Below are 144,179 nucleotides of genomic sequence, written 5' to 3'. Positions count from 1 at the left end.
TGTATGTAGATGAACTATGTTAACATAAAAGCCTTTCAGTCATAGAATGCTTATTCTATACAGTCAAGATCTTCCCAGTATTTCTTTTTCTATGCTGTACGTAACCATCTGGAACCGTTTGAGTGTGTGGGAAAACAATTGTTTATTCTCATCTGGTCATAGTGAAGTATTTTGTATTAGCGTCCAGACTGCATATACATGTAAGCTCAAAACCAAAGGTTCATACTCATTTTGGGGAAAACTAAGAAATGCTTCTCTTTTTTTTTTTTTGGTCCACAGATTTTCTAATTTTTACTCACAATATGCATGTTAAAGTTCTAACTGGAAAGATCCAGCTCGAGGCAAACCTCGAACACATCCCTTTATTGTTGAAATAAATAAGTTGCAAAATGTATGACGACGACCCAGTGGTAGCTTTTCTGTTCCTTTGCTTCAACACCGTGCTTAATTTCACACAAAGTTGTAACTTGTATAAACTATGTTTAAAAAAAACTCTTCCTTGAAACTACATTCAGACAAGTGCTCTTACTTTTGCCCCATTTTAAATAAGGGATTTTATATATATTGTGTGTGTGTGTATATACAACTACTGCAACTGCCAACAGCTGGATTAAAATTCTGAACATGATTTGTCTCATTTCTATGAAAACGTGTATCAAACAACAATCAACTAAACAAAAAAAAAACACTTTATTGATTTTAGAATCACATATTGTGTACACTTTAAAATAGAGACTGGGAACAATGCTGCTGAGGTCACTTCTCCACATCATCATCCTCACTCTTCAGTTTGTTACGGAGGCTGTAATGAGATAAATAACATACGTCAGGTGAACAGATGTAGTCTATTCCCCCCAAACCACTCTGTAGGACCTGCAGTAGCCCACCTGGTAAGGTAAGAGTGGACATCAGAGAAGCCGTGGTATTGAGCCAGAGGAAACAGGATGCCGGTCGGGCAGCGGCCTTCACGCTGACGGCAGAAGCTGCAGTTGCAAATGCCTCGACAGGGAGGGCACTGCCACTCCTGGAAAGGGAAAATTACAGCATGGTTGAACAATGCTTTCCTTAATTCAGCTCAAGAGAAAAGGTAATTCAAATACCCCTGTTTTTTAATGACGATGCATTGCTTCTGCATAGCTTCGTTAACAAACCATGTAAACCTCAACACTTATTGACTATAAATATTGTGAATGTGTGTGTCAATTTATCAGCAGCCTGACCGGATCCAGCAGCGCCTTCCTGACGTCCTCTCCGTATCTGTTCCTTAGGCACGGCCCACAGAACTGACCCTGAATGCCGCGGCATCCTTCGCTCCGACAGCACGTCTTCGTGTCGACAGTTTTCTGACGGCACTGATGACACGTGGAGCCCTGAAAATACAAAGAGAGTGGAGGTGGAAGGATATGTGCATGTGAGTTTTATTTCATTTTACATCTGTCAAATCATATCATTTGTAAATATTCTGATATTTAGGCTTCAGCACAAAAGAGAAAGCCACCTGATGGCAGCACAACACCAGTGTTTTTTTCTAATTAGGGGTATTGCTGTGGACTCACTGTGGCACTGTTGTAGACTTTTTCAGTCATGGCGTCTGCTATCAGCTGGAGCTCGTCCTCTGTGATGTCCTCCACAGGACGGACAACATGAGGTTTGCTCTGGTTAGGTCGTGGGGTGCCACGGCGCCGTGGGGCTCGGCGTACCTGGGTCACGGACGCAAAAAAAGAAAGAAATATTTGTCAAAAAATAGCTACTGCCAAGTATCATTTTTAGGCATCCTTGGTGACATTATGGAGCTGTAACCACAATATCTTGAAGGTTATCATACGTCCCATGAATAACCCCGCCCTTGACAAATAGAACATACCTCCAACAACTCCTCTTCCAAGCTGAGCTCAATTTCTTCTTCCTTGACGGCTGAAGGACCCTCGGTTCCTCCCATCGAGCGGGTCTGTCTGCGGGACACCCGTTCTGGGTTCCTCCTGGATTCGCCTCCAGCTGCGGCAGAGTTTGGTGGACGCTGCAGTCCGAGTTGGATAAAAATCGCCGGAGTACATCAGTCAGCAAATTCTATCAAGATTGCTGGCCACTTGGTCGATATTAAACGCTCCCGATTGTCAACTCACATGTTTTCTCTCTTTTTTCTTCTGTTTGTCTGCTTGTTTTTTCAGGATCCCTGCACCCCCTGGCATTTTCTGCAGGTCTGCCATCAGTTGAGCCAGCTGTTAGAAAACAGGGAAGTTAAAATGTCAAAATAAAATGCAAGTAAAGTCATGAGCTACTGGTGTTAATGTCAAACTTTACAACTCATTTGTCAAACCAGTGATTCTGGATTACCATTGCTTTGTTGGCCTTGATGTTCTGCTCCCTCTTTGCCAGGAAAGAAGTCGACTCGTCCCCCGAATCAAATCGAGGATTTTCACCAGGAGACGGAATAGTCAACGGCATCTCATCTTCAAATTTAACACGTGTCCCCCTTTTCGCCTTACTAGTCTTTCCTGCCTTCTTTGCTCCCCGGGTTTCTTCCTCTTGCACCTCATCATCCTCATCCTCCTTCGCCTCCTCACTGGAGTGATGGGTGGTGCGCAGTGCCACTCTCAGCCTGAAGGGCTGGGTTCTGGAGGGTGCTTTAGATTCCTGCTTCTTGGGTGAAAGATCAAACTCGGCCTCATCTTCCAAACTTAAATTCTGGTGGATATAAAAGCAGGTGAGTTATAATTAGGTCAGTGACAACTCTTGACATTACACCACAGTTTCTTACAGAAAAAGCATGTTCACTCTGCACTGAAGTTTGTTTGAAAAAGATGTTAATTCTAACACCATAAAAATTTAAATAATTGAAAGAAAAATAATGTTAAACGACCGCTTTAACACAAGTATCTACTTTAAGGTAAGACTTTAGCCAAACAAAAGTAGCACAAGGAAAACATATACGTTTATTGAATTTATTGTATTGTTAATGTTGATATATATTATAGCCCTAACGACAACGTTAACCTATGACATATTAATACTTTATTTAAAATAATACAAGCAGACTTTCACTGTTTCCCTTTGAGTCCTGAGAAGGACGTGAAGGCCTCGACTGAAGCTAGCAAAACGCACCTTGAGCTCACTGTCAGAAAAGCCGTAAAATGTTCGGTCGTTTTCGGAGTCTTCCGCGAAAACATCCGCCAAAACCGCTGCCTGAAGACAAACATGTCGAGAAAAATGGTTATAAACAGAATAAGGGATCGAATATCAACCACTAATACTGACACCAAGTTCTTTTTGGGGGGGAGTTGTTTGAATGTTTTACCATTTTATTCGTAGCTAACGTGTGCACCGAAGACAAGTCTACCTTTAGCAATTGGACCCGCCCACGCGACGGTACCGGTCACCTGTTTAATTAATGTGATTGACGGTGAGATGCGCTTGTTTTATAAGTCAGGGCAGCGGACTACAGAGACACCAGCCGGGGTCAAAGCACGCACTATTCTATATTTATCTGTGTATCTGTATTTATTTATTAATATTTTGCTGAAACTTAGATGAGGTTAATTTAGAAACATGTGGACTCAAAACTATTTTATTAATATTGTTTTAAATTTGATCTATCTATCTATCTATCTATCTATCTATCTATCTATCTATCTATCTATCTATCTATCTATCTATCTATCTATCTATCTATCTATCTGTCTGTCTGTCTGTCTGTCTGTATATATTATATATGTATATGTATTTGTATATGTATATGTATGTTACCCCGCAACATATTTATGGTTTTATATGTATATATATATATGTGTGTATATTGTGTGTATGTGTATATATATATATATATATATATATGTGTGTGTGTGTGTGTGTGTGTGTGTGTGTGTGTGTGTGTGTGTGTGTGTATATATATATATATGTGTATATATATAAGTATTATATATATCTTTTTGGCTTTATCTATATATATGTTTGTATTTTTTTTTTATTTTTTTTTTTTTTTAAAGACACTTTATTTCAGACTCACCAAAGCTAAATCTGGACAAGAAGAAATAAGAAACATATACACAAGTTAAATAAATGTGAGAAAAACTGACCTGATGTTGGGGCCAAAATTCATTTAAACTAAGTCCTTGAATGTCTGTTAAACAACGACGACAACAACAAAAACTGCTTCTTGTGTTAAAGATATTGTCAAAATGTTGAATTAGGAGAAATACTTTACTTAGTATCTCATTGTCTGGCCCAAAGAGTCCTAAATGTGACTAAACATAATATATAAATAAATATATATAGTTTTTAAATGTATGTATCATATTCAATCACATGTGAAGCATGAGCATTTTAATCTCTCTCTGTTCCTAGGTAGAAAAACGATGCAACCCCCCTTTTTTTAAATAAAATAAATAAAGGACTTGAGTACAACAAAAATGGAAACCACTTGAAGCAAGGACATTGACCTTAAAAGCACAAAGGCAGCTGCATACAACACTCCCACATGGACAGCAGGTGATATTTCTTAAACACTGCGAGCAGATTATTTTTGATAAAAAAGTACTGTCTTCTCACAGTCCAGCACATGCAGGTGTGTGGCAGTGGGAGTGATGCCGGGAAACGTGGGAAACTCCTATCACATTCCCAGGACACTCCCTGCTGCTCGGCCACTCTGGTCTCAGAGGGACCATGATCCTGCAACTGTGGTTGGTGATTTTGGCTGCGGGTGAGTGCGCTCTTTTATATACTTTGCTTTATTTTTTATTTTCTTATATTTTATGGCCTCGTGACTTCTTATTTGTGGTTTGATTGCTGCCATGTTGCTGAAGCATTGTGTGATAGATAATGTAACATTTACACGGCAACTCAGTAACTGGGTCTGTTACTAAACTTTTTCATAATAAAACTTGGATAACATAAAGGTTGATAAATATTGTACGTTTATTTGAAGTGAAATTGGGGAAACTTTGTGTTATTTGCCTATAAAGACCTATTAGTCTATAGTCTTCAGTGGATCTGACTTCTTTCTTTTTTTGACTTGCTTATGCTTAACTGTACATTGTATTTTCACTGTTTTATAGTCTTATTGTTAATATCTTTTTATATTGTACTTTCTTGGAAATGCATGTTTATTGTTTATTATTTATTATCTTTATCATTACTGTCTTTGCTGCAGGACTAATAAAGTACCATCTAATCTTAGATTTATTAATAATAATAATAGTAATAATGATAATAATAATAACAATAAGAGGCATTTGAAAAACCCAGATTGTCCCAGTTAAGGCCCAGATTACAACAACAACCACAACAGAGAGAGTGTAACGTTTAACCCCTTTTAAAAACAAAACAAAAAAAAAAACTACATCTTAATGTCTTCATTTCCTCTTCTTCTTCTCTCCAGGATTCAGGTGTACATGCGTGTGCAGCCAGTTTTCACATCACAAGAGACGGTGTGTATTCCACTTGAACAGCACAGCGGCAAACACTGAGCACAACAACAAATACGTTACTTCGGGCGATGTGAACGGGTCGGTGCAGGTCTGCGAGAGCACTCGCTGCTGTGTGGGATATTTCCGGGTCCTCAGTGGTCAGCCTGTGGTCGACCTCCTTGGTAAGAAACCATTTGGACTCATTATCTATCCAATCTAGGTGTCATTAGAGAAAGGTGGCATTAAAAGCCCAAAAGCCATATAATATTGTATGATATTGTTTATGTCATATTTAATTAGTACAGTTAAGTATAAAGGTTTTTATGCAGCTGTCTCCTCTGTTACTTCTTTTGTTGTTGTTGTTGTTGTTGTTGCAGCTTGTGATGTCGCTGAAAAGTCCTGCCCAGACGCCGTCTGCAAGACGCAAACACGCTTCAAGTGGAACTACGTGAAATGTGTTTGCAACACGGACTTGTGCAACAGCAACATCACGTGGACAACAGACTCAGAACAGCCTCAACACACACACTCTAATTTGGAAGGTAAGGTAATAATGTGAATTGTGAATATCAGTTGTGAAGCTCAGTTTCCTGTCATGGTTTTTAATATACTGACACATTCCTGCTGTTCGTCGCTGATCAATATATCATTTGTGTTTCTTTTCAAAATAAAGTTGCTGTGACTCTAATGGGAGCATTTCTCGTCGTGGGCTTTGTGATCGCTGCTGCCACATGGATTCACTTCTTCAAGGGAAAAAGTAAGATGTTTCTATTTCCCAGTAAATGCCTACTTTAGCCATATATGGGATTTGATATATTATATTGAAATATCGTTTTTTTCCCTTGCTGATAATGGGTTTGTCTTGAGGTTAAACTATAGAATAATCCATTTCTTTTCAGTTGTATGTGTTTTGTATATGTTTCCTACATGGACAATAAAGTTAGTTGATATTTGCGACTGTTACATTAACATACACCAAAGAGATGCTCTATTGTCTTGATTAAAACTCAGTTTGCTGTTACAGTTTAAATAAGAGTTGCTGGATAACCTCCTGGTTCAGACCTGATTCGAAACAGAGAGGCCGTTTGTTGTTTCTCTTTGAAAACGTTAAATTGTGTTGCTTTTGTATCAAATAGATTAGAGGGGAGGAAAAAAAAAGGCTTTCTTTCCACATTATTAACATTCTCATTCACATTTTTACTGTTCTCATCCCATCTGTTTGACCTTGGGACTGCTTCATTCATTCCACTTGACTGACCTTGGTTGTTTATCTGTGCCATGATACTCCCTTTTACCTGTGTGTCCTTTCTTCGTCACTCTCTGTCTTGTATGATAGCATCACATTGCCCCTCAGTAAGTGTGTTAACAGTGGGATTTGTTTATTTGTGTTGTTTTAAAAGAGAATCTACAAGGTTGCCGTCGTGGTCGCAGTGTCTCCTCGCGGCTGTCTTGCCAAACCACAAAAAACAATGAGGTTGACGTGGCTGATATTGAACTACAGCAGGTAAGTCTGCTTATCGAATGTATTCATATTGTTTTACAGTGTGGAAAATGTAGTGATATTTACATATATATGTGTATATTACAATTCCCTTTGTTCAATCCCTTTTCAGATTTTGGCCCGTGGATATTTTGCCATCGTCTGGCAGGGGAAATACCGTGGATCTGCAGTGGCTGTGAAGGTTTTACCCTCTGACTGGAAACATAGATTTACTGCAGAGAAGGAGGTTTATGAGCTGCCACTGATGAAACATGCTGGGATTCTCCACTTCCTGGGCACTGGGAGGAAACATGACGACGGCAGCTGGATCATCGTTCTGCAGCTAGCCGAATACGTAAAAATGACAACCTTTCTTTCGTGGAAAATTACAGCTGCTGTCTGTGATAACTTCTGACTAATTATTTTGGCTTATTTATTGCGTCTGCATGGTCAACATTCCCCCACCCTCCTGTCTATAAGTCACTTCATTAACATGTTTGGTGAGGGGGGCGTTTATTCACAGAGAGTTCTGGCTCATGATTGGAAAGAGTGTGAAAAGTTTGAGCTAAAATATTTAACTGAAAGCAGCTTTAATGTATTAAGTTGGAAATTAAAATAGGGAAAAGAGTAATAGTGTTATAAATATGAGATTTCAGGCCTCCACTTTGACCAAGCTTACAAAAAGCAAGCCTCTTCTCCATCTTATTAGCTCTCTTTCATGGATGCTCATTACTATGGTACCAGCGTCTGTGGAAAATCAACTTTTGAGCATGGTTAACTCTACTGACTATTCATTTTCTTGACCAAAAAGCATTTTTGTTTTAAATTATTTACCACCGATTTCCCCAACGAACACAAAAAGGAAGTGCAATTAATTATTTTAGTCGATTAACAACAGTATGTATACTTAATAATACTAATAATAATAATAATTGTAATTTTAATTGCCGTGTTTACATCCAAACGCATTTTAAAGTTCAGTTGATCTGGCCAGGATACATCAGCGTTTGTTCTGTTTAGAGCTGGATACTGTACTCCGATCCAAAACTTCCCATTCATGTTGTGTCTTTGAGTGTTTGAGGTCATTGTGCCCAAACTGTCTTAATATTAAAAACGTCTCTTTGATTTCAGGGTTCTCTTTGTTCTTTTCTGTGCACACACACCATCGACTGGACGCAGTCACTGAAGCTGTGCCAATCTTTATCGCAGGGACTTTCCTATCTCCACTCTGACCTTCGCAGCTATGGTACGAGCCAGAATGTTACTGGGAATACGTGTCATGTATGTGCCAGAGACTACCAATGTGGACGTGATGCTTGTGCTACACTCTTAGAAATAAGGGTTCCAAAAGGGTCCTTCTACAAGGGCTGAGGTTCTACCTGGAACCATTTACCTCTGAAAAACCCTTTCCCTAAGAAAAGGTTTTTTAAGGGTAATTGTTCCAGTAGGAACTATTTTGATCTAGAGAACCCTTTAAACCCCCTTTATAATAAGGGGTTTTGAAGGGGTTCTTGGTGGAACCTTTATTAAAAAAAAGGTTCTACTTGGAAAAAAAAAGGGTTCTCCTATGTGGACAAGCCGAAGAACCTTTTATGGATCTACTTAGCACTTTTATTTCTAAGAGTGTATGTAGCTAAACTGATTATTGACGTGCTTGTGTCTTTTCTTGCAGATATGCATAAACCTCCGGTGGCCCACAGAGACCTCAGCAGCTCCAATGTACTTGTGAAAGCAGATGGTACTTGTGCCCTGTGTGATTTTGGATGCTCCACCATCCTGCGTTCTTGTTCGGGAAATCTAAGCCACATCATGGCCATGATGGTGAGAAGCTGGCAGCACAGAGTAATGGCACAAAGGGAACTTGCCAAAGAAAGATGGAGACACTGTCATATTTTGTTTGTCTGTCTGCACAGAGCTGTTGTCAGAGGGGAACTCTGCGCTACATGGCTCCTGAGATCCTGGACGGTGCTGTAGATCTACGCAGCAGTAGCTGCTTCAAGCAGGGGGACATTTATGCTCTGGGACTGCTGCTGTGGGAGATCTGGATGCGCTGCTCTGATTTATTTGAAGGTAAACTCACTTGTAGTAATGTCAGGTGTCGGATAGTGCTTCTCTTGGATTCTCTTGGAACCCTCAGAACCCACAGTATTTCGGCTTCTTTTTCCCATTACAATGTTACATAAAGTATATACAGAGGCTATAAGAATGTACGATATAGAGTGTCTTTTTTTCAGCACAACCTAGGCAATCTGATGAAAAAAATATATATTTTCACCAACTATATAAACACACCTGAAAAGTACTGAAAATGTTTAATATCGGATTTAATTTGTGAAATTTGGAAATAAGTCACAGTTCAAAGTTCACTTGGCTCATTTTTTATTTGAAACAAAAATACAAGAAAAACAGCACAACAGTCTATTTGGTGACTTCTGCACAGTTATATCACAACTAAAAATGTGATATAAAATGAATCATAACTTTGACTCAACAACACATAAGAAGACACATTTTTAAAGCCTGAATATGTGACCTATAAACACACACACACACCCCAGGATGTTCATATCAGGAGTTGTGTATTATTCCCACGGCAATTTACCATGGGTGCACCTCAGATCCGTGCACCCAGGGTTAATCGGGTTTATTACATAATGAACTAGAAAAGCACTCGGAGAGCGCAGACCTCCGCCAAGGCAGCTCAGTACCTACAAAATACACCCTGCCGGCACGCCTGGGTCAGACGGCGAGTGTTGTAACCAGTGATGGCGTCTACGGATCACACCCAAATTTAACCACTTGTTCCTGGTCCCATTGTAGACATTTCCTGAAAGTTTCATCCAAATCCGTCTGTGACTTTTCGAGTTATGTTGCTAACAGACAGACAAACAAACAAACTCCGGCGAAAACATATACCCCCTTCATGGAGGTCAATAAAAGCAAATGTTCCACTAACTTTTACATTCAAAACACACTGCAGAAGGAAAGTGCACATATCTATTTTATTTTTTTATATCATGACAACTTTATTAGTTATGAAAGAGTGCACAAATAGGTACTTCAGACAAAATGGTTACATCATCAACACTTGAATTTTCACAACCGTTGTGTCAGCCTTCTGCTCTGATAAATACAGTATATATATCTTCAGAGCAGACGGAAATTCAAATAAATGTCTCCATCTGCAGGCGGCGACGTTCCACAACATCTGCTGCCCTACGAGTCTGAGCTGGAGGGCGACGTCACGCTGGAGAGCCTCATCGCGTACGTGATAACCAGGGAAAAGAGACCGTCCGTACCTAAACACTGGGAGCTGCTCGCACAGGTATTCATGAGTGTGTTTTCACTGTAGCTACAGTGGGAGCTGTGTTGTGTATATGTATGAAGTGGATGCTTCAATCTTTCAGGGCTCAGCAGTGCAGGAGCTCCTGTCAGACTGTTGGGAGTTTGATCCAGACGCTCGAGTGACGGCTCACTGTGTCGCAGACAGATTAGACTCTCTGCAGTCTGCAATGACTCTTTTCCCACTTGATTTACAGTAGTCTATAAGCAGCTGTTAATACTGTTGTGTTTTTTTTTTTTTTATTCAATGAGGACTCTACATTTACACTACAGGTGTTGTAAAACATTGATATAGTGTTGAAAAAGTACATTTATTACCCTCTAAGTGTCAAATAATGAACTGTGTGAAGTGAATGTTAAGCACTGACTAATTATGTGCAGGTTCTTTAGGTTTATACTGCAGTTGTTGCACATGTGTTTCAAGAGTATATTTTTAATTTCAGCTCTGTACTTGGAGTTTGTATTTTATACTTTTGACAGTATTAAGTCAACAACTCTTGGACCTATATGTTCACCGAAACTGGTGCTAAATACACACTTTTAGAGTACAATGTACACTAAATGTCATTTTTGCTGTATATCGAGCAGTTTCATGGTTTCCTTTGTGTCACTATACTTTAGTTTTAGATTGAACTCTATATATTAACTCGGTTTCTTGAGCATGTTTCTATTACTCTCTTTTAATTTGAATTAATACTTGAATAAATTCCATACATGTAGTCCTATATTGCAGGGATAAATGAAACCGTTTCCATATTGTCATAAAGCAAATTGTAGTATTTGAGTAATAACGAATAAGATGTTATTCCTCAAATCGCAGTACGTTGGATGTGTTTTTATTGTGTACCCGTTCTTGTGAAACAATATACTATATGTTTGGCTATTTGAGTCATTTTTTTTTACCATGCACACCTCTGTTTCTGTACATTTAAGGCTATTTTTCAGACCAGGACGTCCACTCTCTGTAACAACCAACCTGAGGAGTTTTCCTCTCCTTTTTTAATTCCTTTAAAATAATAATAGTAATAATAATTATGAGTGTGGTTTTGCTGGGTATTATTTTGGTTTGTGTATTAGTTTCATATCATTGTCATCCTAACCCTTTAAGGTATGCACCAAGAAAAAAGAAAAAGCATTTTTTATTATTTTATTTTATTTACTTATGATAACAATAGCGTGAAATTAGACCCTACTGTATTTCAGATACAGGCCTCTACCAAACGGTTGAGATGTCTGTTCATAATAATTCATAAAGTACAACATTCAGAACAAGTCACATTAAGTGTTAGTGAGTTCAGCTTGATGCATTTTTCAATGAGATATCGTGACTTAAAGTGTGCTCGACCAAATGGTTGAGTAGTATCTTAAAGGGTTAATGTTGTGTCTTAACAGTTTTAAGCCCTTTTAATCGAATAGAAATAACAGCCTCATTACTTTTATGTGCATTTGCTGTGATCTGCTGTGACATGTTAAACTGTAAAGACGTTATTGAATGATAAAAAAACGTTGGCCGTTGGTAACTAAGGTTTGAGTTATGCTAACTGTGAGTTATTTGTTAAAATGAAACAAAGCAATTGTATTTTTATGTAAACTTATCGTGTAATGGGAGGAAGTGTTTGTGGATATGATTAATTGGTTAAAGAAAAAACCTATTTCAGCCTCATACAATGATTTTTTTTATACAGAGAGTGGGCTATAATCTGTCAAATATTACTCTTGTGGGTGAAAACGAATTATTATTATTATTACAGTAAATGCCCCACGGGTCATTTTTGAGGCAGACATCCCCTTACAGGTAAAAAGAAGAGTGAGGGTATAATCTATCTAGGGCAGGATATTAATAATACAGTCATGGTGATAACTGCAAAGTGGGTGCAAAGTGTTCAAATCAAAACACTCGTGAAATGACAGTGCAAAAGTGGGTCAAAAAAAGGCTACAGCACTCACAGATTGGTTTTTGCACACGATCACTCCGGGCCGTAGATGTGCACGGACAAGACTCCAGGTGGTGCTCAAGCACATGTGACTCTTTCCAATTTTTATGTATCAGGTAAAAGTGTGCAATAATATCCAAATATTGCATTTGAGACAGCAGTTGTGTTTTTATACCATATTTTTGTAGAAACTTGTTGAGTGTAGGACTATTTACTGTAAAACAGGGGTGTCAAACTCAAATGACCTGTGGGCCAATGAGCGTCGAGTCTGGGGCTGGTCTACACTCTTAGAAATAAAAGTGCTAAGTAGAACCATATAAGGTTCTTCGGCTTGTCATCATAGGAGAACCCTTTTTGGCTCCAGGTAGAACCTTTTCATAACCTTTTGGAGGGTTCCACCAAGAACCCTTTTAAAACCCTTTATTCGGGAAAGGGGTTTTAAAGGGTTCTCTGTAATGGTTCTTAATGGAACCATTAGTGTTACCAAGAACCCTTGGAAAACCCTTTCTACGGGAAAGAAGGTTTTTTCATAAGAGCGAATGGTTCCAGGTAGAACCTCAGCCCTTGTACAAGGACCCTTTTGGAACCCTTATTTCTAAGAGTGCACAGAACAAAAAGTGGGGAAAAAAACACCAACTTTTCAGTAGCAAGAACTTGAAATCAAACCACAATATACCATCATGACATCACATAATTAGATATACATGGCGATTTTTTTGCAGAATTTCAAAGTAAAAGCGCTTATTTTGATATGGTATGATATATACTTCATAATAAAAACGCTTGATATGATGTAAATTAGTCTAAATAAATGTAAAATCACACAATAATAATGTATTGTTTAATGTAATCAATGTTTAAACACCAACAAGCATATAGGATGTGATTGTTATACATGTGATAATTACAATGTACAAGTATTACTGTTTTATATACATTGCTAGTAAACATTAAAAGAAGGTGAGGTCATGGGCCATGTTTTTGTGCCGAATGTGGACCGCGGGCCACCAGTTTGACACGTCTGATTCAACATCTATGTTTCTATTCATGTTAATGATGGGATGTCCTTTTTTTTGTCCACTTGCGTGTGTGCACGCGCTGCTTTGGCCACGTCACCTGCAGAGGCGACGATTACGCACGGAGTCATTCACCTGTGCCGCACCTGTCGCATCGTTTTTAAAGGTGTACAGTGGAAACTCGTGTTGGATCACCCTCTCATTTTAAAAGAGCCTGCAGGAATGTTGACGTGACGGAAACAAAACACGCAACAAAAACAAATGGGCGTGCATCTTCCTGCTGCTGCTAAATGCGGAAGATAAGCACAGGGCGGAGGTGAATCCTGCGAAAAAACTTCCTCACATCCAAGTTTCTAAGGTAAGCGTGGACCTACGCACACAGCAGTGATTATTGTTTAATATAAATATCTTTATTATATGTATGGAAACAAAAAAAGCTAAAACTACAACGACATGGTTTGTTTTTGCGTCTCATTTTGATCATAATGACACAGATAAACGGAGGAATGCAGTTGCTTACATAAATTATGAGAATTATTGTCAACCACAATGTTGTAACCAATGATATATATATATATATATATATATATATGAACTTATGTGTATGAATTGTGTTTAACCTGTATGTATTGCATTTTAAATACATATAGAACAATAACAATAACAAAATATGATGGTTAAACTGCAGCATTTGCGATGTCATACGTGTGTGCCTTGTCTCAAATTGTAATTTCCTTGTTTTTGTCATGTCATATACTGGTGATGTGTGTGGAGACAAAGCTGTCAATCGAGTTCAATGTGGTGTAATGTTACTAAACAATCATTGAATTAATTTCCCAACATTTCCTCAGGTCTCCTGAAGTGCTGTCAGGTCAAAGAAATCTCAACATGTGGCCAAATCAAGGTAGTATATCTCAAATGATTAATATATATATTCATGAATGTGATAGTGATACTTTTTTTGCTTTCTTGAATTTCAAAAATTCATTAAAATTATTCCTTAAGAGGTTTGCAAATGTTTTTAAGGGATCCTTGTTCAGGGCGATGCCGACTATTATGATCGTAAATTTTAAGTCATTCAGAGATACTTTTTGTTTTTGAGAAGAAAGTCAGCTCACTGTCAAAGTGCATCAGGGCAAATGGATCATTTCCTGAATTTCAAAAATTCATTAAAATTATTCTTTAAGAGGTTTGCCAATATTTTCAACGGATCCTTGTTCAGGGCGATGCTGACTATTATGATGGTAAATTTCAAGTTATTCCGAGATAATTTTTGTTTTTGAGAAGAGAGTCAGCTCACTGTCAAAGTGCATCAGGGAGAATGGATAATTTCCTGAATTTAAAAAATTCATTAAAATGATTCGTTAAGAGGTTTGCCAATATTTTCAAGGGATTAATATATATATTCATAAATGTGATAGTTATCCTTTTTTTTTTGCCTGTGTTGAGTAAAGTGTCTTTGTGCTTTTATGCAATTCAGGACCGCCCCTTCCCATGGGCCCATCAAACCCTGCCTACCCTCCTGGCTACAACCCTGCATGTCCACCTGGACCTTATACGGGTCTTTTCCCCCCACCGGGCCAATACCCAGGTGTGGTACCTCAAGCACCTCCAGGTGCAATGCCTTATGGAGCTCCACGGCCTCAACAGTATCCTGTGGCTTCAGGTGGATATCCAATCCCGCCTGGAGGTGTTTACCCAGGTCCATATCCACACTCTCCAAAGGCGGGTCTCCAAAAAGATCACCAAAAAGGTCTGAACAAAGATCACAACAAAGACCACAAGAAAGACCACAAGAAGGATCACAAGAAAGGTCACAAGAAAGATCACGGCAAAGGCCACCACAAAGATCACAAAGGACATCATCATGGAGGCATGAATCCCATGGCTGGTGTATATGGTGGAGGGATGCCAGGAATGCCAGGGATGGGGATGGGAGGAATGGGAATGAGAATGGGAGGAATGGGAATGGGGATGGGGATGGGTGGACACAACATCCACAAAAAGATGAAGAAAGGACATAAGGGAGAGAAGCATGGACATGGGCACCACAAACACGGCAAGGTGAGCTTGGATTTAAGTTTCAAACGGATTAGAACTTGAACCATGTGTGTAAATGTGAAAATGTGACTCCTAAATGTGAGGATGTGACTTGTTAAGACCCTATGCAAGCGCATATGCGCCAGTTATTCTTACTATATATACTATACTATATATACTTTATACTATATACAGTATATACTATAAAGTTCTACTATATCACACTGTGGGCTGCCTGAAAACAGCCACACACTTTTTAACTGTGGACAATGCTACACGTATAAGATTCACTGTATTTTCTAGTCTTCTTTTTAAACTATATGAATTTATTCCCAAACTTAAACACACTTCCTTTCTATACACAGTCATCCAGCAGCAGCAGCAGCAGCAGCAGTAGCAGCAGCAGCAGTTCAGACTGAGGTCAACAGCTCAAGACAAAGCTTTCATGGAAATTTGCTCTTTTACAAAAAGGACAATTTACTTAAATCAGTCAAGACTTGAAAGTCATTTGTATCATTTTAAATAGGTTTGCATATTTTTGGGTGTGTTCATGTCATATTTTCTGTAGACGTACAGTTGAGTTCATTTTAATTTTAATATCAATGCCTATGCCCTCTTTATTGCACACTGCAATGGCCATAGCCATATATGTACAATTAAAGAAGCTATATGTAAGAAATGCATTGTATCAAGGAAACATTTAACATGTTTCCTTTATATATTCCATTAAAATACTATTGGTACATACAATATTGTAAATTTGAATGCCTACACTTTTGTTCACGTTTGTGTTGTGGAAAAGAGATGGAAGTGTAGCTCCTCAAACTACCTGGCAACCTCAAGAAAATGAGATGGTGTCCCTGATCCTCCGAGTCACTATCCAACTACTTCGCCAACACTTCTAAACTGCCCAAGTGTTCTGTGTCCAACCTACGAAACAATAATACCACACTACATATCACTGACATAACAAAACATCTTTATAAAACCAGAATTCACGTTGAAAGAGTTTAACTTCCTGAGACAATACAAAACATTCCACGTGAGCCAGTACGTAATGGCCGCACCTAAATATTTGTGATGCCTCACACTTTCCACCTCTTGGCCTGTAATTATCACAGCATCAGTCATTGTTACTTCTGAAATCCATAACTAGTTCTTTAGATTTCTTGATTTTTAATTAATCCAATCAGTGTTGTATCATCAACTCATCACTGGGAGGGAATTTGAGATGACTTTATTAAAAAAAAAAGTTGAAATGACTGTCATGAAATTTGACAGTGAGCTCTTTCTTCTCAAAAACAAAAAGTATCTTGGACTGACTTGAAATTTACCACCATAATAGTCGGCATCGCCCTGAACAAGGATCCGTTGAAAATATTTGCAAACCTCTTAAGGAATAATTTTAATGAATTTTTGAATTTCAGGGAATGATCCATTTGCCCTGATGCACTTTGACAGTGAGCTGACTTCCTTCTCAAACAAAAAGTATCTCAGAATGACTTGAAATTTACCTTCATAATAGTCGGCATCGCCCTGAACAAGGATCCCTTGAAAATATTTGCAAACCTATTAAGGAATAATTTTAATGAATTTTTGAATTTCTGGAAATGATCCATTTGCCCTGATACACTTTAACAGTGAGCTGACTTTCTTCTCAAAAACAAAAAGTATCTCAGAATGACTTGAAATTTACCATCATAATAGTCGGCATGGCCCTGACCAAGGATCCGTCAAAAATATTTGCAAACATATTAAGGAATAATTTTAAGGAATTTTTGAAATTCTGGAAACGATCCATTTGCCCTGATGCACTTGACAGTGAGCTTTCTTCTCAAAAACAAAAAGTATCTCGGAATGACTTGAAATTTACCATCATAATAGTTGGCATCGCACTGAACAAGGATCCCTTGAAAATATTTGCAAACCTCTTAAGGAATAATTTTAATGAATTTTTGAAATTCTGGAAATGATCCATTTGCCCTGATGCTCTTTCACATTGGGAGAGAAATAATCCACTAATTGTTGTGGGAATTCGTCTGATGTGTACACTGACGTTCTCTCCTCTGACCCGAGTTCCATAGACTGGGACCTGTTTGTATTCCAACCCTAACCCTAACCCTACCCAACAACAGAATCAACAATGACTGTATTTGGAACATATTTTAAGAGCTAGTAAATTATGATGTGAGTATGCTGTTCTAACGGAACCAACTAGATTGTATAGTTAAACTAATAAATCCAGTTTAAAATGAGAAGTGTGAGGATGGTCACAGTTGCAGTGCACTTTACGCCCACTGGGGGCCTTAAAATAAGTATCATAATCTAGTAATGTATGCCTCCGAGAAAATAATATATCTGCAATAGTGAGTGCCTGATAATTAATGTTTTAATTCATGTTAAACCAGTATACCACTATCGATTTCCGACAGCATATCTTTGCAGTTTTAAACCAGTGCAACTGTTTCTATATTGTTGGCAATAACTCTTGATTTTTTAATGAATATACTTGCATTTAAAGCGCCACGATTGTACACAATGTCAAACAAAACATGCGGGTTCCAGTTTACAAAAACAAGGACGTGGTTTTGGGACGTCCTCGGGCCAGCTCAGGAGGGGGGCTCGGCCGAGGTGAAAGGGGAAAGTTCAGAGGTGACGATTGTGTTGTCTTTGTGTAACGAGTGGAGCTCGATCTCACATCACTCTTCCCTCTTCCCCGAGTCCTCTCTAAACTCTCCCCCGGGTTTCTACCCTCCCGAACCTCTCCCCTTCTACCCTTACAACCCCAACCCTCCCCCCGGTCACACACACCAGCGCAGGAGGCAGGTGAGTCCATTTTAAATGTTTATTGGTTCTGTTTTTGCGTTTGTTGTTATGACCAGAAGTAGCGGAAATAAAACGCGCCCAGCTTCCAGTGGCGGCTCGCTCGGGATGCTAATGCTAACAGGCCGCACGGCGATGAGCACGCAGTCTTAGCGAGGGAAAGTTGAATTTTTAGTGCCGCCTATGAAAACTGCTGCATGTTGTCAAGCATCTGTTGTAAATATACACAAGACACAACGAATGTGCCACAAATGACCCCAGTGTTTGCCCGGTAGGGCTAACGTAGAGTAATTAAGCCAAGTAGCTAGCTTTGCTATGTAGCGCACACATGCCCCATTCATTTTCCAGCACGGTGAGCGACCACAGTGTTAAATGGCTAACGGACTTGCAAAAGGGGTTAAATAGTTAAATGGACTCTCTTTAAACTGCTGAACACGAGTAGTCTGTGATTACCACATTTCCTCGTCGTAGCAAACTTTCTTTAGAATGTATTTCGTTTAAATAAGGCTGTAACCGGTAATTGTGGAGTGATTCTGCGCATGGTTGTTGGTAAACTTGATTTATAGCTTAATCGCAGAAGGCTACGTGCTACGTTAGCACACAAGCCATACGTGTTCTTCCACTTAGCAATGATATGGTTTCAGTGCTTTTCCACTTGTGTGGATTCGCATAAGTTGGTCGGTGTAGAATTCGGGTATTTGGAAATAACAGGCATTAAACCAGCAGCAAGTTCGCCAAGCACCAAGCCATTTTATTCAGTTTCATTCAAGTACGCACCAGTTTTCGTAAGCATACACGTTAGCACAGGCTGCCTGTTCCACGTACTTAGTGTGTACTAGTTCATCAGACTCTTAGATTAGTCTCATAGAAAACCTACAGCTTCGTCATATATTTTGACAATGTGCCGTCCGAGTGCACATTTCATCCAATGGATGTGAAATAATCTGATGTGTCCAGACTTGTTGTTTTGACGTCTGTTATTTAAATAGTTAGACAAGAGCTTTCATTCACTTTTTTAAACGAGATCTATACCTGTGCCCAGTAAATAATCGAATATCTGATTTGTTTTTTAACAAACGCAGAAGAAAACCCGGTTCGTTAGATAATCAGCCATGCAATCAATTCATTTACTAGCCAATGTGAGGATGTGCTATGAGACCTCCCGTGGTTGTTGTAAATGTTGCTGTAACTGAACGCCACATAGGCCGACTGGTTAACTACTTTGTCATGTGCAAGTCTGTGGTAATGGATAACTCTCTTATACAGGACAGAGGCGAACCCCTCGTCTTGTATTACCCCCGGTCTGCATCGTGTTATGTTTTTTTCTTTGTTTTGCATGATCATCTTTGCTATATAATATTATTTGCTGTGTGTTTGTCTTTTCAGAACCATCTCAGTGACCAACGGCTCTAGTTCTATACGGACGGACAGATTTCAGTTGCAGTTATGGACTCCGGTGTGATTGAAGGAGGCCTCAATGTCACCCTTACCATTAGGCTGCTCATGCATGGCAAGGTATGGACTTGTTTTAGCTGCTCCTGCCTGTAGTCTTTTATCCTAGGGTATTATTTAGATGGAAATTAAATCCATTGTTGATGTTGAAGGGACTTAATGTGATGAGTTAGGGTATTGACATGGTAATGGCATTCTGTATCTCAGAGCAAATAAAAATGGTGTTTTGGCTCAGTATACATACAACTCAGAAACTGCGATTCACTCAAACCAAATGACCTAAAAGTTCTGCTAGCTTATAGTATCCTTAACAAGTCCCAGCTCTTGTCAGTACATTGGCAACCTATAGATGCTGACTCTTTACTTTCGATTGCATTGTGGCTTAAACTGGGATGGAGATACTGGGAACTTGTGATAAATTGGTATCCCGGAGCATTTCCTTCTTTATAAAGGGCTACCAATTGGACAGACTATCAATGCTCTCCTGATCTGATCATCCAGCGGAAGTGTCCTGAATTATTACAATGAGAGAATAACGAGTACTCACACTCATAATTTTCTAATGGAGGAGCATGTGCATTGATACCTTTGGGAAACTATATAGTTTTATTAATTGAAAGGTTTTTTCATTGCCAGATAATCTGGGCCACTCTTCACTAGAGAGCTTAAATGTGTCATGCTGTGGTAAAATAAGGCAACAGGAGTCAAACGTGTATTCATCAACCTAATAAAACTCTATCATTTCTGTTTTAGGAAGTTGGAAGTATTATTGGAAAGGTAAGCTAATGCTGGATACAATGGAATTGTTTTTGCTTTCCATCAAATGTAAATATGTGTATGTGTAAGAATGACTCTGACTTTGTGATTCTCTGCCAATAGAAAGGTGAATCTGTGAAGAAGATGAGAGAAGAGGTGAGGTATTTTCTTCCATTCTTGTAGTTATGGTACAGTGCAGTGGGCTATAATCCTTTAATTTCAATGAATATCTTTATTCTATTTTTGTGTGTAGAGTGGGGCTCGCATCAACATCTCTGAGGGAAATTGTCCTGAGAGGATCATTACATTGGCAGGTCCAACCACAGCCATCTTTAAAGCATTCTCCATGATTATCGAAAAGCTGGAAGAGGTAGGTCCCAGCTTAAACTGTTAAATGAGTCAACGGGTCAACAATAATACAAACCTGACTAATTCACATGTTCACATTTTTGCCAGGATATAAGCAGTTCAATGACAAACAGCACAGCTACCAGCAAGCCCCCAGTGACCCTTCGCATTGTGGTGCCTGCTAGCCAGTGTGGCTCCCTCATTGGGAAAGGTGGTTGCAAAATCAAGGAAATTCGTGAGGTATGCGGAGAGAAGAGCACGTTGTACAAAACCTTTAACACTCTGTGTCCTCAGTGTTTGCTGACTGTGAACATTCTACCTGTATAATTTAGCACTGCTAACTGTGAACACACACCGCATCTTTTAAATTCTTACCTGATTTCCCTTCATTTGCATGCTTCAGTCAACTGGTGCTCAGGTACAAGTGGCAGGAGACATGCTTCCCAACTCAACAGAGCGTGCCATCACTATTGCCGGCACTCCCCAGTCCATAATTGAGTGTGTGAAGCAGATCTGTGTGGTCATGCTTGAGGTAAGTGAAAGCAGTGAAGCAAATTTCATGGCAGCTGTTGACCGGTAAAGTGTTAATGTGAAATAGTGAGATCTCTGGGATTTTGGCTTTGTATTAGAGATAACTTCAGATGCTCTACAGGTTCAGGACTGATGCCTTAACTTGTTGTTGCTTGTTGATGCCTTAACAAGTTGTCATAAAAAAATGATACACCATAGTGCACAATTTACAATGTTATGTGATGCTTTACAAAACAATACAGGCAACTGTTGAGGATACATATTTAACTCATTGGCTGCCAGCCATTTACAGCCTGCATGTAAACACCAAAACTACCAAAAGAAAGAGTAGACTCTCATCAGGCGTCATTGGCAGTGACTGATTGTATTTGAATTGTAAAGACATAAAAAAAACATATATGTTAAGTGTTATACCTGAAGAATGTTTGGGTAACGCATTCAGACAGATGGACAGAACTCGGGGGATGAGGTTTACTGTTGAAACTATAAGTGTTTTTGCAATATAGAAACATGATGCATGTGTTGCACAACCCACATCCTTTTTTTCCCAGCAACTGTTTTGATTTCATGGGTTGTCATCTAATGACACTTTTTCTCTTGTACAGTCTCCTCCAAAGGGGGTCACTATCCCCTATCGACCCAAGCCCTCAGGATCTCCTGTCATCTTTGCAGGTGGACAGGTACATACAAGACTTGAGAGAGATACAGGGATCCAACCTGTATATTTTATGATGCTTTGGAAGGATCTTTTTTTGTTGCCATTGTTTATTTGACTGTGGAACATGTATAAATGTGCAGAACATACATCTTGATGAGAGATGAAGTGATCTGAATTCACTCACAGATAAAATCTCAAATGAAAAATCAGTGCCAAATAGCAGTTGAAAAGAGAAGTTCAGAGAACAGATGCATGTGCTACTCGTTTATGAATTTCAGTCATTTAATCACAAAAGATTGTTACAGGGCCTTCTGTTTGTTTTAGTCTCTAGAAATGCATTAATTCTTTTGAACACTGTTTCAAAAGAGGGAGCCTTTTTCCTGCTTTTGTTTGTCTCGAACAATGCACTTTCTTGTCCTTTTTGGTCTTTTATGTTATGAATACCCTTTTATTCCTTGGAACAAAAATCTGCCTTCTTGTTTTCCTGAATTCTACTGCAGTGTTTCTAAAGATTCCTATTTTCCCAGAAATGTGGAGTTTTTGGACAAGTCCTTTTTTTATTTTCACCATCTTTGGAGAGTTTGAGTCTAAACTATATCTTTATGTATATGGGGTTTAGCTGGAGCAGTAAACTGTGCAAAAACTCAGCTGTGGGGCATATGAAAGCTTTGTTTTCATTTGTTTCAGGCATATGCCGTACAAGGACAGCACGCGATTCCACAACCAGATGTAAGTGCAGGAAACATTTTACATGACCCCAATCCCCTCCCATCACCACTCCCATCCATAATTATAACTGTCCTGTTCAGAAAAGTGCAACCACCCCCTCCTCATTTAACAGTGTGTTATTGTAGATGCACTTGCCCCCAATTTTTTGTGGAAAGTGGCACGGGTCGTACTTAATGTTTGTGTCGTTCTCAGTTCACTGGCTGTCAGTTATAAATGAAACTGACATTTGTTTTGTTTTTTTGTCCAAATTCTCCACTGTTCCATGGATAATAATCTGTCCCTGCTGCTCATTCTGGTCTGCTTTTCCTGTTTGTCGTGTCTTGTTTTTTGTTTTTTACCGTAAACCCCAAATTAACATGCTGCCCCCCTCTTTTTTTTAACACTTCATCATTAAGCTGTGGTTTTTCCGTTATCTTTCTCATTTTATGAATGAGCTCTCGGTGCCTCTTCTGATTATATATTAGCAACATGGCCAGTGAGACACAAGATATTATATGGACAAATTTTATTAAAAAAAACAGTGTGATTAATGAATGTAATTTGCTATCCATCGCTGAGTGCAATTTTATGCAATGAAACACGACTGTTTCTTAATTAGACCTAGTTTTCGTCTTTGACCTAGATTTTCCCCTACAGCTAAGATAGTGTTGACGGCTGCAATGAGAAGCTGAATTTAAATCTTTTCAGTTCATGTTTGCGTCTTTTTAGTGGTGTTGGTTCGGGAACCTGCTTCTTATTAAGAGTTCCCTTTCTTGTGTATTGTGACTTTCCCCTGACATTGAAGACGGCAGGAGAACATTATCAAGAGATGCAGTCTGCACTTTGGAGCAATACCTATGGGGTACCCCACATAGACAACTCATATACACCATTGATTTGATATAGAACTTTTTCCATCATCTTCCACCACCCTGCACTAAATGAACTAATGTATGTGAAATGTTGTTTTTTCTTTTGAGGTCTGTTGTGTAGCTGTTTGTACTGACTGTCATTTTTGTTTTTTGTTCTGTTTTTCCCCCTCTTCCTGTGTTTTCCGTTTTTCTCCATTTCTCTCCCTGCCTCCTCTTTTACTCTCACAGTCTTCCTCTGCTGCTATCTCTCCACAGCTCACCAAGCTTCACCAGCTGGCCATGCAGCAGAGCCCCTTCCCCATCGCACCAAGTAACCAGGGATTCACTGGTATGCAGCATGACATGTCTTGACAGACTGAAAATAATCTGTGAAAATTATAGGCTTGATTCCTTATCATCTTTTTTGAAAGTCTACTGAATAACCAGCAACCTTATTTCTTTAAAAAGCCATCACAGAAACTGAACCTTGGCAACATCTCAGGAATATGGTAGTGGATTTGAGAGACTGTACTTAAATTGTATGAAATTGCATGATTTTAAAAGATATTCCAACATATTGCCAATTTGTTTGACACATTCACTTCAAATAAACCCAGAGAGAAAACAAACACTACATTATCTGTGAGGAAAGAAGGGGATCTCAAACTCGGAAGAGTCTAGGCCTTGATAAAGTACATTGAATCTCTGAATCAATGTACCAGTGTATCAAAGTATAAGTGTTGGTGCATGGCAAATGTGTATATATAGCCTTCAAAATGTAATATTTCACATGCCTAAATAGATTGAAAGTTGTGGGTTCTCATTTGTTTTTTTAAAGGGATAGATGCTTCTGCTCAACCCAGTTCCCATGAGATGACCATTCCAAATGATGTAAGTGCTGGAATGCCTTTTCTTTATCATCATTATAGTTAAATGGAGAAACTCTACAGTTTACTTGAGCTATCTGTTAATTATGTTGTCTGCCGTCTGTCAATCTTTCCTGGCCCACAATGTCCTTGCCCTTCTCTACTGAAGCTTATTGGGTGCATCATCGGCCGCCAGGGAGCCAAGATCAATGAGATCAGGCAAATGTCAGGCGCTCAGATCAAGATTGCAAATCCAGTGGACGGATCGACTGACCGACAGGTTACCATCACAGGCTCACCTGCCAGCATCAGTCTGGCTGAGTACCTCATCAACGCAAGGTGAGATATGCAGTTGGAAAACAGTGTCAGCTCCTGTTAGGCGATGCATTAGTTGGCTGCAGTAAATCAAAGTGTTTCACATAGCTCAATAATAACGATAATACATTTAAATTATAGTTTCTGTCTCCCTGACCCTCTCACCCCTTCAAGTTGATTCTGCTCTTCAGTTCCTCCCTGCTGTACTGGCCTGTTACACTGAGTTTCTCCCAATGCTTTGATGCTACAGTGTTTAATTTAACACTGACTGTGACTAATATGTGCTGACCCTGCTTATTTGTGCAATGCATGACCTTCTCTAGTTTGGATATGTGTGCAAAATTTTCCTCACTTTACAGTTATTTATTTCACTTTTCTACGTTTTATCTTTTACATCACAACAGATGTGATTTTTCCTCATAACTGACACCTTATTTCTAATGAAGCTTTTTATCCTACGTTTTGGTCTCATCGCTGAGTGGTCCACGCACACCCCCACCAGTCCTCCCACATGTAACTTCCCTCTACCCATTGCTCTCTAGCCTGCCCTGTGACCCATCCCGACTGTGTTGTCCCTCTCTCCTTGTCTCTCTTTCTACAGTGTAGAGTCCTCTAAACCTCCTCCCTCCTCTTCCTCCTTGAACCCTGAACAGACCAGCCTGTGCCCTCCCTCCACCTCCACTACTACTACTACCAATACTACTACTACTACCACCACCACCTCCTCTGCTGCTACCTCCTCCTTCTCTTCCTCCTCCTCCTCTTCCTCCTGTGTGGTGCCCCCCTCAGCCTCCATCCCACTGTCCTTGTTGGCTCCAGGGCCGCCTCCTCCCTCCTCTTCCTCCTCCTCCTCCTCCTCCACTGATTCCCTGCTCCCCAGCTCTCCTGCCTGTGTGTCGAGTCTCCTCAGTCTCAAGCCCCTTCCTCTACTGGCCCTCCATGTTGTCAGCGGGTCCAGTAACGCCGCACACCCAATCCCCACTGAGCCAAAAATTGCCCCAGAGCTCAGCTCCAAGTCTAAAAGGCGAAGGCTGTCCCCTTACTAGGGAAGGAAACATAAGTCATCTTCTACTTAAGTACTGACAATGCTCTATGTTGTCTGTATCTGCACTTGCTTTTGTACCTGGCTGTGCCATGCCACGCTTAAACACAAAACAAATGCACACAAACGAGTGATACAGCCAGAGCGATGGTTGCTGCCATATTTATATATATATATATATATAAAAAAAAGGGATAATCTGTAGCTTGATTTGGCCTGTTCTTAAAATAAATGACTTGTGTGGATTATATTTTTCAATGACTTAAAACGTACTTAGCATGGACAGTGAGTTATTACTGAAGCTTTTCTCTCTTTGTGTAAGCTCTGCTCAGGTAGCGGCTCTCTCTTTAAGATGTCAAGTTGTATTTACGAGTCTAATTTATCTTCTAGTGAATTTTAAGTGACTAATGTTAGCTGTCATAGTCGAACAAATACATAATGCGTGTCACTTTTTTTCTGCTTTATGTAAGAAGCTGTTGTAGTTTCAGTTCCGACTAAATATGCTCTCAGGTATCAAAGGTACCATGTCATCCTTGTAGATAGTATTACACCTGTTTAGTGTCATTTTAAAGGAATATTTCTTGAAATAAATAGTTCTCTCTTCAGATTTAATGAAAATGAGTGTAATCTCTATACAGTAAATTTGTAGCTGGAGCTGGAAGCTGGTTAACTTAATATAGCATAAAGAAATGGGGGGTGACTACTTACTATAATCTGGCACCTCTAAACATAACACTAATTAGTGTGGTATAATGCAGTAGTTTAATCAGTGTCGAATGCTGTTTATCAGGCTATTTTGTGGTACAGATTTAAGAGTGAGCATCAGCAAAACAGTTGGATTTAGTCACAGAACTCGTGGTTTCCAGTTTCTATGCCGTGTACATACTCATTTCACATCCTACGCTCTAGAAACTAAAAGGGTGCATATTCCAAATTGCCGAGTTCATCTCAAACCCTTACGTATCAGTTTGACGTCTGGTTACCACTGATTAATATGAGCAGCCAAACATCTTTTTTCCTGTATCAACATAAATGTCCCGCTCAGAAAACCCTGGTATAGGATCTTTATTATTATTATATTAATGTTATGTATTATTATTATTATTATTATCATCATGGTTGACTATATCATGTCTATCTGATTGCATGCCTTACTCTCTCTCCCTCCCTGGTCTCCGGGTGTTTGTCTGTCTTGTCTTTTTTTCCTCCAGGCTTTCCTCTGAGGCCACAGGACTGGCAGCCAACTGATAAGGCAACTGCATCTGCACTAAATCTCACTTTTATATCATCGGCTACCATTAAGCGGTCAATGCAACTACCCACCATAAAAGTTTATATCATACTGCCTCTTCCTCATTTGAAATCATGTCATCTGCAACTGATTTGATCCAGTGAGTTCATTATTTATTTTGTTTTGGTTTTAGTCAAAAGAAGCAAACGATTAGGTTTTTAATTCCCTTTTTTTGAGTCAGAGAGTTGGAGGTTTTAGTGATATGTTATTAGTCTTTTTCCTTTTTTTTTTCTTTTTTCTTGATGGACCCCTCACCCTCTTCATTTGTTTATTTGCCACCACAGAGAAGAGTTGGAAAACTCTGATGAGGCATTTAGATTTAATTTTTGTACAGTCAGTTTTTTTTCTTTACAAAGGAAAAATAAACAATTATCAAAAATATAAATAGAGTGACTTATTCTATTTACATATAGCCCCCTTTTCTCACCCACTCCCACCAGTCAGACTCACTTGCTTTAAATATACACTTCATTCTACCCCTTTGTTTTCAATTGAAGTGCGTGTAACATGGATTCTGCTCGTGTCACTGAGAATACGTAGCTGTACATGCACTGTCACTGATTATATTTGGTTATGAAAACAAATGTTCTAACACTCACCGCTGAATTTATCCACATAATGTAAGACTTATTTTACTGCGCATGTCAATTTTACCCCCCCCCCCCCCTTATACATGTCATTCCTGCCTCCCCCCACTCCCGTTCCTGAGATCATGTGTGGATATTTTGTTGGGATGGGAGGTTTTTGGGGTTTGGGCTTGGCTCAAGGGATCGGAAGCAGAGGGTTCTCCTCGCTTTTTTTGTAAAGACTGATATATACTGAAAAAAAAATGTTGGAATATTTGTTTTAAATGGAGAAAATATTTTTTTTTAACTACCAAAGGGGGGACGGGGGTTAACTCTTGGTCACTGACTGACCTGTCTGTTAAAATGTGACGAGGTGGAGAAATGAATCATGGATGCTCTGGAACTAGACAAAGAAAGGGTTGCGAGTTAACACTAGTTTCCTGCTCTTTGCTTTGCTCAAGTCAGGATTTATTTTATTTTTTATTTGCAGGAAAGAAAAAAAACTTTTGTGCACGTTTTTGAGACTGTAGATCTGGGTGCCACAACATTGTTTAAAAAAAAATAATAGAGAAATAAAGATGTGAAATGCTCAAACCACAAAGACTCTCTCCGGTATTCTGTTAAAGTATTCTGAACACACACGGTGACATTTTACAAGCATGATTTTTTTTTATTTTAAATTGTTAAATATATTTATTGTACAGTTACACTTATGCAGTATAAAAGGCAAACATTGCATGTCATACTGGGTTGTGTTGATCAGCATCAAAGGAAACGAGTACCTCTACATTCGAGACACTAGAGGGCAGTAGTTTTGCTTTTGGCAACATGTTTTTCCTGTATTAGGATTTTCAGTTCTAAATCGTGGGGCTCAATCGGTTTAAAAAACAAATTAAATGAAAAAAGCTGCCATTTTTAGCTTATTGATTTTGACCCGATCAGTTGTACATTAATGATCTTGTGCTACTGGACACTCGGATTTAACATCACAGTCTTTAACGTCATACCAAATATAGAGGAGGCCTCGAACCTATATTAATAAACAGCCTGCTGGACATTTTTTCAGCTTATTAGGACGGCATCTTAAGTTTCATGTAACGGATGAACCACACTGTGGATTTGGGACATTTTCAGCTTATTTTAAAGCAGGGGGTAATTGTAATATCACAGACCAGATATTGGTGTGCACCGATTTTATAAGTGGGCAGAAAAATTGCAAAGTTGGCTTCTAAAACGCTGGGTATTATAGAACAAAAGGGTTACTTGCTTGTAACTCTACCTTAAAGAATAATTTCCTCTCCTGTGTTAGCACATGCTGTGCTGACTGACTGATTGAATAACGGCAGAAATACAGAAATGCAAGCATAATTGTTCACGTTTTGAGATTTGTATTTGTGGCCCGAATGCTTTCCATGTTAAGTCGTACTTTTGAGTGCATTTTTGCATTTACGCAGGGGTGTCGTTCATACTGTGCAGTTTTTGATGATATATACACACCTTGATGTTCAGAACTGGTATTGTGTTTTAATACAATAAACACTGCAATACTAGTTTTTTTTCAGAATTGAAAGGACCCCAGATGTGGTTCCTGTTTGACCTGTGTGATATGACAGGACATACTCTACTACAGCAGACATATTGCTTTGTTTGTTGTTGTTGTTGTTGTTCCTCTTCCGTCTCTGTTTTCGATGCTCAGACATGAACAGCAGCTACAGTACATTCTACTACCATAAGCTTCTTCTTTTTTATGTTGAGGTTCAAATAGATTAGCTCCACCTAATTAGAAACATCAGCACCTTTAAATTATACAATCTCACATTTTTTTTTTTAGAAATTTGTTCATTGTACAGCGTCACATATTTACACCTATATTAAAACACAGAAGTAAAAAATGGTAACGTAATCCGAGTTAAAAATGTAAACACATGGAAAAATGTAAACTTCCCTTTTTAAAAAAAAAAAGAAAAAATGACAATAAATTCACTGTAAATAAATAATAAATTAGTGCATAATGATTTCAGAGAATATGACACAATCATCACAAGGACATTGGACAATTTCATAAATTAAGTGCAAGTAGCATCGTCGGGTGTCAAGTAACGGAGAAGTTTTCAAATAAAAAATGAGCCCTGGTTTGGAGTTCATGAATAAACGATATGACACATGAAATAAAGACGTAAAATTGAACGTGGGACATGACAACGGACACGTGTTTGTGTAGACGGCCTCTTCTGTCTGAGGCCTCCGTCACTGAGGTGTTGTTTTTTCGGTTGTTGTTTCTGCAAAGCTGATCTTGGATCAGTTGCGGTGGAGAGAGAGCAGCTGCTCCGTCAGTTTGGCTGGTGCCACGATTCGTTTTTTTTTTAAATCCCCCTGATGAGTTTATCTCAAATAGAGTGACTCAGTTTCCAGGATGTATCAGGATGTTTGATCCCACAGAACCGTTTTTCCAAGAATTTGTTTTGAGACAGTCCTTCCCTCCCTGACCAATCTAATGTCCCTGATCACTGACTCTTATGTGTTCTAACATCTTGTGAGAGTGAACAGAGGCATTCAGAGGCCAGTGAGTGTCTGAGTGGGCTGAGGTGTTTGGTTTTTCACCAGTTGGTTGGAGGCTGGTTGGGCTCCGTGCAGCCTGAATGATCCAGCTCTGCACTGTCACAGTCTGAATCATCATATAGGCCCTGGTTTGGAGCAAAAACATGAATTACTTAAACTCAATTTTGATCTACAGCATCCGGTTCTGTCTGCACTCTCTTCTTTGTTTACATACCTCATAATTGTGGTCATTTGAAGCCAGCTGGGTCTTGACCTGTCGTAGGATAGCTTCCTTCTCAGACAGCCCGTCAGAGCCCAGCTGGGTCGGGTCGGACGGGTCGGCGGGAATCTCTGAACCCTGAGAGAGGAGGTCGTCGCTCTTGTCGTCCAGACGCTCGTCCGTGTTGGTGCTGACCACGTCCGGCGTGCCGCTATGGGAGTGGTCACTGGTGTTTCCCTCCTCGCCGTCCGACACGGACAGGTTCTCTGAGCTAAACGTGGACAGGGACTGGCATTTGGTCATGCTCACGGGACGCCTGGGGGACAATTGGAGAGAGGACATATATATTCATGAAAATTCCTGCCTGATTTTACATTAGTAGTGCTTTTAATTAGTGCTTTACTAATGTATAATATTATAATGACATATATGTCTGCATTTGTGTTAGTATTTGGGGCGGATACAAAGATTTAAATGTCCAAATGTGTAACAACAAAACTCACCGTCTCCTTGGCAACTCCACTTCACTGTCCACCTCGCCTTCTTCCTCCTCTGAGGACACGCCACGTCTCTGTGGACAAAATTCACTGTGAGTATCAAACTCCAACTGTTTACTCCAAGTGTTTGCTGTTGGAAATCTCATCTCGCCTGGTTTTGAATTAACTGCACTGAGGTTTCCTGACTCACCAATGGCATGATTTCTCTTACTTATTAGTGGAGAAGCAGTTATCAACATAATACTGTATACTAGTACTACATAGATGTGTAGATGCTAACACAGTCAGAGCAGAGTGAGTAAAACAAGTGAAAATCCTTTATCATTAGTGCACAGTAGAGTTTTTCTGCAAAGGTCTGATCTGCAGCATCCTTTTTATTGATACATCTGTTTAAAATGCAGAAGAGTGCATGGTGCTTAACTGGCAATAATCAAGTTAAATGGTGTTATTGCCCAGAGAAGCATCCGTGTGTCTATAACATGCTCCCTTTAAGAGGAAGTCATCCACTCCAGTCTCACCTGACTGCGTGTAACCGCTGCCCTGTAGAGAAGAGCTGCAGGTGTGAGGCGTTGACTTCTGGGCGAGCGCGTGATCACCGTCCCTTCCTCCTTGTCCTCGCCGTCGTGGGGGGCGCGGGCGCTGCCGAGCACGGACGTCCTCCCCGCGGCGGCTCCCCTGCCGCACGGCGAGTCCGGGCTGCTGGAGAACGGGATGGAAGCGGCGTCTTCGCTGGGCGTGTCACTGCGTGGAGGCGTTTCTGCCAAGTCCAAGTCGTTCACTGCATCCACGCCCGTCCGCTCCTCCGACGACCCTCCGGTGCTTCTGCTTTCCCCCAGACCGGCCGAGGCGCTCTGACTGCCCGCTCTGTCCAGCCCTGGCCTCATCTGTCCCTTCCTCCGCCCCTCAGCCTCCAGCGTGGTGGAAATGAGATCGGGGCTGGAGGAGGACATCTTTTTGAGGAGCAGGTCGTGCTGCAGGCCTCTGATGGCCGCACTGGGGTCTAGATGATGCTTGCTGCTGGGAACGGATGAGGTGACGTTGACCATCGCTAAAGACGAAGACAGGGTTGCTTTTAGCTGAGCCAGATCCCCACTGCTGCCTTTGCCAGCTTTTCTGTAGCGGGGCTTTCCTCGGCGTGAGCGTCCAGGGGAGGTAGAGCCTTTGTTGGGTATTGTGACCTGGGTCATGGACGAGTCCAGTTTGGGAAGGATGACTTCTGACTTTAGTAAGTCTGGCCTGAAAAGACAAGAGAGACAGAGATAACAATAAAACATATCATGAATAATTTAATTGGACTTTCCTTTATTTAAAGAAGACATATTATACCCAAGTTATCTTAGTTCCCTGGTGTCCTAATGAACATGTCTGTGACATGCTTTGGTCAAAATACCTTAAGGATGAAGCACCACAGCAGTTCAATCACCCTGCCAAAACAGCCCTGTTCAGAACGCTCGCTTTTGAGTGCCTGTCTCTAACAGCGAGTTGGCATTTGGAAAATCCGTCATTTGCCGACCCTAGCCGGCACATTGCCGTCATATATAAAGTGTATCCACTGGACACGTGAATCCTCTGAAGCTGGAAGTTTGTGTAGAACTCTGTGCTGCACTGTGGAGCCAAGAATAGAACACTGAGCGGACTTCCGCTCTTCTGGATACCATTGCCCTCGCCTGCACTCTCGCGTTTTCTAGGGACAAAGCGGAGCTCCACGAGACAACAATTCCAGGAACGTCTCATTGTGACGTAGCAATGAGTGCGGAAGTCAACAGCGCCTGTTTTATCTCTTGAACTTAGACTGAGGAGGACCACAAAAACATGACTGAGTCATCTTTTTTCACACTTTGCCTACTCATAGGGCCTCCAGAGTCCCAAATATAAGTATTAAAAATGATTAAAAAGTCGATTTTGCATAATATGGCTCCTTGTGAATAAATCCCCCGTCTCTCTCACCTCTTGCTGTGCGAGGGCAGTTTCTGAGGTACGTTGCGCTTCTTCATGAGCTTCTCCATCGAGTTGGAGGAGGCCGACTGTCTGGAACTGTGGTGCTTGAAGCAGCCCGGGTACTTCTTGTCCAGCGAATGCTCCCTCCTGACATTTAAACACAGAGAGACGATTAGCTATTGAACAGACGTCAGTGAGTGGACACTCAGCACAGCATTTTGAGAGCACTTTGTTACATGTCATGGATCCTGTGTGACCGGAAGTACTGGGCAAACACTGCTTAACCAAAGTTTGTAGTATTTGAATAACTAAAGCCCTTGTTTTCCACGATGTTACTCTCTATCATTACTGTATATCTCTTTCAAAACTGACGTGTCAAATGTGTTTCATACTTGAGTAACTCTTTCTCTTTGATTTCCAGCTGCAGCATGATTGCATTGAGCTCCATGTAGAGATTGTTGGCTCTCTCCAGTTTCCTCTCATAGTGCTCCCGGATGTCCAGTGCATGTCTGTTGTCAGAGAAGAGAAAGAGCGGAGGAGGACGTAAATACACATGACTTTATCTGCTTTCGACCGTAATTGGATCTGTGCAGTTTCTCATTGTTTTCTATCTCAAGACGTCTATATTCTCTCTATGGCTGACCTCAGTTCTTCTCTGCGTCTTTTGATCAGCTCCTCGTCCAGCCTGTGAATACACGTGCCCTCGGACTTAATCTTCTCAAAGTGGTGCCGCACCTCGTCCCTCCACTCCGCCTGGTGAGACAGAGAAAACACATCACGTCAGACTATTTCACATTTGATAATAATGTTCAGATAGGAAGAGAGATCCTCATAGTGCTGGGTATCATCAGATTGGAAAACACACAGCAATCCCTGTGTTTTCCATCTGAATGCAGTGCAGCCACAACTTAAACTTCATCTGACTGCTGATACTAAACACATGCGATTCGTATTGACGTGAGATTTCATTGCACCGCGATTGTCCTGAAGGAGCTCTTCATGATTTCCAGACTCTTGTGTGCGTCTCGTTGAAATCGAATCAATACGCTGTCAGATCATCATCGATACACAGAAGGAACAGAAGCGGACGTGGACGTGACGTGACAAGAACACAAAGAAAAATGCTGTGTGGGCTTTTTTTTTTCTCTCTCCCCCTTCTTTTTTGTGTGTGTTCACATTGAAGCCCTGACCGTTGTTATCTGATATCTGTCATATCGGGACAACGGAAGTCAGATATATGACTCTGTGGACATACATGCGCGTGTGTGTGTGTGTGTGTGTGGATTTCTGTCCGCATGAGCCATGCACTTCTTAATAAGCTAATGGACTCTCTCTTGCACACTCTTCGATGTCTCCAGTCCCCTATTTCTCTCTCTCTCTCTCTCTCTCTCTCTCTCTCTCTCTCTCTCTCTCTCTTCGCTCTCTGCTCCCTACCATTAAAGCAATCAATACACTCCAGAGCAGAAAATACTTCTTTCCAACGTCACGAAAAAAAAAAATCCATTATGGGGCAGAGTAGAGAGGATAGAAACTGGGGAGGGTTAACAAGAGGGGGGGAAGGGGAAGCGGTATGGGCGGAAAATAAAGGATCAAGGATAACAGGAGGGAGTGGAAGAGGTATGTGTTTTGCATCGTGTAAGAGGAACAGAGGAGGAGGCTGTTTGTCGCGGTTAAGACAAAAAAAATTAATGATTTATTTACCGTGTAAGGCTGTGCGGCAGTCAAAGGGCAATCAAAAACCAACGCGCACGCTGCATATATGTGACTTTAAGACAATGACATCCTCATGCAGTGACACTTATTGCGTTTGTTTGTGTCGCGCAGATGTCTTACATATTGGAAAATGTGGGCCCCCATCCCCCACCCAGTGACAGGCAGACACACCCTCCCCTCCCCTCCCCTCCCTTCCCCTCCATCCTTCCCCCGTCACACACACGCACACACACCGGCTCCTTCTCATTTTTGATTTGATGGAGGTTGGAAAAAAGGTTTCTCGCTTTGACCACCAGGAACAAAGACCAAGGAAACCCAACAATAATATGTTGTGATTGAAATGGCAGGTATTATTAGTGGGCTCTGCAGAGGCCTGGGGCTCCGGGGGGGGGGGGGGGGGGGGGGCAGCTGCACACCCCTGCACCGACTCAAATCACTGCAGCAGACTGGAGACGAATGGCGGTAGCTTGATACACAATTGTTATTGTATTCTTTGGTAGAGGAACACAAAAAAAGTCAATTCTACCCTTGTCTATCATCCATTTATTCCTCTTTGACAAGGACCAAAGGAAGAGATTGATCTCAATTAACTGATATTACACTGACATGAAAACACCATTAACCCCTTTCCTTTCCACAGAACTCCAGCCTACGTATTCCCATGCTGATAACAGAGGACAAGAAAAATGTCTTCCTTGGTTTCAAGGGATTTTAGTGCAACATTTTCACCTTTGTGTTGTCGGCCTCCACTGCAGATTGTGTTTCACACCAGAAGCACTCGGATGCTGAGGAACACAAGGAGCTTACCTGAGACTGGAAGTAGGTTTCTTGTGGAGTGGACAGCATGTCGGCCGAGGCGATGTCCAGGTGCAGGAGAATCTGTCGAAATGACGGCCTGTTTCTGGGCTTGCAGTTCCTGTAAAATGTATGAAACCGTGTTAATTCTAGAGACACTGAAAAATGATTTTTTTCCCCCTCTTGATAAAATGTAAAGCTTTCACTCCCTCACCCTTCATACGTTCAGTTTTATTATCTTCTCTCACCACTAAGGCCTCAACTGTCTTTTTTCCATACCACTCTTCCTTCTTCCATCTCTTCTGCTATCTGCTAACCCCCGTCCCCTTCCCCCCCTCCCCTCCCAGCATGCTCACCAGCACTGCCGCAGGAGCAGCTTGAAGCTGTCCGGACAGCTATCAGGTACGGGCAGCTGCAGACTGTTGTTGCCCACTCCCCAGATGATTGCGGAGGAGTCCACGTCCTTGTAGGGCACCTCTCCTGTCAGCATCTCCCACAGCACAACGCCAAACGACCTGCAAGAGAGACGCGCGCCACATTGACTTTCAGACACGGCACGATAAGTCACCTTTTTCACTCAAGATATTTGTCTTTGATGCATTAGTAGTTAATGCTGATGCCTTGAACAGTTAAAGCACATTTTCAGTGGTCTTTCAAGGGCTATGGGTTTGATTCCTGGCTCCACTAGTCTCCATGTTGATGTGTAGGTGTGAACGGCAAAACTTTAGTTTAAAGCAGGGTTGAGTCGTTATCCAAACAAAAAAAAACGCGCTCTATAAAAACAGACCATTTGCCATCACAACTACGAAAATTTCTGATTTCCCAAACTTGGGTCTAAATAATGTGATTTTGTTTTTGTAAATTTCCGAGACATGGGGCTGTTTTGCAGGAGAGCAGCAGGACAGCAGGCCCATCGGGATGCGAACCAAGGAAAGTCTGTTGTTGCTGACTCGCGGTGTTGCCATGGCGATCATGTACAGTATCCAAGGTGCCAATAGCATCATATAAGGCACTTAGGGGGTGTGTGATGTTGTGTTTGCATGTATATTTTTAGAGTCTCTCCAACCTCTGCTTGCTTTTGATTTGGTTCATGAAAACACACATAAGTATAAAGTATTTGTTTACTTGACTGTTGTAATTCTATGTATTATGACACATTTAAATGTATTAATAATAATTATTCAAGTGATTTTAAAGTGATCAGTGCAATAATGTTAAAATACCCCACGAGAAACATCAGTTGTATCTTCCACCATTATATAAATATTAAATATAACTCTTAATGTACTACATTTATTATATTATACTTGTTTTTACTTATACTCCAAATTCTTACTGTGTTTCAGGGTTCATTTCAAAACACAAAGAAGCAAATATCCTGAGGCTGATCCTGTTTTGCAATAATAATAATAATAATATAGGTATTTATTTATTTTAGGTTTATACACTTCAAATGTGTTCATGATGAAAAGTTTTCATTTATATGTATGTTTCACAGCAAGCTAATTCATCCTATTTCCCTCGAAGAAATAACTGAAGTGATATAAACTGAGTTCCAGTTTGCATGTTGTCCCGGGTTATTGTGGGTACTCCAGTTTCCCCCCGCAGTCCAAAAATTGCCTGAAGGTGTGAATGTGAGAATGAATGCTCTCCTGCAAACCTCATGTGGAGGATAAAGCGTTAGACAATGACTGAATGTCATCCAAATACTGTATGTGGCTGCATGTCAGTATTTTACTTTATGTCACTGCCAAAATCAAAACTGAACATCTCTGCTCTACAACAGCTTCTCCTCCTCTTTTGCCGCATGTCCTTCCATTTGATCCACGTGAATTTAAACAAAACTCTCCAGTCTGCGCCCCGTACTTTGCTTTCCTTCTACTTCAAAAGCTTTTTAATCCTATTTTCACTTCTCTGCTAATGCACTACTGGCCCCGGGCCAAACCATCTGTAGGCTTGGACGGTTATTTCAGCCTCTCCTGAGCGCTGCAGCATCTGGCAAATCAATTATTAAATTAGCCAGCGTTCCTTTCAGGACGCAGAGGAAGAGTGATGGAGGGATATAGGATGGAGGGGAGAGAGAGAGAGAGAGGGAGAATGCACTGGGGGAGATCAGGGTCTCATCTAGGGCAGCCCATCAGATATGGCAGAGACCCTACAGAATTTCATGTAATGAGATATTGTATGTAATACTGAATAGATTTTCTGGAAATAGGATCCTGTGCTCCATACTGTAGCAGGCTGTAACTAATGAGATTCTGCATAGATTCAGTGACATATAAGGGAAAAACACAGCAGAGTTCACCCGTGCAAAAGAAAGAGTAGAATAGAAACGATGACACTCACCAAATATCCACCTTCTCTGACACAGGCTCGTTTCGAATGACCTCAGGAGCCATCCAGGCCACCGTACCGGCGAAGGACATCTTGGTGCTCTTGTCGCTGAGCTCCTTGGACGTGCCGAAGTCGGAGATCTTCACGGCGTCATCGTAGGTGATCAATATGCTGCGATCAAACATGAGATGACACTGCTCAACGTTGTGTTTCCAGAAATTTTCATTTCCAAATATGAAAATATCCACTAGGTCTAGGACATGATAGGGCCCTCGCCTCCAGATGCAAGCATCCCTACACAAGGTGGGGAGTGCAGTAGTTTCCGGACTTTTGAATCCGAGAAACCTTTCGACAACTTTTCACCTTTGATTTAGGTAGGGTTTTGTGGCAAATGTTGGAAATTCGCCAAAATGGCGAGGGTTGCCATGGCCACAACATTATGAGTCGGTACGACAAACGCGCTCTGACGAGTTTGCTCATTTATGTAGGGTGCAAATGGCCAAAATGGATGCCTTGGCTGACTTCCTGTTGAGTTGAGGCCATGGTTACGGTTGACTTTTTTGTTCGCGTTGGTCTATAACATCTTCCTACCAATTTCTGGGTGATTTGGCGAAACTCAATTTTCGCCAGACCTGACCTCCATGCCAAGTTTCAGGAGTTTTTATGCAACTTAACCCCCTCAAAAATGACCGGAAAACCACGGATATTCTAATAATAATCTGAAGGAATAACAATAGGTTCCTCGCATGAATTGGTGCCAGGATCTGTTCCGGACCCTGACATTTGTGGCTCGGGCCCTAATAACTTCTTTTAAACTTCTTTTAAAATAACTTCTTCTTTTAAAAGTCTCTAAATAAAGAGGCTGCGATTTGGAAATACAATACATGCATTTGTGATGTTTGGACAGTTTATTTTGAAGGGCCAGATTTGGGAATCATTGAACTCCACTGTATAACATTTTCAATCATTCAACTCTGGAGAAGAATGATGTTTGGACAAGAAGAGGTGGTTGCCAGATTTGTTACCCCCACCTAATGACCTTTTAGTTTAATCACAAAAGTGTAAATCAAAGTATGTTCTCACTGTCTACACAACTCACTTTGGTGACTTGAGGTCTCTGTGGATGATCTTGTGTAGGTGCAGATAGTTCATGCCACCAGCGACGCCCATGGCCCAGTCCATGAGGAGGGACGGCGTGATCTTCCTGCCCGCTCTCAGCACCTCGTACAGCTGCCCCTGGGCACAGTACTCCATGAGGATGCAGTAACACGGAGCCTGTGTGCAAATACCTCTGAGGTAGGACCAAAAACATGTACATTAGTACTTTAGGAGTTACTACTACAGTGGCAGCGTTGTAACAAACATAATACGACGTTAAAGGCGACAGATCATCTCCACTGACTTGAAAGTGATGATGTTGGGGTGCTTGAGCTTGCGCAGGTGCTTGATGTCGGTCTCCTTGATATTTCGCACTTTCTTGACCGCCACTTCCTGTGCGTGGAGCTTGCCCAGGAAGACGGCGCCTTGAGCTCCGCTGCCCACCCACTGTAGGTCCGATATCTCCTCGAAAGGGACCTCCCAAGCCTCTGTGATCGGGAGAATGAGTTATTAGCAAAGTGGATCCTTAATGTGTTCAACTTTGAACTTAACAGTTTACTAAACTTTAGTGTTTTTGTGATTTTAGTCGCAAGTGTATTGCTATGAATGTTTGTACAGACATGTATCATCCCCTAATGATCCCCTGACCTTCTGACCTTTGAAGTGCGTTAAGATGACATTTGAAATATCGCCACATCTGTTATATTTGAGGTCCGCAGCAGACGCATTTTAATAAAATAATGACTTTTTTGCTTCGGCCCTATAATCGGGTCAACATTTCTATTTGCCAAATAATTCAGTTTATGACCAAATACTAGTAAAACTAGTCATTTGACTTTCATTGTGATGACGATGCTTGCTCAACAATAGCATGGTAGCACCACTGTACACTCTTAGAAATAAGGGTTCCAAAAGGGTCCTTCTACGAGGGCTGAGGTTCTAACTGGAACCATTTGCTTCTGCTTTCCAGAAGAAAGGGTTTTTCAAGGGTTCTTGGTAACACTAATGGTTCCAGTTAGAACAATCTTGATCCCGAGAACCCTTTAAAACCCCTTTCCTCACAAAGAACCTTATATGGTTCTACTTAGCACTTTTATTTCTAAGAGTGTACTTAAGCAGAACCTTGGAGCTGCATGTGCAATTGCAGATTTTTTTTTATTTCTAAATACATTTTTATACAGCTTCCTACTCGTGTGGTAATACATATTTGAGTTATTTTGATGCTTACCTCAACATTATTTTCAACAACTTGCTAACTCGAGAGGCAAAATGATTACATAAAGAAAAGAAAAGAAAAGATATCTGTGCCATATCTTCTCATCCCATTACAGTAAAAAAAAAACAGTTGTAAGTCTTGTTCTGTAATTGAACCTCAACTTAACCTAAGACTCAGAGAGTGCAGGCAGACAGATACGGAGCTTTAATCTCCTGTGGGTAAGTCTCTCTCTCTCTCTTCCTCACAGCGTCCTAAATCCTGCTTAGTGCCATTGTGGGGGCGATGCAAAACAGGGGTCCAACCCGCAGGAGAGGGTTAGGAAAGGGACAGGATTTAAGGGTCTAATGTGGATGTATGGTGAAATCAGGAGGTGGAAGGGAAGTGATGACAGTGGCAGTGTGTTAGTGTGTGTGTGTGTGTGTGAGATGGGGAGATTCCCTACGGGTTTGTGAGGGTCCATGTGTCCAAGACAGACTGTTAATATGACAAAAATTTACCGCCTGCTCTGCGGCTGTTCATAACAAAGGGGGGGGGGGGGGGGTTAGGAAACACATTTATCATATTAATAAGAACGATATGAATGATTAATGTTCTCCAGTAATCGAGGGGCTCATCCTCTAATGAGCCCCCCCCCCCCCTCAAATTGTCTACGGAAAAAATAAATAAAAATCACCACATCTGATAATGCCAGAATTTCCTCTTGTGTGCTTTGTTTGGAAATAGGGACATTTAACACGGCATGTGAAACCTCAAAATCCATTAGAATTAACAGAGGTCATCAGACAGTTGACAGTTTTATCATTCTTTGCAATCAAAGTTAAATCATAGGGCATTTTTGCCTGAAACACCCCTATTTATTTCACTTTATAATATCCGTTTTGCCACCCCTCCCTTTAGTGTATGACTCCCTGTGATGGGGAGCAGCGAGGTGCAGACGGGCTGGGAGTTATAACAGCACGGGATGAAAAGGACAGGAAAGGAGACAATGAGAGATGTGTGTGCGTGTGACCGTGTGTGTGTGACTGTGTGTGTGTGTGTGTGTGAATGGGTGGGGGTGGGGGTGTGTGAAGGTGGAGATGTGGATGTCAAATGGGTGACAAAATATCAGGAGGCTATAAAGACAAGGAGAGATATAAAACTGCCTGATGCGTGTTAGACATTAATGTTTTTTTTTGTTTTTTTTATCTTTGAAGTTTGTTCTTTTGGCAACTTTGCTAATCTTAGTGTCAGTCAGATAATGTCATAGAAAGATAATACAGATAATTAAAGGTGCCATATGTAAGAATGTGGCCAAAAACGGTTACTACATTCAAATTCTATTGGGTTTGGTTTTCTGACGTAACTGGCAACCCGTGGTTGCTCGGCAGCTGAGACTCTACTGACTGCAATGATTGGTAGACGGCGGTAGGTGGCGCCACATGCCGAAAGATGATTTCAAAACATGATTTGCAGTCTGCAAAATATATTTTTTTAAATGCAAATATTTTGTCTGTACTGTTGTTGTTGGTGAGTTCAGTTTGTTATATGAACATTATTCCTGAGTCTCTGTGACATATTAGGAGGATTTTATGGCCAGTTGCTTTAGATTTATTACATAATGCACCTTTAAGACCAGTAGTTTTCATGGAGACCAAAACCTGGCAGAACCTCACTTCTGAGGAACTTTAGGGCTAAGATTTACATTGTGGTTAGGTTTAGTGTTAGTGTAACTGGTTCTGGTTTAGGATTAGGTACAATGCTTTGTTTAGGCCGTCCAAAATAATGGTACTAAAAAGATAAAAAGCCATGCAAACCCGTGTGTGCATTCATCCTTGGGTAGATGCTCACATACGTGTGTGTGTGTGTCAGGTTTGCGTTAATAGAGATGAGAGGCGCGGGGTCAGAGCGTGGCCATGCATAATTCATGAAGCAGATTTGGCAGAGGAGTCCCGGGGGAGCTCTGCACTATTGTAGTGGCTGCAGACATAAACAACACAGCGTCACAGGGAGCTAGTTTCATTAGGGGTTGGTCGTGGGAGGGAGGTGGCATGGGCTCAAGCAGGAGAAAAAAAAAGATGGAGGGGAAGGGAGGGGGGAATATCAGGGGAAAATAAGCCTCCTTTTGCAGCTTTGATAGTGTGTTTCCCCGGCTGCAGCTCTTCATGTCAAAGACGGTGTTTGTTTACAATGTGGCTTGTGTGGAAGTCATTTTTGCTCCCAACTGGTTAATGTAATTAAACTGGGGGTATAAGATCATTAAATTAGCATATCAAAGCTCCTCAGTGAAATTAAATAGCAGCTCGTATCTGCTTTTATTGGGGAAATCACTGGTTTCACCGTGCCTGGATCATGTGATTGTGTGTGCTGAAATTAATTTGACTGCTTTACTTACCGTCCAGGACGTGTTTGTGCTCCGTGGAGTAAGCCTTGCCAATCATTGTCCAGACGGGACGCAGGCAGCCAAACAACCCCTCCAGAAACCCTCCACCTCCTCCGGTAGACTGGCACTGTAACCTGGCAGCGTCCGCCTGGCTCCGGACTGTGCTGCCGTCCGGCTCCTGCCCCTCTCCCTCCGGCCTTCCAGTGCTCCCATCATGCTCGTGGAGCTTCAGGACACTGTTGGCAAAGTGCTCCTGTTGTTCTTCTCCTGGCATGTGGTTGTGTCCTGCAGTCTGACCCTCTCCTCCTCCTCCGTCCCTGGGCTCGACGTCCCCTCCCGTGTCCATGGAGAGGACGTTGCGAAGGACGCACTGAGTCGGGGTCAGGTCCATTTCTGGCGTGCATGGCGTCTCTGCGTCGAGCCGCCGGAAAGACGGCGGATCGGAGAGCGGCGAGTTGAAGCCGGAGAGAGAAGGAGACGGGGCACGAGGTTCATGAATGAGGGCCATGATGAGGAACTGCTGTCATCCAAACAAGTAGAGAAGAGGGGAGCTTTGACAAGAACAAACACAAACACAAAAGGAAGGGGGAAGAAAAAGAGGATTATAAATCAGGAAGGTTGATTTAGCTGAATATTCATTGTGGATGTCACCTCTGTAGACACTTCTATCAGTGGAGTCAATGATCTTTATCTGAGAATGCCTAAGTTTGAAACTAAGCACCGAAACTAAGCAGGCAATAACACAGAAATGCACACTCTGTGCCAATCTGATCAAATTTCAGATGAGATTTCATATTTTTTGATTTGTTCTATCAGCTGTATAACATTTTTTCTAGGCCACTCACGCTGTAACTGTGCATAAATTGTAAATGAATCCTGACTCTTAAATGAAATCTTGACCAGGTACCATTTGAATGATTAGGTTACAAACAAACAAAAACCCCTCAACACAGACGTCAAATGTCACAGAACATGATGGGGGGTTTTTTTCCCAGCATTTTGTCACAAATCAAAATATGTTAAATTTTGCACCCTTGTAATCTGAGTAAGCTGAGAGTGTTGTGGGTTGTCACTGTACATGTACCATGTGACGAGGGGGCACCGATCATATGATATGTCTTGATATTAAATCAATACAAGGACATGAAACATGATGCGGGACGTGGATAAAGGACAAAAGGACTAGACTGCGTCTGGGTCATAAATCTGAGGACGCCTCGGACAGCTCAGTACAACCTTTGATTAGGTGGAGGAGGGGGGGGGGGAGAAAAATACGAGGCTTTGACGAATAGAAGTAGTAAATGAATAGAATATGTATTACATAGAACACTGTTACAGTAACAGTGTAGCAGTGCCGTGGTGCAGAATAAATGCCACAGCCAGTGATTTATGTTACGTAGCATCAGTGCATTAAATGGATGAGATCAGATGATGGCTGAATTATATCTGAGGACTGTTTTAGGCCGGTCATCTCTCCAAAGACAAGAGTGTACACACACACACACACACACACTCAGTGGAGGAAGAAGGTCGTTTTTTCTGATTCACTCGTCAAAACGTGTGTATAGTACACACATAAATGTTTTTTCTTCTTAAAAAAAACCCCTAAACATGAAGCTCAATTGCTTCAGGTGATTTATACGTCAGTTTCCAAGTCAATATTAATCTAATTACTGAATTTAAATGCATCTATGTGCTGTTACAGACCATCATATTGAGTTCCCTTCGGTGACAATTCCTCTGATTAGAGTAAATGCAGCAGGGCATGAGATGGATGGGCTATAAGCCGATGGCGTGACACCACTACAACCCACTGTAGATGAAACACTGATGGTTATCCGCCACTGCACTGCACTGCACTGCACTGCACTGCACTGCACTGTACTGTACTGTGTACAACCAAGCTGCAATTCATAAAGAGATAGGGAAAACATGAAAGATGGTTCTTTAGCACACACAAAAAAAACGAATTAATCAACCACTGGGACACATCTGGTGTATAAAATGTGGAATAATCACACATCATCATCATCATCCTCCTCCACACAGACGACACACGATTGATCGTCCTGCTCTCACTTCATTAATGTGGAGGATGGGATCAGCTGCAGGAGCCAGGCTGCGCTCTGTCACAGGCCAGTGAATTGTGGATGTATCAGGGATGCATCACCGCCTCTCTCTCTCTCTCTGGTCTCGTGCGGTGCAGATGCAGATGCAGCAGCATCAGCATCAGCATCACTGACAGTCACTCTCCATTACAACAACCGCCGGAGCTCATTTTCCTCTGCTTATCATAAAAGGCAGCGATATTATATTCTGCTGCTAATGTAACGTTTGTCCTACCTCGGTGTTTCTCAGCTTCACTCCATCCCCTGGCGAAGGCAGCAGCGTATTCCACTTTGGTTCGCGATTCGGTCTAAAATAACATCCACCGTGTGATAATCAGCATCCACACCTCCCTTCGTCCTCCTCCTCCTCCTCCTCCTTCTTCTTCTCCTCCCTGCGTCCAAGTGCGCCTGAGAGGACTGCGTGGATGAAGAAGTGTGCGCGTTTCCCCGTGAACAGTAAACACGGCTTGTTGTTCTCGTGCCTTACACCTGCTCCTCCTCCTCCTCCTCCTTTTCCTCCTTCTGATGATGATGATGCTGCTGCTGCTGCTGCTTTGCCATTCTCCTCCTCTGAGGACGAGAGATGCGCGCACACTCAGGGATTTATACGCTCACCTATAGTAACCACGACTGGAGAAGGAGAGAGAGAGGAGATGGTGAAGGAAGGATGAAGACCGAGGAAGGGAGGAGGAGAACGGGGGGGGGGGGGGGGGAGGAATGTGAGGGAGGAGGCTCGATGCAGATGTCCGCCAATCAGAGGAGAACGGCGCTGTGACGCGCGCAGTCCGGTGAGACACGGGACAACTGCAGGTAAACCTGTTTATGTGTTTACTGAGTGAGTGAGGGAGGCTGGTGGTGGTGGTGGTGGTGGTGGGGGGGTCAGCTGGTATGTGAGGTGATCAAAATGATGTCATTCCCAGGGAATGCAGCATTTGACTGGACAGCATCATGAAAATCCCCTCCAACCCTATTAACAGCCGGAGTGTGGTGTGTGATTGGTGCATAACCTGTAAGCACTAGGAAGGGAAGAAGGGAGGAAAGAAGGAAGGGCAGTGTATTATTATTACCATCCCAATCTGTGCTGACCCATTTTTTCTCAGACTTTTCTGAGAGAGATTGGTTGCAACACTTTCAGGACCACGAAGTGAGACTCTCCCTGGTCGTGATTTGTTTCTCTCAGTGACTTAAATCCAACTAAATGAAATAAAATAACACACTAATTTAAACAACTGTCAACTTTGAACATGTCTGAAGATCCCAATACATGCGATAACTGGATCTCCAACACAATAAGTTTAATCTTCAGTGACTATAGTTACAAAGACCTGGCAGTGTTGCCACTTTTAAGCCAAAATCTAAATACTGGCAGTGGTGTACTCTATACGTGATACGCAGGTGTACAGTATACCCACTACAAAAAGGCCTTTCGGTATAATCACAGGCAACTCTATTTTTCGACAGAAATTATACTCATGTAATTTGATTTTGCAGATAAAGAGTATAGATGACTGTAATAAAATTCATCATGTACATACTCTTTTTGTAGGTTATTGTGCTGCTGGTCTGGCAACCCATACTGACAGTTTACCTACTACAGTATACCAGGTCCTCCAAACAAGGAAGAACATAAAAAACAATAAAAAGAAAAGCTATAGTAGTGGCCTAATTCATGTTAAAAAGTTTTGACCACTGGACACCGTGATGGCCTCCTCTATATAACAATAAAAGCCTATTGGAAATGGTCACACAACCAAACTGGTAACTAACAATTATTTTTTCGTATTTTATTAATCTGTCGATTATTGTCACGATTAATAGTTTGGTCCATGAAATGTTAGAAAATGTTAAAAAAACGTTGATCAGTGTTTGTCAAACCTGGAAATGATGATGTTCTCGATTGTCTTGTTTTGTCCATAAACCAAAATGATTGTTTTAATGATTTCTTTGTTATGTGGAGCAAAGAAACGAATAAAATATTCACAGTTAAGAAGCTAAAACAATCAGAAATCTTGTTTTAATCATGAAAAAAGCTTCCAACGGATTCATTAATTATGAAAATAGTTGATGATAGATATATTATATATACATTTACTATACTATACATATATTTACAGCAAAATTCAGAATCCACTAAACAATCACGTCCTGCTTAATCCTGAGGGACATTAAAAAGAATAAATATTCCATCTTTACCCGTCAGAATTGAACAGGTATTCACATTTATGGCTCGTTACTTTCAGAGGGGGGAAACAAACGCTTAGAGGTTAAACCAAAAATAAATGCTCCACCTCCTCCTAAATCACCCAGCTCACAAATACAAATCAGGGAAATCCTCCATTGTGACAGATGCCAATGTAAGTCTACAGGGAGAGCATGAAATCACTGTAAACACGAGAGAATCCTCCAACATTCAAATCATTTGGCCGGCACAAGCACGACTTTGTCAACCAGATGGGGTTCCCGTGCCTGAGCCGTGTATTTATACTGAGAGCCTCCATTGGTTGTATATAGCGACGTGACCCTTTTTTTGAGTGCTAAATCCAAATCCACCCCTTATCTCCCAGATTAAGCTCATGTTAGGCCTAAACCCATAAAGATGACCTCATCGCGCTGCTTGCGGAGAGCAGGGGGAAACCCTAACGAGGACACAGGCCCAGAGTTAAGACTGAGGAACCTGCAAAGGCATTTCAAAGCCTCCTCCTCCTCCTCCTTCTGTTTTTACTGTGCTCTCTTAGTTGTGTGGGGATTTTTGGACAGAGTTTTTGAGAAATAATGCTGTGTTTTCTATCCACCAAAGGACACCAGACAGTAATGGCACTTATTTTTATACACTGAATGAAATATTCAATCATATACAACAGTCAGATGCACCTATACATATTTAATTTTGTTATTATGTCATGTTTTGATTTAACAATGTAATTCCGCTATTTCGTCTCAGCTGGAAACACGTCATCCGTTCTATTTCCATCTTTTTTTGTCCCCTTTAAAATCTTTTCCCATGATTTTTTTTTATTGGTGTTTGTAGCTGTGCTTCACATTGTGTATGCATGTGGGTCTCTGAGGAAGCTGCTACCAAATCTACAAAGTGAAAATATACTCAGCAGGAGCTTCCGTCGTAACATCATTGCACAGTGGCTTCAGATTGAGCTGTTTCACATACGTACATGCAACTCTTCCTTATGTTTAAAGGCGCCATATGTAAGAATGTGGTCAAAAACGGTTACTACATTCAAATTCGACATACCGAGGTCTTTTATGGTTTCGTTTTCTGACGTAACTGGCAACCCGTGGTTGCTCGGCAGCTGAGACTCTACTGACTGCAATGATTGGTAGACGGCAGTAGGTGGCGCCACATGCCAAAACATGATTTCAAAACATAAAGGGTGAATTCCAATTCCTTGCTTAACCCTCAATCTTAACCCTCAATCTCAAAAATGCGCGCTCCCTCTAGTGCAAGTTCTGTCCCGATTCTCAGAAAAATTAAGTTGAGGGGCGAGTTTAAGGGCTGTATCGCCCTCAATATTGAGATTTTCCGAGACCACCCTTGGGAGCAAGGGCTACCCAGAATGCAATGCGTGTTTTCACATAACAAAGATGGCGTCGAAAGCAGCGAATCGAGTGCGATACAAATTAAGTATTTTCTTTGTTAATAGAGATATAAAAATGATGAAAAGCATTGTATTATCTTAGTTTAGGCCCATATTATGGATTACTGACGTCATTGTTGCGTAACATTTATTTTTATTTTACGATCGTGCGGTAACTGTCAGCTGAATATGTCTGTGGTTGGGGTATTTATATGAGCATCATCTTATAACTAACTGACAACCTAATAACTTGACTGACAAACGGATAGTAATAAATAATCGTGACGTAAATGTGTTCTTCTTCTTCTTCTTTTTTTGGAGTTGACAGACTGGACACGGCTTTGGCGTTATTCTGCCCCCCACAGTCTGAAGACGTATCTGCATTTAAGGGGTGTCCCATTTCTAAGTGACAAAATAACCCTCAACACTTGGTTTTGAAGGCCAGTTGAGCTTGAGGGTTAAGATTGAGGGTTAAGATTGAGGGTTAAGATTGAGGGTTAAGATAGGAATTGGAATTGGCCAAAACATGATTTGCAGTCTGCAAAATATTTTTTAATGCAAATATTTTGTCTGTACTGTTGTTGTTGGTGAGTTCATTTTGTTATATGAACATTATTCCTGAGTCTCTGTGACATATTAGGAGGATTTTATGGCCAGTTGCTTTAGATTTATTACATAATGCACCTTTAAAAGTCCAGAGTGTAAAAGTTGGGGTGTTTCTGACAGAAAGTGGACATAGAATCAATCCAGTATGTTTAAATGAGTCTCTAGTCACACAGATTGTTTGGTTTTTCGTAGGGTTTTTCTATGCACTATAGGCAAGAGTCTAACTTTTCAGAGGCTGCAGGCCTCTACCACCATGTTTTTACATGGACATTTACTCCACAAGCTTATTACACAGAGTCTTACTTTTCAGAGGCTGCAGGTCTCTACCACCATGTTTTTACATGGACATTTACTCCACAAATGAGAAAGAACAACATCCTTTCTGGTATGCAAAGATTTAATTGGACCTTAAAGAAAAGATGCAGGAAAAATAGAGCTGTCTAAATGTCTCATTTTAAAATGCGGCATTGTTTGACAACATGCCTCACAATCTGTGGGAAGGAATTTACAGACGCACGCCTCTGAGAGCGAGGAGACAGCATGTTGTGTGAGGCCCAGTGCCAAGTGGTCACATATTAATCCAATGCATGAAGGGGGGTAGAATAGGGTAGGGCACAGGTGTATGTATGTGTGTGTGGTTGGCTGTAGACTGGAGAATGAGGGGGGAGGAGGTGGACAGCTTTTGGATCTCACTGGAGAGCCTATTTATGGATCCTCATTGAGGAACCCTTGTGTTTCTCATTGTCACTCTCTCACTCACACGCTGGTGAACCGGCGGCCAATTATCAAACCCACTCGACTCTGTTCCTTTAAAGTGAGCGAGGACAAAGACGACAAGATAATTGGCACTCTGCTTCGACGCCATATCGACGGACAAACCCACAGCAGATCACCAGAGATATTCTAGTTGATTTAAAGACGAAAAGGTAACCTGTGTCTTTGCGTCTGTGTCAGCGTGCGCTATATTGACCGATCGCTTCCTGTCTGTGAGGGGGAAGCTGATATTGGACAGTATTGTCATCAATCAAGCGTGCCACTGCTGTTGCCTTTCACCCATACTTTCCACTGATGGGATTCATTTAGATCGGCGCCACAGTGTTATTGGTAGGAGGCACGGGGAGGAGCTGTGGGAAGGGGATTTCTCCATTTCAACAAGATGATCTCACCTCCTGTCTGCAGCTCAGGAAGGAGACTTTTCATTCATAAAGTTCATCCATTCACACCAACACACACACACACACACACACACACACACACACACACACACACACACACACACACACACACACACACACACACACACACACACACACACACACACACATACTCCCATTGGGACGCTGAGGAAACAGTTGAGCCAATGAGACAATATTCAGGTGAGATCACTGCCGGACGCCAAGGTTCCTCCTCCTCCTCCTCCTCCTCCTCCTCCTCCTCCTCCTCCTCTTTGAGAACTCGACAAAGGGTGAGTGTTTATCACTTCTCATCACTTGACCTTGTCTGCATTACAAAGAAGACGTCATAGATGAATTGACTGATATAGGTCACTTATTTTCTGATTTTAAAAAAATGGTAAGCTTTTGTGTGCCTATAATATAATGCTGCAGATTATCCAGTAACACAGTCATTTTCAAAGCACAGTGTTACGTTTTTGTCATAGTTTTTATTTAGTCTTAATTGTTCAGGTATTTAGAGAGCGCCTCGACTTGCAGACGCTGAAAAGGATGTGTGACACCAAATATTGATTAGCAAATCCTTTAATTTCATTCTTTAATCTTTAACACCTCCAGGAAAATCAAAAGTAAAACTTCAAATGGTCTGTATTCCAGAATAAAGTTGTGGAAAAACCAAGACGATAAGCTGAACTTATCTACAATTCAGTTTAGTTTTAGTTTGTTTTGCTTTGTTCATTGTAGTTTTTATTTCGTTTTTCAAAAAAATGCACATTTTTATTTTTATTTCAGTTAACTAAATTATTTTTCCACTGCTAGATGTCTTACGTGTCTTATTTTGACTTTCCTCCCCGATGAGCTGGTCCTGGAACATCTACTAAACCAATTCAAGGACCTGGCATAAGACATCTATAAGGATCCAGCAGTAGGATTTTCTACATTTCCCATGACTCGTGGTTCTGCACAGAAGTTGGTGTTTTTACACGTCAACCACTCAAGTCTTGAGTGACGTCGTGTGTGTGGGCGTCATGTGGGAGAGAATCTAAGTGAACCCAGCAATGGTGGGGAAAGAATACATTTGACCTGGTATCTCTATGCACACTGTTCTCCACACTGTCAACACAATATATACAGCAGGTGAGTCAGTTTAAGACTCAGCTGGATGAGAAGGATGCGCAGTATGAGATGTGCCAGCACGGGGGCTCGTGCCTGCCCAAAAAAATCACTCCGTTTAATTGAAGACTCAAAAATGCCCAAAGGTGTGAACGTGAATAAGAATAGTTCAGTGTTTCTAAATGTCAGTCCTGTGATTAACTAGCATCTCGCCCAGAGTGTGAAACCCCCATCTCACCAATGTCAGCTGCTTTTGGCTTCACCCCCAGCAGCTCTCAAAAGATAAACGGTATAGATAATGGATGAATAAATGTTTATTTCGCTTTATATGAAGCTGACTAATGAATTAATTAAAAATTCTCACATTTTAGTGCCTCAAACTTTTGCACGGCGTCCCATTTGAACGGATGACTCATTATTATGGCACTTTTTTTTTTTTTAAATATGCTAATCCCCAGCTTTAGATCAAGGACAGCTTTGATCTTCCAGGGAAAGTAGAGATGCATCTGAGAGGCGAGAAGCCAGCTCGGCAGCCCGCTGTGTGGAGATGCCTCTGGCAGCAGCAGCGCGGCGGTCAGGAGAGGGTTAATGACTATAAAGGGGAGGTTGGAGAAGCCTTCCTGAAAGTCACATGGTCTGTGTCGAGAAGAGAAGGGGGGTTGGGGGGGGGGGGGTAAGAGGGAGGGAGGGAGGGAGGAATATGGAGGCTGGGTGGTGGGGATGAGAGTGGGAGGAGTCTGGAGCATGTTGCCGTAGAAACAGAATCCTCAGTTGGCTGGGTGTGAAGTCAGATGCGTAATATTAGGTGGTGACTGCAGTTAGATGCTGGTGGTGTGAGGTGGGTGGATGGGAGGGTAAGGGAGGGGGTGAGGGGGGTGACTCATGTTGGAGGACGCACTCTGCATTCTAATGGCTGGACACACACACACAAACACACACACACACACACACCTTCCATGGGTACGTCACTTAAAACCATAAACCCTTGGTCCCTTTCTCGTCTATGAGGATCCAGAGTAGTGTGTCTCTCTCCACTGTCCCTCCTCGTAGAAAACATTGCTCAGCGTTCTCCTGCGACGGCTCCACTTTAAAACATATAATTAATTCATTATGTCGATGCAGAACCATTAGTGTGCATCTTCAACTGCTGTAGAGGGCATCTATTAGGGGGGGGAACCAAAATGCTTAGACAGGCGAGTAAACTATAGCCATGTAATTGGTGATGGTATAATTGCAGCGCACACGTGGCAATTAAAGAGATAATATGTGTAAACCACGCTCGAGATTATCATTGGATTAACTACACTTCCCAAATGCCCTTGAGTGTAGAGGATCACCAGCTGTTACAGGGGGAACTGTTAATAATTATGTTGATGATTTTTTTAGGCTTTTTTAGTTTGTGGGTCTTTGCTTTTTTGGCTGCAGGGAAGTTGGTTTGTATCTCATTAGTTGTGTTGTTGGAAAAATATTCAACGCTAATGAACTTTTCCTCTGAGGGTGCAGGACATTAGCTGGAATATCCAAATATTTTGTCAAACTCACAATTGTCCCTCTCTAATATTGAATCACACTATGTTCAATAAAAGTAAATCTGAATGCTAAGACGGCAGAGGCTGTAATAAATAATGACTTAATGATGACCTTATCCTAAGGGATACTTAGTTATGTCCAATTGAAGTCTTTCTCATTTGTGTAATTATTAACATAAGAAATAGCAAAATTATACATTTGTTAAATATTTTTTTCATTTTAAATATTCTATTAAAGAAAATGTATATTAGTTCTTTAGTCCAGCAGTAAATACAGCATAGTTTTACAGTTTAAAGCAGCCACTGCAGTGTTATAACTCAGGGGAAGGTGACGGACACTCGCCCCAACAGCGAATAATTGACTTTTTTTTCACTGAGCGCTGCGCTCTGCTTCTCCCTTTTAAGGAGAGCTGCATGGGGCAGGTTCATTTCCCATCATTGCCGTGTGTAAAACTGGAAGCAGCAGGGAAAATTCACGAGGACGGTGACGTTTCCGCTGTCACCACCCACATCTCTATCTCATGGTTTGGAACGAGCCAATAGGAAGCGAGGCTCACTGGCTGGTCAGTGTCGGAGGAGGCTGGGTATATGAATATTATCTTGAAGCTTTTTTTATTACCAGCCTTGCTTGTGACTGTGAGTCATACAGTTTTTGGGAAAAGGAGCAGCAACAGTACCCCCTGAGGCACAAAAACAATTGGATGTTCCATGACCCTTATGCTTTAGATTTGATCTGTTTCCAACTCCTGTGTACAACACAAGAAATAAAATAGCTTTCTGAAAAACAAAAACAAAACGGTATGTAAGCTGCCAAATAATAAACAAGGCAAACTGACAATTAGAGGTGGGCAGAATAGAGCATGGAGCTGTTCAACCTGAGGACAAACTCAGCTCTGATTACATCCAACGATAAAGCAAAGATAAAGAGTAAACATTGGGGGAAAAGCATTGACCCGGCTGATTAATATTTGATTTCCACAATGAAACATATCACCCTCACTAAACACAAAGCATAAACAAGGTAAACACATTGAACAACAGCAAGGATGAAAAAGATCCAGGTTTCACAAGAATTTGAAGACAGATCCTGCACCGTCTGTGTTTAACCTCTGCATTACAGTCAGATCAATTTAAAGTTATAAATAAAAGATGTGTCTTCTTGAAGAATGTTCTCTTTATTACAGTAGCTCATAGTCCTTCCTCGTGGTTATCATTGTTCTGTTATGACTGTTCATAGTCTCCAATAAATAGCTCTGAATCCGAGAAAGGTAATTTTTTATCTTCTCTGACATCTCTCATTTATCTTTGCTCCTGCATGTCCACCAGAAGCGTATTCCCTAATATATTCAGAATAATAAGAGATAGTGCCATTGTTTCCAAATTTGTATTCTGGGGATGGACTGGTCACCAATTAGACAGGATTATGCTAATTATCCACTTGACTGTATCACATATTAGATGTATTAAGGGTCATTAGTTCAGAAGAAGCAAAAAGGCTAATTACTATTTTTTTCTCTGCACAAAATGGCAGTGATAACACATCAAAGATGATGAGGAGGATGAAACACAGTGTATTGTTAAAACAGAAGCATCTAATGTATAAGGAACATTCTTGGTTCGACATCAGGGGGAAAGTTCAGTCTGTTGTGTGTGAGCAGTGCGCTGTCCGTGGTGCTGATAACAGGAACACTATCTATTTACTCATTTGACCTTTGGTCCAGAAGAGGGTGCAAGTATTGACAGTTCCTTGATTGAAAAAGCATTTCTACGCTCAAATAAATGTTTTTATCTTAAAATAGACATTTTGTCAAGTGATATTTTGTCATTATATCTTTGTATTTATCAGCTTATTTTATCAGCAAGTTAAACTATGAGTAAATAATTGTTGTCTTTGTTTGTTTCTAAGAAGTGTCAAAAGAAATGTTTGTTTTTCCCCACATCATATATTTATATATAATGTTTATATATTATAATATATATATATATATTTATATATTATATATTTATATATTAGTTTTCAACAAAGCGAGAATTCTGGTATTAGTAAGAGAGGTAAGAAGTGGATTGTCCTTGGGCGTCGGTGACCTCCCTCCACGCGTGCATCGTATCATGGGTGTATCATATTCATGGCTGACATGCGACCATGGAACATCTCAACACAAGGCTTGAGCCACACCTCCATCCATCGGTTGTAAACGTAAACTGCATCTTCGCCTTCTTCTTCTTCCCCCTATAAATTCCGTCAGGATGTACAGTAAGATGTGTAATGCTGCCCTCCACAGTTAGAACTTCGCAATCACATTTTTGTGATTGTGATGCAAGTGCCCCAGCATCACACATTCGAGTTAATAAAATAATAAAAAATGAATAAAATCGTGTAGCATTAATCTTACTCACTGCTTTATAAAAAATAATAAGCTAGCATGATCATAGAGGAAGAATCTAACTTTCACAGTCACATATGTTGACTGTTTGTTTTCCCCTCAGAGTCTTATTACTACAGGCTAATATTAACTTTCTCAATGGATAATATCGCGAGAAAGAGATGGTGAGCAGTGGAGTATGGCCTACTACTATTTATAGTAATAACAATACTTAATTATGAATATTATAAATTATAATAATAAACTATAAGAAGCATTTGACCTGTTTTTCCTGGGATCTAAAGTAACTAACGAAACTAACAATGCAATTATCTTCAGTAAATATGTTGAATATCCAAACTAAAATTAATTTACCGCTGTGAAAAAAACAAAACACATAATGATTGAACGAGAACGTGTTACAGTTTTTACATGGTTGCACACCGGATCTCAATACAAACGCACAATATCCGGTCCGTCTACCAAATCCTTCCGCCCCCGACGCGCTTTGCTCCGTTGTGTTTGAATGGTGTGAATGTGGCGTCTTCGCGTATTAGCTGTTAAATTAACAGAAAGAAAAACATTATTAAACATAAGCAAACCGGCGAATCTCCTACGACCCTCAAACCTTCAGGCTAACTGCTTTTGTTCGCGCTCTGTAGACGATATTCGCTTCAGACCACGATACATGTCAAGTGAAGCAAAGAGACTCTGCTCAGAAAACATGACCGGTAAAAAGATTGGGACTCATAATGGCTCCTTTCACTGTGACGAAGTGCTTGCCTGTTTCATCCTCCGTCAGTTACCTGAATACAAGGTGAGCACAATTTTTATTTTATTTATTTATTTATTTGTTATAGTTATTGCATCCAAAACTCCATTTTGCTCATTTAATTTAAAGGCAGTCGTTAATAAACATTCACAGTGATTGTTCCTATATTTAAATTCATATCTTTAATGAAATGATACTTGTATTCCTCTGTATGGGGTCCCATGTCATCTTAAAATGGACCAGAGGAGGGTGCTGTTGCATTGGTAGACACATTTCTTCTGAAAGATGATTTGTGCACCAAGATAAAGTGATCTATTTCACATCTGAAGACGAATGGCATGTTTCATCGTGCTCTTCCTGTGCGATCAAACTCTCTAAATGCTGCTGGAGCCAAAACTGTAAAACATATTCAATATGTTAACCTATATGGCGTTAATTTGTGATCTCAGCTATTCAGTATGATACAATATGGTCCACAAATTACTGATTGAGCCTTTAACCGAACATCCGAGGCAGAGGGTAACCAAGAGTTGCAACCATTTGTTCCAATTGTGGTCACACTATTGATGTAGTTAATAACAGTTATAGTAGAACATCAATGGATTTGGCTCTTGGTTTGATGTGGCTTATGAACCCTAAATGAGGCCCATGTATGAAATCCAGATGTCCAGAATGTTCTCTTCCACTTTACCAGATACTTGACTCGTAAATGCCTGCAGATTTATGAATCTCTCTATTCATTGCACAGGATGCTGAAATTGTTCGGACCAGGGATCCAGGGCAGCTGGCAGAGTGCGATATCGTCGTAGATGTGGGAGGAGAGTTTGACCCAAAGAAGCACCGCTATGACCATCATCAGAGGTACAGCAGTGACAAAAAAAGTGCTGCAAAAGATTAAGCTTTGGATTTCTATAGATGTAGGTTTGGATGTGTAACCATTGAGCTACACCTGTGCTTTTTCTGTTTGATTATATCCTAATGCATGCAAGTACTTGTCTGATTATTATAAAGATAGACGTATGAGATTATTAGATGATCTGCCATTCTTCTTGCAGACCATCCATATGTACATGAATTGGAGTAACTTAATTTAATTGCCAAGTAGAGCAAAACATTGGGAGCTATTTTGAAGCCATTTCCAAGCAATTACTCCCCCCAAAAATAAATAAATATATATATATATATATACACACACACACACACACACACACACACACACACACACACACACACACACACACACACACACACACACACACAGGCACTGATGCATTCATATTTATTCATGAAGGTCTTTAGATTTGGATCCAACCACACATCTCCTTGGCCTCATTATAGCTTCCTAATTCTAAAACTGGAACTCAAACTGAATGTCAGACCTCTTGACCCTGTTTAGTTTTGTAGAATATTTCTAAGTTCCAAGTTCTTGATTCAAGGTTTCTGAAGCATCCTGATTACATGAACCACGAAGGAGCAGCCTCTGTGCTTTCTTGCCAAAGTTTTCAATGATCGCCTTCACCCCAAGTCTCATCACATTGAGCAATCAGCCCTTTCCAGGTGTCTCGGTTTAATGTCCTGATGATAATCAGAGATAGCTTTTTATGACCATGGTGATAAAAAAATGTGTAAGGGCTCTTTTCCTGGCAGGCGGTTAGTGATAATTAGTGCTTCTTCAAATGAATGACCCCCTGCTGTTAGCTCATGAGGCCACAACACTGTCGAGGCCACAGGAGAATGTGACTGTCACTCACATATGTGGATGGCAGGGGGGAAATGTAGTTGTGATGTCAGGGTTGGATGGGCAGAAGTGGTGCACGAAGTTGACAAGAATGATTTGATTTCAGTAGCACTACGGTGTGGTAGCTATGTACAGATTTCAGTGACGGCAAAACTCAAAATTCACAACAAAAATGTACGTATTAATACAGTCGTTTTTATATTTCTTGAGTGGCTCGAATGCCTTTCTTTGGGAATTCCACTTTAGCGCCTACATTCCACTAATCATTTGTGACCCAATGCTGCACTCTACTTTTTCATATACTTATTATTTATCAGTTGTTTATTTTTGAGCGTTGAATGAGAAGATTTATTTAAAGAGTGGTTTAAATACTTCATCCAGGGGAAAGCATCGAGTGTGACTTTATCCATGTAACACGCTTTAATACTGGTATCTCCATATGTCACAATTTATCTTGATTTATCTCAAATCTTTAAAGAGTGCAGTAAATTAAGTAGTTTTTGTTTTCATCTTAAATGTGGGGAACAAAGAAAATAGACGATATGATATTATTATAATACAAACATACCCAACTCATTGATCTAGACACACTGCTATATATTAATTATGAAGTTGACCTATCAATGATTGGGTTGACGATACTTTAAAAATCAGAGTTTTGGATCTAAATTAATTAAAATCTGGCTCTCAAAGTAGGGCGTAAGTAAATTGAAGTTGTTTAATCCAATTTGGACTTTTAAGAAATTAAAGATATGACTGAACATATGTCTAACTAAGCTACAAGAGGAAAAACATGTATTACCAAAATATATCAACAAGAACCGTTTAATGGTCCTACTTACATTTTAAATACCTGACAAATCGCAAAATTACATTCTCTTTTTCAATTAGAGCCACTTCTGGATTATGATGGGAAATTACTTGCTAATAATCGTTTGGTCTTGAAGGGGAAAGTTACAAAATGTCAAAATACTATATATATAAACTTCTCGCATTTTAAATTGTACATCACTAACTTCCCTTGATTTATTTCTGTTCTGTAAATGCTCATCTGCCCGGAGGTGAAACCATCTTTGACTTCACAGAAACGGCATCTTTCTTTCACTCTGTCATCTGCTCTCCCCCAGCTTCAGATAATCAGCATAGAAATGCTTCAGCTTGGCCAATTAGCCTTTTTAATGTGTGTGATTACCCTCCCCACCTGTCATCCCGACATGTCACTCATTCATTTGAGTTTGTTTTCCCGTGCTGCAGGCAGCCCAAGCATCCTAATTAAGTCTGAATTAAATGACCATCAGTGGCTCAGAGCTTGAGCCCACCTATATCAGCATGTGGCTAAGGAGAGACCTCCACTGACTTTGATTTATGTGTGCTCACACTCACGCTTGCAAACACATACATGAGCATGTGTTCTAATGCACACTCTCTCTCTGAAGCTAAGCAGAATATGTACATGTACATGTGACACTGTGTACATCTGGATGCAGCAGACATGTAACTCACATGGCCTGTTATTGGCAAATATTGTTTATAAATGGAGCGACTAACGAGCAAAAGACCAATCAATGGCGTGTGCTAGTGCATGGTGTGTTTCTTGAGTTTTGTACACATAATACATATGCTTCAAAAGGTCAGAAACGGCGCTACTACGGTCTGCTTTGGTTTGATTTTGTTTGTTTTTCTTAGATTAACCTTTCTTCAGATTATTTTCAGGATTAATTGATGAATCTGTACTCTATAAAAGGTGAAAAACAGGTGCCAGGAGGGCTTTTCTGCTTCTGCCTTTGCCAACAACTAATAGTCTGTTTTTGTTCTTTCTTTTTTCAGGACATTTTCAGAGACCTTCCACAGTTTGTGTCCAGAGAAAACGTGGGTGACCAAACTCAGTTCCGCCGGCCTGGTTTACCTGCACTTTGGTCATCAGCTGTTGTCTCAGCTAACACAGCTGAAGAAGGGGGACAGGCAGCTGGAGGTGCTCTATGACAAGGTGAGGGGTGAATGGTGATGGATTTATTGCATGGTGGAGATTTTTATTGATTGCTTTTTTTTTCTTTACTGGTGTGGAAAATGTTGCCTTGTCTGTCAACAGCAAGTTTCCACTTTGAGTGGGGGGCACAAATGGCTCAGTGAAGTAGCGAAGAAAGACAATTGTATCCTCAAGTAGCAATATATCTATATTATATTTTTTGGTTGTTTCCAAAGATAACACTCAATCACTATGACTCTTCAGTTTGTGTCATACAGACAGTGAAACTAGGGGGAAAAAGTGTGACGTGGATGTGACATAGTTCAACAGATTTAATCTGAGGGCAGTTTAAGCCCAGAGTAATTATTTTGATCACAAACAGCGCCTCTATTTTTGTCCCAAAGCTTAATTCCACTTATATGCTTACTTGTCAATTATCACCCTTATTGGTTAGAATTAGGATAATAACCCAGTGCTTCTCTCTTTCTCTCTTGATATTGCTTAATCTCTTGCATCTTTTTAAATTCCTTGCAGCTTTACGAGAACTTTGTGGAGGAAGTTGATGCTATCGACAACGGAATTTCACAGTATGATGGGGAAGCCCGCTACGCTATCTCCAGCACGATGAGTGCACGTGTCGGCCACCTAAACCCTCGCTGGAACAGCAAGAGTCAGGACACTGAGGTGAGTGTGTGTGTACTCGCATTGTAAAGTAGCTGTTTGTGATATACGTCAGCTTGATGATGCTTGAACGACTTTGAACTAATTTAAAGGTGAAGTAAGTAGTTTATAGTGCCATATAGAGGAGAGGCTGAAATTTACAACAAAGACCTGCTGCTCTGCTCACCCCCTCCCTTCCCTGAGCGATACGGTATCCTCAGCCGGTCAAATGTCGTCCTCGCCGTCTTTCTCCGTGTCAGCAGATGAGGTTCGTGAGGTGAGGGAGAGGGCGAGCTACCGCGGCCGTAGCAGACGAAGCGGAGAGAGAGGAGGCGGGACTTCCGCGACAATTTTACATGTTATTTTACATGACTTTTTGAAACACTACGAAAATGAAACAAAAACTATTATACAGCGACTAGACAATGCAGGAGCACATAATATGCATAAAAAAGTGGATTTTGGGTCATATAAACCCATAAATACTACACATTGTCCCTTTAAGTACAACACACATTGGTCTTGTCAATTTTTGATATTTTAATTAGCGCTGAACAATTCATTGAAATTATCGGAGATGCAATATTTTTTCAAGCCAAAATGTGTGTAAAAAATATCATTTTTGTCATTATTGTCTTGATCTATACACATCTCGCTCTACAGACTGAAGAGATCACCATCACCATTTGCTGCGATATTGTGAATCATATCGCAATTCCTTTCAGTATAATCGCGACTAGATATTTATTCAAAATCATTCAGCCTTAATATTAATGCAGAAATGTGTATGCAGAAAGTAATTGAAGGCTGTATCACATGAGCACAACTTTAGCAACTGGCGGTGAAAACAAAAATACAATACAAGCTAATACCCCTGTGGTTAACACAACAGGCAGAATGCAGAGCACGTCAGAGGCCGTTGTCAGAGTTATGCTGAATCAAAAGAGGTGCAGAAATGGACTAGTATCTCATTAGTGCGAGAGGTAAATGCCTGCAGGAAAACCACACCTGTTTGCTCTCATGAGATACCTGCAGCCTGGCTGTGTAACACTTTTTCCATTGTGCTATCTCAGTGGGGCAGGCGACCTCTTTGTGTGTTTTCTGTTTGTGTGCAAATGCTCATTATGTCATGTTTTTGTGTCTGTATCTGTCTCTCTTTCTGTAATGTTCTGTGGTTTTGGGTTTTCCTTTCACAAGATGATGAGAGTGGAAGTCGGACTAAGTTTTGTGCAGAACATCACGTGAAGCTGATGATGCACGGCTACAAACATCAGTGAAAAAGTGGTTATGCAAGACTTAATGAATTAGACATTGGCATTCAATGAAAACAAATGTAGTATACCTGCTGGATCTAGGAAACCTGCACCATCTCTTAGTTTTGTTACTATAGACCTAGACTGCTGGGGGAATTCCTGTGGTGCACTCACTCAGGGTGTGAATATGACTTCATTATATGTCATTAACCTTGTTCTTTCACTCCCTAGTTTATCTCTTTCCTTCCTTTCCTCTCTCTGTGTGTGTCCTCATCTTGCAGGTTACAGGATCCAGATCCAGCTTTGAGGCTATTATTATTATTACTATCACCATGCATATCATCGCCTTTATTATTATGCTATAATTAAAACTTATCAGTATCATTTTTATCAACAATTTCTGCTGCTGCTGCTTGTATAAAGGACATTGTAGTTCTATAAACATGGCATCACACTGACTCGAACTGTCCTGTAACTTATAACTTGAAATAATTGTTGTATATCTGCTCCTGGTCTCTTTCTTCTTTCGTCTAGTGTCTCTAGTGCTTGCTCATTTTGTGAATTGTTGTTTATCTGCTCTCAAGTGCCTTGAGATAATGTATGTTAAGATTTTACTTTAAAGATTACTTTAAAGTAAAGTAGATTTTGTACTGACGACACTTGTATAAAAGCTTCATGCTGATCCATCTCAACAGGTCTTTATTTATCCATTCAAGGGAAATCTGACTTGACCAAACACTTCATTTCTGCCTTCACCATATGCTACAGTAGTATTCCTATGTTAATTCACTGTGTTTGACAACAGCATGTATGTTTTTGCACATCATTTCACCAGGAGGGATTCAAGAAGGCAATGAAAATGGTAGGTGAGGAGTTTTTGGACCGTCTGGATTTTTACCAGTCCTCCTGGTTACCTGCTCGTGTGGTGGTGGAGGAAGCTATTAAGCAGAGGCATCAGGTACTAAACTATCTAATGTTTACTTTTGTGAAATGATAATCTTCTCCAGAAGGCAGGGATTCCTTCTTAACCTCACCTGTGTCTCTGTGTTTCATTTGTTTGTTTAATCATCATGCAGTTCTTAATTAGTGCAAAAGACCTAAACTGAAAAAACAAACAACTTTGAATAAACATGTTACATGTTTATTTTTGTACCATTCACTCATGTCTGATCTTGTCTTCCTAATAGAAAAATGTTGATTGTTTTGGCAGTTTCTTGTTGTGTTTTTTAATTTCATTTGCAAAACTCAGTACTCCATATTTAACTCCTATAAAAATCTCTAATGTGCTGAAAAATGTGGTTTTAAAGTTTTAAGATATAATTATTTGGTTATTATTATTATTTTCATCTTTCCTTAATTGTTTTTATAAATGTTAAATTACACAGAAAATAAATTGCTGCCTCTCCTATATCGTAATCTCTGCACAATTTCATGCTTCCCTTAACATCTCTAGGTGGATCCCAGTGGGGAGATTGTATTGTTCGCCAATGGTGGCTGTCCCTGGAAGGAGCACCTCTTTGCCCTGGAGAATGAGCTTCAAATGGATATGCCCATCAAGTTTGTCCTTTACCCAGACCAGAATGGACAGTGGAGGGTCCAGTGTGTCCCTGCTGGACTCCACACCTTTCAGAACAGGTAATCTTTTTGTTTGTGTGTGTAGGTCGCTACCCAGAGCTGATAGGTGAGGGTTCAGAGCATTGAGTGAGTTTATTATTTGGCTCAGCTCCCTCTTCACCACAACAGTCTGGTGCAATGATTGGACTGCTGCTGACACTGCACCAGACTCCCCACATCAGTGGAAACGACACTGAGATATTTGAACACCTTTAACTTGCAAGCAATCTACCATTTTTTAGTCTATCAGTGAACCAAAAAGGCTTTCCCATAATACAATTAGGGATCATAATTTAGCATTTTGCTTCATCGCTGTTTTGTAGATGTACGTGGAGTGTCACTGTTTGCCTCCTGTCTTCCTGTATGGTGTTATTACACTCTTTTAGGCATGCGCCATTATCAGTAATGTTATTGCAGTCCATAGAGGGCCATACCATCATCGATTACTAACGATTATTTCCATAATCGATTAATCTTGAATTAATTAATTAATCAATGTTTTGATAATGAGTAGCAGTGCATCCACCATTCCAGAGGGGGGAGCTGTGCTTCTGAGAGCTGGTGCCATGATTACGTCACTTCCAGGTATTGGCCAATCACAAGACGGTTGGGAAAGCTCTCGTTGGCTGGCCAATCATAACACAGTCTGTCTTCTGGGGGTGAGATTTCAGTCTGAAACGGCGCGACTGATGATAGCTTCAGTGAGGAGAGATTTCTATTTGATGTTTCCAGCAACTAGGAGGTTTTTGGCCATAAAAAACAAGTTAATGTATGTAAGTAGACCTCCATAAACGCATATATGTGCGATAGGACCACTCTATGGGAGCTTTAAAACCCCAGCAGCTCCTTGAGATCCTGCAGAATATTTGGAAAAAGGCACTGGCTACGAGAAAAAACTTTGGAGGCCATAGTTTGCCGGTTGCTATTTGTGGTTGCATCTCTGTCGTCAAATCAAGCAAGCTTTGTGACACTGACACAAATAGTCTCAGACAGGATGTATTTAAATGCCGGTGGAAAACACCGCTAACAACTCCACTATCTCCTAGGTTTGCTGAGGCAAGCTGAGCCAAACCCCAACGTATGATTCAAATTTTATAGACAAGCTGACGACAGCTCACAGAGGGCTGATATCTTATCCGGTTAGAGACTAACGTTGTTTTGTTCTCACATTGGTCTCCAAGGGTTTGATAGTGTAAACATACACAGCTCCACACAGCCACCTGAGCCCTTTCTCCACACACACACACACACACACACACACACTCACACACACACACACACACACACACACACACACACACACACACACACACACACACACACACACACACACACACACCCTCTCACTCAGGTGGTTCTTTTTTTTGTTTACCCTAATGTTAATTGCACACTCTGCAATACAGCAAGCTGGGGCATATTTATTTGAATGTGCCACAATTGTTACAAAGGTGAATATTAATGAACGTGAGATCCATGCTCTCCTGAAGAACACATCTCCTAAGCACAAGCCCTTGGACTATGAATGTAATTTAGGACTCTTAGGAGTTGCATAGATCCATTATTCAGTTTTTACAGACCCAAGTAATCCTTAAAATAGACCACAGTAGTTTGTAGTTCTACTGTACTTTAAAGATACAGTATGTTTGAGAACCTATGCAGCCTTTAGTTGGCATCAAAACTCAATAACATGTTTAATTTGTCCAAAACATGTTGGTCTCTGTAGAGCTGAGCAGACAACTGATGTTGTTGATTGATTGAAAAAAGACATGGTGTAATGAAAAACAACAAAAAAGAAAAAAATCATACTATCAGGTGGTTTTACATTTATAATAAAATCCTCTTCAATTTCTGCCAAATGAAAATAATTTATTGACCAATTGTGACTATAGGAGACTATAAGTGTGAATTTGTCAAATGATTAAATCTGTGATTCCTAACTTTGCAGAGGAGTTTACCTCTTGGTCACCTCTCACACTTTCACTGTTAATACTGTCAACATTCAGTGCTTCCCCCCAGCTGACCTCACTTGCTCCTGCACAGCAGCCTGTTTGCCACCATCCTCCTTTTCCTCATCTCTCTCTGTTCATTAGCTACAGCTTCTTCTTCTTCTTCCTGACCCACTCTTACATCATCACTGGATGAAGCCTGGAAATAATCTGTAAATAATTTGTTGTAGTTGGCAAATATGGACGGGCATATCAATCAAATGGTGCTGAATATTTGAAGGAATTATCCGTTAAATATTTGAATATTCATTAGTGCCAGAATCAGCATCGGTGTGCTGCAAATCTGAGAAAGACTCTGACATAGTTTCGTCAGAGTGAAATTCTCCACTCCGAGAAAACAAACTCCAGCACATGAGAGCTAGTTAAAGTGATGCTGTGTTCACAGGTTGTTGAGATAGGAGCAGCTACAAGATAAATAAAAAAACAAAAAAAAACTTGTATTATTAATTGTATATTTGTTGTCTTTTAAATGTATTCAGTCACATTATGTGATCAAGTTAAAATATATTAGAAAATGTTATAGTTTCTTTAACGGGTGTGAAAGCCTCTGAACACACCTGTGTTTCCTGTGACTGCTAATGCTTCGTCACTTTAATTTCTTTGAAGACGAGCAGCTGAAATATTTTCTCTCCATCAGCAGTAAATTAAATACAACCCTGATTCACATGGAATGGTAATTAGCGAGGCTGCTGAGATAAGATTACCAACAGTAACACTGGTGATTGCATGATCATATTTATTGTTTCCTGTCAATCTCTTTTGAAAATTATAATCCTCTGCTGGAATGATGGACCACTAATAATGGAAGCTATATTCTAAGGAGAGTAATTACAGATGGTACATATTGAAAAGTAATTGCTGAGAAAATATAATCTCCATAAAAGAGCATTAAGATCACAAGATGGTCATTCAGATTCTGCACACAATAGCTGCGTCTGTTCACGTGGCATTTGTCCTGTAAGACAAGTTGCTCCTATGATGCTTTTATGGAGCTGTTAAGGGTCTTGTTAGCGGTTTCAGCTCCACAGTGTAAATTTCCTCATGACAAATAAGCTGTGTGGAGCGTAGCTGAATAAAGAGAGAGATCTAAATGTGACATCTCGCATAATTTAGGCGTGAAAATGTCACTGTCATGGCAGCAGATCTGAGCTGCTATTCCTATCTTTGTTCTTCAAAATTGCTGTTACCTGGGTGTGACCTTACTCTTTGGTTCTGGGTTTTGACATGACTCGGTGGAACACAGTGGGTTGGTTGGGAACAGTAGGGGGCTTCCTGAGCATGTTCTTCCAAAAGAAACGGGAAGAGGGTTATGATGTAATCGGTGCTCTTCTATTTTCACCTTTTTCCACAAGCTCATGGTCTCCTGTTGCTCGTTCCTGTCTCACCACGTCTCTGTCGTACATACACCATTTCTGTTCTATAATTACCCATCTCCACTTTATTACCTTTCTTCCTTGCAGTAAATTCTGTATCTTCCTCCACTTCTTTCAACTCTCTTTCCTCCACCCTCTTCCCTCTTCCCTATCATGCTTCCTCACCGTTCACACCTACCATCCCTCCCTCGTTTTATCCCCGTGCAAGACTTTTTTTCCACTTGGTTGCAGAATCTCATCGGGTGGCAATGCTTTCAACTAAAAAAAAAAAAACAAAAAAAAACAGCAACACAACGTCAAACATGGTAGTCAGTGTGGTGCTACATCAGAAACATATCTCCAGATGGCCTGTCTCCGGGTGGCCTAGTTCCGCCCAGTGGGCATGTACCAACCGTGCAAAAGGTGTGTTGTTATCACCTTTGTCCCTGCCTCTGCACCTGTGGGAAGAAAAAAAGTCTATTTTTATCAATGCTGCATTGCTAAGGAAATGTGAGCCAGAGGGGAGGAAGAGGGGAGTGGAAGCGCTTTTTCCTCCCCGACATGGAAAGCAAAGCGTGGTGCTGGAAGGATATTTGGAAATACACATTAACTGCTGTCTAATACTATACTAAATACACATTTAGTTTAGTTTTGCATAGTTTTACCCTTTTATTAAGTGTGTCTTGCATAGACTCACAATATCTGTGAATCAGTGGTGGATCTGGTAAATCAGCTTTGATCACATTAATCTCTGTATAAGTCATCTTGAGTAATATTTTTCCCCAATGAATCATTCTCTCCCAATATCTGTCTCATTATGGTATAATAAGGGTCTAAGTGGAGCGTTATCCCATGGGAATGGTCATTTTGCTAATTGTGAGCGTATTTTTAGACCGGTCATATTGAGAATCACATCTTCCTGGTTCTGTCATAACAACAGTCCTCCCCCTCCTACTTCTTTCCTCATTACCAGCCCTGTTGACCTTTCGGCAGAGCTCGTTTTCCAGCCGTACTGTGGAGCTATTGATTGGTTGATTCATTTAACAGGGATTACAGGTTGGCTATGCGGATCTCCCCCTGGTCTATTGTTTGGACTGGAGATAATGGTACAGAGAAATATGCTCGTATTACACTTTCGTGTGTTTTTTTTTTTTTTTTTTAATGCTCCTCACCCTCCGATTGTTAGATTTAAAGACTGCTATTCAGAATAATATTAAATATTCAAAGGGATCCAGAAAGTTAACAAAGAAAATTGAGAGCAAAAGTTCAAACTTGCATTCTTCTTCAATCATGTAGCTTTTTTTCTTACAGATTTAAATATGAAGCGTTTAACATAAAAGAAAGAGAAGTCTGAAGATGACTGCTGTGACATTTTAACGAAATGTGACACCCGTTATAAGATTTTTAGCCACTTCTATTTCAGAATCTATGAGAGATGACAAAATGCATCAGTATGTAAACACATGGTGAGAACAGTGGTCTCCAATAATGACTCCAAGAAGGTAATGATGATGCACACACACACACACACACACACACACACACACACACACACAGGAAAACTAGTAGTGTGTTTTAACACGGTCTCTAGGCTGTGGACCGAGGTTATGTGATTCATCCAGAGGGAGGTAAATGAGCTGCTCTCCATTTTTATGAATTTCTAGCCGCCGTCCTCGCTCCATTGTTCAGGTCAGATCATAAAACCTGACGGAGCCGATCGTTTTCCCTCTCTTTGTAAAGATTGCATGTTGACTCTGTGTGGTCTGACATTTTCCACATAACTGGAGATAAATGAAGCGGATTTTATTTTTTTGGCTGTTTTTGCTTGGGACTGATTGCTCTGTTGCTATTTGTGTACATTTAAAATTGGCAATTTACCTCTCTTTCCTGTCATGGAATCTGAAATTATACGAGCAATTTAACTGTGAAGCTATACAAAAATAAAGGGGGGAAATCATCATTCATATGGGCTTTTGCACTTCATTTTATTTTTTAACCGGTTACTAGTATTTAATTTGCATTATGAATAAGAATTGGTGCTGATTTCCTTGTTATGCAGATATGTACAGCACAGTGTGTTTCATAAAAGCAACGTCTCATCAGGAAGTGAGCAGCTGACCACAATAGTGTCCATCTGGAAGCCAACTAACCCTTCTGTCTTCTCTATTTCCAGGCTGTCCCTGCTGGAGGAGTGGCGCGGCGTTCGCGACGAAGCACTGTCAAAGCTCAGTGGGATCGAGGGCTGCATTTTTGTCCATGCTGGAGGATTTATTGGAGGGAACAAGACCCAGGAAGGAGCCCTGGAGATGGCACGGAGGACCCTGCAGGCTGCTGCACAGTCCCCTACGAATGGAAGCAGCTGACCGGTCATGGAGGACAGCCAAGAGCACATTTTGTTCTCAGGGGTCAGTCTTTAGACAGAATTGTGAGGATTATAATGTCATTTTTGCCAGGTTGTCGCTTGTGTGTCACAGCCAAGGATAATGTTATTGCTAGAATTGGGATGGTATGGAAATGGCGGCCAAATAACCTTGGACCAGTTTTTTTCCTGTATTTCAAAACAATGTCATGTTGTTCCCCTGCCCACCTGTACTCTCATTTGTTTTGGCACTTATTTTCAATAAAACACAATTTGGATTATATTTCATAAATCCCATATTGTTTTTCCAATTATGCTGATAGATATTGACTTTTATTAGCCAATGTTTTTTATTATTCTGAAAAAGGTAATCCCTCGTCCCCAAGTTTGATGTTCAAAGCTCCACCTGTGGCTGTGCAAACAGGTGGCTAAAGAAATTAGATAATGAGCCCTTAGCGCTTTCAGTAACGCTTTATAATGTAAGTGAACGCTATTAGCATTAGTAACGCGTTAATAATTTAATTCATCATTTATAAAGCATGAATACTCGGTAGAATGTAGTTCATAAACACAGTTTTAAATGTTTTTACTCATCCCATCCCAATAGCTGCTGTAGAGTTACCGGGTTTTTGTTTGGGTAACTGTTGGTTGTAGACCATCTTAGAATTAAAAGTGTTAAGTAGAACCATATAAGGTTCTTCAGCTTTTTTTCTTAGTAAAACCCTTTTTGGCTCCAGGTAAAACCTTTTTATAAAGGTTCCACCTGGAACCCTTTTTGGGGGGTTCCACTAAGAACCCTTTTAAAACCCTTTATTCAGGAAAGGGGTTTTAAAGGGTTCTCTGGATCTTACTGGAACCATTAGTGTTACCCTTTCTTTGGGAAAGGGTTTTTCAGAAGCAAATGGTTCCAGGTAGAACCTCAGCCCTTGTAGAAGGACCATTTTGGAACCCTTATTTCTAAGAGTGTAGTTCTTTATATTGAATGTTCATAAAAGCATGATTATAAACACAGAATTGGGCGTGTCACCAACTGCTAGGAAACAAAAAGGATTGGAGACATATTCATAATGAACAAAGAATGCTCCTGAAATATCATCAGCATTTTCTTCATTTCCCTAACTGGAAAAGACGGAAGGCCTAATATGTAATATCCTAAATATCCAAAGGCTGATTTCCATGGACACCTGGACATTTGTCCATCCTTTCATTCCCAGCGATGCTGAAATTAACTATTGCACTACAAAGAGATATATATATATATATATATATATGGGCTACTTCAGCTCGCTCTGTGATCAAAGTGTCAATAATGAAGCTTGCTTAATTCTGGAAGAAACTCATTCCGCTCCTTGGTGCAGCCAGTGTCATGACAAGGTTAACTACAGACAATTTCCCAGTGATAAAGTCTTGGGATCTGGCCTTGAATTTCCTCATTAATGCTGGAGATTCTGTTTCCCCTGTAGCTCTCTCTACCTGTTGCTTCTCCCTTATTGCAGGACACACAAAGCTGCCCTTCTGCCGCTCTTGCCCTTGGCGTCTTATTGCTCTATAATTCCATTGCTGTACATTTTACTTACATCCATGTTGGGAGTTGTTGAGCAAAATGTCAGAGAAGAAAGACGCAATTCATATGTCGATACTCGAAGCTGTTGGTGTTGTTTTGCTTCTTCTCCTTTCCCTTAATCCCCAAGGTTCTTAAGTGATGAGACTAGAGCTGCAACTATATTTTCACGATGAATCGTTTGGTCCGTAAAATGTCAGAAAATGCTAAAAAAAAAAAAAAAATGTTGGTCGTGTTTGTCAAACCTGGAAATGATGATGTTCTCAAATGTCTTGATTTGTCCACAAACCAAAATGATTCAGTTTTTAATGATTTCTTTGTTATGTTGAGCAAAGAAACCAGACAAATATTCACAATTAAGAAGCTAAAACGATCAGAACTCTTGTTTTAATCATGAAAAAAGCTTCAAACCGATTAATCGATTAACAAAATAGATTAATTTAGTAATTTAGTATTAATTTATCGATTATTAACACTGGGTTACAAAACAAAACAAAAAAATATGTCTTTTCAACTGAATTAGGACCATTTTGCACTGCTGAATCCAAAAATGACAATTTTTCTCAACCAGGTCAGGTTTTTATGATAATTTGATTAGAAAATTCCGATCTTCTGACTTAATTGATTACATTTTTGTGACATTATCAGTTGATTTTCATTAATATTTCTAATCCAAAACAGGTTTTAGGAGAAAAGAAAAGGTTTTCTAACAGATTCCTATTAGGAACAATGGTGTATTCACCACAAATGCAGCAGAATACGTCAGGCTTATTTTTGCAAGATCTTCTAGTCGAAGCCATTTCATTCACTTATAATATGAAAAAAAAAAAAAATTGTCATAACTTTGCACTTGCAAAATCTTCAGAATGTGTTTATTGCAAGAAATATAAAAGAATTTTGCATCATATGACGTGAAAATGTCCGTACATGTAAACAAATATGTAGCTTTGTTCAGAAAATTGACCTGATTGAGCCAAACCAATGTGATTTTTGGATTCAGCACATCAAAATGATCCTAAATCAGCTGAAAAAAACCTTAAACAATAAATTTGGTGTTGACCAGTGTAATCGATTAATTGTTTCAGCTGTAGATGAGACCATTTCATCATGTTTTTCTTTCCTGATTTGGACAGGTGGAGAATTCTTAAAAACACATACTATATTGAATGACTTAAGCCTTAAGTCATTCAATATATGTGTTTTTACAAGGTCATAACCGTGAAGATCCGAGTGTATCGTCCGATCTATATTTAGTCTCAAGTTTTCCACCGCAATGGCTATTTTTAATGGCTTTGGAAAAGCAGTCGCCCTCTGAGATCTCCCTTTCCACGCACTCGAGCACACACACACACACGTCGCTGTCTCTAGTGTTATTACTCTGTATTGATGGACACTGGATCTGAGCCAAGGTCTCAATCCAATCTATATGTGTGTGTGTGGCAGCCCTTTCATGTGACTTGGTTCATATTGTAATCTCTGGCAGCCAGTCCGTGTGCTGTTATGAGAGATTACAGATGATAACCCATTTTCTCCCCCCAGCTTTACCTCGCTGAAAGAAACAGGAGATGACAAAGGTGTTTTTTCTTTTTTTCTTTTTTCTTTTTTTTTACCTCGGCGCTGTAATTGCAGACCGTTTTGAGAGAGACGTCAATTTGAAAGGAGAGGAAACTGTTGCCTAATATGTATTGACTTGAGTTTCCAGCCACCGTTTTACACTTGCATACACAATTTCAGGCTTATTCACGACCAAGTGCACTTCTCTTGATTGCTTTGCACAGGAAATAACCGCTTGCTTTGACTGGTTTTTAAAAAATGCTCTCAAAAGTATTTCTCTGCATTTTTTTCCCCCCTTTTTCTTTTCACGTCCTGTACAAGGACGCCTGAAACACACACACAAAGCACATTTTTAACACTTTATTTTGTCAGCAGGAATGTTTTTCTATTACCTGTTCATTGTCGCTTTGCAGCCAAACCTTGTTGTGTTGGTGCTCAGTTGTAAGCACTTTTAGACTCTGGCTCCTTGTCCCAGTTGGAGCTGGGAGAAAAACATAGCTGGTGAGAAACCTGAGCAGAACACCTGCCCTCAGCCTGACCTGTTGTTAGTCCAGTCGCTCCCGTGAGAACGATATGTTAGTTACAAGAAATGCTTTTCTTTCTTCCTTAATATCTGTCCCTCCTGCTCTGTCGGGTGTAGTCGACCCACACAGCCACGTGTTTGTCCTCCTGGATAGTGAATAGAATTATACACAAGCGTTACACCCAGTGACTCTACGGACTTTTGCTATAACCTGTCATTTCTTTTCCAGAATTGCCTCTTGCCTCGTGCTCACACTCAAGGTTCATGAAGTTTTCCCCTCTGAGAATCACAGTCAAACAAACACAGACTGCTTCACTGAAGTCGAGCTGTGTCGGTTAGGGTTCACTCTTAGAAATAAGGGTTCCAAAAAGGGTCCTTCTACAAGGGCTGAGGTTCTACCTCAAAACATTTGCTTCTGAAAAACCCTTTCCAGAAGAAAGGTTTTTTCAAGGGTTCTTGGTAACACTAATGGTTCCAGTAAGAACCATTTTCATCCAGAGAACCCTTTAAAACTCCTTTCCTGAATAAAGGGTTTTTAAATGGTTCTTGGTGGAACCCTCCAAATGGGCTCCAGGTGGAACCTTTAAAAAAAAAGGTTCTACCTGGAGCCAAAAAGGGTTCTCCTATGAGGACAAGCCGAAGAACCTTATATGGTTCTACTTAGCACTTTTATTTCTAAGAGTGTATAGGTTGAAGCACAAATTATGAATCAAATCGTTCTGAATTGCCCCAAAAATCAGAATCGAATTCAAAAAACTATAACTAATAACTAATTAAAAAAACTATTCTAAAAAAAGATGTTCATGCCTACACTCAGAAATAAAAATGCTAAGTAGAACCATATAAGGTTCTAAGGCTTGTCCTAATGGGAGAACCCTTTTTGGCTCCAGTTGGAACCTTTTTATAAAGGTTTCACCTGGAACCCTTAGTGTTACCAAGAACCCTTTTAAAACCCTTTATTCAGGAAAGGGGTTTTAAAGGTTTCTCTGGATCAAAATGGTTCTTACTGGAACCATTAGTGTTGCCAAGAACCCTTTCTTCGGGAAATGGTTTTTCAGAAGCAAATGGTTCCAGGTAGAACCTCAGCCCTTGTAGAAGGACCCTTTTGGAACCCTTACTTCTAAGAGTGAAGGTGTGCAAAGGATGATCTATGACAAATGGAGACATTAAAGTGTCTTTTTCCAGATTTATCAAGTTTTAAACATCTATCCATGCTTAGATGGAATTGTTGCAACTGTTGCACAGAAGCAATATCACATATTGCATAAGTAACACAAATAAAAGATCAATTTTCTATCGAACTGAATCGTAGTAAATGAGGATCGCGATTCTTATGTGAATCGATTTTTTGGCACACACCCTCTATAGAATAGCATCCCCAAACACTTCCAAATGAACACTATACATAACCGCCGTCCCCTCTGGTTATACTCAGATTAGGGGACACGAGACACACAGATTAAAAACATGATATTTGCATTTGCATCCTGCTGTCACACTTTTCAGCTGCAGGTTGCCAGCGGAGAAGCGGGACAAGCAGAGAACGGATGCTGTATGTATGTGACATCACGGCTGTGACGACCCCCCCGAAGGGTTTCTTCTGCTGTAGATTGGCAGATATTCATGCTGCCTGTGATGGAAAATGAAAAAGCGATAGCAGGCCACTTGTGCTCAAAGTAAACACTGTTGTTTTTTTTTCTCTTTCTCCTTGACGGCACATCTGTTGGGTGACACTGCGTTTGTGTGTTTGTCGACACGCCCTGGTTATTTATATGGAAATGTGTAACCCTGGTAATTGTCAGCGTCACCTTGTGTCCTTTCTCTCTCCGTGTTTTGGAAATGCATGCATCTGCATGATCAGATCAGAATCACTTATGTATAACACTGTGGTGGAAAATATCAAAATCACAGAGCGGCATCTTCCCTTTAAATCTCACATGTATCAAATGTTGTTTCTCTTTCTGGCAAATGCACATATGAAATATTAATTTTAACAGTATGACACCTTTGATATTTCATGTGTGTGTGTGTGTGTGTGTGTGTGTAATCTCACTTTTATCACAATTTAATCAACATTTGAGGGGAAGTGCGTGATGAATGGATAATCTAATTCTACCTCCAGGTGATTAAGTTAATGTATAGAAGCAGTGTTTTGTTTTTCTTCTTCCTCAGAAACCACAGACTGATTCCCACTCCAGTGTGGTGATGACAAAGATGGACTGATGGTGGCGCACGCGTCCCCACAGGCAGAGAGAGAGAGAGAGGGAGAGACAAAGAGATAGAGAGAGAGGGAGAGTTTGCCCCACATCTCTCTCTGTTACTGTAATTATCCTCTGGTGAGACCGACAGTGATGTAGACGTCTGTAGGCGACAAACCATGGAAACGCACCTGATCCAACAGGACATGAATTTACTCTAAATGGGAAAAAAGGGGTTGCCATTCAGTCCATAGACGGAAAAAAGTGGTGGGGAAAAAAATGGTAAACGAGGACCTAAAAGATAACAATAATCGTCTCAGGTAAGTTATTTTATCGAATATTCTATATATTTACCGAGTAGTTTGTCTGTTCTAATTCATCATTTCTTTTAAACTTTACTATTTACGCGTGTGTATTTTCTGTTTAAAGTTACGGGAAAACATCGCTCAGCCCGCTGCTCAGTTTCCACGCTCCACGTTGACCTGTTTCACTCAGATTAATGGAATTTGGACTAAATTAAATTGGTGCAGTTTAATCGTATAGAATGGGGGAAAAAAAAAGAAAAGGTACAGCTGCTCCAGAGACTGTCGCTCTTTAATGTTTCATGTTTAAGTGATGAAACACAAAAAAAATGAGAATGAATGAAACAGTCTCCGTCATTGTCATTCAGATTTTCTAATCCCCATTGTTATTATTCAGCTAATTATTTTTCCCCCATAATTGGAGGATTGCATGGATTAAACATGTTAATAATAGACAGCTGCAGTGTTCAACTCATCATGTCTTATTTAATAACACAGACACTTTCCCTGTGTCACAGGGCTGTCACTCATCAGTCACCTTTAAGCACAAAAAAAACCCACAAATCAAGAGAGCTGTTGTTTCTGAGACAGTGTAAGAGGAAGAGAGAGAGATTTAATTCTATAATTAATAAGTCGAGGGTGTTTTTAAATCCAATTCAACATTCTATATTGTATATTGAGATTTTCTGTCCTGGAACAGCAGCATCATTTGAATCTACTTGTCACAGCAAAAAGAAAAAGGATGTCAGAGCATCACATTGGATTATTCAAATCAATTTAGATGCACTTTAATACACAGGTGAGGATGATACATGTAGAAGATCAGGGGTAGATTAGAGTAGATTACCAACGGTTATTGGGTGATGGGAATGTTGGGAGATAAAAACCATGTATCACGCCTGGACTATCTGTTTAGATTAGAATATAAAAGAGGGTTTTTAATGAAGGTTAGAATTTTCTTTTTTATTATGCTATTATTCATAAGGGTTAATAATAATAATAATAATAATTTAGCAACTTTCTACCACTTGATTCATACGTTTTATGATCTATTTTAGTGATCAGCTGAATTTGAACACATATTTAGAAGAGTATGACTAAAATAACTAGAAAAGCACTCGGCGAGTGCAGACCTCGGGTCAGCCCCCCCCGATGGATCACGCCCAAAATTTAATCACTTATTCCTGGTCCCATTGCGGACATTTCCTGACAATTTCATCCAGATCCTTCCTAGACTTGTCGAGTTATGTTGCTAACAGACAAACAAACAAACTCCTCCTTGGCAGAGGTCAATAACAAGAAAAAAGTAATTTATTATCTAAATCCATTCATAGAAACTGAACAGATTATAAACCGAGTCTAAACTAAGAGTAGTTTTTTTTCTTTTGTCCTCAGGAATAGTGAGAATATCCTCACACCCAAACCACTGCTGCCATATTCTTTTTCTCCTCCCAGTCACTTATTGACAGTGAGTGTGAGACTCAGGCAGGATTGATGTTCTTGCCGTTAATAGTGTAGCAGGCAATGCTTGGGCTATCGATCCCATAACCCCCTTTTTTCGAAAAGCCCCCGTCCCTACATCATTGGGATATGATCAGGAGTTATGGCATCACGGGAAAATAAATACAGGGACGAAAAGAGAAGAACATTTAATGATAAGTGCAATGTGATGCTTCTCCTCTCGGTGCTATCGGCGACCAGACACGAGCCCCGCGCTGTGATTTATGTCCTTTTACCCGCAGAAATAGGAAAAGTATTTTCAACCTTATTAGATCACTTATACAGTGCAGTCATTACTGGTGCTTATAGACGATGATTCATAAGGCAGACGCTGCAATAAAGCACACACACACACACACTGTTGCTTCTTTTAAGGGTCCAAATTCAGTTAAAAGTTATGAACAAACATCGCCAACTTGCTTAGATACAGTCTAATGCAGGGGTTCTCAATGTTTTGATACCTGAGGGGCCAATTTAGGAACCCAACATTGGACTGAGGGCCGCCAAAGGAAAAATAAACAAAGAAATCCTATTTGTAATAATTTTAATGACCACATTGCAGTTCTACAGTTTACACGTATTGGTCTGTATCCAGTAATGTCCAATAAACATTTAACAAAATTAGTAGCTCCTGGATGAAAACTATCAACTGTAATTCATTGCGGGTCACCAGAAATGTTTCTGCGGGCCGCCATTGGCCTGTGGGCCATTAAAAACTTGTCCTGCATACCAGTGCAGGTTAATTTTTATCAGATAAATGTCTTTAAAGACATCCAAAGATCTGTCTCTCTACTGACCCTTTGCCTCTTCAATACCATCATTTCCCCTGCTAGCGTTTGCAAACAGACGAATACAAAGCCTCATCTCATCCAGGCTGACCCCATTTCTCTCAATCTAATCTATCAGATTCCCCCTGCTGTGACTCGCATCGGCACCTGGCGTGTGAGTGTTAGGGGGCTATGGTGACACGATGGGCACAGGCTGGTGTGAGGAGAGACGTACCAGCGTCACCGGGGGAAGACGCGGGGCTAAAGGAGCCCGTCTTTGGTGGAGGCTGTGCGCCGTCACGCTCTTCTTCTCTGTCCTGTGGGGTCAAGCGTCGCCTCAGTGTCCCGACAGCTGCCACTGCGCCTGGGACACTGGCACTGTGGAGTGCTCCGACGCCGGGCTGCGGGAAATACCCGAGGGGATCCCGCCGGGGACCGTCTCCCTCCACCTGGAACGCAACTACATCCGGAACATCCCGGAGAGTGCCTTCAGCGAGCTGGTGCACTTGCAGGACCTGCACCTGTCCCACAACCGCATCGACTCGCTCGCCTCGGGGGCCCTGCGGCGCCTGGGCCCAGAGTTGCGTCTGCTTGACCTCTCGCATAACCTGCTGAGGAAGGCCAACAGGGACGAGTTTGGCTCCACGCGAGCGAAGACGCGCCTGTACCACAACCCCTGGCACTGTGACTGCGCCCTCCAGGAGCTGATGGAGACTCTGAACCTGGAGCCCGAAACGGTCAACGGGATCGTTTGCGAGAGCTCCGTGCGGGGAGTGGGAGAGGGGAGCAGGTGGGAGGACCCCGGGTCCCTGGGAGAGCACGCGGGTCAATCGTTGGTCAAACTGCTGGATTCTGGAGTGAACTTCTGCAGCCTGCAGAGGAAAACCACCGACGTGGCCATGCTGGTGACGATGTTTGTGTGGTTCTTCATGGTCATTGTGTACGTAGTGTACTATGTGAGGCAGAACCAGGCCGAGACGCGCAGACATTTGGAGTACTTGAAGAGTTTGCCCAGCCCACGCAAGACCCCCACCGAGACAGACACTCTAAGCACTGGTTTCTGAACCTCATTTGAACAAAATGATCAGATACCAGTTTCATCCAGACAGACTGGCAAAGTTCAAACTGCTGCGTGATTAAAATAATCCAACTGTGGAGGAGACTGATACAGAGGAGGGAATTAACCTTTTTACTGCCGAGTTTTTTTTTTTTTTTGTAAAACGTCTTTATATTTCTTACAAGAGATCAACCTATGTTTAATATTGATTTTCATATTGGATTTGTCAGTTTTAATGACAATATAGTTTTATTTATCTGCACTGAGACAAAAGACAGGAAAGAGCAGAAGATGAAAGGATGAAAATGAAGAAATTCTTCCTCACCGGTCTTGTTTTCCTTCTCGTTTTCCTTCTGCCACAATGAAGCTGCAGCCTTTTATCTTACATTAAGCTCTAATTAGGAGTCTTTGACCAACTGACCCTCATTGAACACTTGAAAGGCACTAATCAGCTCGAGTATGTTCACCGGGTTCAAAAGGATTGTGCATTGTCCAGTGTGAGTCCTCGTCTAACTGTTTATTTTAATTATTTTCTGATGTGTTCCCTTTTGAACTTTCCTTAACTTTCTTTTTTTTTTTTTTTACTATGAAAACACTGGTTCTTGCACAGATGCTATTTAGGTCTTTCTCAACAGACACAAAGACAGTTGTTTCCATGCCAGTCGAGAACTACCCATCTCAATCCACTCTCAGGGAGCCATTAGAGCTGCAGACGGACAACATTGTCTCTTAGCTGCAGGAATTATCGCTAAAATATCTGCGCAGCTGAGCGTCGTGTACGTGCAGCTGATCAGCACGGAGACGTTTTCAACCAGAAAATGAAAAAACGTTGACGTGAATTAGATTAGCAGAGCCGTCTATCCTGAGAGAAGCTAGTTTAGCTTTAATTAATCTCTCGAGTCCTGCTTCCTCTCCGCGCTGATTGCTGTGCACGAAATGTTCCCACATCGCACATTTTCCATTTAGGCTGTATAACTTATTTATTCATTTTGCACAGATAATAAATGGATTCCCTCTCCCAGTTGCTGCTTGCAACAGACAAAATGGGGAGGGGGGGTGGGGGGGATGTCGTCGACACTCAGCTTAGAGTTAATGGAACAAAACCTGACGGGATTAACCGTCTCCTATTTTCATTTCGCTTGAGTTCATCATATAATCATATTTACTGTGGCACTTCCACCGCAGCATTTTTATCCCGTCAGAGGAGGCTAAAATGCAATGTTTGTCATCGTTCAGGATTGATAAAAGGTCTATGGGTGTTGTTTCCATGTGGGTTTCATTCTCAATCTCAGAGGTCAACACATGTTTTTTATGAATTATCTCCACATTGCTTGTTCTTCAGTAAAAATAGGTTTGTAGGAATTGGAATTAGAAGCCATGTTGGCTCGCTGATAGCCTGATCGGTCAACTGTATCTTGATCATCAGGAAAAACTTTTAATTCGTCCCATATTTGGATTAAGACTAAACATCACTGCAGTTATAATAAGATTATTGGTATCACCGTCTGCTAGTCTTGTGTGTCCAGAGCTAACCTGGCTAATTTAAGGTGGTTAATGCTCATTGTAAACAGGGATCATCCCTATGTTCTCCAGCTCCTATGTTCCCCACTTTCCCCCAAAAGGACCCGGGGTTAGGGGTTAGGGTAGGGTTTGGGTAAGGGTTAGGGGTTACGGTAAGCATATGGATATTGTCCCCCGCACTTTTCAAAATAAACTGACAATAATAAACGATATTATAGAAATTTAATTTAATTTAAAGGTCACATAGAGTGGTCCTGTTGCACATAAATGTTAGTTATGGAGGTCTACTTACATATATTAACTTGTTTTTATGGTCAAAAACCTCCTAGTTGCTGTGAACTAGCCGATAGAAATCCCCTTTTCTGACGGTGTTTTTCTGCTGCGAGATTTCAGAGTGAACTTTCACCCCCAGAAGACAGAGTCTTGTGATTGGCCAGTACTATCCAGCACATCCGTTCTCAGAAGCGCAGCGCCCCCCTCTGCAACGGCGGATGCACTGCTCCTCATTATCAAAACATTGTTTTAACAGTGTTTAAAAATAGCTTCATCACGACTCCCCGCCGCAGTCCCTTTTATGACTTTAAACCGGAGTCAGACCCAGAGTCAGAAGACACTGTTGCTCGTGAAACACCTGCACAACGGACGTTATTCTTCTTCTGCGGTTCAATGTACGTAACCGGATGTGCCCGGACTACCGCCCGGAGCAGGACGATCGGTTGTTAAGGAGAACCGCTGCTTACGTAACTATTACGGGATTTTCAGTGATCTCGTTGAGCCCCGAGACAACGTTCACAGCAATGGCTGAACTGTTTGTTTCGAACCGCCAGGGCTTCGTAAACCATGTAATGACGCAGATACACATCAAAAAAACAGCGATAATAGGAACTTCCGGTCTAGTTCCGCTTTAATTAAATCATCGAAGGCAAAATGTATATTATTGGACTTGTTTAGGAAAAGTGGGGAACATAGGACCCGGGGAACATAGGTACGCTCCCTTGTAAACATTTTAGCTGCTAGTGAATAGTACGCTAGCATTGTCATAGTGAGCATGTAGCTCAAAGCACATCCGTAGACTCTCACTCGTGTGTCTTAATAGATGTCGTGACGTTTATATCTGTATGATCCCGTTCTGTCAGATGGTTGGGTTTTGTAAGAGCGAACCGTAAGATCTGCTGTAGATCAACGAGTTTCTTTGTCCTGTGTTGTGCTTAACTGTTCTCAGTGTTTCGTTAAGAGGAAGACTTGATGTTCGTCCGTTGGATGAAGATTCTGTAAATTTAGACGTAGATTGTCAGATTGAAGCTCGATGTCGATGTGAATGTAAACAAAAATAACATCTCTGCTGTTTTTTTTTTACCACAGGCTTAAAAGACGAGACGTGCGTGTGTTCTCTGGACACTGTTAATGTAACGTCATGTCTGTCCCAAATCATTCATCTGATGTGAAAATGTCCCCTAATACGACGAAGAAAGTCGAATATCACAAGAACCAAGTATGACGTCTGTGTGTAGGTCTTTTACTGTAGGTAGTTTCTTTTATTGGTGATGTATTTCTGTTTTGGTGATCACTTTTCCCTTTCCCTGTTTATATGCCGGTAATTATTCGAACAAGGACAAAGGCATCGATTGGAAACCATTATTAACTAAATAAACAAATCAAAACAAAGAACAAAGATGCTGTTCCACTTTGTTTGTAATGTAAGTTGGAGAAAGGGAAGACGATTCTAAGAAATTTTGAAACAGGAAGACATCAGTTCACAGATCGAGTTGATTATGGTTGACAGTGTTTGCAACTCTAGCTTGCGTTCAAATTAAATTAAAGGTGCATTATGTAATAAATCTCAATCAACCGGCCATAAAATCCTCCTAATATGTCACAGAGACTCAGGAATAATGTTCATATAACAAACTGAACTCACCAACAACAACAGTACAGACAAAATATTCGCAGTAAAAAAATGTTTTTGCTGACCGCAACTCACGTTTATGTTTTTAAATCATGTTTCGGCATGTGGCGCCACCTACCGCCGTCTACCAATCATTGCAGTCAGTAGAGTCTCAGAAAACGAAACCTAAAAGACCTCTGTATTTTGAATTTGAGTGTAGTAACCGTTTTTGGCCACATTCTTACATATGGCGCCTTTAAATGACTGTCACCATCAAACCAAATCAAATTGGCCCGACTACATCCATCCATCCAACATGGGGGGGGGGAGAACATGAACATGAACAGGGATATAAATAAAAAAGCAACATCAGCCTGTCACTTGGTTTTGTCTTTTATTTCCAATTTACATTAATTAAAACGTAACAAAAACAAGTCATGACCATAATAATAATAATAATATAAGAAGGCTATTATTACTAACGATAATGTTGTTATCGTTACTAATAATAAAAATATACACGTCCTCACACAAATGAACCCCTCTGCGCTAGCTGTTTATAAAGTGTGTGTGTCTGTGTGTCTGTGTGTGTGTGTGCTGAAGCAGAGGGTGTGCTGTGTGTGAGGGGACTGATGGGAGGAAGTAAGAGAGGGATGGGAGGGGGGGGGGGACTCAGCTTTCATGACCAAAATTCTCAAAATATTGGCCACTTTGTTGTTTTCCATAAAATATAGGATTTGTAAACAAAGGATTCAAGGGGGAAAAAAATGCCTTTAAGTGTTTTTTCTTTTTTTAGCGTGAGGTAGCTTTAAAATATTCAAACAAATATTGAGTAAACTAAAGAAAACATTGACATTAAATGTGTTCCAAATTGGACAAAGCCTTACATAAAAATGTAAAATTCATTAGGGATATGTTTATATGCAAGGGTTGAATCAGGAGGGCAACGCAGGAGGGAGGGAGGGAGGGAGGGAGGGTATACTCCTCACCCTGAAATCCAAAATCCCAGGGGTCAAAGGCTCTCTCTGAGAAACTGTATGTATATATACACACATATATATGTATATATATACATACAGTCACTACTAATGAGTATCTGGTTGTTTAAAAAATACAGACTGTTTTACAACAATAGCACCATCGCCTTTTATTATAATACACAGTAAAGTTGTGATACACACTGTGGTGGTGGAAATAGAAACATCTGCACTTTCTACAAAGTTAGATTTTTTTGGTTTAAAAGAGATTTTTTTTTTTTTTTAATGTAGTGGATATGGTACAGTAGAGATGGGACGGTGGGTTACAAGAGAGGAGGAAGTAAGAGGAAGTCGGTGAATTAGTTTCCTTTCGTTATTATGCGTCAAGTGTGGCGTCTTATTATCACTTAGCATCAAACTCAGTCCTTACTGCACCTGGGAGCCAAACCTAAACAATAAATAAATAACTCCAAAGACACTTTTCTCTCTCTAGTTCCCTGGTATGTTCCCATTCTTTCCTCATACTTCCTCCTCCTTGTTCATGGGTGTGGGGATAGGTTATGGAGTAAGGTTTTTTTGGGGGAACACCAGGTGTCCACGGAGGGGGGGGGGGGGCAGGGCGAGTTGACTGGAGGCAATGCTGGATGACTCACAGATGACAGTTGCTAGTGCCATTCAGTGCAGATATCCTACGGAGTTCGACTTGGAAAAAGCACTTTTTTTTTTCTTAAAAAAGTCCTGTTTAAAAAAAAAAGTGTCTCGATTTTTCTCTTTCTCAACTTTATCTTTCATTTTTTAGTTGTTTTTCTCTCTCCAAATTTCCACTTTTTTTTTTTCTCCCACTCTCTCGCTCTTTACAAGAAGCAGACTGGACCGACATCGACTCCAAACTCCTGGTCTGATCCACCAATATCCATAGGGGCAATGTCCACGATGGGTAGACGAGAGGTCTTCTGTGATCTGTATTCTATAACGGTCTTTCCCCACTGGCCCGTGTGTCTCTGCACAGAGGGCAAAAAAAACATATATGACACAATGAGTACGAGATTATTGAGTCTATTGAGTGAAAACAGGAAAAAGGTTATGGCAGCCTCACCGTGCAGCCGTCCTCCATCACGTTGTAGGTGAAGCGGCTGTTGCCCTCGGCTCTGATCTCCACGTCGTTGGAGCCCTGCAGCAGCACGGCCTTCTTCAGGTTGCCCATCGAGGCGTCCATGTAGGCCACGCTGTTCTTACAGTGGTAGGTGAGGTTTTGGGACGCCTCGGTGGACAGCAGTCTCAGGAAGGTCATCTGGATGGCGGCAGTGTTGGGTGCCAGGCTGTCGTCACCGTAGCTGAACTGCAAGAGACAAAAGTGAAGATCATGGTTAAGAAGAGCCCTGATAATTTGGTTGATTTTGGATCAATGCTTTAAAACCCCCTATGAATAGATTCTTGGGCTATATCTGGGTTATCGGGAAGACACAGAGAGTGGAACTTACGTGGAATCCTCCATTCATTGTTTCTCCGAACCAGACGTGTTTGCGGTCTTTGCTCTTGCTGGACCACCAGTTCTTCCGGGGGATTTTGGCAGGCTTGGACTGGACGCAGGATTCACCTGTCTCCATGTTGCAGAAGACCTTGATTGCATCAACAGTGCAGCCCTGGTTGGGATCAATCCAGTATTCTCCTACGGGGCAACAACAAAAAGAAAACATGAGAGATTTTTCCCCTTGACACCAAACCTGGCAACATTGCCATACCCCGATTTGACCAGTTTCTCTCTGCGTTACTCACCGCTTTTCCAGTCAGGGTGGCAGAGCTTCAGGTCTCTGCAGGTGCGAGCCGGGTTCTTCTTGGATCCCTCGGGGCTGCGGATGTTCTCGATCTGGTTGTTGAGAGACTTGAGGGTCGAGTCGACCTCGGCGTCGTGCTGACGCAGGTTTCCAGAAGCCTGGTCGGCTCTCATGTACCTGAGAGGATCCGGGGACTTCTCGGTCTGACCCAGGCCGGCGAAGGCAGACATGTCGATGCCAGGGCCAGCGGGACCAGGAGGACCGGGGGGTCCAGGGTTTCCAGGAGGACCCTGAGGTAAAAAAAACAAAACAAAAAAACAATAGGGAACAAGATGAAAGATTAGAGATGATCATAATGGTATTTGGCATGTACATACGATTCAGACAGTTATTTTTATCTGGTAATCTCTCCACCTGTGTATTTCCATTTTTTGTTCACAAACACAATCCCCAATCAGAGCAGATCCATCTCCCATAAATGGAGCAGGAAATGCTGCCACCTGCTCTGCAATCTGTTCTCTCCTCTCATTCCAGTTTCCTTGCCGAGGATTTGACGCGTTTGAATGATGCAAGCATCAAAAAACAAGGTGATGTGTTGCCAACGAGCTCTTGTTGTAATCTGTGTATGTATTTCTATTTTGTGTCCATCGCTGTGATTACACTCACTGCATTAACTGTTTATGCTTTTATTGAGCTTCATGGATTAACTCTAAATTAACATCTAAACAGGGTGGAATAAAGGTATATATTTATTAGCATTTTTTTAGTTTATTTTAAAGTTAAAACTGGGTTTTGACTTCTTAACTTTAGACTTTTCATTCCACCTTGTGTTGTGTTTTATTGCTATATTTGCTTTTTTCAGTTTTATTTTTGTGTTTTATTGTTTATTTTCCTTTTATTGTGAAGCACTTTGAGCTGCATTTCCTCATAGGAAAGGTGCTAGACAAATAAAGTTTATTATTATTATTTTTATTATTATGCCATTACCCAGATGTTGAATCTTAGCAGGTTTAACGCACTTGATACTTGTTTTCTTTATTTGTAGTCACGACTGAGTCATTCTAGCGTTGATTTATGAGTAAACATTTGTGCCTAGAAGCAAAACAGGAGGTTTTTAATTTCAGATGTGCAATTCCGCAACTTTATTTCACTACGTGCCTGTGTCGCTGATTATTTTCTTTTAAAAACAGTTTGTCTGTGTACTGACTATAGATCCTTTTACAATTCTGAATGTTTTCAAGAAGACTTAGAGTTTTTGTGTCTTTCAAGTGAAAGTATCAAATGTTAGCTGCACGTTATGAAAGGAAAGGAATGTTGGCTACAAAGTTTTGTTTTATCCTGTTTAAAAAGAAGTGTTAGTGGGTACATACAGAGGGACCAGACTCTCCACTGCGACCACGAGGTCCGGGGGGTCCGATGGGTCCCGTCATACCGTTTGCGCCATCCTTTCCACCAGGTCCAGTGGGTCCAGGAGGTCCCTACAAGTACAAGTGGAGAAAAGTTCTTAAGTTAACTAATCAGGACTACACACACACACATTCTCCAAAAATAATTCCCTCCCCTACACCGTATCTAAGAATGAAATATTAGAACCATTATATGCCTCAGATGAAGAATAGCCAATGACTCCCATCACTTTCCCAATCCATACTCCTGCTATTAGGCCTTAGATAGAGAACTTTAGAGTTTTATCCCAACCCTAATGTACAAAACTAGTCTGGTTCTTCTGCACTTTTTTTATTTTAACACATATTATGCAGCTGCTGTGTGAGGTTATCCATGTTTCCTGTGCTTATGTCTTCATGTGAAAGCTAATTTCCCCCCTTGAAACAATGAAACAATCCATCTAAAGCCACTGCGAGTGAAGAAAATCTTGGTTTTTTTTAAAAGTGATATTTCAATGATTCATTGCAGCTTTACTCACTCTCTGTCCAGAAGGTCCAGAAGGTCCAGTTGCTCCCTGGTCTCCAGATTGACCCTAGATCAGAGCGAAAATGAGTGGGACGTTAAGACAGGAACAGAAAAATGAGCAGAAAATGATTACTTCAACTTCTTTTTTTTTTTTTTGGTTCTGTTCAGATGCTTACCGGGGGTCCGGGCAGACCTTGCAGACCAGTGAAGCCTCTGTGTCCCTTCTGTCCTCTCTCACCTGACTCTCCACCCTCACCCTTGTCACCACGGGGTCCTTGGGGTCCCTGAGAACAAGTGGACAACAAGTGTTTGTGTTCTGAAGAAATACAAACCGAAAGCTTGCACAATCACAATCAGGTGTTTCGTCGTGCGTGCGTGCTAAGAAATATACATACAGGCATTCCTCTGGCCCCAGCAGGTCCTGCAGATCCAGCAGGTCCTTGTGCGCCCTGAAAAAACACAAAGGTACAGGTTTCTTTTAGTAGGAAGTAAGCAGATATAAGCATTTATTTTAGACATTTGTATTTGTGTTGGAGGCACTACTCACCGACTCTCCTCTGTCTCCCTGTTTGCCGGTAGGACCAACGGGACCAGGAGCACCAGTACCACCTGGAGCACCGGGAGCACCAACAGGACCAGTGTTACCGCGATCACCCTGCAGCACAACATCGGTGACAGGAAAGCATAATATGTCAAGGCACAGTAAACCCCAGCCACAGTACACAATCCAGTTACAACAAAGGTTCAAGACAGACGACAAAGAAAGTAGGTGGGGCGTGAGTCTGTTTGTGTCAATACTATTGAATTTTCAGCAACGTATACTAATTGTACAGTCAGTTTTAATTTAGTCGAAGCAAAGTGTCGACTTGACTGAATCAATAAGATCGTGTTCAGTAATATAAACAGTAACCTCTGACGTAAAACAGCAGGTTTTAATCTAAGCGGTTGGTGTCTGTGAATTGTTTCATGTCATTGACAATAATTTCCTGTAGTATTGTTGTGTAATTCCCACCTTGATACCAGCAGAACCATCTCTACCAGGAGGTCCATCAGATCCAGCGTTGCCCTGACGAGAAGAAAATCGAGCGTTAATAGCTTCCACCTCCGCTGAGCCCAGGTGTCCGACCGAATACTGACTAAGCTGCATAATGAGCTCTGCTCCAACAACACACACTAATGATACAGAATGCAAATGAATGCATGACGTGAACAGCGGTGCATTTTAAGGGATCATTATGGGGTCGTCAGATATAAACAGTTAAAAGCCACACAGACTAACATATTATGTAAATATGCTTTTAGGTGTTGGACGTTCTCTGACCTCTCTGCCGGGCTCTCCGGCTGGTCCGGTAAGTCCAGGTGGTCCAACGGGTCCAGGGGGTCCACGGTCTCCAGGGCCACCAGAACCTCCCTGCTTTCCGGGCTCACCCTGAGAGGAGGAGGAGGAGGAGGAGGAGGAGGAGGAGGAGGAGGAGGAGGAAACTCATTACACTGAATTTAATAAGTAATGGTGTATGAATTACATAGAAACAATAAGTGCTGATGACTTTGGCTGGTAAAGTTTTTAAATTAGATATTAAATGAAGGTGAAAATGGAGCTGAAGATATTATTTCATTATTATGTTGAATCAGCGGTGACATTTAATTAGCTTTAGATATCAGATAACAATAAGATCTGTGTCGGAGCACTTTCAGCATCCTTCAGCCGCTCTGCGACGTCTTTAACAGCGGAATTAAAAAATAATAAGACTTCCACTTTCATACTGAGTTCAATGAGCCAGAAACAGTGAGCGATTAATCAATAAGCGAAAGAGTTTGATTGTCACTTGTTCCAGACCTTCAAACCTTCATGAGAGCTGCTATAATAAGTGTAGATTTAAGATTTGCAAGTTAATATAATCTGGTTTTGGATTATAGTTCCCAGATCCTGGTTACTGACTCCAAAGCAACTACATATCAGTTCAAACATATATGATAGACGAGATTATTTTATCTATTTAAAGAGATGTTCTTTATTTTTCTGCATGCATTTTATGTTATTCGGTTTAAATGAAATACAAATAAGCCTCAATGATGATGAAAATGTATAATAATACTACTTTATCTGCTTGAGTGCTTGAGCTATTTCCAGGAAAGCTACCACATTTTTCCAGTATAAACATAATAATACTAGGATCGTGATTTATTTATTCATCGAGTCATTTGCAGGAAGGGTTCATGTTGATCTCTTAAAAGCAGCTTTATACGCAAATTTACCCACAAACAAAAATGATCAAATTTAGAAAGTAGAAACAAAGAACTCTGAATACGAGCCGCCTTTAAAGGGGGGGACGTCTACTCTCGGTGCGTCACTGACACTCTAACCATTCTTCAATCTTCACATCATTTATCAAAAGCGTCCTCTTTGCCTCCAGCAGCTCTGGGCTGAATGTAGTATCGCCACTGTTCTCCTGGCATCACGTTCGTGTGTTTCGGTGAATAATTGATGGTAAGGACGCGTCTACTGAGATGCTGTAAGGATGTGGATGTGGCTCATCGTGTCACATATTATTACTCTGTATAGTGGAATCAGTTCACACCAGGAGAGAGACAAAAACAACACGTAGCCCAATTCTGATTCGATTGCACTGAGATCCAATTAGGACAAAATAATGACAGTCCAGAATCTGCCTGGAGGTTTTTCTATCGTGCTATAAAACAAAATATCATCTTTCATTTCCGGGCAGATTATGAATATGAATATCACATCGTATGGGGCCAACCCTGCAGTTACTATCCTACGTATACTCACTCTAAAAACAGTGCAATACTAATTTGATTAAACCAACGCACTGAAGCTGAAACTATTATAATAACCGATAAATATTCATCAGTTTCAGGGTCTGAACTGTGATCGACGAAATAACTATTCTTCTTACTAATGAATTATTTTCTTTGAGCAATCAGTGTGAGTTTCAGAAAAAAGGAAAGTATGTGAGTATGTGTGACACAAGCAAACCAGAGAAGTGTTGACAATAATTGAGTAACGGGAACACTCTTAGAAATAAGGGTTCCAAAAAGTGTTCTTCTACAAGGGCTGAGGTTCTACCTGGAACCATTTTTTTTCTGAAAAACCCTTTCCTTGGTAACACTAATGGTTCCAGTAAGAACCATTTGGATCCAGAGAACCCTGGATCCTGGAGCCAAAAGTAGTAGTAGTAGTAAATTAGTATTTTCCTTCTTTGTTTTAATCACATTTTTTTAATTTAAGGCTCATAAGTGAACAACCAATTAACTGATAATGAAAACAGCCTGAGAGCTGCAGCCCTGAGTTATTATATGTAAGTGGTTGAACTTCCTGTTACTTACAGAAGGTCCAGGCAGACCAGGGAATCCTCTCTCTCCACGCTGTCCAGGCAGACCCACAATACCGCGCTGACCGCCCAAACCCTGAGGACCTGAAGGACCTGAGGGACCCTGAGGACATGGAGAAAAAAAGGTAAGACAACAATAATTAACAAGGGGCAAATTAATTGAATTAATTTTGAGTTTTATTAAATTAGCTTTTCTCCTCTTTTTTTTCATAATTAAAATGATACAACTCAATACATTTTTGATAAGATTTTGCAATGAAAATGTTTTTTTTTAAAGAAGTGATTTGAAGACAATGCGACATATATGGAAAATACAGTTTTTAAATGACCACACACACACTCTTCATAAGCACTCGAAGAAGTTACTTTTGAGTCAGTGAGTTTTGATGAAGCTGTAGATCTATTGCATGTTGACAGACTCAAATAATGGAATACAAAACAACTCAAATGTTCTTTCCTCTGTTGCCTTCTTGTCATGACACTTTTGCAAAGATCTCAAAGATTTATACCTACCGTTCCTCCATAATTGCAGCTACACTTATCTAACATCTATTTCTTAATGAAACCCTTCAACTCTACTTCATCTACAGCATCACCACAGTCCACTCAGACACTTTTACTGTTGCGTCCAACAGTAAAAGTGTCTGGTTTTCCTAATATAAATGGCACCAACTGAAAATCTATTTACTTTTATTAATAGAAAGCATTTTCATTCAACCGATGTCCAAATTATATGTGATGCATACATGTCGCTTGGTCTGTTTCAACCCATGATGCTTTGTGTGATGGCTGCCTTCTAAAAATGGCGATTACTCTACGTAGAAAATCAATTTTTGACGGACTGTCTAACCCATTCACTAACCTTGCCATGTCACACACTTAAGCAGTGGCTACTCACTTCTTTTCAGAGGAGAGGAACTTTAATGTGTGCTGCTGCTGCTGTTGTGGAGAGTGTCATTGCTCTTGTGAGGCAGCTGCATTCACAACAAGCGTCAAAACATTCTGCCACTCTAAGACGCCTTTTTTGGCATCAGAGAGACGTCGACTAACACTGTGTCCACCATGTGTTTGAGCACATCCACTACACTGACAAGTACCTTGATTTGTACATTGTGTGGAATTCCTGTTTTGGTCCCTCTTCTCATTCTACATCTGTCACGACTTTCCAACCACTCTGGATCAATGACTATTAATTGGGGGGGTGCTTTTTATAGGTCTATACTTTGCCCAAAAGACTATTTATATCACCTGAAAGTCACGGAATTATGATTTGATTGGGATTTATAAAGGAAATCATGGAACATGTGTGTGCACAGTTTCATAATTGAAACCTCGGGTCCAAGCAGGGACCGACCTCCTGGGTTGATATCAGCATGTTTAAGTATGTAATCATCTGTGATGTGTCATTATCTTGAAAGGACTTAACATGCGTTTTTGACAGGTGTGTGCATGTAAAAGCCTGGGCTCCTTTCATTAATCTGTCACTGAGCCTGCACTGCCCCATGCTGTCACAGGTCTTGGTCTGCTATTATAGTCACTGATGGGCACTGACGGCTCTGTGTCTTGAATGAAAGCGTGCGCTGAATGTGAATGTCCTCAGCTGCTGTGTCCACTACTCATAAAAAAGTGTGTCTTTGTGTAGAAAGAGCTGCGTAAAGATTGAGACCAAAATGTAGAAAGACTCCACTCACAGGAGGACCGTCCTCTCCGGCATCTCCCTTCTCTCCAGAAGCTCCGGCAGGACCGCGGAGTCCAGCGTCGCCCTGTCGGCCTGGAGGTCCACCGTCTCCCCTCACACCCTTGGGTCCGTCTTTACCGGGAGAGCCGGCAGGACCAGAAGGTCCAGGATTACCCTGGGAAGTGAGAAGAGGATAAATACATTTACATGCAGATATATATATACGGGAAAATCTTTGTGTTTCAAACTTTGCACTTGAAAGGATGTATGGTTTTAAAGTCAGAAATGCATACTTTAAATATCTTTCACATGACACTTATCTCTAATTAGCAGTCAGACTCATTTCTCACAATATGTTACACTTCCTTCTAGCAAGTCTGTAAATTCTTCCCACTGTGTCAGATAAAGCTGTCTGGAATCTGAAAGGTGTGGAAAACAGCAAGACTCCAGTGCTTTTCAAATGCAAATTAAACAATCTGTCAGCACTCAAAAATGGAATTCAGGATCTTAAAACATACAAATTCTGCTTTTGTGGTTTTATACATAAACTGTTTCCTATGGACCAGACTTTAAATATTAGATATTTGAAATATTATAACAGATACTGTGTGTCGTTACCATCCAACATTCAGATGAATGGATTTAACTTACATTGGGACCAGGGGGACCAACGCGACCAGCAGCTCCAGGGAATCCAGTGGCGCCCTGACAGAAGCACAGTCAGACATACTTAACACAAAAGACACCAAAAATAACATCTCCTTTAACACGTGCATGTTTCCATTGAGTCACTTACAGAAGGTCCCTGAGCACCACGAGCACCTTTAGGTCCAAAAACGCCTGTAGGACCCTGGCATAGAAAACACACTGTACGTTAATGACTGACATTTCTTTTTGTTTTATGTTGTAAATAATCTAGAGTGACACCCACTGCAGGTCCTGGGGCACCAGATGGTCCTTGAGGTCCAGGAGCACCAGCATCTCCCTTCTGTCCAGACTCTCCTTGTTCTCCTTTAATTCCAGGTTGACCGTCAGCTCCCTGTAAAGAAAATAGAAACAAAAAAAAAAATCACTAAATGACATATTGTGATAAAGCTGCTTGTTTAAAGTGGTGCTAATTTATAACACAGGTCTGTTTAGGAAGATGTTATGTTACAGTCGGTGAATCCACAAATATCCAGACACCTTGTATAGTGTAACTCATCTCAGCATAAATTCATTAGTGTGAGTCACAGTTGCAACTGAGCGACAATATGATAGAGTGTGACGTACGGAAATTTGTTATAAACACAACATTTGAGTTGATTCTTTTTCAACAATCACGACCATTAAAGATCATTAGTCTCATGTTACAGGTAAAAATGAGAGATGAAACACTGAAATCTTTAATTGAACATTTTGATTCTGTGAATTATCAGATTATTATAAAGGTGTTGAGGTCGTTTGTTGTATATCTGCAGTGTGATAATGCAATAATTACTACAAGAACTTAAAGGCGCCATATGTAAGAATGTGGCCAAAAACAGTTACTACATTCAAATTCAAAATACCGAGGTCTTTTAGGTTCCGTTTTACGACGTAACTGGCAACCCGTGGTTTGCGTCGGCAGCTGAGACTCTACTGACTGCAATGATTGGTAGACGGCAGTAGGTGGCGCCACATGACGCCAAAACATGATTTCAAAACATAAACATGATTTGCAGTCTGCAAAATGTTTTTTTGAATGCAAATATTTTGTCTGTACTGTTGTTGTTGGTGAGTTCAGTTTGTTATATGAACATTATTCCTGAGTCTCTGTGACATATTAGGAGGATGTTCTAGCCAGTTGCTTTAGATTTATTACATAATGCACATTTAAGCACAACAAACTTCTGTTAACAATACAACATATAATGGCAAAACTACAGTGAAGCCGTTTAAAGGGGTCATCAAGAATCCAAAGTTTCTATATAATACAAACTATTTACAGACCATAACTTAGTGTTCCTCAGATTTTTGAAGAACTCTTTATTGTGTGTTTGTTTTGTTGTTACTCACAGGGGGTCCAGCAAATCCAGCAGGTCCAAGTGGTCCAGTCTCACCTCTGTCACCCTGAAACAAGAAGGAAGAGATCGGGGGAGAAAGTGAGCCAGATGAACCAAATATACAACTTTAAATGTTTTTTTTTTTTAAACATTTTTTTTAAGAGAACTGGTTGTGATTGTGTGACACTTACAGGAGCACCACGGGTGCCGGGAGCTCCAGAAGGACCAGAAGGTCCAGATTCACCCTGGAAGGAAGCAAAGCATGGTGAGCATCACACACACACACACACACACACTATACAGTAAAAAAAAAACTGTCAGTGACAGGAATGTGCAATTCATACTTTATTTGTGATATTTTATTTATTATACTTTGTTAGTTGGATGTTTTACTGCACTGTATCAAGCCTAACTTAAGCCTCACTCAATGTATTTATCATGAGGTTGTAATAATGACATTAACCCTTTAAGGTCCTACTCAACCATTTGGTCGACCACACTTTAAGTCACTGTATCTCATTGAAAAAAGCATCAAGCTGAACTCACTAACACTTAATGTGACTTGTTCTGAATGTTGTACTTCATGAATTATGCAAACCAGGTTTATTATGAACAGACGTCTCAACTGTTTGGTAGAGGCCTGTATCTGAAATACTGTAGGGTCCAATTTAAAAAGTAAATACATATTCATTGTCGTTATTGTTATAAGTAAATCAAATAATAAAATAAAAAAATGGAAATAAATAATTTTTCCTTTGCTTTTTTCTTGGTGCGTACCTTAAAGGGTTAAGAATCATGGGCCAATTGCACATTTATATATGTAGTTGCTGTATATTGGTCAACATTTTGGTGTTATACATGTTTTAATCTGTAATATATGTTATCATATCAGTCTTTATGACACACACTTACCTTCTCACCGTTGGGCCCAGAAGGTCCAGGAGGACCGATGGGACCAGTGAGGCCCTGTGACGGAAAACAAGACAGCAGTGTAAAAACGTCAGTACCTGTGTGACTCAGCGTGAGAATTTAAATGTATTTGGAATTCAGCCTTTCGGAAGTGAATAAACCAATTTGTGAGAACAAATTATTTTCTGATTATTATCAACACTAAAAGATTGAAAAACAAAACAAAAAAACTCACTCTGCCACCGTCTTTGCCGGAAGCACCCTCAGGTCCTTTCTCTCCAAGGTCACCCTGTAAGTGTTCAGAAAAAAAACACAGTCAGTGACTATGTGACCTGGCAGTTTTTGAACAATCCTACAAATCTACTATGGTGATCTGTCATTAAGATAATTGTTCTAATCTGGCTTACTCTGTCTCCCTTAGGTCCAGGAATGCCAGCACCTCCTCTTTCTCCAGGCATGCCCTGCAGGCCGGGGGGCCCCTGAGCTCCAGCTCCACCAGCAGGTCCAATGGCTCCCTATTAAATAAAATGCATAGGAATGAGCAGCGATGAGTGGAGGCACGGACAGAAAAGGTACTTCATTGTTACAGGTGTATTCAGCAGCTGCTTTTTAATACACACGCCACAGGTGTGAGGTGAGGTGTTGTATTACTTTCTGGTGCAGCTACGGCTTTAGGCTGGAACACGACGTTTCCTGAGAAACTGAGTTTGACTTTTGCTTTAACGGAGAGATGAGTCCGAATCATTAAGACAACATCTATGTCTCTGTATGTCGTGTTCAGGGTTAATCAGGGGTTGAACCTACACTTGGCGCAGGTTTGTCCACTTTCTAGACAAAAAACTTTTTTGTCAATCAGGTTTGGTAAATGAAAAAAAAAGAAAGAAAATGAAAATGACATATGTTCCTTTTGCTAATTGGGCCACTTTTAACTCTATATTTAAAAGTAGAAAGGAAGAGTTAATCGTGAAAATACGCGTCAAAGCAAAGAAAGTGAAAAGCAAGGTTTGTGCGTCTTATCAGCAGTGCTCCGAGCTGCTGACTCACACTGGAGATCAGACGCACAAACACCAATTCCGCCGCTTATCTCCAGTCATTAAAATGTGACCACGGGGCAAAGCGGGGGGGGGGGGGGGGGTTAATGCATGACATGTCTTTTGCCACACTCTCTCAGACTCAGACGTCTGCATCCTCCTCCTCCACAAACTGTCTTACGTTGCTGCTCCATCACTTTCTCATGTCAGCTCTATAATCCTCACCCTCCTCTCTATCCACTCCTGTCTGACCTTTAGGTGAAGAAAACCCCATGAATTGGAGATTAAAGTCAGTGCCGATAACAGACCATACGAGGAGAATCGCAGCCTCTCTGAGCTCCTCCTCCTCTGCTCACAGTGACAATATGATGACTGCTGTGGCTGGAGTTTATTGATGCTGATAAACAGCAGTGGTGCAAGTAAGAACACTCTTAGAAATAAGGGTTCTTCTACAAGGGCTGAGGTTTTACCTGGATATGCTTCTGAGGGTTCTTGCTAACACTAATGGTTCCAGTAGGAACCATTTTGATCCAGAGAATCCTTTTAAACCCCTTTCCTGAATAAAGGGTTTTAAAGGGGTTCTCGGTAACACTAGGGGTTCTCCTGTGAGGACAAGCCGAAGAACCTTATATGGTTCTACTTGGCACTTTTTTTTCTAAGAGTGTAAAGTTTGCTCAGGATAAAATAGAAGATATTATTTCTCTTTAAGACAAATGTAGGAGCCTCAATTCTACACATATTCACTTTTAATTAATTACTAAGCTGATTATTTGCAATATTTATGGTAAATAATATGTTTTTTGTATATGTATATGTTTCACATGAATCTGAGTCTATTTTAAATTATATAAATTCTCATCTACACTCTTAGAAATAAAAGTGCTAAGCAGAATCATATAAGGTTCTTGGGCTTGTCCTCATAGGAGAACCCTTTTCGGCTCCAGGTAGAACCTTTTTATAAAGGTTCCACCTGGAACACCTTTGGAGGGTTCCACCAAGAACCCCTTTAAAACCCCTTTCCTGAATAAAGGGTTTTAAAATGGTTCTTACTGGAACCATTAGTGTTACCAAGAACCCTTGAAAAACCCTTTCTCCGTGAAAAGTGTTTTTCAGAAGCAAATGGTTCCGAGTAGAACCTCAGCCCTTGTAGAAGGACCCTTTTGGAACCCTCATTTCTAAGAGTGTATATTATATTATTATATTGTGGGAGTAGGTGGTTATGGGGCTTTATAGTAACTATGGAACTTTAATTGCCCTATGATATTTTAGGATCTTTGTGGTTAGTCAGACAACTCTCATCTCTCTACTCCATCCCACATTTGACCAAACTTGAACAAAAATACAGTGTTCAAATATAGGAAAAGTGTCTTGAATAGTGAGATTACGGTTAAAATATAGTTTGCCGCAGGGTGTGCATATGGTGTTTATATAGCCTACAATGAACGAAATCCATCCTTCAATTTGAATAATTCATTAAGCCCTAAAGCCTTGATAGAACGGAGCAACTGAAAAACAGGAACTAAATTATAGTTATGTTGTCTCCTGCCAGCATCATCATCCTCATCATCATTTATCTTGTCTCTTTAAATTTATCTCGTGACCTCTCGTGTGGCGATAAACCATAATTATAATCCCGCTGTGCTGGACCACCGGAGTGCCCAACAATCAATATGCTTATATAACATGACACATTTCCCTTTAAGAAAAAAATATACAGAGCTGCTATTTCCTACACCAAGTGCCATATAGATTTCAATTATACAGTTTCCCATGAACTAAAGCGACAGCAGGATGAGACGTGTCGGCATGTCGACGTGTAAACAGTAAACAGTGAATGTACGCAGCCAGAAAAAAAACACCCTGTGCTTATTTTTATATTTCTGCTGTAACACGGCATAAGAAGAATATTATTATGAGCCTGGGGTAAGAAAACACAGAATCATATCTGCCAGTGGTGTGACACCTCAGGGGGGACGTTAATGTTTAATCAAATCTGCCCGCTGGACTCACCTTGGGTCCGTCAGTTCCAGGAGTTCCAGGCAGACCTCTGGGTCCCTGCAGACCCTGAGGTCCGGCAGCTCCTCTCTCTCCGGGGAAACCGCGCTCTCCCTGGAAAGTGACACAAAAGTTGGCAGTTGGCGACCACGTCTGGACAATAAGTGGACTAGTATGAACTCAAGACCTAGTCGACTTACTCTGGGTCCAGTAGCACCAGCAGCTCCACCTTCTCCAGGAACACCCTGAAGCAGCAAAAAGAAAGAAGGTGTTTACGTCTCATATTGGAGCTACTTCAATTATTATGCTATAATCTGGACTGCTTGACTTGTCCAACAACCTCTTGCTTCCTTATTATCCCCATTGACTTCTGATTAAAGTCATTTCTTTCGAGATCCTGTCAGGATTTTGACACATAAATAGATGATTGTGCAACTTAACAGCCTATATTTCACCCACCATGTCTCCAGGCTTGCCTCCCTCACCAGGTGGGCCAGGGGGTCCAGGCAGACCCTGTGTACAGGAAACAAACAATATCAACAAAAAATACCAATGACATGGAAATTATAAATATAACAATATACTACATAAAGAGAATATTTCCATCAATCAGATAAACTGTGTAAACTACTGTACTTTACTTTTAATGTTACATTAAAAGGGTAGAAAACCTACTCACCTGGAAGCCGGAGGGTCCAGGCTGTCCTTGCTCTCCTCTTTCTCCAGCTGAACCCTACATAGATAATATGTATATGTAATAATAGACAATATGGTAGAGAAAGAAATGCTAAACATGCATTTGAGTTATTGGAATAATCCTCAGGTCGAACAGACTTTAACCTTTGCCACTTTTTTGTTTCGACAAACTTCAAAAACAAAACAAGCTCCATGTCTATACAGACGCTGATGCCGTTCTACAAAGTCTAGACTCTAGACTTTTCGAGGGCTTTTATTTCCCCAGACAGTGCAGTCTATCATGGAGGCAGTCTGGGAAAACGAGGATACTGAAGGTTGCTTTTAAGTGCAGATTAAGATTGTATCAGCTTTTGAAGCAGATTAGAGTCGAATAATGGGGGAGATCTGAGAGATACGTACAGCAGGGCCTGGGGGTCCAGCTGAGCCAGTTTCTCCATCTTTGCCAGGCAGACCCTGAAAAGTAGAAAGAAGAGAGAGAGAGAGGGAGCAGGGAGGAGGAGGAGGAGGAGGAGGAGGAGGAGGAGGAGGAAGGGTGTTGAATATTTAGACACTCAAAACCAAGTTTTTTGTTTGTTTTTAAATTAACGCAGAGAAGGTGAATCAACTCACTCTCAGACCAGGAGCTCCAAGAAGTCCTTTTTCTCCGCCCTTGCCGTGCTCACCCTGATCACAACAGACACAGAGCACATAGGTGAGTCAATAGCACACAGCTGATTGGCTTGGTCCTCGATCAGCATCAAATTGTTCAGCAACACTGAATACAGCACAAAAACAGAAATACACTCTATACATTGTTAATGTGGTAAACGACTATTCTAGCTGCAAACGTCTGGTTTTTAATGGAACATGTACATAGGTGTATAGAGGCCCATTTCCAGTGTTCTAATGGTACATTGTGTTTGCTAATCACGTTAGAAGGCTATTGGATGATTAGAAAACCCTTGAAAACCCTTGTGCAATGATGTTAGCACAGCTGAAAACAGATTTGCTGGTTCTTTAACGAAAAGGCAAAATTATTATTTTGAATAAAAATCATTATTTCTAATCTTGTCACTGTCTTGACTATATTTTCTATTCATTCTGCAACTCTTTTGATGAATAAAAGTGTGACTTTTAATGGAAAACACAAAAAAAATGTATAGGTGACCCCAAACTATTGAACGGTAGTGTATATATATATATATATATATATGTATAGTGTGTGTTCCTGATTTAGAAAATCCACTGCCTCCACATCATATGTATGTATTAAAACAGAAGACTTTTCTTTTCCTTTTAGGAATCTAGAAAGAATACTCACAGTTGCTCCCTTTGGTCCAGGGAATCCCATAACACCAGGCTGTCCACGGCCTCCCTGTGGGCCGGGGGGTCCGGGGCGTCCATCCTCACCAGCTCCTCCCTGGTCAAGTAAAGTGAAGGAAAAGTTTAATTACACTGCACTGTTTGCAAACAGCAAATATGACCAAAATGACATTTCTTCCATTGCTTAAGGGAGAAAGTTACTAAATAAATAAATACATAAATAAAAATCCCAGTTGGTAAAACTTGGAGAAGCCAGGGGGCAATGAATTAACAAATCAAATAATCCCTGTATCCGATCATTCTGTCCACACCACAGTCCCTCGAGCAGTCGAGCAGAAAATAATCCCTTATGCGTCTTTGTAAAGCTCGCATGAAAACACTGAAGTGTGTAATGTTGTGATTTTAATGTCACATAAAAATGTGAATTTGCTCTGTATGATATCATGACAACAACAGAGAACCATGGCCTGGACGTGTGATAATCTATACAGCCATAAAGATTTAACATGTACTTTATGGGTGTTTTCAGTGAATTATGAAACACAGTAGACTGAGAAGCTAAAGTTCTGAGAAAAAACGACTCTGTAGTGTGTAATCTGGAGTGTGTTGCTGTTAAAAACTGGGCCAGATGAGTTTATTTGATAGACAAATACTTGTGTGGAAGAGGCTTGTGGATGCATCTCCTGCAGTTCAATTTGATGAAATCACTTAAGAGTCATTATGTGACGAGACTGAGAGCACACTTTATACACGATTACAACTCTCTCTCTCTCTCTCTCTGGTTGTTCCACATGTAATATTGAACACATGACCCCTGATAATCTGTAAGCAGTGCTAGAAGTGGGCCGGCACCGTCCAGTACACAGTACCGACACTTCCTAATGTTTACTATTTTGAGTACTGGCATGTTTATATGTGTTTATTTCTCACACGATGCTTTTTTTAGTAAGATATACTCTGTTTAGGTTATTTATCCATTATTATGGTAATTTCTCAGGGTGCACAACGTGATGTTCACCCATTCTTGTGAGAGGCTAGTGTTTGTTTCTCGTGTCTAGATATTATGTATATTGTTAAACAATAACAAGATGATCTGATGAGGTGAAACAATAGGTGTTTTTTCAGTGACTTTTTGCCACATTTGTGTCTTGGAGGACAACATAATAACAAGACACCAACATAAAACGTGACTGTTTGCTTGAAGTAAAATAATTTTCAGAAATGTTAAAGGCGCCATATGTAAGAATGTGGCCAAAAACGGTTACTACACTCAAATTCAAAACACCGAGGTCTTTTAGGTTTTCGTTTTCTCCGCCGTTGTAGCTCGGACATAACTGGCAACCCGTGGTTGCTCGGCAGCTGAAACTCTACTGACTGCAATGATTGGTAGACGGTGGTAGGTGGCGCCACATGTCAAAACATAAACATGATTTATTTCTTAATACGAATATTTTGGCTGTACTGTTGTTGTTGGTGAGTTCAGTTTGTTATATGAACATTATTCCTGAGTCTCTGTGACATATTAGGACGATTTTATGGCCAGTTGCTTTAGATTATTACATAATGCACCTTTAAGGATTATTTGCATATATAAGTTGGCAAAATTCCAGTTTTTAGTTATTTTAATATGGACTAAACATTTAAATAAATACATGTTGTGAACATCACTAACATATAAGGGGATTACTGGCACTTATTTTTCACCCCACATGCACTGTCACATATGTATACATGCTGTGTGATTATTTTGTATTGATTTATTGATTTGCTAAAGACACAACAGCAATAATACCGTATGAACAACATGAAAATGTGCACTTACAGAAGGTCCACCTTTGCCCTGAGGACCGGCGTCACCAGGTCGTCCAGTCAGACCCTGGTGGAGAAAAGACACAAACACAATCGGAATAATCCAGATGAGTCACCAGACATAATCTGTGAAGACAAGTGTGCTGAAGGAAGACGGGAACATGTGGCACCCTGGGAAATATAATTTACACCTCCGATTGGGCCCGTGTGCGAAATCATCAGTTCGTCACCCTATTTGAGCACCTTTATAAAGTATAAAAGCTAAAACATACTGGGTACTTCCTCTGCAGGGACTGCACACAAACATTTTTGCATCGCAGTTGTGAAGCAGAATTCCCCCAGGAAAACGATGCATCTTAGTGTTTATGCGATGTGTAGGATTAGATACAACAGTGATTTCTTAGCCTCCAAAATGAGCAGGGAAAGGAGAATGCAATGAGCCTGTATGTAAACAAAAAGGAAGCTAAAAAGCTATCGTAGCACAAAGTACATCAGACCACTAAAACATAGTGTTATTGTCTTGTGCTAAACTTTATATGAAAAAAGAGGAAAAGATGCCTTATTATTATTCTTATTATTCCAGTCTTTCATTACCTTTGTATTGGTGTCAAGTTTGAAATTCTAGTAACCGTTTTGGAGATACTGCGGCATGATGGGAAACTCCACTTATTTGACACTGTTGTAGTTGTATAAATGTGCTTCCTGAGAAGTGGGTCAATTGTGGCTCCAAACAGGATTTGTCAAGAGATGTTTAGAGATTTTCGAAACAAACTTAAAAGGCGCTCCGCCCTGTTTTACACATCAAACTTTTACGCCCAGGGAGCTGAAAAGCCATCTTATTGATTTAGACTGAAGTGACCCCCCCTTCAGCAGAAGTCTGGAGCTCACTCCTTATCTCTGTTTGAGGGTTAGATGCTCAAAGCGATGGCTGGCTGCTTATATAAGACACCTGGATATCTGACCAAACTGTTGATGGCTGAGCTGCATTATGGGTGGTGTAGACATTTGAAAATGATGTGAAAAGGGTAGTGATTTAATAAGCAGGTAAAAATCCCTATGGATTAAGGATTTACATATTATATATTTAGGGAAAAGCACTAGATCATCTGTTTGAATTTCATTCAAGAGTTGAGATAAATCTCTTACTGACTCTTATTTCATATAGGCTTCACTCTAAGTGCTGTTGCTATTGGGTTTATCCCTTGCACATGCACAGGAAACATAAAAATGACAGTACTTAAAAGGCAGACGCCTATACTCATGAAATCTGGGGTTACAGCATGGAACCAACGCCCTTTCTCTTGTGTGCATGACACGTAAACATAAATAGCACTGGGCCGCTGACCAAAATATATATATATATATATAAATATATATATATATATATATATATACAACAGGATATTGATTTTTTGAATATTATCACAGACTCTCTGATTAACAGACAAACTCACCCTGGCACCAGGCAGACCAGACTCTCCAGGACGTCCAGGGTCACCACCTGCACCCTTGGCGCCACTAGCACCAGAGGGTCCACGCTCACCTGGGGCTCCCTGTGGGAAAAAGAAAGAAAGAAAGAAAATAAGGGATTGGGTTCAGTCAGTCAATCACACTTCAATTCTCAAAGCCCAGAGGAAACGAGGTTCCCTTGTAATAATAACCTTCATAGACCTTCTGGACTTGAGGTGGATTTTGTCAGACTGGTGCATGACAGGTTCATGAGCTCTGCTGCCATCTTGAGGCAACATAGTGGAGTTACATGTATTGCCACTGTGGTCTCAGTGAATTTCAGATAATTAAAGGGAAAAAAAAACGTCTTCTTTTCCTCATTGTTCTGGGCACAGAACTGAGATGAATGTGAGCCATGAGGTGGCACTTCATCAACCACACCTTTTCAAAACTGTAAACAGTAAGTGGCCAACAGTATTTAATACCATCTGGTGATAAACTTGAGAATTTTCTTATTGAAGAAAACAAATACAGGGAGAATAATACTGAATCCAGATTTTGCTTGTTCCAAATCCAATATGGAACAGAAGGAATATATGGATTGTCAGTTTTACAGATTTACACATGTGCTCATTTTCTTTTACAGAACAGGGTTTTTCTGTTTCCTCAGAGAATTGTGCAGCAGAAAGTGTCCATGCTCACCTTGGGACCAGCCAAACCATCTTGACCGGGGAAACCGCGGTTACCGGGAGATCCCTATGAAGAACACATTGAACCAGAATCAGTCGGAGGATCACAACAACAGAAACGTAAACGTATAGTTTCACTTTCCTGTTTTCTTCTACTACTGGCTCATCAACTACAAAACGTTAAGAATATTGTGGCATAATTATCATATATTAAGAGATTTATCATTGTAAACCTTTGATGCACAGATCTAAACAGGAACTGGAAAACATAAAAAGTACTCACTCTCTCTCCATTAGGTCCGAGTGGTCCAGCAGCACCGGGCTCACCTCTGGGTCCTCTCTTGCCCTCTTCTCCTTGTGGGCCATGAGCTCCCTGAAGACCCCCTGGTCCCTACGACACATCCACAACAGACTATGTTAGGTTTGTGCAACATATGGACAACCAGGGGGTCTTAAAACATTAAAAAACTCACAAGTTCTCCTTTGGGTCCAGCATCTCCCTTGAATCCTGCAATACCCGAGTCTCCCTGAACAGGAACAGAGAGACAGGGCAGAGGGCAGTGTGATTTTATTGTTCTATTTAGTTAATTTGCTCTTTTTCTTTTGAAAGATTCAGTCAGTACATACAGATGTTCCTTTGGGTCCAAGAGGTCCAGTTGCTCCCTGAGGCCCAGGAGGTCCGCGGGGTCCTGGGAAACCAGGAGCACCAGCGATACCAGAACCACCCTATAGGAGAAAGACAAAGAGACGCCATATCAGTCAGCTGACAGATCACTTAAGCTTTCATCTTAGTCTATAGTCTATCATTTATTATATTGTACACAAACATCCTGCACTATAAAAGCACCAATTGCAACTGTAGCTGCATCGGCGATGTTCAAACATGAAGTCTCATATTTAATTTGTTGTTAATTTGATCTGTTTAAGGGTCAAACACCAGCATTGTTGTTGTATAATTGCTAAATGTGAATATGAACAGTTAGTAGGGCGTGATCTGAAATACTTACAGCCGATCCTTTAGATCCAGGGATACCATCAGTACCAGGGTTGCCCTGTAAAGAAAAAAAGAGACAAACAGTTTAATACACAACAAAAACTGGTCCTTGGTTATTATTCTGGGACAGACTCATGTTATTATGCTTTGCAACAGTTCATATGCTATAGACGATGCTACATTTCTGTCTATATCAGAACTTACAGAAGCGCCAGAAGGTCCGGATGATCCAGGGGTGCCTGATTCTCCGCGAGGTCCTTGAGCACCCTCAGGTCCACGAGCACCGGTGGGGCCAGCTTCTCCCTGGTCAGTAAAGAAGATGACAGTTGATTCATATGGAGACAAACATTCTAGAGTTTATAATAATTGTTGAAAATTAGCAGACAAATCAAACAGAAAACAAGATAAACAAAAAAAGTAATTCTTGTGAGCTATGGGACCTACATCAACTCCAATTTTGCTCGTTACACTGCTCAGAAAAAACGTGTTATTTTGGATCTAAATGATTCGTATGTGAGTTTTGGGCACAAAAGCAATTGAGCCAATCAGAAACGGCTTGTCATTCCATTAAAAAGCCAGGTGTGCCTGTGCGTGGCTCATTATTGCTGTTTAAACGGCGACTGCAGGAGTGACTGATTCACAGCTGAGGAGACGGATCTGCTTGTGCACTTTCTCGTTTGGTCGGGCTGGTTGTACAACAAGCTGCATTATGTGCAGGTGCAAGTGAAAAACAGGAGAGACCGGATGGAGAATAAAAAAAAAAAAACAGTGTATACAAAAAGAAACTTCAACAAACAAATGTGCCAGAGTCAGTTTGAAGTTAAGAAACAGCAGCAGGAGTGGATGGTGAAGGCAGGAACACACAGTCTCACATGATGTGTGGCCGGATACAAATACTCGCTGTGTTACATTCTAGACGACGCATAGCGTCAGCGCTACTGTGAGACAGTTTTTTTAGCTGAAGCAGCAGTATAACAATTTACTAATAGAAGTGAAGACGAGACAGAACCACAGCTGCAGTTTTGTAACCTTGCATGTAGTTAGTGTATGTGCAGGTTCCATTGACCTTAGACCAGGATTTTGCTTTTAGCAAAGATGTAATCACCTCCTTGCTCTTTTCAGTTCATGTTTAACTCTTTAATGGAGGTGGAGCAGTAAGCCAAACTACTGTCATTCATTGTCTACCGCTTCAATTTAGAGTGTCCAATTAACCTCTGCATGCTTTTCATTGTGGCTGTGGAAGGCAAACAGGGGGAAAACCCCTGTACACGCAGAGAACATGCACAATTCATGCAGAAAGGATCACTGCCTCATATAGTAGTATCTACATTTGTTCCAGCCACTAGCAGTTAATCCATGAGAACATTTATGATATGGGAATCAATCTGCTGATAAATATCTGGAATAAAAACTGTGTTAAGTCCAACTTTAGCTTGTTAACTAAACTAATATTATTCATTTATTGGGGGTGTGCAGCTTCTTGGTGGTAATTCCTTTGCTATTGCTGCAGCTTTGCTCACTCCACCGTCTCAACAGTATGACATAATACCATTTTTTTTTAGTGTTTAGATAAATAAGGACACTTCTTTCATTACTAAGCTGAATTTCAAGTCCAGAATGTGCCTGTGTCAGAAAGTGAGGTGAAACTGGGACAAAAAGAGGAAATACTGCCAGTTTTTCAGTAAGCTGTGGAAAGAATCCTCAGTATTTTAGAGGTGGTAACTTGGAGGTTGCAGAAAAATGAAAAAAACAAATAGTAAGAGCTGGGTAAAAATGCTGGTCGCTATACTCATGCAAAGTCGTTCACGTAAGTCCCGTAAAATGCACATTCAGTCGATTAAAGCAATGTCATCTCTCATGTCTCTCACCATGGGACGCTTCCTAGAATGGCGGAGTCATGAAAAACACATTAACAAAAACAAACTATAAATTATAGATGAGATGAGATCTGAGTCTGTCTGTGCGGGGGGAAATAAATCAGACGCAAAGCACAGAGAAAAGAAGAAAGAGACAGCGAGTGAGGAAGAATAACTCTTTAAAGCTCTTTTCTACTTTCCCCCCCCCTCCTCCTTTCTAATTTTCCACACAGATGGCAGCTTAAAGCCCTTTTCAGTGCAGCGCAGTCTTCTCTGATTTCACTAAAGCATTTCAACTTGTCTCTACAAATCCTCCCTGAGCTGCGTGCTGCCATTTTTCTGAGCTTACAGACCTGAATTTGACTCAAGAAAAGTCTTATTTCTATGTAGTGATGGTGATCATAGCATGAAGCAGAGTCATCGCAAAACACAATTCTGGTTCCTGTTTTACACACCCGGGGTTTTTTTTGTGTTGCAGTAACATTTACTTCACTCTCTGAATCACACTGACGTTCAAAGGGGAAACAGAAACAGTGACAGCTTACCTTTGAGCCAGGAGAGCCAGGGAAACCAGGAGCTCCTGAAGGACCAATAGGGCCCTAAAGAGAGGAAGAGAAAGACTGTTTATTATCAGTGAGTGTTAGAGTTGTGTGTGTGTGTGTGTGTGGAGAAGGAAGAGAAGAAATGGGGATCCCAGGTGTTCGTGTACTTTAATGGAAATCAATTTCAAACCAAAGTATGAAAATAAATGAAATGAGACTCACAGGAGGACCAGCAGGGCCAGACATGCCATCATTTCCACGTGCTCCCTGAATAAAAAGGCAATACATCATTAGCACAAAGATTTTCAAGTTTAAATCATCTGAAATACATATTTTTATTTAAATAACTAAAACATTACAAGAGATGGATTTTATACAGATTACAGGACAAAAAAAATGTAAGTTTTCTATGTCTTTTCAACTGAATTAGGACCATTTTGCACGGCTGAATCCAAAAATTACATCCATTTTTCTCAGTCAGGTCAGGTTTTTATGCTAATTTGATTTTGAAAAATCAAAATGTTTGCAAGATCTTCTAGTCGAAGACATTTCATTCACTTGTAATGTGAAAGAAAAACATAATTTTAGCATCATATGACGTGATAATACCTGTACATGTAAACAAATATGCAGCTTTGTTCTGAAAGTTGACCTGATTGAGCCAAACCAATGTGAATTTGGGATTTAGCACATCAAAATGATCCTAAATCAGCAAAAACAATAAATTTGGTGTTGACCAGTGTTCAATCACTACAAGTGTCATTGTTTATCTTAAAGCAAAAAAAAAGTATCTCAACTACTTGTTATATAATCACTCTATAATCATGTTCTTTTTGAATTCAGTAAGACTTAGATGAAAGGGGATGAGACTCACAGCAGCTCCGCTGGGTCCAGGACGACCTCTCTCACCGGGCAAACCACGTGGTCCCTGTGAAGGCAAGCAAAAGTCAAATTAATCGTCACAATGAATGACATTACTGTTATCATGAAGATGTTTTGATGTTTTTTTGTTTTTTTTAACGATGTCCAGAAACACATACCATTGGTCCAGGGGCGCCATTCTCTCCAGTAGAGCCAGACTCACCCTGAAGAGAGGACATGAGGTCAGAGGATGAAGAAACATGACTATGGTTTGTTTTGAACACTGACGACTTTTAATTTGGCAACCATTTCTGACAGACATACAGTAAAATCAGCTGTAAATGAACCAGAAATAGGAAAAAACACCTACCTTTGACCCAACAGCTCCAGTCTCTCCTTTTGCTCCATCAATACCTGAATAACCCTAAAATAGACACAAAGAGACGTTAGGGAAACCAATGATGATGATGACGACACAAAGAGCAAACAAGACAACAGAGGAAAAACACCCACTCTGTGTCCCTTGATGCCGGGTAGACCAGGAGTTCCTGGGAATCCACGGGCGCCCTGTGGCACAAGAGGTGAGATGATGCACAAGATTAATAAAACAGTGAGCAGGGAACAACTACTTTCAAGCTGCCAGTCGTGTGAAGTTAAATTTGTGACTGTTGTTTTCAAATGTTAGTGACTTAATGCTCTGTTTCTTGGCTTGAAATGATAAATGACTCCACGTAATGTCACAGTAATTAACATTTAATCTAATCATCTAATCAAAACCTCCACAAACTCAATCTTTGCAGCTATCAATCACCGCTATGAGCCATGATGAGAGCGGGGTTATGGTGCAATCAATATAATGAGAAGTGACAAAAAGAAGAATAGAATACACTGTGTAACAATATCAGCATTAGAGCAGTTTAACAGCATGTCATTTGTGAAATGACAGGATAAAACCTCGTAGTAACAAAAAGTATTTTAAAGATAAACCCGTCTCACCTGAGGTCCAGCAGGTCCACGATCTCCAGATTTGCCAGATTTTCCTGCTTCGCCCTAAAAAACATCAACAGAGGAAAAATATGTTTAAAACGTATGACGTGTTAATTTGTGAAATTCGTGCAGGTGCAGCTTTTTAAATGTAGAAATACAGATTTTTTTAACTTTATGGTCTTGTTGTGAGGATGACTGCCCCTAGTGGATGCACTGAGGAATAGCATGTCTGCTGTCATCGTGTGGTTAAACGCAGACATTACACTTTCAAGATGTTTTTATGGTACGAATACACTAAAGGCTACATCCTGTATATTATGTATATTGTAAATACTTAAAGAGCTATTGTCATGTTGAGATGGTTGTGGTAGTATAACCTAAAACAAGAGACTAACCATAATATTCATTACTAATGGTCACAAACAAAGCTAACCATAATAAAGAATGTATAAATACAAATATTAAAGTCTGTCATTTTATGTAAATAAAGGGTGTCATAAATAAGGCCAGGAATGGGAAACCAATACTAAATAATAAATTACTTTTCAACAATTATGACAGTGACACAGTGGTTCAATAAGGCATTCAGTGGACATTTCCTTCTTTAGATGAATGGCAAGTATTGAGGAAAGCAGTTCAAAGTACATTTCATGTTGGTCCAAGTCTTTTAAATATACATTTACTGTTTTATGACGTCACACTTACATCATCTCCGGGTTTTCCAGGGGGTCCACCGGGGCCGCGGGGACCCATGGAGCCCTGATTTTAGTAAAGAGAAAACAACACCAAGGTGAGACAGTTACTGATCCCAACCAACAGAGGGCAGCATTTTGACCTTTACACCATAATTAATACAGTATCTTATGTGTTATTACTCGTCAATTGTTGCTTGCATATTTTATCAATGGACACGACTCTTATTTTCTTTCAAAATTCAAACACTTGCGAGACGTGTGATCAAGTAGGCCCACTAGTGGTCATGTGACACTAGATCCTGCTCAATGCCGCAGCGAGAAGAGATTCATTGGTTTTTGCAAAGTAAATTCACTACTCGATAATGTCAATGTGCATATCTTTAAAACAACAATCGCCATATTATCTATCTTCATAAACCTGCGTTTGTGTGTGAAAGCATTGACAATGTGTTACTGCATTAAAACCTGTTTATCATGTTGATCCGAAACATATTTGTCTTTAAGTAATTAGTTAAAGTGAGTATCTTTTTTTTTATATGTACAAGCACATACAAGGATTTACATTCCTCATAATTATGACAATAGTGCGATTGTTAATGTACAGAAGTCGGAATCAGCAGGATTTATAGAGCGGATTTTGACCAGAAAATTAAACAAACACTTAAAGATGAAGGTTCAGTTATTCTCAGTCTTTATCTCTCTCTGTCTACAGTTTCTTCCAAACTAAATGTGTATCATTATCTTTAACCTCTTTCTTTTTCACTGCATTGTGTTTGTAATGTTCTTATTATCTCAGGTAAAAAAAAAAAGGGGGGGGGGGTCAAAAAGTTTCCTCTGGACTTCACAAACACTTTGACTCATCTACGACTGACAGGTTGTTATTTTTTCTGGTGGTGGAAGCTTGATTTTAATCAAACTTAATGATGTGCTGGCGTGTCTTCAAAAGAGAGAGAGAGAGAGAGAGAGAGAGAGAGAGAGAGAGAGAGGGGGCACCTCAGCTTATCTGAACCCCAGAGGAGCAGATTAACACAGCAGTGAGCAGACCCTGTGTTCTCTACCTGCTGGGACAACGGACAGGAAACGAGGAGAGTCTGAGTTTGTAAATCTACGGGAAGGGCAAGAGAAGGTCAAGCTTCATTAATGAAGAGGAGGAAGTGTAAAAAAATAATGAACAAATGTGACGGCTTAGTGCCCTGCAGCACGTGTGAGTGAAGTTATTCAGTGTTACGGGATTATCTGAGGAGGAATTCATGAGATGCTGTCATTGAGAAGATGGGTGAAGAAAGACAACAGTCAGTACGTCTTTTTTTCACCATTAGACGTCAGGCTTCACATAACTGATGAGTGTTGGAACATCAGCAGCAGGCTTGTCCACAGGTTGTAGATGTTTGTGGTTGACGGTGAGAGATTAAAAAGGTGCTAATGGAAATGAGGTAAAGCTACAATGGAGAAGCTGTGACTGACATTTGATGAGGTTAAAGAGACTGTTGTTTAGTTTAGTTTAGCAGTGCCTACCTAATCCTTTGTTTTGTTACTTTATATTTTATTCATTTAATCATTTTCTTTCTCTTAACAACATGTTTTCAGAAACACACCATCACAATCTGATATCATAATCTGAAGCCAACAAGAGGGAATAGTTTGCTGTGCGACACTTACAGATTGTCCAGGCTCTCCAGCCTCTCCTGGGTTGCCCTGGAAACCTTGAGGGCCCTGAGATGTAGAAGAAAAAGGCAGAAGGTTGATGAGAAAACAAACTTTTTATATTATTCTAATATTAATAGTAGCATATGACTCAAACAGAATATGTATAGAGATCATTTGAATACATTATTTGAATAAACAGGGTGCTCTTGCAGCTTCTCAAAAGAGAATATTTGACAGTAATCCTAAATAGGCAAAACAGGCAATTTGGGATTAAGGAGCTGAATCTAATGCCAAACAATTAATCAGTTAATAAAAATGATAAACTTGCATCCCTAAACCTTATGTTTGAACCCTAAACACACTTTTGTTGTGTCTGATGTCAGTAATCTTGTGTAGGGATTATTGTTTTCAATCCATAAATTCAAAATACAGTTAAAAATGTGCAAAGTCCAAATGCAAATGATTTACAGTTCCTCAAACTGAAGAATGTGAAGGATTTTCCATTCTGTTTTTCCTTGGGGGGGAAAAAACACAACTGAAAAAGTCAATTGTTAGTGAGTTATAGTAAAATTGACAAATCAGTTGATCTACTAATTCTTTTAAGTTGCATAAACCTGTCCTTTGCCAAAGGAAGTATGCACTATACACTCAGACTGCAGTGATTTAAAGTGACACTTATTAAATGTTAAGCACTCTGTTGTCATGGGCTCCGAGAAGAAAAAGGCTTCTCTCCATATGTGGGCTTATAGGGCGATTAAACCATCAAGTCGAGGCAAGTCAGCTGGCATCGCCTCCAACCTAATAGCTTCACTCTGAGAGATGACTGTGGTTAGAGCTCAGCTGTGAGCAGGAAGAGAAGAAGGCAGTGTGTGTGTGTGTGTGTGTGTGGGGGGGGGGGTTCTGTTTGGCCAGTTAATCTCAGTAGACTGTGGAAGGTTAAGTGTCAGGTGTTGTACAGTTTGTCTGACTTGTGGCAGTAAAGCCCCTGCAGCAGCCTGCACGTGTGCTCTGCTAGAATGTGGTAACGCTCTCTGCCGATCATTTACGGGGGCCATTAGTGATATTAATGCATAAATAAATATTTTACTGAATACACTCCAGAATACGTAAGACACTGCGGTTTACGGTCACAATTATACGATTAAGGGCTCAGTATCCTGTCATGCAGAATCTTGTCTGCAGGTCTGCCTCGGCTTATAAGGTACTTACAGGTGATCCGGAGGAGCCAGGTGGTCCTCTGGGTCCCATAGGCCCCTGAGGGGGAACAAAAAAAAAGACACAGAAATGAGATGATTGACATAAAATCACATCCTATAACCGTCACTCATAAAGCAGCGTAAAGAGAAATTCTTGAAATCCTGTTGAGGAGAAACGCCGGCACTCTTGTCCACTTGAACTCTGTCAGAAGCTATAAAAATACATTTTTACCCCGCGTTTTTCACCCTGAAGCTACACAAAGCTCATCAGCCGCATGTGTCAAATCCATAAATCAGTTGGAATTCCTTAGTTAGCGTTCAGCGTTTCTCTGTCAAGCTCCTTTTTTTTCTCTCATGTTGTATGTGTGTGTGTGTGTGTGTGTGTGTGGTTCAAAGGTCATCAGCAGAGGGAAGTGTTTGAACTCTACGTGACTCCAAACACTCCTGACACAGGATGAAAATCAAGTTAACGGCCAAGAAGATGAGGTGAGATTTCAGGCATCGAAAAACAAGACCAGGTGAGATTTCTCGAACAACATTTTGTGAGCTTTAACCTCCTCTGCGACAAACATCATTTCTGCTGCCGCTTTCATGCGCCGCTGAGTTCGAGGTAGAAATGAACACGTCCGACGCGCCTTGATTCAGATTACTCGTGACGAGCTTTCATCTTCAATCAAAACAGGAGGGTTTTTTCCCCCCTTCTATAAAGCCTCATTTCAGCATCGCGGGTTCCCACTTAAATACGTGAGGGATTTCCGCCAAGGAAAATGTCACAGCGAGGCACAGTGGTCCTCAGAAGGGAATGAATGTCACCTTTCAGTGGGGTGTGGGAAGCCTTCGCCCACAGTCGGTGTACACTTATCAATGGGGCTCTGTATCTCCGAGAGGGGATGTGTGTTTTTTTTAGAGACGCGTGTTTCAGTAAAAGCATTGTTTGAGGGTTAGGTATGTGGGTGTATGGATATGGTTTGGCATCCAGTATGTGCATGTGTGTGTGTGTGTGTGTGTGTGTGTTTATATACGAGTGGGTTGCATACGCTCAATTTAAGATTTAAACATCAGTCCAGTTCTTTCACTGCAGGCTCGCAAAAATGCCAAATTAAGCGTCGGCTGACTTCAAATGGGGCCCAGTGCTGTGGTGCTGCTCACAGACATGTGAAGGAGTAAAGACACACACACACACACACACACACACACACACACACACACACACACACACACACACACACACACACACACACACACACTGCTGATCGGCTCCAGCCAACACCACCACCACCGCTGCCTCCTGGTGTCTCAATTCTCCTCTGAGCTGAGACTCTGCCAGACTGCTGCTCTGTGGCTCTTCAAACCAAAAATAGCATCCAGCGTGTGCTCCTTACTCCATCCCAGGCTCACACTGCTACGCCAGCTAACCGATTGGTTCTTCATGGGCTTTGAGTGCAATGACCATCAACGGTTGCTTCGTCAATTTATAAAACGATACCTCCGTACTCCATGTGAGGTGTTTATTTTTCCTTCACGCTTTTTGTCTTCGACACTTGATTTTCAAAGAAGAAAATAAGTGAACAACATAAGTGATGTACAAGTGCTTGGACTTTGTGTTTGTAGATTTCCTCCAAAGGCTTGATGATTGTAAATCCTACATGGGCGTCTTCTGTCCTGAAGAAGGACAGCGGTGATGATGATGTGTCCATCTGAACAATGCAGTCCTTCTCTGGTGGATTTAATGAACAAACTTTTTAGCTCTTCCTTAAAGGCTGAAGTCACTGGAGCTGGTTGATGTTTGGCATTTTTACTCCAACCCTTAAGCAGAGCAGAGGTTTGTGGATGCCTCATTTGAAATCAGTTCTTCACATGGAAAAAACAAGTCAGTCTAAACACTTTGCTTGGCTCACGAGTCCCCCAAAGTGCGGCATCCGAACAGATTCATAAATGACTGTAAATGATATGAAATGGGACATGGGTGGGGCAGCAGATGTCATCATCATCATCATCATCATCATCATCATCATCGCTCGCTCACCATTGGTCCTTGCATCACACCCATCTGTGCACCGCCGGACTTCTCGTCAAATCCACCGGCCATCTGAGCAGCAAAGTTCTGGAAAAAGTGCAAAATAATTGATTATTATAACATATGGAGGCTTTTAACTTAAATCAAACTTAGTCTTTCTTCATGAGGACAAAAAAAAAAAAAAAAAAACATTTTCTCATATACAACTAAGGGAGTGGCTGTTTTAGAGTACATCATGTAAAATGCAAGTATTTTTCTTAGGTGTTGTCGCTTTTTTAAGGACGTTATGTCTTGATACTGTGCTTTTTCTTTCATAGATTATCATCAGCAGAGCTTTACATGTAAGTTCTGAACAGAGGACAGAGGACAGAGGACAGACGGGGGGACTTGTGTACAGTTTTCATCTCACTCTCTCCTTCACAAAGACTCTCCTTGTCTCCTTGCCCCCACCTCCCAACCCAAAAATTCCCTTCTCTTCCACTCAGGACTATCATAATACCCTCTGCCCGGCGACCACCTTCCCTCCCCTCAATCCAACGCCTCCCTTTCTTCTCTCCAGCAAAGAATCAGAGGCATTCGATCTATATTCTCTGTCTCTGCATCATCCACATCCGTTGTTGTCTTAGTGCCTGCACTCAATTTTCTCAATTAGCTCATTCCACCCATTCACAGTGAACCCACACTTCAGGCCCTTCAGCAAACTGTACGCCCAAAAATGTCACGGGATACGTACTCCACCAAGTCCAGGGGGTCCATTTGGTCCTGGAGGTCCAGGAGGTCCAGGGTTTCCGGGGGTGCCAGGCTCACCATCTCTGCCACGGGGACCAGAGGTTCCCTGAAATATGTTTTACAAAAATATAGTTAATATCCATGAAAATTACAAGGACAAAGACCTACAGTAAAAATGAAAATTAAGTTTTTACCATTAGTTGAGTGTAACCATGATGTGTGTGCATAAATGTCAGTGTAACCAGCAGTCTTCAATGAAACAAACAACCTCAAGTATTCAAAACACCATCTTGTGTCAAACAAAAATTAATTGACAAATCATTTTTCTGGAATTTGAAATCAAACACAGTTGCAAAACACATACCATTCACTAAAACTGATCTTAAGGTTGTATTTACCATAATAAAAACACCTCAAATAACATAGACTTCCCATATTAGTGTCGTATCTTTCCTCTATATAACTCCTATAATTCAGAATTGGACAAATCATTACACGGTTGTTGGCAGTTGATCGACTGACGGACCACATTTCACGTTTCACAAAGCCTCTGTTGACAGACGTTTAGCTGGACCGTTTCCAAACTTTACATGACAGGACTTGACGACACCTGACCGGCAAACGCTGGTCCCTCAGTGCCGCTGTGTTTTATGAATAAAACCGTATTGATAGATAAATTAAGTTCATCGCGTAGGGCGAACTTTTTCAAAACAAATTGCATAAGTCTCCCCTTTAGGGCCTGTTGCAAAATCTGACGATTTATCAGCCCAAAGCAGACTACCTGGCATACCTCTGTACGTGTAGTGACAAATGATGCTGCAAGGGGATCATGACCAAAGAATGTGCTGAACACCTAAAATACGATTCTACCTGTAGCCAAAACTCTATGAGTTGTTGAATTATTGTGATGATCAAAGCAGTAAAAGCTAATTTCACCGCACACTGGCTGACTGCGATGTCTCAGACAGCAGCAGAGAGTGAGTCTCCGACATCGTCCCACATCTGTCAAACAACCCAGACCACACAGGCTAATGGAAAAACGGCACGTGGCCGCTCTGTGAAAGGCAGCCATTCTGCAAACGTATAAACGATAGCAGGTACCTCATTCCCCCACCACCCCCCAACCCCCCTTACCGGCCTCCCTAAAGACCTAAAGCTATCAGATTCAATGGGGCGTACTGTACTTCATGAGGAAGCAGACTGTTCTGTGTGTGTGTGTGTGTGTCACGTGCCTCACGTAAGGGTCGCTGCGAAAATACGACAAGCATTTAAATAAAGACCTCACCCTCTCTCCCTTGTCCCCTCTTGATCCACGGGCTCCTTGCTCTCCTGATGGTCCCTGGGTCAACGGGACACAGTAAAGTCATTAGATGTCAGAAGGAACAGCTACAAAAATGGACAAGATGAAGTTGAATTTGATATAACTTTTCTTTGCTCTGAATGCAGTAATTTCTCTGCAGCATGAGCACAAGATAGCACAGGCCCTGAAAGCTTTCTACAGGAAAAATGTACAAACACGGTGATCGGTGCATACCATGGGGCCAGGTGGTCCTCTTGGTCCTACAACCTGCACAGAGGAGGGAAAAAAAAGTGTGAAAATTTTACCCAAAGTCCCGGAAAGTCGTGTTAATGGAGTGTATTAAAGGCACGTGTGAGTGCACAAAGTGAACGCTATTACTAACGCCCCCATTTACCAGCTGTGTTTGAAGTTAAGATTTGAGATGCAGGAACATTATCTCGCTCTCCCATCGCAGCAGACTTGTTAATTGCTTATCACTTTGGGGGCGAAGCGTTTAAAAAAAAGAAAGAAAAAAAAAGAGCGTACAATAAACAATGCGTCCTGTCATGGACGACGTGCATTCCCTCAGATGGGTAAAGCATTTCCAGGTGGTGCAGCAGCATGAGAGTCTCTCACACTCTCTTTTAGCTGAATTGTTTTTTTTTTTATTACACATCCATGATGGAAGCTGTGCTTGGCCGACTTCCTGACGAGTGGGAAAACAGACTCTCTGTTCACTTCCTCTTTCTAAACATACGCTGGCATCATAAAAATATTTGCAGTTATTTCATCAAACCTATTCCGGAGCCTCATTTACACACACGTCCACGCAGTCGGAGAGAATGTGTGACTAATGAATGGCACATTTTAGAAATACTTTCTGCTGCATGCTGTGCACTGGTAAAAAATAATATAGGAATAAAAATATGTTCCGTTTTTTGCACTATCGTACTACATATACTTATTTTCTAACTCACATTACTTACATAATGCAGTATTAACTTAATTGTGCACTTAACTTTAAGTGAAACACATGCATTTTCTTCACTACCAGTAAGTTTTTTTGTGTATAAGATTGTAAAAAGATCTCCCATACCAGTGTAATGACTGAGCATTCGTTTTCAAATAAAAACTATGTTTAGGTGTATTTGCAGCACAAGGAGTCGTCTGGTGTCAACTTACATCAGTGATGTCTCCGGGTTCGCCTTTCTGACCCTGGTGTTGAAAAGATGAAGCAAACAAACAGCTATTAGCAAATACAGCTGTCAAAATAACACGGTTTGTGTCATTTATCTTTTCTCTCTCGTGATTTGGAGACTGTGGAGACAATAGACTCTTAAACATCAAAACTATAATTCAAATTCATAAACTACAGGGTTCTTAGCACTGATCTGAGAACTGATGCAGATTTACTTGCAGGTACAGGGCAGCTTTGGGTCACAGACACACACATATAGCATCATTATCTCACACTCTAACACACACACACAAAACATCTTAATATCCATTGTCTCACCTGAGCTCCTGGTACTCCTGTTATGTGACCAGGACGGTTAGAGAGGAGAACAGATCAAAATTAGTGACTGGTTTACACAGAAACAAACCACAAGAGTTACACATGGACCATTAATAACTGTAAACAGTCTGAGAACCACTGTAAATATCCTAAATGAAACTAGTCTTCAGAGCACCAAGGTCAAACACGTGTAGAACCCAGAAAGCCCATCTTTACTGATAAAAGTGTTTTCTGCTGAGTCGCCATCTAAAATGCTCAAAGAGGAACTAAAGCAGAAAGAGAACAGCAGTGAGTATTGGAAGAGCCTAGGCAAAGAAAATCATTTGATTTTGGTATTAAAAAGAGATATTGTTTAGGCGAGAGCTGGAAATTGGGGGTGGGGCAATACATAATTGCAATATAATACAGCAAATATTAAATATATATGTATATGTGTATGCATTGTACAAACACTATTAAGTGTTATCAGCTCGAATGTTTTACCTTAGATCTATGAAATGCTTGTTCTTAACCAGTTGCTTTTAGTCCATAAAAAGGTATAAAACTACAATGAATTGGTTTCTTCAAAAATCTCAAAAAATAATGTTTTATTGTTATTATGAGGTTTTTTTGGGTCGTATCATCCAGCCCTATTTCAAAGCATCCTAATAAGCAGTATTAGAAAGCAATTAAAGGTGTGCAGGTTTGCACACTTTTTACAGGCTGGTGCTAGCTCAAAGTTCAAGAAGTTCAAAGGCAAGAATTTGATTAAAATCCAGAACTGTCTGTAAAAGATCCTGAATTGGAACTGAAATAATTGTATCTGTGAATCTGTGGCCTGAATACATTTCAGTCCAGCTCACTTTTAAATGGTAAATAACATCAAACTATGCTTTAGTTGTTTTCTTCTCAGCATTTAACTTTGCAATGAACAGAAAAATAAGCAATTAATAAAGCATTTAGACCAACAAGCATGCAGTGCAAACAGTGACACTTCTGATGCTGCTCAACCACATTTGTCATCACTTTCAAAGCTGCTCAAAGAGGTCCTTGTTTATCAGGAAGCCATGGCTGGGTGTTTGTTTTTTTTTAGTTTGTTTTTAAATGTGGCAAAATAATAACTTCTTGCTGCTTTTTCTCATCATCAGATCTGGAGAAATCCACAGAGAGGATATCGAGTAGAACTGTGAGGCCATGTCTGCTTGACGGAGGTATTTCCTTAATGACTCCCATATGTTCTCACCGTACTCAGGGAAAGACAGAGTATTCAAACAAGATGGGGGTCAAGGTGAGCCAGCTTCAGAAAAAAAGGCAATGACAATAAGGGTGGCATTTCACTGCAGCATCATCAGATGTGTCGCTGTTTTATTTCTAATCATGTGTTTGCTTTGGGAACAGAAAACAGTAATGAAATCACGCAGCAGAAGCCAACCTTTGATTTCAGTCGTACAATTTTTCTCCCCAAAACAAACAAAAAAATGATTTTTGCACAGTAATTTATTTATGGCAGGTGTAAGATAAATAAATTACAACCGATAGGCGTAGATGGGTCAGCTGCGCAGACGGGGCAACACTCTCCGAATGGGATTTCAGGTTTGGGGCAGTCTTTAAGCTCCTCGCAGACAATTTCATCGCACAGTACGGTTCCAGTGTCACACACACAGATACGACAAGGCTCTGGTTTCCAGACGTCCTTGTCATTATACTGCTGTCCGTCCTGTAAACAGCTAAAGGCGTCCTCCTCTGTGTGTGGAATCATAGTCATGGACACAAATCAGGCCCAGGCAACAAAAAGAAAGAACATTATACATGAGGTACATTTGCTGTAGGTTATAAATGTTAGAGACACAAACCAAAGACTTTGCTCAGGGTAAAAAAAAAACACAAATGCAATACAATAATAACAACAATAGGACAAAAAACATGTTATAAAGCATAGATTCAACTGCAAAATGATGGCAGAAAAGTTTTGTTTGCTTTTACAGAATAGTCTTAATAGTATTTTATCGATAGTCCATTATATGTATCTATTAAATAACATAATCTTCTTAATGCACTGCTTCAAAAGTAACCTTCATGTCCCCATCATTAGTGACCAGGACTAAGTTCTATTATTAAACTAGCACGTGCAACCTTTCAATAGCCACAGGGTGGCAGTGTGACATCACAAGTGAACAATGAAGATGAACAGGACTTGCAAGAAACCTCCAATAGAGACCATGTGGTTGGATTCCTCAACAGGATAAATATAGGGCAAGTTTACATTGCAGGGGACACCCTGAATTACTGCAGACTTTACGTTCAGTCAATGAGGCACGCGTGGGGCTTCTTTTTTATTATTCCACGCCACAGTTTGACGAATAAGAGCAAAGAGCAACGTGATGTCGGTGAATACGGGTACTTTTCAATTGAACAACAGACACAGGCCATTAGCCAAAGCTTTCCCGTCTGGTAAATCACTCAGTAAGTCAAGAGAAGCCCAAACACTACCAAACAATCGCTCTAATTAGAGTTATTAAACCTGCACAGAGGAGGTGAAAGTGTAAATCACTCAATAAGTCAAGAGAAGACCAAACACTTCTAAACAATCACTCTGATTGGAGTTATTAAACCTGCACAGAGGAGGTGAAAGTGTCTGATGTACTTAAAGTCAGGCCTCAGGGAGCAAACTCGGAGTCTGGAGTGCGAGTGGAGAACGACCAAGTACAGTAGCTGTGTTTACCTTATAACTAGGTAACCTAGTGGACCTCAGCAGCAATGAATGATGTCTTTCTGGACACGGGACAGAGTGGGCAATTCACAAACTATTGCCTTGTATAAACACGGAGCGCATTTTAAACCCCCATCTGGAAGTCGTAGCCTGTGTCAGACGCCAGTTCAAACACATTGAGGAAAAAAGAAACTGGTCAGCTTTCAGGAGCATACTTTGTGGTTTTTGACATTTAATTTTTACAGGGCTGAATGAAACATCACAGGCCTGCACCTGTCCTCTCGCCGACTCGCCTATGAAAGATTCCTCTGATATGGGGGATATTCTGGGGACAAGGGCTCCTCTATTTACTGGCAGGCAGATAGAACGCTGGCTTTTCATCACTGGAGATAATTTAAGTCTCTTTCCCCAATGCGTTGGCAGACGCACTGATTTCCAGGGGAGTCAAATGAACAATGAGAGTGAACCCAGGTGTACTTCAGGGACAGTGGAACAGACTCTTTTTTTTTAAGGTATTTTTCAACTTTTCAGCATTTGTATAACGTGTGTCCTCCTCGCCAACATTAACAGGTCAGAATGTGGCCTTAAAATTGAGAGGTGATGAATTGAGCTGTCCCATCTGAGTGTTTCTGGGGACATTGAGGTCACAGTGAGACCTCTTTACCACTTTAAATGTCTCCCAGGGAAATGCAAAGGAAAGGACCTTCACTATAACTGGAGCCCTGCATCTCTGAAGGACAACCTGAGACTTGCAGTTTCTTTGGCACCAGCGTCCCCGCACTTTTTTAGTATATTTTAAAAACTTAGGATATTTGCTTTATTTTACACTAAGAAAACTTCACTTCTCAGCTTTACAATAGCACAGTCCCCATCTAATTCTTTCCACTCACCTCTCCCTCTCAACCCTGGCTCTGTCTCTGTGGGCTGACTGTCACAGCTTATGGGTAATCTTTTGAGCAGATGGAAACCTTGAAATCATATTGAACAGTATTCCTGGCCCCAAATCTGCTGGCATACCATCACCCTTCACGTTTCTAACCCATACTAAAAAAATCAGTGCTGATGATGAATATTCTAACATCAATTATATTGACAGAAAAGAAAAAAGAGTGAGTCAGTGCATGGTTTGGGGGTATAAAGGGGTAATTTGATTCTTAATGAGACTTCTTAGTGAAAAGTGGTTATTAGTCCACCTTTCCACCTCAACAAGCCAGGATTTGCCTGGATGCCCTCTGACAACAATGGAATGTGAAGACTTTCACCAAAGGCCATTGAGCCTGACCACCTTTCGCTTTTTTTTTACCCATCCCCATCCCCATCTCACCCCGCCCCCCTCCCGTTCTATCTGGACTGAATAATCAGTTAAAAGAAAGCGCCTACAGGTGTGCGTCAACTTTACTTGGGAAAGAAGGGGGGAAATATTGAGCTCCAAGTCTGAATCTTGTGAGTTTCACTCTCAAAAGAATAACTGATAATCTTAACTCTAAAGGGACAAAATAAAGACCGTTGTGAATAAATTAATCGATTTTAACTCAGCCAAGAAAACAAGTCAAGCGTTGTGTGCGCGCCCCACATCCTCTCAACCGTTTCATCAACTTTACGCACGTCCATTTCCACGATATCCACTGCGCTGAGGTTAGTTTCACCTCACAAATACAGTCGGCTACTATCAATACTTAGTGATGCAGAGACGGTCGTCGACTATCATCGGTCAGACAGCAAACTTTACCTGCGACTCAGTGACCAAACACTGTGCGTAAAAGTTGCGAGTGGATAAAAGTAGAACCGCTTCACGCACGAGAGCGTAAAGCTCAAAGAGCACATTTCATTTGACTTGGAGAAGATTTATTCCCCACATGCACCTTATGACAACCTATTTAGTCCATTTATAAGCAAAAACCAAAGCTGTCACTTACGGTCGTCTTCCTCTTGACATCTCACAACGGTTAATAGACAGACTTGGGTTGCTGCTACAAGCAGCAGTACAGTCCGGGAATCCATAAAGCTGAACATGTCTAAATATTAGACATGCAGGAGCCCCTGAAGGAGAAAGAAGGGTGCACAGACAGCGGAGGATTCTCTCAGTATTTAGTGTGTTATTCCCTAGTTACAAAAGCCCAACCATCGACATTCACCCTTCCCAAAAAAATAAAATAAAAAAAAACGACGGGGGAATCCAGCGGCAGGACCTGGACCTGCAGAAGAAACTCAGCACCGACCGCCTCGGGTCAGACGCTGTAGTTTTATGTCCCCGTTGCCTTCAATGAATCTTCGTATATTCCCAAATATCAGGCCTGGCCCCTTACCCCCCTGTCAGGCTGAAATCTGAGCCCAGTTTCCCTCCCAGGTTCCATTATTCCAGCCCCAGACCACTCCTTTCTCCACGTGCTTCTGCTGAACCCAAAAAACACTTTAGACTCTCCCCTTAACTCTGATGCCCTCCCTCTCGAGGCCTTGTTAGAAAGCATAGCGATGTCAGGACAGGTTCGTTACGCCAAATGATTGCGCGCTTGGTCCAACTGTTACACTGTTATGTTAGAGTCTAACTTCAACGTCATGCAACTTAATTAATTACAAAGTCATATTTGCAAGGAGACCAAGAGGTAACACACAGATCAATGTCATCACTTTATTTAGATATATAGTGAGGCAGGAGATTAAATGAAATGTACAATACTATAAGTTAGTAAACCCAAAGTTCCATCAATTATGTGAAGTCAAAGTGATTTTAAAAGTCACCAAAAACTGAACCTCACTGTTATAGATCGTGTTCCTGCTTTACAATAATTCATATTCAAACAATTGAGACACATGCATGATATTAAGGTAAATGTTAAAAACAAAACAAAGTGCTTTTATGAACAGTTACTGTTTAAACCGCAGTGTGCTCTAATGGGGAAAAAACAGGTATGGAGACAAAGTTCGAATGCTCTTAATCAGTTTCTATATATTCCGTCTTTTGTGATGAATATTTATATTTGACGCTATAGACAGACAGAAGAATTCATGATACTCTGCATTTATATTTGTTATTTAATTTGGGACACCTTACCTCATAAAGTAACAGGTGAGATCTTCTGTGGTTGCAGCTTATCTGCATCAGAGTAAGTGATGGTCCTCCGCGTTGTAAAGATACAGATATTTGTTGCCTTCCTATGATCTTGAACCAGTCTGACCGTTTTCATCTGACCTGCTGCTCAGCTGGTGATTGTGTGTGAAAATCCCTGTAGATCAACAGTGTCCTAAAGACTTAGACTCACACATCTGACACCAACAACCATGCCATTTTTGTAAGTCAATTCTGTTCTCTTTTTTTTGCAATCCTGATGCACGTTTATGATGCATAAAGTGGCCAGTGAGTATATGCAGGACCAGTGACCGTTAAATATTGCTGTGTTGTGAGAAATGTTGCATAATTTTGCCTCTCTTGTCCTCAAATTAGTTTTAAAGCTCAAGTGCGGGAAAAAAAAAAGCAGTTATGTCTTCTGATACGATACATACTAAGTTATGTGTTGAATATACGTCTTTTAACGGAGCATTACTTGTCCAGACTGCATCCAGGAAACTGAATTGGAGCTGTGTGGTGAGGGAAAGTACATGCAGGCACAGTCAGGCAGCGGTTGGAAGAGCACACCATTTTTCAAAATTGCACAACGACACTTGTGAGAAGCCCAAATCATGATCAAGATTAGAATAAAACTGTGAACTCAGACTGAATGTTTTTTAGCAGCAGAATCCACGTAATATGCATTGCAGCGTCAAAACTGCTGTGAATTAAACTGAAACGGTTTGAATGTAAGATGCATTTGTAAATATACTTAAAAGTTACAAAATACACCTTTTTTTATTATGTTCAAAATGGTTTGTAGATTTCGTCGAAGATAATATCAAGATTGTTGTTAAATTATCCACTATTTAAATGACTTTACAAAAACCAATTAAACACATGCTGAAACTCTACGCATTCCCTTAATGTGTGCAGCAGAATTCAGTGTCACATGACCACGAGTGGGCCTTTATGTGATCACATGACCTCTCGCTATAGCAGAGACACCACTCCCTGCAATGTGAAATAGTTTTATTATTTGAGTTTACACTGTAGCTCAGTTCTAAGTCTTTGAATTGTTACTTGAATGCAAAAGTCTAAAGAAAATAAGAGTGGTTTTCCTTAGACAGTGTGGCAATTGATGTAATCTATAAGCAAAGATTAAAGAGTTATAAGTCAGGCAATTCAAAATTTCACAGTCAATATTTAAAGGATATGGACTTTTGTGGGACACCCATGATTGTAATTTAATTACAATCATGGGTGGGCAAAAGTCCATATCCTTTAAATCAACCAAATTTTGGTTGAATAACAACAGCAATGTGTTTTTCTAAAGAAAAAAAGTGGGGAAAAGAAAATGTTAATGCTTGTGTATAGTATATATAAGGTTATTGTACAGTAGCTGTATAGAAGATGTACATGATTCTCCATAATTCCCCCAGTCTAAAAGCCACACTCACAGTTTAAACTGCAACTTTTAATGTGACAATATTCAGGAGGGTTTCGCTCGGCCAAACAATGCAGAACTCGATCTTCTCTTTCAGCGTGTGGTGGAATGACACTCTTGTCCCTGGTTTAACCCGGTCACATGTAGCTCAGGTTATAAATCACAGCACTTGCACGAGTGCTCACGCCACAACAAGTACCCTGTAGCTTCAACTCTGACTATATATATATATATAAATAGGAAGGGAAGGGGCGGGTTGGTTGCACCATTTATGCAGAGTGGTCACTCCTCTGCAGGTTGTGACCTGTGAGCTTTGACCTTTGACCCCTTCACACTCTATTGGAAACAAGAGCAGGTGGTGCAGGGTGCTCCACGGAGAGCTGCGGTTGCCTGCAGGTTAGACAATCATTTTGAGGTTTCAGGTTCATTTACTACAGCCAAGTGCATAACCGTTCTACTGATCTATCTGTGGCATGTTTTGTTTTGATAAACCTTATTTAAAAGATGACATTACTAAATGCATGCATTTTGTGCAAGACTAAATACTGCTGAGTCATATTAATTATGGCATGTAATGCATGTTTTCAGAAGTTGTACAGCATTTTCCATTTAATCCTGACTGAGCAATCTTACATGAAAAAAAAAAAAAAAAAAAATCTGACTATGAATAGCATAAATTCCCACAGCGAATGATTATCGTTTTCCTTTTGTGATCCCACGGCTCGCCCATAAACCCTGTGCAACCTAGGGATCAAAGACTCTGGATCAGTAAACTATCAATTATCTATTCATAGGCTCGAGAGCTAAAAACAGCTGGAGCTTCTTATTTTCTTCTTGCTGCTCGTAGCTGTATTCGCGGTATTGTTTTGTGGACATCTTTCAGCAGTTGTGAGTCTTATAGTGCTGTTTGGCAAAGACTGCGTATGATACTTCACAATCACCGTATGTGAGGTTGGGCTCTGTTCGGCTGAACGCTCTGCCCCAGATGTCTTTGAAGAGACTTCTTTGATGGTGACTCCCAAGGAAATGACACCCTGTGTCTGTAAGAAGTTTTGATACTTCCTGATTCGGTGTCTGTGCACACACACACATGCACACACACACACATATTTTAAGTCTTTAAGACCAGTGTCTGTGAGTCCAGACAAGACTACGGTCTGTTTCAGAAGTGAAAACCTCAATGATGCCTGGAAAAGACATGGACTGCTGTGTGTGTTTGATTACTTCGTCAGTGTGAAGAGTACGAGGGTATATAAAGCTGCCTTTCAGCTGAATATGGGCTCTGTCAGGCAAAACTATCAGATCTGACTGAGAGTGTTTGTGTGTCTAAACTAGCAGCACAGGTAGCTGGTGGTAAAAGGAAGCATTTATCCCATCAAACTTGCAGAATGAGCAGTATAAACTTTTCATGGGATTCTTCAGTCATACCCCAGACCTGTTTGCAGGTGTCTGCTCGCTTTACTAGCGCATTATTGCCATAGCATTCATCTCAATGCTAAACGCTGCTATGACATACATTCATATATGTATATATGGGTATGCACTACAGTTTTAAGAGTGAAATAGCCCCAGATGTTGCAGGAAAAAAACAAAACACTAGTACAAACACTAGCTACTAGAGATTTCAACACGTGTCATGCAAACACCCATCACCCACAGAAACCCTTTTGTGTATTTTGTTACATGCATTGTTGCATTTTGATTTTTGTAATTGTATTCAAATATTTTTCTGCAGGATTGTTTTTGTGGTGACAATTTACAGCTGCAGGAAGTTAAGTCTGCTTTCGACCTCGTTCTCGGGACTCACAACGAAAAAAAAAAACCTGCGCTTTGAAGAGGCAGGAAATTATGGCAAGAGACTGAATATAGGTCTGTAGCTGTTTAGGAATGAAGAGTGTCTGGAAAGATAATCAGGGTGTATGGGAAAAAAAGAAAGAGAGAAAGATAGAGAGGGAAAGAGGGAAGGAGGCAGACAAGAACTGCAGGAAAAAAATATAAAAGGAAGGGAGAGAGTGAGGAGAGGTGAGGTGGGTGGGTGGGAAAGATGGAATGCAGGAGTGAGGGAGGGGACAGCTGAAAGAAGGAGGAGATGGTGGGAACCTGAAAGTGGGAAGGAGAAGGATCAGGAAGAGAGAGGTGTGCGAACAACTGGGAGAGCTTTAGCTGCAGCCATGTGAGATCGCCACTGAAATAACAAAAGTCATGACATCATCAGTCGGGTTGGACGTGAAAAAAAAAAAAAAAGATGCTGACAGACTGAAGTCATAACAACGTTAAGCTACTTCAGGAAGTCTGGTTCCACTGTGGGGGCCGAATGGGGTCAAATCGACTACCTACACTGTTATACTCACCTTTAAAAATCCACCATCAATTTCAACAATGACTGATTATTCTGGCCACTTGGTGGCAGTGGACACAAGTTATGACTACAATGACAAATCAACAGCATTGACGTTGGAAAGCAGCTGCTTTGCTGTGGCTAAAGATTAGGCTACGCAAGCGATGACACTGAAACAAAACAGTCGGGGATCCCTCTCTCATTGTCATTTGATACTGTAGGCCATGTTTTCATAGAAAATAATCATAACCAAAGTGTCCCTTTAACCTTAAATGAACACAGAGGTCAGGTGGTGAGTTTTTACAATAAGACGGTGCATTTAACTTGGAATTAAATGAAGTAAACAAAGGTTTTCATCATAACAAAGGTTCTTTTTACCCATGGGATATTGGTATGGCTCCCTGCTGCATCGTAGTTTTACAACTAGTGGAGCACAGCGATCTAAATGACATCAAGCTATCAGTTTTTAGTTGAATTGATTATCAATACACCTTTAAAAGTTGTATTTGTTGACAGTAAGAATAATATGACTGGGGTTTTGCATGGATGGAGCATGAAAAAACATGTCTGCCATGTTTCCAGCTTGGATAATAAAGTAAAGTATCCACTTAAGTAAAAGCAAGTGGGTAAAAATCTTAGGGCTATTGTGTTGTGTGACCATATGATCTTGGTTTTTTGGAACAAATTCAGTCCTATTGGAGCAGAGCACCCGCGGGAAATTGGGACATTTGTCTATTTCCATATGTCTATTCACTTATTAAAAATACTCAAGGAAAAGTAAAGCGAGCAGCGTTTTCAGATGGGATGTGGGTTTATCATTACAGTGTTCAGTCTGAGTGACACTGAACACTGTGCATCTGTGTGCATGTGTATTTGGGTCAGTCAGTTATTAGTGTGTTTTTGAGTGGCCACCTATGTGTGTGTGTGATGATTCACGGGTTCAGAGACACCCCCTCTGTCTGGCTCGGAGCACATCAGTCAATAACACGGCCCAATTATGTTTGCATAAGTCAATGAGCGTCTCACACAAAGCCCTCACTGTTTGAATTAGCTGCAGTTGGCACCAAAGTGTGAGCCCCAAGTAAAGAAAAAGAGGAAGAATTAAGCTCAAAAGAAGAAAAAAAAACGTTACTTTTGTTACGCTATAAGATTTAGAAAGCTGCTACTAATGCAACACTGAGGCAGAAATTGTTTTGGAAAGAAGAAACGGATTTCAGAAACCAACCGTATCAATGGAGCAGATGGGTTAGAGAGACAGAAAATAAGAGGGGGGATAGAGGGAAGCAGTAGAATGTGGCAGCATCTGTGGAAATCTCTTTAAGGAGATTCAGGGGTGGGGAACACTCTGAAATAGTCCAAATCTTTGAAGGAGCATGGTTTCAGTCGTCTGGGCATGTGTTTTTTAAGGTCTCTCCTCCACTGTGTCACAGTGAGGGAGAGAGAGGGAGGGGAGCTGTGATGATGAAGGACAGAGGAGGGAGGAGGAGGAGGAGGAGGGGGGAGAAGAAGAAGTGGAAAATTCAGGAGCATTTGTGAATGCTGACGTACACATAACTGAACTACTTCACATATTTTTTTAAAAAAAGAACGTATTTTGTTTGGAAATATTTCAGAGTGCGATTGCCAGAATAGCATCGATCTGTACTTAAATTCACTTTGTGCTACTTATGTGCAACATCAGGTAACATCGACCCGACCCCTTACCCTAACCTGAGGGCTTTTAACAATACTTAGTCTGAGAGAAAATACACTTAACAGCAACAGAAACATGAGGCTCAGACCTTTTTTTGTACTGCACTGTATTTCTCTTCAAATTTCACTTATATTTTTTTCAGTTTCTTGGTGCTGTCCCGTTCTCTGAGAATGTTTCTGGTTTGTCTATCAGTGTGATCAATGTTTCCACCTCTAACCCAGCCCAGCTTTTGGATTTGGGAAGGTTTTTTTCTTTTGTGAAAGATCTGTTGAGTTTCCCCGTGCATCCCACTTCCCAACAAAAAAATCCATAATATTTGTCATCTTTAAGTTCTCGGATCATTGTATCCTTTTGCAACACTCATGCCTTCGGCCAACTGCATAATCCTGATATATTAATGCAAATGTGTCACTTTAACCTTATCGGTTTATTTTGGTATTCCATTGGAAACTAGAAAAGCACTCGGAGAGGGCAGACCGGATCACGGATCACAACCAAAATTTAATCACTTGTTCAATTTCATCCAAATCCGTCTGGGACTTTTTGAGTTATGTTGCTAAAAGACAGACAGGAAAACAAACAAACTCCAGCGAAAACATATACCTCCAACCAGTAGATCAGGCATCGTCTGTAGTATTTTTTGTTTCGATTCTTTGTGGGGTGCTCTTTTAAGAACCACTGCTGTGAATAGTATTAAAGTAACTTGCTGAAAAATTCCTTGACAGTCAAAGTGTCCGTGAAGACCCGTGGTCTCGCACATGTGCCAGCAGGATCTCACATCTGTGCTCTAAGGCCTGTTAAAATTTCCACCTGAAAAGATGCCATGCAGCTGAACTGTGAGCTGCCTTCAGCGGGCTTCCTTTTTTTTTTTAGTTGTGCCTGTCCTTTATCATAACTGTAAAGTTGAATTGGCTCGGGTGGAAAACAAGGTGAAAACGTAGTGCGTGAAATAAATGGCTCAAACGAGAAGTCAAAGTGTACAAAGCAGAGAGAGCTGAGGTAAAGTGAAGCTTAAAACTGACACACACATGTATATGTGCTCATATTAGGCACATATTAAAATCTTCAATGACGCCAAAGTGCCAATAAAAACCGACTTGGTGAGTAAGTTATGATGTGAAGTACATGTTAGATAAACATCCCCAAAATTATTAAAGCATCTGTTTTATGTGGATGAATGAGGAGACGGTTCCGAGCACTGACTTTTTAAGCATTGCTATTTCCCCTCATCATAATACATTATTTTAGTAGTTTCTATTTGTAATTAAAGTGGACTATAACAATGTACTCTGATATGTGGTTTTTCACAGATGTTATAGTAGGGTTAATTTTTCTGGAGTATCAGCCCAAAAAAACACATGATGTTAATGATGATAACCATATATACAGACATGCAACCCACATTAATATGGACAACCTATTATAGCATTGCTTAAGTGTTTGTTTTACTATAAAATGTACAGCTTTTAAGAATGAGCGGAACATAAACGAAAAAATTGTGGATTTTTACAGAGCAGTAATATTCATAATAGAAAATGACACTTCAGACAGTATATACTCAGAGGCTAATCCATGACAGCTGTGCTAAGATGTGCAGTTCTCATCATAACAGACCAAGCAAACAATCAAAAAAGACAGTGAGGAAGAGAGTGACAAACTGCCTCGATGCAGATCCGTCTGGAAGTGATTCACCAATTCATACATAAAGAGATGCTGGGAGTGCATTTAATGTCCTCACTGATGTTTTTTTCTTGGGATAACAGATAGCTTAGTCCAAAAACATCAGCCAATTAAATATTGTGACCATGTCATTTCGTAAACGGTTCTTTGAGTCAGATGTTATATTCCCTCTAGTGCAGTCCAGAGAATGCAAGTGTAATGTACAAAAATAAAATGTATTCATGTGTTGTGAGCATGGCCCTAAAGTCGTATTTTGTATGTCATCCAAAATTGCACAAAAAGTCATACTTTAGTATGTCGTCCAAAATTTGACAAAAAAGTAAAAAAAAGAAATGTATCCAAAATTTCACAAAAAAGTCATACTTTACTATGTTGTCCAAGATTTTGACGATAAAGTAATCAAGTAATTCGAGTCCCATCTGGGGTGAATCTCATTGAGACAAGGTCAAATGAGATAAGGTGGAATGAGCAAAAAAATTGCAAATTTGACCTATAAAAGTCACACTTCAGCATGTTGTAGGAAATTTGACAAGAACGTCATATTATACTATGTCATCCAAAATTTGACAAAAAAAGTCATACTATACTATGTTGTCCAAAATTTGACAATTTGTTTTCTAAAAATATTTTGAATATTGATATACTATGTTGTGGGAATTTTTTTGAAAAAAAACTTTTGGTCCAAAATTTGGCAAAAACAACATACTATACTATGACGTTCAAAATCTAATTAAAAAAAAAAAAATTTTTTTTAGCCCTAAATGTGAACGAAATGTCATACTATACTATGTCGTCGACCTCAATGTCATACTACACTATTTCGTCCAAAATCTGACCATTTTTTTGAAAAAACTATTTTGGTCCAAAATTTGACAAAAACGACATACTATACTATGTCGTCCAAAATCTGTAAAAAAAAAAATTGTTTTCTTTAGCCCAAAATGTGACCGAAACGTCATACTATACTATGTCATCGACCTCAATGTCATACTAGACTATTTCGTCCAAAATCTGACAATTTTTTTGAAAAAACAATTTTGGTCCAAAATTTGACAAAAACGACATACTATACTATGTCATCCAAAATCTGTAAAAAAAAATTAATTGTTTTCTTTAGCCCAAAATGTGACCGAAACGTCATACTATACTATGTCATCGACCTCAATGTCATACTAGACTATTTCGTTCAAAATCTGACAATTTTTTTGAAAAAACAATTTTGGTCCAAAATTTGACAAAAACGACATACTATACTATGTCGTCCAAAATCTGTAAAAAAAATTTGAATTGTTTTTTTTGGCCAAAATGTGACCGAAATGTCATACTATACTATGTCGTCGACCTCAATGTCATACTACATTAATTCGTCCAAAATCTGACCATTTTTTTGAAAAAACAATTTTGGTCCAAAATTTGACAAAAACGACATACTATACTATGTCGTCCAAAATCTGTAAAAAAATTTGAATTGTTTTTTTTAGCCCAAAATGTGACCGGAACGTCATACTATACTATGTCGTCGACCTCAATGTCATACTACACTATTTCGTCCAAAATCTGACAATTTTTTTGAAAAAACAATTTTGGTCCAAAATTTGACAAAAACGACATACTATACTGTCGTCCAAAATCTGTAAAAAAAATTCAATTGTTTTTTTTAGCCCAAAATGTGACCGGAACGTCATACTATACTATGTCGTCGACCTCAATGTCATACTACACTATTTCGTCCAAAATCTGACCATTTTTTTGAAAAAACTATTTTGGTCCAAAATTTGACAAAAACGACATACTATACTATGTCGTCCAAAATCTGTAAAAAAAAATTTAATTGTTTTCTTTAGCCCAAAATGTGACCGAAACGTCATACTATACTATGTCATCGACCTCAATGTCATACTAGACTATTTCGTCCAAAATCTGACAATTTTTTTGAAAAAACAATTTTGGTCCAAAATTTGACAAAAACGACATACTATACTATGTCGTCCAAAATCTGTAAAAAAAATTTGAATTGTTTTTTTTAGCCCAAAATGTGACCGAAATGTCATACTATACTATGTCGTCGACCTCAATGTCATACTACACTATTTCCTCCAAAATCTGACCATTTTTTTGAAAAAAACAATTTTGGTCCAAAATTTGACAAAAACGACATACTATACTATGTCGTCCAAAATCTGTAAAAAATTTTGAATTGTTTTTTTTAGCCCAAAATGTGACCGAAACGTCATACTATACTATGTCGTCGACCTCAATGTCATACTACACTATTTCGTCCAAAATCTGACCATTTTTTTGAAAAAACAATTTTGGTCCAAAATTTGACAAAAACGACATACTATACTATGTCATCCAAAATCCGTAAAAAACTGTAATTGTTTTTTTTAGCCCAAAATGTGACCGAAACGTCATACTATACTATGTCGTCCAAAATCTGTAAAAAAAATTTGAATTGTTTTTTTTAGCCCAAAATGAGACCGAAATGTCATACTATACTATGTCGTCGACCTCAATGTCATACTACATTAATTCGTCCAAAATCTGACCATTTTTTTGAAAAAACAATTTTGGTCCAAAATTTGACAAAAACGACATACTATACTATGTCGTCCAAAATCTGTAAAAAAATTTGAATTGTTTTTTTTAGCCCAAAATGTGACCGGAACATCATACTATACTATGTCGTCGACCTCAATGTCATACTACACTATTTCGTCCAAAATCTGACAATTTTTTTGAAAAAAAAAAAAAGATTTGGTCCAACATTTGACAAAAACGACATACTATACTATGTCGTCCAAAATCTGTAAAAAAATTTGAATTGTTTATTTTAGCCCAAAATGTGACCGAAACGTCATACTATACTATGTCGTCGACCTCAATGTCATACTACACTATTTCGTCCAAAATCTGACCATTTTTTTGAAAAAACAATTTTGGTCCAAAATTTGACAAAAACGACATACTATACTATGTCGTCCAAAATCTGTAAAAAAAATTAATTGTTTTTTTTAGCCCAAAATGTGACCGAAACGTCATACTATACTATGTCGTCGACCTCAATGTCATACTACACTATTTCGTCCAAATTCTGACCATTTTTTTGAAAAAACAATTTTGGTCCAAAATTTGACAAAAACGACATACTATACTATGTCGTCCAAAATCTGTAAAAAAATTTGAATTGTTTTTTTTAGCCCAAAATGTGACCGAAACGTCATACTATACTATGTCGTCGACCTCAATGTCATACTACACTATTTCGTCCAAAATCTGACCATTTTTTTGAAAAAACAATTTTGGTCCAAAATTTGACAAAAATGACATACTATACTATGTCGTCCAAAATCTGTAAAAAATTTTGAACTGTTTTTTTTAGCCCAAAATGTGACCGAAACGTCATACTATACTATGTCGTCGACCTCAATGTCATACTACACTATTTCGTCCAAAATCTGACCATTTTTTTGAAAAAACTATTTTGGTCCAAAATTTGACAAAAACGACATACTATACTATGCCGTCCAAAATCTGTAAAAAAATTTGAATTGTTTATTTTAGCCCAAAATGTGACCGAAACGTCATACTATACTATGTCGTCCAAAATTTCATAAAAACATGACATCACACCAGGCAACAGTTATAGCTCAGTGGTAAAGTCTCAGACCTTCATGTAGATAGCTGGGGTCCGAATCCCAGTCAGGGAGGTGAGCTTGGATAAAGTGCAGGCCTTCAATGCTCCTAGAACTTCTCAGATGTACGACCTGATATACTATGTTGTGGGAATTTTTTTGAAAAAAAGATTTTGGTCCAAAATTTGGCAAAAACAATATACTATACTATGACGTCCAAAATCTGTAAAAAAATTTCAATTGTTTTTTTTAGCCCAAAATGTGACCGGAACGTCATACTATACTATGTTGTCGACCTCAATGTCATACTACACTATTTCGTCCAAAATCTGACCATTTTTTTGAAAAAACAATTTTGGTCCAAAATTTGACAAAAACGACATACTATACTATGTCGTCCAAAATCTGTAAAAAAATTTCAATTGTTTTTTTTAGCCCAAAATGTGACCGGAACGTCATACTATACTATGTTGTCGACCTCAATGTCATACTACACTATTTCGTCCAAAATCTGACCATTTTTTTGAAAAAACAATTTTGGTCCAAAATTTGACAAAAACGACATACTATACTATGTCGTCCAAAATCTGTAAAAAAATTTCAATTGTTTTTTTTAGCCCAAAATGTGACCGGAACGTCATACTATACTATGTTGTCGACCTCAATGTCATACTACACTATTTCGTCCAAAATCTGACCATTTTTTTGAAAAAACAATTTTGGTCCAAAATTTGACAAAAACGACATACTATACTATGTCGTCCAAAATCTGTAAAAAATTTTGAATATTTTTTTTTAGCCCAAAATGTGACCGAAACGTCATACTATACTATGTCGTCGACCTCAATGTCATACTACACTATTTCGTCCAAAATCTGACCATTTTTTTGAAAAAACAATTTTGGTCCAAAATTTGACAAAAACGACATACTATACTATGTCGTCCAAAATCTGTAAAAAAATTTCAATTGTTTTTTTTAGCCCAAAATGTGACCGGAACGTCATACTATACTATGTTGTCGACCTCAATGTCATACTACACTATTTCGTCCAAAATCTGACCATTTATTTGAAAAAACAATTTTGGTCCAAAATTTGACAAAAACGTCATACTATACTATGTCGTCGACCTCAATGTCATACTACACTATTTCGTCCAAAATCTGACCATTTTTTTGAAAAAACAATTTTGGTCCAAAATTTGACAAAAACGACATACTATACTATGTCGTCCAAAATCTGTAAAAAAAATGTAATTGTTTTTTTAGCCCAAAATGTGACCGAAACGTCATACTATACTATGTCGTCAACCTCAATGTCATACTACACTATTTCGTCCAAAATCTGACCATTTTTTTGAAAAAACTATTTTGGTCCAAAATTTGACAAAAACGACATACTATACTATGTCGTCCAAAATCTGTAAAAAATTTTGAATATTTTTATTTAGCCCAAAATGTGACCGAAATGTCATACTATACTATGTCGTCGACCTCAATGTCATACTACACTATTTCGTCCAAAATCTGACCATTTTTTTGAAAAAACAATTTTGGTCCAAAATTTGACAAAAACGACATACTTTACTATGTCGTCCAAAATCTGTAAAAAAAATGTAATTGTTTTTTTTAGCCCAAAATGTGACCGAAACGTCATACTATACTATGTCGTCGACCTCAATGTCATACTACACTATTTCGTCCAAAATCTGACCATTTTTTGGAAAAAACTATTTTGGTCCAAAATTTGACAAAAACGACATACTATACTATGTCGTCCAAAATCTGTAAAAAATTTTAATTGTTTTTTTTAGCCCAAAATGTGACCGAAACGTCATACTATACTATGTCGTCGACCTCAATGTCATACTACACTATTTCGTCCAAAATCTGACCATTTTTTTGAAAAAACAATTTTGGTCCAAAATTTGACAAAAACGACATACTATACTATGTCGTCCAAAATCTGTAAAAAAAATGTAATTGTTTTTTTTAGCCCAAAATGTGACCGAAACGTCATACTATACTATGTCGTCGACCTCAATGTCATACTACACTATGTCGTCCAAAATCTGTAAAAAAATTTCAATTGTTTTTTTTAGCCCAAAATGTGACCGGAACGTCATACTATACTATGTTGTCGACCTCAATGTCATACTACACTATTTCGTCCAAAATCTGACCATTTTTTTGAAAAAACAATTTTGGTCCAAAATTTGACAAAAACGACATACTATACTATGTCGTCCAAAATCTGTAAAAAAATTTGAATATTTTTTTTAGCCCAAAATGTGACCGAAACGTCATACTATACTATGTCGTCGACCTCAATGTCATACTACACTATTTCGTCCAAAATCTGACAATTTTTTTGAAAAAACAATTTTGGTCCAAAATTTGACAAAAACGACATACTATACTATGTCGTCCAAAATCTGTAAAAAAATTTGAATATTTTTTTTTAGCCCAAAATGTGACCGAAACGTCATACTATACTATGTCGTCGACCTCAATGTCATACTACACTATTTCGTCCAAAATCTGACCATTTTTTTGAAAAAACAATTTTGGTCCATAATTTGACAAAAACGACATACTATACTATGTCGTCCAAAATCTGTAAAAAATTTTGAATTGTTTTTTTTAGCCCAAAATGTGACCGAAACGTCATACTATACTATGTCGTCGACCTCAATGTCATACTACACTATTTCGTCCAAAATCTGACCATTTTTTTGAAAAAACTATTTTGGTCCGAAATTTGACAAAAACGACATACTATACTATGTCGTCCAAAATCTGTAAAAAAATTTCAATTGTTTTTTTTAGCCCAAAATGTGACCGGAACGTCATACTATACTATGTTGTCGACCTCAATGTCATACTACACTATTTCGTCCAAAATCTGACCATTTTTTTGAAAAAACAATTTTGGTCCAAAATTTGACAAAAACGACACACTATACTATGTCGTCCAAAATCTGTAAAAAATTTTGAATATTTTTTTTAGCCCAAAATGTGACCGAAACGTCATACTATACTATGTCGTCGACCTCAATGTCATACTACACTATTTCGTCCAAAATCTGACCATTTTTTTGAAAAAACTATTTTGGTCCAAAATTTGACAAAAACGACATACTATACTATGTCGTCCAAAATCTGTAAAAAAAATGTAATTGTTTTTTTTAGCCCAAAATGTGACCGAAACGTCATACTATACTATGTCGTCGACCTCAATGTCTTACTACACTATTTCGTCCAAAATCTGACCATTTTTTTGAAAAAACAATTTTGGTCCAAAATTTGACAAAAATGACATACTATACTATGTCGTCCAAAATCTGTAAAAAATTTTGAATTGTTTTTTTTAGCCCAAAATGTGACCGAAACGTCATACTATACTATGTCGTCGACCTCAATGTCATACTACACTATTTCGTCCAAAATCTGACCATTTTTTTGAAAAATCTATTTTGGTCCAAAATTTGACAAAAACGACATACTATACTATGTCGTCCAAAATCTGTTAAAAATTTTGAATTGTTTTTTTTAACCCAAAATGTGACCGAAACGTCATACTATACTATGTTGTCGACCTCAATGTCATACTACACTATTTCGTCCAAAATCTGACCATTTTTTTGAAAAAACTATTTTGGTCCAAAATTTGACAAAAACGACATACTATACTATGTCGTCCAAAATCTGTAAAAAAAATGTAATTGTTTTTTTTAGCCCAAAATGTGACCGAAACGTCATACTATACTATGTCGTCGACCTCAATGTCATACTACACTATTTCGTCCAAAATCTGACCATTTTTTTGAAAAAACAATTTTGGTCCAAAATTTGACAAAAACGACATACTATACTATGTCGTCCAAAATCTGTAAAAAATTTTGAATATTTTTTTTAGCCCAAAATGTGACCGAAACGTCATACTATACTATGTCGTCGACCTCAATGTCATACTACACTATTTCGTCCAAAATCTGACCATTTTTTTGAAAAAACAATTTTGGTCCAAAATTTGACAAAAACGACATACTATACTATGTCGTCCAAAATCTGTAAAAAAATTTGAATATTTTTTTTTAGCCCAAAATGTGACCGAAACGTCATACTATACTATGTCGTCGACCTCAATGTCATACTACACTATTTCGTCCAAAATCTGACCATTTTTTTGAAAAAACAATTTTGGTCCAAAATTTGACAAAAACGACACACTATACTATGTCGTCCAAAATCTGTAAAAAAATTTGAATATTTTTTTTAGCCCAAAATGTGACCGAAACGTCATACTACACTATGTCGTCCAAAATCTGTAAAAGAATTTGAATTGTTTTTTTTAGCCCAAAATGTGACCGAAACGTCATACTATACTATGTCGTCGACCTCAATGTCATACTACACTATTTCGTCCAAAATCTGACCATTTTTTTGAAAAAACTATTTTGGTCCAAAATTTGACAAAAACGACATACTATACTATGTCGTCCAAAATCTGTAAAAGAATTTCAATTGTTTTTTTTAGCCCAAAATGTGACCGGAACGTCATACTATACTATGTTGTCGACCTCAATGTCATACTACACTATTTCGTCCAAAATCTGACCATTTTTTTGAAAAAACTATTTTGGTCCGAACTTTGACAAAAACGACATACTATACTATGTCGTCCAAAATCTGTAAAAAAAATGTAATTGTTTTTTTTAGCCCAAAATGTGACCGAAACGTCATACTATACTATGTCGTCGACCTCAATGTCATACTACACTATTTCGTCCAAAATCTGACCATTTTTTGGAAAAAACAATTTTGGTCCAAAATTTGACAAAAACGACATACTATACTATGTCGTCCAAAATCTGTAAAAAATTTTGTATATTTTTTTTAGCCCAAAATGTGACCGAAACGTCATACTATACTATGTCGTCGACCTCAATGTCATACTACACTATTTCGTCCAAAATCTGACCATTTTTTTGAAAAAACAATTTTGGTCCAAAATTTGATAAAAACGACATACTATACTATGTCGTCCAAAATCTGTAAAAAAAATGTAATTGGTTTTTTTAGCCCAAAATGTGACCGAAACGTCATACTATACTATGTCGTCGACCTCAATGTCATACTACACTATTTCGTCCAAAATCTGACCATTTTTTTGAAAAAACAATTTTGGTCCAAAATTTGATAAAAACGACATACTATACTATGTCGTCCAAAATCTGTAAAAAAAATGTAATTGTTTTTTTTAGCCCAAAATGTGACCGAAACGTCATACTATACTATGTCGTCGACCTCAATGTCTTACTACACTATTTCGTCCAAAATCTGACCATTTTTTTGAAAAAACAATTTTGGTCCAAAATTTGACAAAAATGACATACTATACTATGTCGTCCAAAATCTGTAAAAAATTTTGAATTGTTTTTTTTAGCCCAAAATGTGACCGAAACGTCATACTATACTATGTCGTCGACCTCAATGTCATACTACACTATTTCGTCCAAAATCTGACCATTTTTTTGAAAAATCTATTTTGGTCCAAAATTTGACAAAAACGACATACTATACTATGTCGTCCAAAATCTGTTAAAAATTTTGAATTGTTTTTTTTAACCCAAAATGTGACCGAAACGTCATACTATACTATGTCGTCCAAAATTTCATAAAAACATGACATCACACCAGGCAACATTTATAGCTCAGTGGTAAAGTCTCAGACCTTCATGTAGATAGCTGGGGTTCGAATCCCAGTCAGGTAGGTGAGCTTGGATAAAGTGCAGGCCTTCAATGCTCCTAGAACTTCTCAGTTGTATGACCTGATATACTATGTTGTGGGAATTTTTTTGAAAAAAAGATTTTGGTCCAAAATTTGGCAAAAACGACATACTATACTATGTCGTCCAAAATCTGTAAAAGAATTTGAATTGTTTTTTTTAGCCCAAAATGTGACCGAAACGTCATACTATACTATGTCGTCGACCTCAATGTCATACTACACTATTTCGTCCAAAATCTGACCATTTTTTTGAAAAAACTATTTTGGTCCAAAATTTGACAAAAACGACATACTATACTATGTCGTCCAAAATCTGTAAAAGAATTTCAATTGTTTTTTTTAGCCCAAAATGTGACCGGAACGTCATACTATACTATGTTGTCGACCTCAATGTCATACTACACTATTTCGTCCAAAATCTGACCATTTTTTTGAAAAAACTATTTTGGTCCGAACTTTGACAAAAACGACATACTATACTATGTCGTCCAAAATCTGTAAAAAAAATGTAATTGTTTTTTTTAGCCCAAAATGTGACCGAAACGTCATACTATACTATGTCGTCGACCTCAATGTCATACTACACTATTTCGTCCAAAATCTGACCATTTTTTGGAAAAAACAATTTTGGTCCAAAATTTGACAAAAACGACATACTATACTATGTCGTCCAAAATCTGTAAAAAATTTTGTATATTTTTTTTAGCCCAAAATGTGACCGAAACGTCATACTATACTATGTCGTCGACCTCAATGTCATACTACACTATTTCGTCCAAAATCTGACCATTTTTTTGAAAAAACAATTTTGGTCCAAAATTTGATAAAAACGACATACTATACTATGTCGTCCAAAATCTGTAAAAAAAATGTAATTGGTTTTTTTAGCCCAAAATGTGACCGAAACGTCATACTATACTATGTCGTCGACCTCAATGTCATACTACACTATTTCGTCCAAAATCTGACCATTTTTTTGAAAAAACAATTTTGGTCCAAAATTTGACAAAAACGACATACTATACTATGTCGTCCAAAATCTGTAAAAAAAAATTAATTGTTTTTTTTAGCCCAAAATGTGACCGAAACGTCATACTATACTATGTCGTCGACCTCAATGTCATACTCCACTATTTCGTCCAAAATCTGACCATGTTTTTGAAAAAACAATTTTGGTCCAAAATTTGACAAAAATGACATACTATACTATGTCGTCCAAAATCTGTAAAAAATTTTGAATATTTTTTTTTAGCCCAAAATGTGACCGAAACGTCATACTATACTATGTCGTCGACCTCAATGTCATACTACACTATTTCGTCCAAAATCTGACCATTTTTTTGAAAAAACAATTTTGGTCCAAAATTTGACAAAAACGACATACTATACTATGTCGTCCAAAATCTGTAAAAAATGTTGAATATTTTTTTTTAGCCCAAAATGTGACCGAAACGTCATACTATACTATGTCGTCGACCTCAATGTCATACTACACTATTTCGTCCAAAATCTGACCATTTTTTTGAAAAAACAATTTTGGTCCAAAATTTGACAAAAACGACATACTATACTATGTCGTCCAAAATCTGTAAAAAATATGTAATTGTTTTTTTTTGCCCAAAATGTGACCGAAACGTCATACTATACTATGTCGTCGACCTCAATGTCATACTACACTATTTCGTCCAAAATCTGACAATTTTTTTGAAAAAACAATTTTGGTCCAAAATTTGACAAAAACGACATACTATACTATGTCGTCCAAAATCTGTAAAAAAAATGTAATTGTTTTTTTTAGCCCAAAGTGTGACCGAAACGTCATACTATACTATGTCGTGGACCTCAATGTCATACTACACTATTTCCTCCAAAATCTGACCATTTTTTTGAAAAAACAATTTTGGTCCAAAATTTGACAAAAACGACATACTATACTATGTCGTCCAAAATCTGTAAAAAAATTTGAATTGTTTTTTTTTAGCCCAAAATGTGACCGAAACGTCATACTATACTATGTCGTCGACCTCAATGTCATACTACACTATTTCGTCCAAAATCTGACCATTTTTTTGGAAAAACAATTTTGGTCCAAAATTTGACAAAAACGACATACTATACTATGTCGTCCAAAATCTGTAAAAAAATTTCAATTGTTTTTTTTAGCCCAAAATGTGACCGGAACGTCATACTATACTATGTTGTCGACCTCAATGTCATACTACACTATTTCGTCCAAAATCTGACCATTTTTTTGAAAAAACTATTTTGGTCCGAAATTTGACAAAAACGACATACTATACTATGTCGTCCAAAATCTGTAAAAAAAATGTAATTGTTTTTTTTAGCCCAAAATGTGACCGAAACGTCATACTATACTATGTCGTCGACCTCAATGTCATACTACACTATTTCGTCCAAAATCTGACCATTTTTTTGAAAAAACAATTTTGGTCCAAAATTTGACAAAAACGACATACTATACTATGTCGTCCAAAATCTGTAAAAAAATTTCAATTGTTTTTTTTAGCCCAAAATGTGACCGGAACGTCATACTATACTATGTTGTCGACCTCAATGTCATACTACACTATTTCGTCCAAAATCTGACCATTTTTTTGAAAAAACTATTTTGGTCCGAAATTTGACAAAAACGACATACTATACTATGTCGTCCAAAATCTGTAAAAAAAATGTAATTGTTTTTTTTAGCCCAAAATGTGACCGAAACGTCATACTATACTATGTCGTCGACCTCAATGTCATACTACACTATTTCGTCCAAAATCTGACCATTTTTTGGAAAAAACAATTTTGGTCCAAAATTTTACAAAAAAACGACATACTATACTATGTCGTCCAAAATCTGTAAAAAAATTTCAATTGTTTTTTTTAGCCCAAAATGTGACCGGAACGTCATACTATACTATGTTGTCGACCTCAATGTCATACTACACTATTTCGTCCAAAATCTGACCATTTTTTTGAAAAAACAATTTTGGTCCAAAATTTGGCAAAAACGACATACTATACTATGTCGTCCAAAATCTGTAAAAAATTTTGAATATTTTTTTTAGCCCAAAATGTGACCGAAACGTCATACTATACTATGTCGTCGACCTCAATGTCATACTACACTATTTCGTCCAAAATCTGACCATTTTTTTGAAAAAACAATTTTGGTCCAAAATTTGACAAAAACGACATACTATACTATGTCGTCCAAAATCTGTAAAAAATTTTGAATATTTTTTTTAGCCCAAAATGTGACCGAAACGTCATACTATACTATGTCGTCGACCTCAATGTCATACTACACTATTTCGTCCAAAATCTGACCATTTTTTTGAAAAAACTATTTTGGTCCGAAATTTGACAAAAACGACATACTATACTATGTCGTCCAAAATCTGTAAAAAAAATGTAATTGTTTTTTTTAGCCCAAAATGTGACCGAAACGTCATACTATACTATGTCGTCGACCTCAATGTCATACTACACTATTTCGTCCAAAATCTGACCATTTTTTTGAAAAAACAATTTTGGTCCAAAATTTGACAAAAACGACATACTATACTATGTCGTCCAAAATCTGTAAAAAATTTTGAATATTTTTTTTTAGCCCAAAATGTGACCGAAACGTCATACTATACTATGTCGTCGACCTCAATGTCATACTACACTATTTCGTCCAAAATCTGACCATTTTTTTGAAAAAACAATTTTGGTCCAAAATTTGATAAAAACGACATACTATACTATGTCGTCCAAAATCTGTAAAAAAAATGTATTTGTTTTTTTTAGCCCAAAATGTGACCGAAACGTCATACTATACTATGTCGTCGACCTCAATGTCATACTACACTATTTCCTCCAAAATCTGACCATTTTTTTGAAAAAACAATTTTGGTCCAAAATTTGACAAAAACGACATACTATACTATGTCGTCCAAAATCTGTAAAAAAAATTTAATTGTTTTTTTTTGCCCAAAATGTGACCGAAACGTCATACAATACTATGTCGTCGACCTGAATGTCATACTACACTATTTCGTCCAAAATCTGAACATTTTTTTGAAAAAACTATTTTGGTCCAAAATTTGACAAAAACGACATACTATACTATGTCGTCCAAAATCTGTAAAAAAAATTCAATTGTTTTTTTTAGCCCAAAATGTGACCGGAACGTCATACTATACTATGTCGTCGACCTCAATGTCATACTACACTATTTCCTCCAAAATCTGACCATTTTTTTGAAAAAACAATTTTGGTCCAAAATTTGACAAAAACGACATACTATACTATGTCGTCCAAAATCTGTAAAAAAAATGTAATTGTTTTTTTTTGCCCAAAATGTGACCGAAACGTCATACTATACTATGTCGTCGACCTCAATGTCATACTACACTATTTCGTCCAAAATCTGACCATTTTTTTGAAAAAACAATTTTGGTCCAAAATTTGACAAAAACGACATACTATACTATGTCGTCCAAAATCTGTAAAAAAAATTTAATTGTTTTTTTTAGCCCAAAATGTGACCGAAACGTCATACTATACTATGTCGTCGACCTCAATGTCATACTACACTATTTCGTCCAAAATCTGACCATTTTTTTGAAAAAACAATTTTGGTCCAAAATTTGACAAAAACGACATACTATACTATGTCGTCCAAAATCTGTAAAAAATTTTGAATTGTTTTTTTTAGCCCAAAATGTGACCGAAACGTCATACTATACT

At 39.8% G+C, this 144,179-nt stretch overlaps 9 protein-coding genes across 13 annotated transcripts in view; 6 read left to right on the top strand and 3 right to left on the bottom strand.

Moving 5' to 3' along the window:
- Nucleotides 1-587, top strand: part of sp1 (sp1 transcription factor) — a 6,670-nt gene extending 6,083 nt beyond the window's left edge. For both annotated transcript variants that reach the window (XM_083892351.1, XM_083892350.1), the window contains exon 6: nucleotides 1-587. This exon is cut by the window's left edge and continues 1,280 nt beyond it. The gene's annotated coding sequence lies outside the window, so the exon portion shown is untranslated.
- Nucleotides 588-756: 169 nt separating this feature from the next.
- On the bottom strand, nucleotides 757-4,661 carry LOC310929762 (cell division cycle-associated protein 7-like; the record flags this gene model as incomplete). Its single annotated transcript, XM_083892608.1, has 9 exons — nucleotides 757-802; nucleotides 888-1,024; nucleotides 1,221-1,370; nucleotides 1,557-1,700; nucleotides 1,865-2,017; nucleotides 2,124-2,219; nucleotides 2,335-2,685; nucleotides 3,103-3,183; nucleotides 4,611-4,661. 9 exons carry the CDS (start codon nucleotides 4,659-4,661, stop codon nucleotides 757-759), a joined length of 1,209 nt encoding a protein of 402 aa, XP_083748734.1.
- Nucleotides 4,660-10,424, top strand: LOC310929761 (anti-Muellerian hormone type-2 receptor-like; the record flags this gene model as incomplete). The annotated part of the gene is made up of 10 exons (XM_083892607.1): nucleotides 4,660-4,696; nucleotides 5,375-5,584; nucleotides 5,780-5,944; nucleotides 6,803-6,906; nucleotides 7,016-7,237; nucleotides 8,014-8,128; nucleotides 8,555-8,724; nucleotides 8,796-8,952; nucleotides 10,071-10,207; nucleotides 10,290-10,424. The coding sequence occupies 10 exons, from the start codon at nucleotides 4,660-4,662 to the stop codon at nucleotides 10,422-10,424; spliced, it is 1,452 nt and encodes a 483-aa protein (XP_083748733.1).
- Nucleotides 10,425-12,697: 2,273 nt separating this feature from the next.
- On the top strand, nucleotides 12,698-15,633 carry prr13 (proline rich 13; the record flags this gene model as incomplete). The annotated part of the gene is made up of 3 exons (XM_083892606.1): nucleotides 12,698-12,707; nucleotides 14,655-15,238; nucleotides 15,583-15,633. The coding sequence occupies 3 exons, from the start codon at nucleotides 12,698-12,700 to the stop codon at nucleotides 15,631-15,633; spliced, it is 645 nt and encodes a 214-aa protein (XP_083748732.1).
- Nucleotides 15,634-17,900: 2,267 nt separating this feature from the next.
- On the top strand, nucleotides 17,901-28,016 carry LOC310929539 (poly(rC)-binding protein 2). 4 transcript variants are annotated; one of them, XM_083892329.1, is made up of 13 exons: nucleotides 17,901-18,040; nucleotides 19,424-19,552; nucleotides 20,243-20,266; nucleotides 20,369-20,401; nucleotides 20,499-20,615; nucleotides 20,702-20,833; nucleotides 20,997-21,125; nucleotides 21,730-21,804; nucleotides 22,470-22,511; nucleotides 23,618-23,690; nucleotides 24,180-24,232; nucleotides 24,377-24,546; nucleotides 26,776-28,016. In XM_083892329.1, the coding sequence occupies exons 2-13, from the start codon at nucleotides 19,484-19,486 to the stop codon at nucleotides 26,810-26,812; spliced, it is 954 nt and encodes a 317-aa protein (XP_083748455.1). In that variant the 5' UTR covers nucleotides 17,901-18,040; nucleotides 19,424-19,483; the 3' UTR covers nucleotides 26,813-28,016. The 4 variants fall into 4 exon arrangements, with proteins under 4 accessions (XP_083748455.1, XP_083748454.1, XP_083748453.1 ...); XM_083892328.1 differs by having other exon boundaries at nucleotides 23,591-23,690; XM_083892327.1 differs by lacking the exon at nucleotides 26,776-28,016 and adding an exon at nucleotides 25,124-25,577.
- Nucleotides 28,017-30,018: 2,002 nt separating this feature from the next.
- On the bottom strand, nucleotides 30,019-42,637 carry LOC310930121 (mitogen-activated protein kinase kinase kinase 12-like; the record flags this gene model as incomplete). The annotated part of the gene is made up of 13 exons (XM_083893044.1): nucleotides 30,019-30,105; nucleotides 30,195-30,495; nucleotides 30,683-30,750; nucleotides 31,195-31,912; nucleotides 32,624-32,761; nucleotides 33,007-33,123; nucleotides 33,258-33,367; nucleotides 35,135-35,243; nucleotides 35,479-35,637; nucleotides 37,469-37,627; nucleotides 38,556-38,747; nucleotides 38,859-39,042; nucleotides 42,142-42,637. The coding sequence occupies 13 exons, from the start codon at nucleotides 42,635-42,637 to the stop codon at nucleotides 30,019-30,021; spliced, it is 2,838 nt and encodes a 945-aa protein (XP_083749170.1).
- Nucleotides 42,638-55,138: 12,501 nt separating this feature from the next.
- On the top strand, nucleotides 55,139-68,566 carry myg1 (myg1 exonuclease). Its single transcript, XM_083892775.1, has 7 exons — nucleotides 55,139-55,427; nucleotides 56,131-56,243; nucleotides 58,948-59,107; nucleotides 59,621-59,770; nucleotides 61,835-61,957; nucleotides 62,453-62,634; nucleotides 68,145-68,566. Exons 1-7 carry the CDS (start codon nucleotides 55,146-55,148, stop codon nucleotides 68,332-68,334), a joined length of 1,200 nt encoding a protein of 399 aa, XP_083748901.1. The 5' UTR covers nucleotides 55,139-55,145; the 3' UTR covers nucleotides 68,335-68,566.
- An 8,372-nt stretch (nucleotides 68,567-76,938) lies between these two features.
- LOC310929483 (leucine-rich repeat-containing protein 3-like) lies at nucleotides 76,939-77,799 on the top strand (the record flags this gene model as incomplete). The annotated part of the gene is made up of 1 exon (XM_083892254.1): nucleotides 76,939-77,799. The coding sequence occupies one exon, from the start codon at nucleotides 76,939-76,941 to the stop codon at nucleotides 77,797-77,799; it is 861 nt and encodes a 286-aa protein (XP_083748380.1).
- Nucleotides 77,800-81,668: 3,869 nt separating this feature from the next.
- col2a1b (collagen, type II, alpha 1b) lies at nucleotides 81,669-118,859 on the bottom strand (the record flags this gene model as incomplete). Its single annotated transcript, XM_083892605.1, has 53 exons — nucleotides 81,669-83,176; nucleotides 83,272-83,514; nucleotides 83,657-83,844; nucleotides 83,952-84,240; nucleotides 85,321-85,428; nucleotides 85,875-85,928; nucleotides 86,038-86,145; nucleotides 86,257-86,310; nucleotides 86,409-86,516; nucleotides 86,874-86,927; nucleotides 87,183-87,290; nucleotides 89,210-89,317; nucleotides 90,906-91,067; nucleotides 91,544-91,597; nucleotides 91,689-91,742; nucleotides 91,824-91,931; nucleotides 92,930-92,983; nucleotides 93,108-93,161; nucleotides 93,829-93,882; nucleotides 94,061-94,114; nucleotides 94,233-94,340; nucleotides 96,867-96,965; nucleotides 97,052-97,096; nucleotides 97,311-97,364; nucleotides 97,531-97,584; nucleotides 97,947-98,000; nucleotides 98,157-98,210; nucleotides 98,848-98,946; nucleotides 100,672-100,725; nucleotides 102,113-102,211; nucleotides 102,810-102,863; nucleotides 103,080-103,187; nucleotides 103,270-103,323; nucleotides 103,424-103,522; nucleotides 103,804-103,848; nucleotides 103,995-104,093; nucleotides 106,192-106,245; nucleotides 106,411-106,455; nucleotides 107,063-107,116; nucleotides 107,229-107,273; nucleotides 107,420-107,473; nucleotides 107,563-107,616; nucleotides 108,046-108,099; nucleotides 108,742-108,795; nucleotides 110,391-110,444; nucleotides 111,588-111,632; nucleotides 113,601-113,678; nucleotides 114,325-114,426; nucleotides 115,606-115,659; nucleotides 115,855-115,887; nucleotides 116,782-116,814; nucleotides 117,116-117,132; nucleotides 118,628-118,859. 53 exons carry the CDS (start codon nucleotides 118,857-118,859, stop codon nucleotides 83,030-83,032), a joined length of 4,404 nt encoding a protein of 1,467 aa, XP_083748731.1. The 3' UTR covers nucleotides 81,669-83,029.
- Between the last annotated feature and the right edge of the window lie 25,320 nt (nucleotides 118,860-144,179).

Source organism: Microchirus variegatus (assembly GCF_963457635.1).
Source record: "Microchirus variegatus genome assembly, chromosome: 7".
In the NCBI taxonomy this organism is placed as follows: domain Eukaryota; kingdom Metazoa; phylum Chordata; class Actinopteri; order Pleuronectiformes; family Soleidae; genus Microchirus; species Microchirus variegatus.
Note: the sequence above shows the minus strand (reverse complement) of the source record. Positions and strands in the feature narration are given on the sequence as shown.

Excerpts from the sequence above, each read along its gene's own strand:
- LOC310929539 (XM_083892326.1), top strand. The coding sequence starts at position 19,484 with ATGGACTCCGGTGTGATTGAAGGAGGCCTCAATGTCACCCTTACCATT. Across the intron at positions 20,616-20,701 it reads TTATCGAAAAGCTGGAAGAG|GATATAAGCAGTTCAATGAC; the intron begins GTAGGTCCCAGC and ends CATTTTTGCCAG. Across the intron at positions 21,805-22,469 it reads TCATCTTTGCAGGTGGACAG|GCATATGCCGTACAAGGACA; the intron begins GTACATACAAGA and ends CATTTGTTTCAG.
- myg1 (XM_083892775.1), top strand. The coding sequence starts at position 55,146 with ATGTGGCGTCTTCGCGTATTAGCTGTTAAATTAACAGAAAGAAAAACA. Across the intron at positions 56,244-58,947 it reads CGCTATGACCATCATCAGAG|GACATTTTCAGAGACCTTCC; the intron begins GTACAGCAGTGA and ends TTCTTTTTTCAG. Across the intron at positions 62,635-68,144 it reads CTCCACACCTTTCAGAACAG|GCTGTCCCTGCTGGAGGAGT; the intron begins GTAATCTTTTTG and ends CTCTATTTCCAG.